The sequence below is a fragment of the Eurytemora carolleeae genome, unplaced genomic scaffold, assembly GCF_000591075.1.
Source record: "Eurytemora carolleeae unplaced genomic scaffold, Eaff_2.0 scaffold634, whole genome shotgun sequence".
Classification (NCBI taxonomy): Eukaryota; Metazoa; Arthropoda; class Copepoda; order Calanoida; family Temoridae; genus Eurytemora; species Eurytemora carolleeae.
Genome location: NW_019396525.1, coordinates 1 through 106261, shown reverse-complemented (window position 1 = coordinate 106261; position 106261 = coordinate 1). Strand labels below are relative to the sequence as shown.

General features: G+C 33.1%; 3 protein-coding genes across 4 annotated transcripts in view; 1 reads left to right on the top strand and 2 right to left on the bottom strand.

The window, feature by feature from the left end:
* The window catches only part of LOC111704862 (uncharacterized), an 8080-nt gene extending 2646 nt beyond the window's left edge, over positions 1-5434 (top strand). Inside the window, exons 3-11 of one of the 2 annotated variants that reach the window (XM_023477226.1) lie at positions 538-705; positions 1653-1838; positions 1950-2132; positions 2237-2393; positions 2490-2574; positions 2993-3072; positions 3907-3992; positions 4914-5011; positions 5085-5434. In XM_023477226.1, coding sequence (XP_023332994.1) covers positions 538-705; positions 1653-1838; positions 1950-2132; positions 2237-2393; positions 2490-2574; positions 2993-3072; positions 3907-3992; positions 4914-5011; positions 5085-5216 — 1175 coding nt within the window. In that variant the 3' untranslated portion in view covers positions 5217-5434. The remainder of the gene's footprint in view (positions 1-537; positions 706-1652; positions 1839-1949; positions 2133-2236; positions 2394-2489; positions 2575-2992; positions 3073-3906; positions 3993-4913; positions 5012-5084) is intronic. The other variant, XM_023477227.1, reaches the window with a different exon arrangement.
* Positions 5435-23554: 18120 nt separating this feature from the next.
* Positions 23555-49866, bottom strand: LOC111704856 (uncharacterized). Its single transcript, XM_023477220.1, has 13 exons — positions 49786-49866; positions 48200-48267; positions 44718-44773; positions 43933-44010; positions 42430-42513; positions 42201-42243; positions 31048-31168; positions 30386-30505; positions 29315-29462; positions 28688-28729; positions 27207-27353; positions 25686-25816; positions 23555-25167 (listed from the first exon to the last, which is right to left on the bottom strand). Exons 2-13 carry the CDS (start codon positions 48213-48215, stop codon positions 24600-24602), a joined length of 1554 nt encoding a protein of 517 aa, XP_023332988.1. The 5' UTR covers positions 48216-48267; positions 49786-49866; the 3' UTR covers positions 23555-24599.
* A 1526-nt stretch (positions 49867-51392) lies between these two features.
* On the bottom strand, positions 51393-105789 carry LOC111704851 (protein artichoke; the record flags this gene model as incomplete). Its single annotated transcript, XM_023477212.1, has 26 exons — positions 51393-51440; positions 51517-51552; positions 52198-52292; positions 58745-58834; positions 60495-60595; positions 61244-61358; positions 61869-61950; positions 64270-64315; positions 65222-65291; positions 67184-67239; positions 68098-68152; positions 70477-70628; positions 71490-71548; positions 73369-73489; positions 74559-75294; positions 75926-76030; positions 77505-77560; positions 79233-79327; positions 79884-79956; positions 81265-81404; positions 82690-82756; positions 84565-84642; positions 85244-85355; positions 89943-90017; positions 100793-100895; positions 105640-105789. Coding segments are annotated over 26 exons (2916 nt in total), but the record flags the coding sequence as incomplete, so codon positions are not given.
* Between the last annotated feature and the right edge of the window lie 472 nt (positions 105790-106261).

Here is a 106261-nt window from a genome sequence, read left to right as displayed (position 1 = left end):
TTTAGTAAAATTTCTAAACGTAATTAAAAGAGTTTATATTGGAAAAGTTAAGATAAAACGTAACGTTAACAAAAAATATTCTTTGCACTGAAATGCATTGTAACGTACAGAACTATGCCCCAATGACGTTTTATTAAAGCAAAACGTTTGTCATCTTTTAGATCTTAAACCAAGTGAAAGTGTAACGTAAGGTCTCTGAAAATATTTACATTGCATGAAAGTGGAACGTTAAAAAATTGTGGTTATATTACATAAGCTTTAACGCAACGTTGGGAAAGTTTTTAAAACATCAAATGCAAAAGCGTAACGGAGCTTACTGTTTTTTCAATAACATTTACTAAAGCTTAACGTTGTATAAGGTATTCAAGTGCAGAAAATTCATTACGTAACGTTACTCTATACCATAAAATTTTAAAATGTGCAACGTAACGTTTCAAACGTTAATACTTTCGTAACGAAAGCTAAAATCTAGAAAAATCAAAACGTTGACATCTCTATTATCTAGTTTGTATATCAAATGCTGTATTTATTTTTCAGATAGAATGGCAGAGATTATTAAAGAAGAATTAAATATAGAAAAGTTTGAGATAAAAGAAGAGATTGTTTCCTTCAAGGAAGAAATCCTTCCCTTCTCTACTTTAGAGGCTAAATTTACTGTTAATCTACATAAAGATGATATAAAGATAGAAAATACAAGAATACAAGGTAAAATTAATAATTTTGTGGAAGACGATGCCTGGCCGCGTTAAACAAGTTCCACAAGATTCAACTGAATGAGATAGAACAGATACGGGGCATGGTACTGTCAAAACATCTACACACGTGTGATATCGATATTAACTCATATTCTGAACCCTCTAGTAATAAGTTATAAGAAATATATATACTGGAAGTTATTTATGCGTTTTTATTAGAGTCTGACTCACGTCCTCTATATTGGTGACCCCCGACTTTGAACATACAGTTAAACGCTATCCAGTTTTATGATTTTCTCAAACTTTGAACATTAAGTGATACATCCGAGCATCATGACTGACCGGAAAAAAATGAAATGTATATATGACAAAAATGTCATTGTTGAATTTGTTCATTTCCATGTCCTAGTGATCATTCTGAATACTTGCAACAAACTTTCTAATTTTCTAATTCTGAAATCTTTGGAACCAAATCCTGATTTTGTAAGCCTTGTCTGTCTGTTTGTTTGTTTGTATCCAATAAAGGTCAAAACGGCTGAACTGATCGGGCCCAATTTTTTTGTGGGACATCACGTGACCACAGGGAAGGTTTATGAATGATAAAAATCAAAAAAAAATGTGTTTTAAAGGTTTTAAATTTTGTAAAAAAAATTAAATTCTTGAAAATCCGCGATTTTTTTTAAATCCGCAAATTTTTTTTCTTCTTTGTTTCAAAATGTAAACAAAAAGAACATGTTCACAATTTAAATAGAAGATGGGCGAAGCGCCCTGAAAGCCTAGTATTAAAAAATTTAAAAATAAGAGTTTGAGACAAGTCTTCAATTCCTTAGCTTAGTTTAAGAATGCCAGGCTAAACTTATCTTAATGTAATTTAAACAGCATCCCCTAGCATTATTTTTAGGTACACTTCCCACCCATTTTCAACATTTAGACCTCTTTTTAAAATGTCATAATTAGGATTGCTTACTGAAGAAAAGAGACCGTTGCGACGGGTTCCTAACTTAAGGTACGATTCTCAAGAGCAGCATGAGAGTTCTGCCTCTGATTCTGATAATGGAGTTGGATCTGATTCTGATAATGGAGTTGGATCTGATTCTGACTCAGAAAACACTGTACTCGACGGACCACCAAAGTTTACCCAAGGTAAGCTTAATAATATATTGAAATATTTTGGGTTGAAAATATATTTGCTCAAAGCTAATTTGGCCTGTATAGTCTACTAAACATTAATAAATACACTAATATGCTGTTTAGAAACTATGCAAGATTCTCCCAAGCGTCCAAGAATGAATATAGAAACCCCGAAATCAACCAACTGCAGCAGTGAAAAAAGACTGGACAGATATGAGGTTACCCCAGAGAAAACCCCGGATAGAATTGTGAAAACGCCTTTCCGTTCCCAGGAAAAAAGGTTTAAACAAGAAACAATTGAGGAAGGTAACCTCCTTAAGTTACCTTTTTTAACCATAATGAAAAATGAGATACGTTTTTTTCTTGATTCAAAAATTGATTGGTCTAAACTCTAAAGTTTATTTTTGCAGATTCCCAGGTTACCAATGCAATAATCCTGAGAGAGATTATTAAAACTCAAGATTACCTCAAGAGAGTTGAAGAACGTATTAAAGGAGTTGAAGAACGTATTAACAGAGTTGAAAATCGTACGTCAATTGGAAATGACTTTTCATCTTTTACTGAAAGGTATAAATCCTTAAAAAATTCTTATTATAAATCTATTCAAGTAAAAATATCAAAATTTATTTGATTTATAAATGTTTTTATTTGAATTTTCTTCAGGTTTGGATTTCAACCTGCATCCACGATAGAGGAGCTAATGACGTTTGAAAAGGAACTTGATGATTCGCAATTCTATGCTAAAGTGGTAATATTTTTTGTTTTTTGTAGTTCCTTTAAAAGTAATGCACTGTTAACAGAGAATCAGAAAGACAACTTAAAGGATTTGAGTTTTTGCCACAAATGCCAATTTTAAAATACCTAAATTTCAAGAACCAAATGATGCATACCTTTCATATTTCAAACTTGCATTGTTTCATCCACCAGAATTCATAGTTTGAAATATCTAGCATCTACGACATTTGGTTTTAAAGAAATTGGGATTTAAAAATCCGAGTTTGTGGCACAGACTCAATTCCTTTGTGATAATTTGTAAACTAGTGTTATTAGCTATTAACTGAAAATTATTTTTCTCTTAGTATTAAGGGCTGTATACAAAAATTTGTCCATGGAGGGNTCTTATTATATATATATATACGAATTCAATCAAAATTTTGTTAATTCAGTTGAATGTTGTAAACAAGCCCAGGAAATTTGCAGTAGGAGAAACTACAAGACATATTTTAAGACTAATTGCAGATGATCGGTAAGGTTCAAATAAAAACTTTGCACTGAATTTTCTTAAATTATTCTGTTTTGACAGAAATCGAACCCGGTGTCCTACATGAAGCAGACTTTCATGGGGCGGACTCGACCCCTAAAGTTTTAACCATTTTAACACAATGTTAGAAATAAAAACAATGTTACAATGTATTTTAAAGAGGGTAAAGGTAAAAAGGGTTATTTCTGCTTGAATGTCGTATTCCTTTCAAATCATCGAACAATTAATATTAACCTAGAGAAATAGATAATTGTTTTTTAAATCAAAATACATTCATAAATACCGGAAACATTGTGTTGAAATGGTTAACACTTTTAGGGGGTCTGCCCCATGCAAGAGTCCGCTCCATGCACGATACTGATTCATCCCAGGGGCGGAAACGTTATGTGTGTGTGTCTGTACCAAAAGAGTGTGTGTAAGGAATACCGAACCGAAGGCGCGAATCCCGGGATTTGTACAGTCTAGGAGAGTACATTTGTTTATTGTTAAATGTTTACTTGAAAATAAGTTTTATATACATGTAATATATTATTTACATATTTGTCAACACTAAAAGCCAAATTTTCATGCAAAGAATATAATTTGATTACAGTTTACAATAAACTACTCGTTATTCAAGCTTAATTATAATTGACGACATTATTATGCAATTTCCTTGACTGTAGTCATGTTGTGTGTCTGTACCAAAAAAGTGTGCATGTGTAATACCGAACTGGTCTGCAAAGCAGTGCGACTGGCTTTCTCATGCCAGACCAGCGCCATTGCCCTTCCCTTTATTCCCTGATTCATCCCCTATTGGTTAGATGATAAATGTTTCAGTATCTGGGCACTGTTCAACCTTAAAGGTACTACAACAGGAAAGTTTGCATATGGAAGTCTGTGCAATGTGGATAAACTGATTCAAGGTAAGCTAGATTAAATATGTATACAACATCACATACGGCGGGACCCATAAAGATGTGGAATAAGGAGATGACATTTGAGCAATCATATTTGTGTCAGATGTTGATATAAAGCAAATAGTTTTGTAACTTGTATAAACTATATGAATTTAAATGGGGCGCAGTATTTCCTTCACAATAGCTGTGTTTCATGTACATTGGACTAAGTAAAAAAAACTAAAGTCTAATAGTCGTCTTTACAATCCACAGTTTTCTAGGGGTTCCAAGTTTGCTTCCTTGAATAAAAACTCTAATAATCTAGTCTAATAGTCTAATAGTCGTCTTTACAATCCACAGTTTTCTGGGGGTCCCAAGTTTGCTTCCTTGAATAAAAACTCTAATAATCTAGTCTAATAGTCTAATAGTCGTCTTTACAATCAACAGTTTTCCAGGGGTTCAAGTTTGCTTCCTTGAATTAGTTTTATAATTTCTCTAATGTCTCTAATGTCCAAAGGAATTCAGTTTTAGCCAAAAGCTTAAGTTTACTAATTCCTACATCTTTGCAACCTGAAGAGGTAAACCTTTCATATTTTAAACTCAAATAACTTCATAGAATTCTGAATTCATAGTCTGAAATATCAAGGGTGTACGACATTTGATTGCAAAGATTCAGGGGTTAGAAAATTAAGAGTTTGTGGCAAAAACTCCGTTTCTTTTTTTAACAGTAAGAAGTACTTGAGCTAAATGAAGTAGTTACAACTGCAATTCTTAATATTCATTAAATCTAGTAATAATAATTTGCTGTGAAAACATAAGAAAAAATCAAAGCTTCATCTTTTATTTATCACACGTTCTTAAAAAAACATACTGTGAAGCATATAATTGTAAATCTATTTTTGTATGATGTTGAAAGGGTCTTTCTCATATTTCTTTTGTGTTATGTAGATACTGTACTGGCTCACCATGGGAATGAACTTGGCAATGCCAAATTACAGCATTCTGCTACTTTGAACTTCTTTAAGAATAAAAGCACAGCCTTGAAGGTACTGATATAGATTTAATTACTTTATACAAGGAAAGCATATTCATGAATTTTAAAACATCTTTACTTTTCAGAAATCTGACTTTCCTCCTTCTCCCGTTAGTCAGAGATTAGTAACTCTAGATGATGTTGGCGTGAATGAACTAAATACTGAGAGAAGAATTGCTTCAGGATCTCAAGACTTTGCTAATTTTAACACAGAATAAATACCTTCAATGTCACATCCTACAGTTGCATTCGAAAATATGTGAGTGGGGGACAAGCCGACAAAGGGGACAGAGATCCCCCCCCCCCCTCCTCGCAAATATTGATGTTCTAAATTGAAATTTTATCAAAGTTTACTGTATACAGCACTCCCTTCCTTGTATTCTAGATGACTATATCCCACATAATTCTCCAATTCATGCTTTATCAACTCGTAGATGTATTTTTTTAAATCTTTTTATTTTTTATTTGATTTTTCATTGTTGAGATAAACATTTAACCCATTTTGAGGAACATTATTAACCTTGCTCATCCCTACTATTTAACTTTTCTCCTTGAGAACAGTGTAAATATATTTGCCAGGGAGAGAAGGTAATGCTTTGAACATTTGATGAGAAAAATTCGCGCATTGACAAGACAAATAAAGCGAATATTTATTATTTTCAATTTGACTACTTTGAATCCGTGCAAAACATTTGATATGCCATTAAACATCTGATCGATAAAGATATTATGTTTTCTAACAATTTGTGCGCAAATTTACTGTCGGTTTATTTCCTGTAAACAATAAATGGGTCTATGTAATTTCAAGTGACCATTCATGGATGGCAATGCCCGGTTTAAAACTGTACCTTTTAATGTAATACTTATGTTGGAAGATTTTTTTATCCTAAAAAGAATTTATTTGTGATGATTTTCAAATGTTTTCCTGCAATAGAAATCCACAAATCACTTTTTGCACAATTGAAAATAATCAGTTTTCAAAATTCTAAACATTGATATAAAGCATACTTGATCAGACAAAGCTTTTCAGGGTACCGTTGTGAATCGTACACAACATTCTTTAACGAGAGAGTCACTTTAATTTAAGAGTACAGACTTATCTTAACTTATCTATAATACAACCCAAGAAATTAAATATTTCATCTATGTATAAAAGTAAAAATAAATGTATGTGTAATCTATTTAATCTATCAAATAATGTTCGTTACCAGCTTTGTGACTCTTTATGAAACCCTGAGTAGAAACGTTGTTTTAATTAGATATTCATTAAGAGGATTTAAAATAAATATTTTTTTCAATTGTGCTGAATTAGCGGCAGAAGAATTATTTAATATAGAAATCAAAAGGGGTCTAATACATTTTTGTACAATAATGAATTAAACTCAGAAGAATACAAGGAAATTGATTACTCTTCTCAACTTCTAATCATATTACTCTATCATTGCAACTTGAATATTTGAGTTTGAGAAGAGTAATCAATTCTTTACTTTTTAACTCTAAATCTTAATTTATAAATAGATAAAAATAGATTAAATTCTATCATTTAAAACTTTTTAAAATGGATTAACATGCAACATTTTAAACGGTTTTAAATGGGTTTTAAACCTTGTTAGTTTAAACTCACGTGCTGAAACGGAAATAACTTGTTTGAAAGATGTCTTTTAACCGGTTTAAATCAGTTTTATTTTAAACTGGTTATTTCTGTATTAAAAAACTGATATTAAACGTCTAAACTTCGTAAATCGTTTTTAAGTGGTGTTATATAAAACGAGTAAAAACACCATTTTAAACCATTTAAAATAACTGGTATTGTGTAATGACACACGGATTAACAATTTTTAAATACTCGGATAAAAACACACCGTTAAAAAACGAATTTATCTCTACTTGTAAACCAAAAGAGAAGATTTTAAGTTTGAAGGGCAACAATCCAACCATCCAACTATCCAACCATCCTACCATCCAACTATCCAACCATCCTACCATCCTACCATCCAACTATCCAACCATCCAACTATCCAACCATCCAACCATCCAACTATCCAACCATCCAACTATCCTACCATCCAACTATCCAACAATCCAACCATCCAACTATCCAACCATCCAACTATCCAACTATCCAACCATCCTACCATCCAGCTATCCAACCATCCAACTATCCAACCATCCAACTATCCAACCATCCAACTATCCTACCATCCAACTATCCAACCATCCAACTATCCAACCATCCAACTATCCAACTATCCAACCATCCTACCATCCAACCATCCTACCATCCAACCATCCTACCATCCAACCATCCAACTATCCAACCATCCAACCATCCAACTATCCAACCATCCTACTATCCAACCATCCAACCATCCTACCATCCTACCATCCTACCATCCAACCATCCAACTATCCAACCATCCAACCATCCAACTATCCAACTATCCAACCATCCAACCATCCAACTATCCAACCATCCAACCATCCAACTATCCAACTATCCAACCATCCAACTATCCAACCATCCAACTATCCAACCATCCAACTATCCAACTATCCAACCATCCAACTATCCAACTATCCAACTATCCAACCATCCAACTATCCTACTATCCAACTATCCAACCATCCTACCATCCAACCATCCAACCATCCAACTATCCAACCATCCAACCATCCAACTATCCAACCATCCAACCATCCAACTATCCAACCATCTAACTATCCAACCATCCAACTATCCAACCATCCAACAATCAGACTAAATTAGTGTATGATACTAAACAGTAAATAAATAACTCAAATAATTGAATTATTGAAAATCATTTCTGTACAAAAGATTAAATCCGACTCTAACAAAGAAATAAAGGTAAAAAGTATGATTTATATCTTCCTCTCTCCTTCTCCTAGATATATTTCAAATATTTCTCCTCTTATTTGCCGGATTTACCCTGAACCCTGTCATATAAATCAAAAAACGAGAGTAAACCCTTGGAAAGAAACCTAATCAAAGCCAATTATTTTGTCTCAACAAAAACATATTTATGCTAATGTTTAAAGGGACTAATAGCGTAATCGTAAGTGATCTTCCATTTTAAGAAGGAAAAACTGATTCACAACGGTTCCCTTTAGAATGCTTTTCGAGGAGAATAAACTTACCACATCTTTCTCTCAGATGCTGTGTAAATTAAGCCGTAAAATTGGAGTGTGCACTAGCGGACTGTGTGAACTCAACGCAGCTGACGTCACATTTATTCCTGAAAAATCTAGAATTGTCCATAGAATTATAATGTAAAGATAGTTATTTCAGAGGTGTACGCCTATTGTGTACTGCAGTGTACTGTCTCTGGGCGGTATTGTGAACACAAGAGTAAGACGGATGTGACAGCTTTTGACTTGGGATCCATCCCTCACATAAAAGATCAATGAAATATTCTGGTCTTAGGAAATATTATGTGAATTATCAAATTTATCGAAATTTAATGCTTTTAACCTCCTTGGATACTAGAAAAATGCATCTTTTCATGATTACAAACACCGCCCAGAGAGAACTGGTTTCAATATGTACGCAGAGAATACCTAATAGCAATTAACTTTCCTTGCCTTATTACCTTGGAATAGTCTAAGTTTATTAAAATGTTGAAGACTGCAAATTGGAGTATTTTTTTATACAAGGAAGTATATACAGAAACGCCCAACTCAGATATACGCATATTATGTACTGTACACTGTGGGAGCAATGTAAACAAACCCAGTGCCCCCAGTCCCCATAAAAGTTTAAGGGAAAGGACTACAGCTCTGATGTAATATTACAGTCCAACAAAAAACAGTTAATATATCAAGTGAGAGCGAATACTTATGCTTTTTGGCTTTCTGGTCAATATGGAAAATACAATTGCAATATATTCTTATTCCACCCTTTGGGCCCTTTTCCCTCAAAATTTATGCTTAGCCCCTGAATTCTTCGTTTTGGTCTCCTCCCACTGCAGTACACAGATTTGACGCATCAGATATGGCGGTTACTGGTCTATATATTTTTTGCTCTGTGACCTCTAGAAAGTAAATCTATATAATAAAGCTCATATATGCATATATGTTTTTATGCATAGCTATAGCTAGCCGATCGACTGGACCAAATTGGCTGGTTTAGGGAACCTATGGGTATCCCAGGGATAACATAGGCAAAATAATTCCACGGGCAACGCCGGGCACTTCAGCTTGTCTATATATATATATATATATATAAAGTTGTAATCTCTGTTTGTCTGCTTGTTTGTTTGTCCGATCATAAGTCAGGAACCCTGCACCGATTTGCCTCAAATTTTTATTGGGGAACTCGGGAGACCCCCGGGAATGTTCTTAGTTTGGTTTGAAGATGATAAGTTTTCTTGTATAGCAAACATTTAGTAACCTGTACAGCGCTGGGTTCCCAAGCTAGAACTTAACAAAATAAGTTCCGACTTTGAGAAGTTTTCAATCAATTATTTTGTTTGATCTGGAGAATTCATGAAGTTAGTATTCCATATTTTAAAGTTTTCCTCTGATTAATTTAACAGAATTGAAAGAGAGAAAAACTCTCATCTGCGATCTTTGTTTCTTGGATAATTTATATCAGTCGGGATCTTTATCTGCATTCATAGACTAAACATATTTTAGATACATCAGGGTATATACCTATCTTGCATTCATAGACTAAATATATTATAGATACATCATGCAGGGTATATACCTATCCTGCATTCATAGACTAAACAAATTTTAGATACATCAGGGTATAGACCTATCTTGCATTCATAGACTAAATATATTACAGATACATCAGGGTTTAGACCTATCCTGCATTCATAGACTAAATATATTATAGATATATCAGGGTATGAACCTAACCTGCATTCATAGACTAAATATATTACAGATACATCAGGGTATATACCTATCTTGCATTCATAGACAAAATATATTATAGATACATCATGCAGGTTATATACCTATCCTCCATTCATAGACTAAACATAATACAGATACATCAGGGTATGAACCTATCCTGCATTCATAGACTAAACATATTATAGATTCATCAGGGTATAAACCTATCCTGCATTCATAGACTAAACATATTATAGATACATCAGGGTATAAACCTATCCTGCATTCATAGACTAAATATATTATAGATATATCTGGGTATAAACCTATCCTGCATTCTTAGACTGAATATATTATTGATACATCAGGGTATAAACCTATCCTGCATTCATAGACAAAATATGTTATAGATACATCAGGGTATGAACCTAACCTGCATTCATAGACTAAACATATTATAGAAACATCAGGATATCCTGGATTAGAACTGGATATCCTGGATTAGAACCGGATATACTGGATTAGACCCGGATATCCTGGATTATAACAGGATATCCTATACCAAAATCGGATATCCTGGATACAATCGGATATCCTGAACACAATCGGATATCCTGGATACAATCGTATATTCTGGATTATAATCAGATATCCTGGATTATAATCAGATATCATGGATTATAATCAGATATCCTGGATTATAATCAGATATCCTGGATTAGCACAGGATATCTTGGATTCGAACAGGATATCCTGTATTATAATCGGATATCCTGGATTATAACTGGATATCATGGAAAGAACCGGAAATACTGGATTAGAATCGGATATCCTGGATTAGAATTAGATATCCTAAATTAGAACTGAATATCCTGGATTAAAACAGGATATCCTGAAGAAGAACCGGATATCCTGGATTAAAATCAGATATCCTGGATGAGAACTCCATATCCTGGATTAGAACAGTATATTCTGAATAAAAATCCCGGATCTTCTGAATAAGAATCCCGGATATCCTAAATAAAAATCCCGGATATCCTGGATTAGAACTGAATATCATGGATTAGAACCGGATATTCTGGATAAGAACCGGATATACTGGATTAGAACTGGATATCCTGTATTTGAACAGGATATCCTGTATTTGAACAGGATATCCTGAAAAAGAACCGGATATCCTGGATTAAAACCGGATATCCTAAATTAGAATTGGATATCCTGGATTACAATTGGATATCCTGAATTTAAACCGGATATCCTGGATTAGAACCGGGTATCTTGGATTATAACCGAATATCCTGGATTAGAACTGGATATTGTGGATAAGAACAGGATATCCTGGATTAGAACCGGGTATCTTGGATTAGAACCGAATATCTTGGATTAGAACCGGATATCCTGGATTAGAACAGGATATCCTATATCATAATCGGATATCCTGGATTAGAACGGGATATCCTGGATTATAATCGGATATCCTGGATTAGAACAGGATATCCTGGATTATAATCGGATATCCTGGATTAGAACCGGATATAGTGGATTAGACCCGGATATCCTGGATTATAACAGGATATCCTGGATTATAATCGGATATCCTGAATTAGAATCGGATATCCTGGATTAGAACGGGATATCCTGGAATAGAATCGGATATCCTGGATTATAACAGAATATCCTGGATTAGAACGGGATATCCTGGCATAGAATCGGATATCCTGGATTATAATCAGATATCCTGGATGAGAACTGTATATCCTGGATTAGAACAGTATATTCTGAATAAGAATCCCGGATATCCTGAATAAGAATCCCGGATATCCTGGATTTTAACCGGATATCCTGGATTAGAGCTGAATATCCTGGATTAGAACTGGATATACTGGATTATAATCGGATATCCTGGATTAGAATCGGATATCCTGGATTAGAATCGGATATCCTGGATTAGAGCCGGATATCCTGGATTAGAAGCGGATATCCTGGATTAGAATCGGATATCCTGGATTAGAACCGGATATACTGGATTGGATTCGGATATCCTGGATAAGAACCGGATATACTGGATTGGATTCGGATATCCTGGATTAGAACCGGATATCCTAGATTAGAACCGGATATCCTGGATTAGAACCGGATATCCTGGATTAGAACCGAATATACTGGATTAGAACTGAATATCCTGGATTAGAACCGGATATCCTGGATTAGAAGCGGATATCCTGGATTAGAACCGGATATCCTGGATTAGAACCGGATATCCTGGATTAGAACCGAATATCCTGGATTAGAACCGGATATACTGGATTGGATTCGGATATCCTGGATTAGAACCGAATATCCTGGATTAGAACCGGATATACTGGATTGGATTCGGATATCCTGGATTAGAATCGGATATCCTGGATTAGAACCAGATATCCTGGATTAGAACCGGATATCCTGGATTGGATTTGGATATCCTGGATTAGAATCGGATATCCTGGATTAGAACCGGATATACTGGATTGGATTCGGATATCCTGGATTAGAACCGGATATCCTGGATTAGAACCGGATATCCTGGATTGGATTCGGATATCCTGGATTAGATTCGGATATCCTGGATTAGAACCAGATATCCTGGATTAGAACCGGATATCCTGGATTAGAACTGGATATCCTGGATTAGAACTGGATATCCTGGATTAGAACCGGATATCCTGGATTAGAACTGGATATCCTGGATTAGAACCGGATATCCTAAAATAGAGCTGGAAATCCTGAAACATGACCAATTAGAAGTGAAGACAAAGCGCTCCTGCCAAAGTCTACAAGAAAATGATTAAATTATCATATATTAAAGGGATTGTACACTAAAAGTTTCGAATGTCCATCTTTCGGGTAGTTTTCATTTTTAATGCCCAGGGTGGGGTCAAGTTGAACCTTTTAAACTTACTTTTAAAGTTTTACCATGGCCCATGGACATGTTAGATTAACTTGTTTTCCAATTTTTTGTTGTTGCAAAATCCCATTTTTCACTTTGTCTGTTTTTTATTTTGTCTGTTTGTTGTTTTGAAAACGATGCGCGTTATCTGGCGCATTTTCTTTGCATTTTTTAAAAACTCCAAAAAATGAAAAATTTCTTATTTAAAAAACAATGAAAATCAACTGCTATACCATTCAACATGAGGAACTAATTTTTTTTATTTGTAGATATAGTTTTAAAATATTAAATTTCGAAATGCCCAGAGGCCAATTTAAAGAACTGGAGACGCGGCTCAAATATGGTTGGTTCCGCTTAAAATTTTAAATGATAGTTCAAGGTTTACGCTCAAATGAAACCGGTTTTTAGCGCATTTCAAACGCGGCTCAAATTCATAAAATTCCTACTCTGGTTCTGCAGAATAAAGCAGAATAAAATATTCTATAAAACCAAATAAAAGATTTTATTGTAAAATATGTAAAATTGAATATATTCAGGGGAGAATTGATCTAAATGGACTTTTGTTGACTCTTGTTCTCAGAAGAAAAATTTTCTTTTTTATTCTTTTTTCTTTTTAAATTGACAGTTTGCGTAATTTCAAGAAATCCCCATTTGAAGAGGCATGTCAGATTCACACCAGTACCCATTAAACCTTCTTCTAGTATTCTACTTTTTTATCACCTTTTGATCAATATTACCGAGCCATGGTTCCCCAACATAAGGACGTTTAGTTACTTTACATCCCTTGGGACAAATAAATAAAATAATAACCCGCTCTGCCAATTTTTCCAAAAATAAATCACGCATTTTCATTTCAAAAGAAGAAAAAAATTTTCCCTCGACCTTATCCCAACAAAGCAGACCTCGCTGCGATCTGGATGTTTTGGAAGCAAAATTGGTCTTGTGAATCCTTGGTAAAAATCCCCCGTCAAGTATTATGTGTTAAATACATGTCACATTCGAAAATAAAATGTATGTATAAACTTAGGAGGGCCATAAAAAACAACCAGAAATTGTTAGGCGGTTATAAAATCAAAAATGTTTGTATAGAAAACCGATTTTAGCCGAAATATATTTCACCCTACAGGGTGTCACAATAAACATGGGAATTCAGTGACGAATTCGATATCGTCTTTTTAAATAATTCTTTTATTTAGTTTTGTGATACCTACTGAGAAAGCTGTAATCTGTAAGAGTTTCGTCTGCTATGTTCACATTTTGTTTGTTTATGTTTTGACTGAATACAGTTGTACTTAGTAAAACAAGAAAATTGCAGTATGCAAACAGAGTAAACTTGTCCGTCTTCACTGTTCATCTTGCAGAGACATTATAGACACATCTTGACAGCTTTTTACTGTTTTCATGAAATAAACTCTAGCAGACATAATAATAGTATGGCTTTTGTAATTAGGTATTACAATGCTAATTAATAACAAAGACGATATCGAATTTGTCACTGAATTCCCATGTTTTTTGGGACACCCTTTATCTATACTTGGTTGGAATTAAATCATTTTGTTAACTGGGACACACAGAATCATCCCCCNCTATAGATTAGAATAACAGGAGAACAATATTTATTTTTAGCTACTGTGTCTTCATATGATTTTTATATAAATACAAAGCCTGAAAAATTTAATTTTTTTGCAATCAAACCCTTAAAAAAAGTACTCTTTTTAAAAAAAATTTTCGCGGAACGGGGGGGCTAGCCCCCCCGTTACCCCCCCTAATAACTTTCAGATTTCGCCCCCCCCTCAGAAAAGGCCTAGTTGCGCCACTGCACGTATATCAGCAATGATACAAATTCACGCCAAAGAAATTGAGTCTTTGTAACCCAATGTCTTGGACCTTAAATACTTCAAACTGTGACTTCCGTTAGATAAAATAATCTACGTTTTAATATCAAAGGTTTACACCATGCATCAGGTTACAAATATATAGTGATTACAAAGTTGTATGGCAAAGACTCAATTCCTTTATGTAGTTTTCACGTTAGAGTGACATCTTGTATGTTTAAAATCTGTTTGAAGAGCATATTACAATATTGGTTGGAAAAAAAAGCTGTTAGGTCACAAAGTTTGAATTTAACCTTTTGCTTTAGTCTAGTTTGACTATAAGTTTGATTTTTAAGGAAAAACCAGTGGCCTTCGCAAACTTTTTTCTGTGATGAAAAAAATAAGTTAAATCGCCGAATAACAATTTTGTTAAAAAGAATTGTAAAACCATGTTTTCTTTCAACAAAATACTGTAAGACCCATACGTATAGATTTAGCCTTTTTTGTAGGTCGGATGGGCAATTTTTGTAGGTCGGATGGGCAATTTTTGTAAGTTTGATGGGTATTTTTTGTAGGTTGGATGGGCACTTTTTGTAGGTCGGATAAGCACTTTTTGTAGGTTGTGGGTTCCGACCTACAAAATTGCCCATCTGACCTAAAAAAAGGCCCATCCGACCTACAAAAAGTGCCTATTCGACTTACTAAAATTGCCCATCTGACCTACAAAAAAAGGGCATCTGACCTACAAAAAATGGAGCATCTGACCTATACTAGCGTGTCCAAGTAACAGCTTATAGTAGGTCGGATGCACCAATATGCTGTTTTTAAAGTGCCCATCCGACCAACAGTGCATCGGAACTATTACAGTTGTAAAACTACGTGCTAATAGGTCGGATGGGCAGTATAACGGATAGGCGTAGGTCCAAAAATACACCACCAAGAATTGAGCCTGCGTACACCTCGCATTTGCTCTATTTCATCATAGCTTAAGTTAAACAGTTTTGATGAATCCCTCGTCTGCAAAATGACAATTTACAATTTGAAATCTTTTTTTTACTGGCAAATATCTTTTTAAATTTCTTTAACTACAATTTCAAATAATATCTTTTCCATTTCAACCGCTAGAATTTTACAGTTGAAATAATTTTTCCCTCAACCAGAAATTCATACATTTATGAATATTACTTTTTTAAAAAGTTTTACAATGATATGATTTAGACGTTTTTTCGGCAACCTTTGGAAGCTCTTTTGAACAGAGTCTACATAGAATAGACATTTAGGGTTAGTGGTATTTAGAAATATTTAAAATTCTAGTTCTAACTTTAAATTCTATTTTCTGTTTTTTTTTTATTGATTGATTGGCCAACACTCAATTGAACGAATTATTTAATGATCAAGCTATATGTAGATATTTTACTGCCCTTGGCGTTGGGACATTTCATAGATAACTATGTATATCATAGATAGGACATTTCAGAGATAAAGACATTTCATGATAGGACATTTTATAGATTGGATATTTCAAAAATAAGACATTTCATATACAGAAATTTTTTTCCATAGACAGAGGAGATTTTTTTTACAACTGATATTTTTTTCTTTTCTTTTCTTTTCATCTTCATATTTTCCCTTGTCTTCGAAACATCTTCTCTGTCTATGAAATGTCCTATCTCTGCAAGTTCATCACGTAAGCCATGTCTTCCTTTTACCGTGTCAAACAAAGCATTATTTGTGAAAACTTTAAAAAGGTTTCACAAATGAAAAAGTTGAATTTTAAGTTCTTAATAAAATAAATAAAGTACTCTTCATATGCAATGCTTTTTTAATTGTTTCGTTGTTGCAATGTATTTGGGGAGCACTGTATTTACAGTTTACACTTTCCCTGGACTATGAAAAATCTAAGAAAAAATGTTTTAGATAAAAAATCTCCTCTGTGTATGAAAAATCTTCTCTGTCTATGAAATGTCTTATCTAATTAAATGTCCTATTTATGAAAAGTCCGTCTATGAAATTTCGTTCTATGAAATATCCGATCTATGAAATGTCCTATCTATGAAATATCCTATCTATGAAATATCTTATCTATGAAATGTCCTATCTAGAAATGTCCTATCTATGAAATGTCTTATCTATGAAATGTCCTATCTATAAAATGTTCTATCTATGAAATGTCCTATCTATGAAATGTCCTATCTATAAAATATCCTATCTATGAAATATCTTATCTATGAAATTTCCTATCTATGAAATGTCCTATCTATGAAATGTCCTATCTATGAAATATCTTATCTATGAAATGTCCTATCTATAAAATATCCTATCTATGAAATATCTTATCTATGAAATTTCCTATCTATGAAATGTCCTATCTATGAAATGTCCTATCTATGAAATATCTTATCTATGAAATTTCCTATCTATGAAATGTCCTATCTATGAAATATCCTATCTATGAAATTTCCTGTCTACGAAATGTCCTATTTAGAAATGTTCTCTCTATGAAATGTCTTATCTATGAAATGTCCTATCTATGAAATGTCCTATCTATAAAATGTCCTGTCTATGAAATGTCCTATCTATGAAATGTCCTATCTATGAAATGTCCTATCTATAAAATATTCTAATCGATTTTTGCATGAGAGCATGTTTGAGATAGATAGGAGTTTCATTCTCTTGAATTTAGGGAATCCAAAACACACAAAATGACATTGATATTTCTCACAACATTAATTTTTTCTATGATTTCAATGATAGAATAAAAAATTTCTTTTATTTGGCACTGAAACAATAACTGCACAATGATGAGGAAATTATTCAAAGATTAGGCGTAATTATTTAAATTTCTTGAAACAATATCTAACATTCCAAATATTATAAAGATAGCCATGATTTTTTTGCTTTTTCTTTATGTACCATATCTTTTTTTTATGAAAATATCAACTTTAAAAATAAACTTTATGTGTCAGGATTATTTTTTTTTCTTCAACTTTTTAAGGTTATTTTTTTGGCCAATCTATGCGTTCTGCACTTTTTAGGCTGCAGCACTTTTGCATTAAGGCAAAATTAAAATTTGTTTGGAGTCACGGAAGTTCGTAGTAAGATTTTGACTCCACTGGAGACCACCGGAGGGAATTCTTTTTCACTGGAGGGGTTTGAAAAAATGCTTTTAACAATTCAAAACTTTACGCAGGGTGATTTACATTCCAATGGGGTTATAACTCCCCAGGAAGGACATCTGAATCCCTCCAGTGGAATTATAAACCCCCATGTTACGTGTATGCTCTCTCTCTGTCTTGTAATTCAACGCTACCTACGCCGAACTCCTTTGGACGTCTGCCTCAGGGTTATTGTGAACGAAATCTTGAAAAAGCTACATCTAGTGTTCTATCTGTATTTTTATTAATCTATGATTGTATGTATGCAAAATTCGATATTTTCAAGACAACTTTCCTTACTTCAATATTATGCAATATATAAGGCTCACATAAAAATAAATGGAAGTTAGAATGCCCAGACCTTATATGTAAGAAATCTCCAATAAATTTATTATTTTTAGCTTCTCTGTATATTAATAAACTGTAATACAGTAAGACAATGATTTTAGAACAAGATTAAAAGAAGAATATATAGTTAGAGGAAAGAAAGGAGAGAAAGAACAAGATTAAAAGAAGAATATATAGTTGGAGGAAAGAAAGAAGAAAATAACCTAGAATAAGATGAATAAGAACAGAGTAAGGGGTGAAAAAGAAAAATGGAAAGATAGCAGTTCCAAAGAAAATGTAAAAATGTGAAGAGTAAAGAAGAAGAATAGTGGTAGGAGAAAGCAGAATGAAGAGTAAAGAAGAATAGTGGTAGAAGAAAGCTGAATGAAGAGTTAAGAAGAATAAAGGTAGAAGAAAGCAGAATGAAGAGTAAAGAAGAATAGTGGTAGAAGAAAGCAGAATGAATGGCAAAGAAGAATAGTGGTAGAAGAAAGCAGAATGAAGAGTAAAGAAGAATAGTGGTAGAAGAAAGCAGAATGAAGAGGATAGAAGAGCCAAATAAGGAGTAAAGAAGAATACCGGTAGGAGAAACCAGAATGAAGCGTAAAGAAGAATAGTGGTAAGAGAAAACAGAATGAAGAGTAAAAAAGAATAGTGGTAGAAGAAAGCAGAAATGAAGATTAAAGAAGAAAAATAGTGATAGAAGAAAGCAGAATGAAGAGTAAAGAAGAATAGTGGTAGGAGATATTGGAATGAAGAGTAAAGATGAATAGTGGTAGAAGAAAGCAGAATTAATAGTAAAGAAGAATAGTGGCATGAAAACAGAATGAAGAGTAAAGAAGATTAGTGGTAGGAGAACAGAATGAAGAGTTAAGAAGAATAGTGGTAAGAGAACAGAATGAAGAGTAAAGAAGAATAGTGGTAAGAGAAAGCAGAATGAAGAGTAAAGAAGAATAGTGGTAGGAGAAAGCAGAATGAAAAGTAAAGAAGAATAGTGGTAGAAGAAAGCAGAATGAAGAGTAAAGAAGAAAAAAGGTAGGAGAAAACAGAATGAAGAGTAAAGAAGATTAGTGGTAAGAGAAAGCAGAATGAAGAGTAAAGAAGAATAGTGGTAGGAGAAAACAGAATGAAGAGTAAAGAAGAATAGTGGTAAGAGAAAACAAAATGAAAAGTGAAGAAGAATAGTGGTAAGAGAAAACAGAATGAAGAGTAAAGAAGAATAGTGGTAAGAGAAAGCAGAATGAAGAGTAAAGAAGAATAGTGATAGGAGAAAGCAAAATGAGTCTATTCTCTGCTTTTCAAAACTTTTAATGGATTTCAAATTATTCCAACTTTGTGATATATGGCTGGATGAATAGGAGGGAGAAGGGTGGAATAAAATAGCAAAATTCAGATTTCTTCTTATTCACCGTTTCATCCTGTTTACAGTTGTATTTTAGAGAACAGTTGTATTAAATAGGAGGTGGGAGGATGAAATGGTAGGTTGGGCGGGAGGATAAGGGGCAGATAACTTGGCAGAATGATAAAGAATAGATAGGTTTGGGCGGGAGGATAAGGGGCAGATAACTTGGCAGAATGATAAAGAATAGATTGGGCGGGAGGTTAAGGGGGAGATAACTTGGCAGAATGATAAAGAATAGATAGGTTTGGGCGGGAGGATAAGGGGCAGATAACTTGGCAGAATGCGAGGCGGGATGAGGAAGGATAAATAAGTTGGGAGGCGGTAAGATGAAGAATAGATAATTTGGGAGGCGGGAGGATGAAGGAAATAAACATTGGGAGGCGGGAGATAAAGAATATTATGTTGGGAGGCGGGAGTATAAAGAATATTATGTTGGGAGGCGGGAGTATAAAGAATATTATGTTGAGAGGCGATAGTATAAAGAATATTATGTTGAGAGGCAAGAGTATAAAGAATATTATGTTGGGAGGCGGTAGCATAAAGAATATTATGTTTGGAGGCGGGAGTATTAAGGGAGAATATACTTGGGATGAAGGAGGCGGTAGGATGAAAAATGTAAAAACAGTGAAAAAGAGGTTTAACATTTTTTTTTGGAAGAATGGGTATTTTGAGGTGTACGATATATTATTTAAAGTAAAAAATGTGTTAATCCTGTATGTTGGCTTCTCTTGTAAAGATATCTATATCATTAATAACCATCTTGTCCTATCCCTGTCTTCAACAAGGTTTTTTACTTTACAGAGTTCAACAGAAAATTCATTCCGTTCAGGGGTTAACCTATATCTTAATTTCATACAAAACATTTAAATTTTGTGATTTTTAATAATTGCAAATAAAACAAAAGTTTTTTCTCTTCTACTAAATTTGTGTGCTTTTTTACAGGTGAAATTTTTTTTACCTTAGATACAAAATATTTCAAAATATTTTCAACAGTGCCAAATTTTTAAAAACATTTTTTGACTAAATGAGAATACAGTGATATTCTAGTTTTTATTAGACTTTCATATTTTGTATCAAGATTGACTACGAGGAAAAATGGAGCCAACATTTTTGTGAATTATGTTAATATTTTTTTGGTATTATTAGTTTTAATGGCCCCGGCCGGCAGTACAAACATAAGCATTTACTACTCAAAATACTATATATATTCTAGATAGTTCTCTTTCAAAACTAAATCCCCTTCTTTCCAGATCCTGGCCTTTTAGCCACATCTATTTAAATATTTCATTAGTTAAATTGTAAGTAATTTTATAATTTAAATTCCGTATCAGACTTAGCCCTCTATATATGGAATGCTAATTCAGGCTAAATTCTACACACAACTTTAAACTCTACATTCTACACATTCTATACTCTACACTCTACACTCTATACTCTACACTCTACACTCTACACTCTACACTCTACACTCTACTCACTCTACACACTCTACACTCTACACTCTACACTCTACACTCTACACTCTACACTCTACACTCTACACTCTACACTCTACACTCTACACATTCTACACTCTACACATTCTACACTCTACACTATACACTCTACACTGTACTCTTTCTACACACTCTACACTCTACACTCTAAACTCTACACTCTACACTCTACACTCTATACACTCTACACTCTACACTCTACACTCTACACTCTACACTCTACACTCTACACTCTACACTCTACACTCTACACTCTACACTCTACACTCTCTACACTCTACACTCTACACTCTACACTCTACACTCTACACTCTACACTCTACACTCTACACACTCTACACTCTACACTCTAAACTCTACACTCTACACTCTCTACACTCTACACTCTACACTCTACACCCTACACCCTAAACTCTACACTCTACACTCTACACTCTACACTCTACACTCTACACTCTACACTCTACACACTCTACACACTCTACACTCTACACTCTACACTGAAGACTACAGGCACTAAAACGTTTTTGCAAGAAAAAAAACGAAGCAGAAAGAAACATGCAAGATCCTGAGTATATATGTACAATGTACATCTCTTCAATTACATTTCTGTATAATACACCAGTCATATATTTTGTTATTATTAAATTATATAAGTTTGATGTAAACATATCTGCGGTCCTATGCGGGAAAAGTACCCCGTGAATTATATATTTCTACAATATATGTAATAGAAACATGACATGTACGAACAATAGAAGGATTATAGTTGTCATAATATAGAATATAATAACCATACAACACCATAATTTATCATTATAGACAGTGGTCTACAGAAACTTATACCGTTTGGAAGCAATATTGGTTGATTTGGGACAACCCTTAAAACCTGACAATTTTCTGCAACAGAATCCAAAACTTTCTTTGTAGGAGAAACGACAATTGAAAATTATCAATTTTAAAAGAAGAAAACAAGGATATTTCATAAATTGTTTAACGAGAAAGCTTTATAGTAGTATATCGCGCAGGCAAATCCCGAATCGCTCTACAAAATACAAATATATAAAACTATGATTTAATATTAGAACCCATTTTCACACATTAAATGTAGACTTTTTTTAAATTTGCTATTCATACTTTTTGTTGAATTATGTATCTCAAATTTTTTGTTCTTTTTTTAACAGATTTTGAATGAGAAATGAAAATATGACTAAACGGTTTTACGTGAAAATAGACATTTTATATTTTAGATGTTATGAGGTATGTGCATATTATATGTTATGAGTTATGTGCATATTATATGTTATGAGTTATGTGCATATTATATGTTATGAGTTATGTGCATGCCCTTAAAACTTCTAACTTTGCCAAAATTATAAAGTAATGTTTTTCTTTTAAAAAAATTGTTAATTTCCAATTCTTTTTAAACCCGACTTTCGGATTAATACAGTATTAGATTGACAGTCCTTTTTAATGTTGTAAATATATGTCCATATCCTTATCCATATCCATATCCATATCTTTTTTTTCATATCTATATCCCACGTGGATTTAACGGTTCTGTCAAAATTCCAGAAAGCTGTGACTTTCAATCATAATTTGACCAATTAGACATGAAACCGAATGCTGCTCACTATGGTTAGTCTGGGGTGATCCATATCCATATCCATATCCATATCCATATCCAAATCCATATCCATATCCATATCCATATCCATATCCACATCCATATCCATATCCATATCCATATCCATATTCATATCCATATACATATCCATATCCATATCCGTATCCACATCCATATCCATATCCATATCCATATCCATATCCATATCCATATCCATATCCATATTCATATCTGTATCCATTATCCACCATATCCATATCCATATCCATATCCATATCCATATCCATATCCATATCCATATCCATATCTATTATCCATATCCATATCCATATCCATATCCATATCCATATCCATATACATATCCGTATCCGTATCCATATCCATATCCATATCCATATCCATATCCATATCTGTATCCATTATCCATACCTGTATCCATATCCATATCTATATATATATCCATATCTGTATCCATATCCATATCCGTATCCATATCCATATCCATATCCATATCCATATCCATATCCATATCCATATCCATATCCATATCTGTATCCATTATCCATATCTGTATCCATTATCCATATCTGTATCCATTATCCATATCTGTATCCATATCCATATCTATATCCATATCCATATCAATATCCATGTTCACATCCATATCAATATCCATGTTCATATCCATATCCATATGTATATCCATATCCATATCCGTATCCGTATCCGTATCCGTATCCATATCCATATCCATATCCATATCTGGATCAATTATCCATACCTGTATTCATATCCATATCTATATCCATATCCATATCTGTATCCATATCCATATCCATATCAATATCCATATCCATATCCATATCCATATATATGTATAGATGTATGATATCGATTAAAACTTAGTCAAAATTTGGATAAAAGTTTTTGAATTAATAAATAAAAGTAGATAATTGAATTTGTATTCTAACAATTAAACATTTTATAAATAATATCAATATCACATTTATAGTTCGGGATACTAGAGTTAGAGTTTTCATGGCAGGACAACTCCATAACAAATTCAAGAAAAAAATGTCGGAAAAAGAGAAAACTAAGAAAATGCATAAATCCTTTCCATAGTTAGTTAGTTAATATTATCTAGACTTCCAACAGCTTATTAAATCTAAATCTTTCAAAATTGCTTGAAAATCAACATGTGCTTAGTAATTCAACATACATTTTCCCTTTTTTTTCAAATATTTTTTAAAACTGATTGATTTTTGTTAAATATAAAAATTCAGTTTTGTTCCCACACAACATAAAGGTTCCAAGAACAGATATAGTTTCACATAAATGCATTATAATGTAAAAATTCATCAATTTGAAAAATCAATATTTATAAATCAACTAAAGAAAACTGACTAACGTGTGATTGTAACTGTACTGTTCTTAATCAAATTATCTTAAACAATAACTGACTTAAAATTTAAAGGGAGTGTTTGCGAAAAATACAAGGGCTTATACGGCGAAAAATAAGAAGTAAGATTAGTAGCGATCAAAAGTGATTATTTTGCCGTAAGCCTATATCCCCTTGAATTTTTCGCGAACACTCCCTTTAATTAAGGTAAGGCCATTACAAATTTTGAATACTTTAAATAAAAGTTAGTATATGATGCAAAAACAAAACAAAGCACAATTCTTCATAGATTTTTAAAGAATCTGGAAAATATTTCTTTTTTTATTGTAAAACTTGTCTTTAATCTTGTCTGAAAGGTGTATACAGGTTTAAAATTTAAAAAAAAAATTTCTTGAAAATAGGATTCTAAAGGAGGATTTCTGGCCTCATCATGTCAACGGTATGACTCCAAAAATTAGTGCCTAACCTTCCAAAGATTACTTTAACTAGTTTCCGTCCATGTATCTTGTTTAAATTATGTCTCTCGATGATCAAAGAAATGCATATTTACAAAGACTAATTGCATATTTATATGATTGAAGAAATGGCAGTTTTAATATTTAGCGGCTGATAATGAGTTGTACTTAATATATCCCGTCCTGCTGGTTCTCTTGTCCTCTAGAAGATAATCCACGTCCTCCTCCGGGTCCTGGTATCGAGGACGGGCCCCTAGGGACTCACTTGGGTACCTAAGTCGACCTCCTCCGTTAGGAACGCCCCCCTGTCCGGCCCTCCAGGGTTGAGTTGGTATCCTGAGGGTGGGAGGAGAATTAATATCATTGTATCCTATCATAGGTATACAATCAGGTTCCAGGTTCTCATGAAACCCTCCTCCTCCTCCCCCCGGCCTCGAACCCGGGAGGACGCTTTGTATTCCTCCAAGTTTATATCCTGGTAGGGTTCCTGAAAACCTATCTCCCATCCCCCGACGGCCTACAGGACGTCTTGGTCCTGTCCTTGGTAAACTAGTTGAACCGTCCTGCATCCTGGATATACGTCCTATATCATCACTAAGTACGTCCTGTTCAAACAATCTTAGTTCCTGTTCTGAACTGCGTTCTCTGAGCTCCAAATCCTGGTTTAGTCCTAGATGAGGGGATCTAGGCTGTCCTGGTTTTCCTCTGAAAAAAAAAGAATTAATTGCAGCATTAAAGGGACTGTAAACGTAATTTCAAGTGACCTTCCATTTAAATAATGACATGTCCGATTTACAAGATCAAGTATGAATGGGATTTTGAAGTTTTTCCAGTCAAAGATTAGTTTTTCTAAATTTTGATCCCTCTGCAGTCTGCACAAGCGACATGCGAAATTCTACTGCAGTAACAATGAAGAACATGGTTAGAATTAAAAACTGTTCAGTGTTTTAATCAGAAAACAAAAGTATCTTTCACATTATTGATAAGATAAAGGTTTAAAGGGTATGCATCAGGGATGCCATGTATCATGTATCATGAATCCTGCCCCTTTATAGATGGAAGGTCACTTGAATATCCGAATACAATATCTTTAGTGTTCTGTAAAATGATCATAATAATCATCATTAGTCCTTCTTATAATTCTAATAATTTCTCAAATAGTTTCATTTTCAAAAAAAAAATATTATTTTTTATTTCATGCATTTCCAAATTTTCAAGTTCACCTCGGGGTGTTAAGATATTCCGAACTTTGTCTGTTTCCGAGCCGCTTCAAGGTTTGGCTTGTTTCTGAACCCTGTCTCGATATTTTATGACTGGGAGGCCCAGATTCTGTTGAACTCTGCTTAGAAAGCCCCTTCCTGGAGCCACATATACGTTAAATATGCTCAATTTTTTTTTACGAAAACCTAAAACGAAAAACTGAAGAAGGGAGGGAAAAAATATTGAAAACTGAAAAAATATATCCCCCTTCCCCATAAACAAGGAATATCCATAATAAACAAAGAATATCCATAATCAAGGAATATCCATAAACAAAGAATATCCATAAACAAAGAATATCCATAAAAAAAGAATATCCATAAACAAAGAATATCCATAAACAAAGATAACCATAAACAAAGAATATCCATAAACAAAGAATATCCATAAACAAAGAATATCCATGAACAAAGAATATCCATAAACAAAGAATATCCATAAACAAAGAATATCCATAAACAAGAATATCCATAAACAAAGAATATCGATAATTAAAGAATTATCTATAAACAAAGAATATCCATAATTAAAGAATTATCCATAAACAAAGAATATCCATAATTAAAGAATTATCCATAAACAAAGAATATCCATAATTAAAGAATTATCCATAAAAAAGAATATCCATAACTTTAAGCTCATCTTCCTATATTCATGAGGCTAAAAGTTGAGACTGTTTAAATGATAAAGTTCCAAACTTCTCTTTTATCAGTTTAAAAGATTTTAATTCTAACAGAGTATTTTCCTTCTCAAATTATAAAGTTATAACAAGCTTTATATTTTAAGATGAAAACAAAAGAAAAATAAAAAAATAAAACTTTTAGAAAAAAACCTTACATTTTATTTTTCGAAATTAAAAATTGTTAGAAAGGAATTGAGTCTTTGCCACAATTTCAAATTTTCTAATCCCTATATCTATGGAACCTGATGTTGTAGACTTTTGATATTTCAAACTAAGATAATTTGATGCAACAGAATTCATAGTTTGAAATATCTAAGGTCTACGACATTCGGTTGCAGAGATATAGGAATTAGAAAATCAGAGTTTGTGACAAAGAGTCAATTCCTTTCGATCAGAATGTTACGAATATAAAACTTGTGAGATATTTCTAACGCCATGTTTATAATTTCGCAAGGCTTTCTGTTGTTAGATGCTACAAACTTAAAAATATGAGTTACTACTACAGTATATTACAGGGTTACCCACAAAGGATGAGACTGTAAATACGACCTAAAACTCTTTAAATTTGATGATTCCAACTTACTATATTCAAGGCAGAGTAGGCTTATTTAAACCTTGGAAATTCCAAGGTTTATAATAAGTCTACATGAATATAAGTAAACATTAAACAGATATTATAAATTCCTCATAGTCGTCTCTGAAATTTTATCCTTTATGGGTAGCCCTGTATGTTAAAGGAAAATACTATCATGATACTATTTCTATTAAAAATCAATTATTTTGATGAGCTTATATGTGCGGCATTCCTTAGACTTCTCCGTCCTGTATCCACGCTCCGCCCTGGCTCTAGACCACGCGCTGCAGGGGAAACCGGTTTATCCAAGTTTCTGCCACTAGGTGACACTTGTCTACTTCCAGTAGGTCGTCTTTGCAGAGTGCCAGTGTCTCCCTGAAAACACTTATTTTTTATGTACTTCGCTTGTCTGTTTGTATCCTATAAACGTCAAAATGGTTGAACCGATCGGGCACAATTTTTTTGAGGGACCTCATGTGACCCGAAGGAAGGTTTATGGATGATCGAATTGTCAAAATTTGCCACTAACATTTGATTAAATTTTTTTGAAAATCAACGAATATTTTTTTATTAAATCCGCGAAAATTTTAGTTTTTGTTTTACAATGTATACAAAGAGAACATGGTCAAAATTGAAACATACACATTGCTGCACTATATAATACATATTACATAAAAACCCTCATGTGCTTTGTGTAAAAAAGCCCAAAAAGGTTGTAACTCTAAACCCTGAGTGTACCCGAAACATTTTAATGCATCATTTAATTTTAAATAAAGAATTACTAAAGAGCATTTTTGAATAAATACGACTGTTTTACTACTACTAAAAATGAGAGATGTTAAATTACAAGCAAAATGTTGAATCTAAATTAATTTTCTAAAATATCATCTATCTTTGATTCCATAAGCATTCATAAAGTTTGTTTTTATCCTATCGTTGTCTTAATTAATTAATTAATTAATTAATCCTTTGTCCAAATTTAATGAATTTAAGCCGCGTCTCAAATCCCCCCAAAAAAGGTTTCAATTGAGCGCCGGCTTTAATCTTGAAAAATTGAATACAATTCTAAGTGGGACCAACCATATTATAGAGCCGCCTCTTAAATTTAAGCCGCGGCTCAAATTCTTTAATTTCGGCCTCTTGTCTTCTTTTCAATTACTTATAGATTTAGCTAAAATATTGTATTTTTTTCATACAATTTCTTAAATTTTTTTCTTCATATTTTGGGTACTTTTTCTTATATTTTGGTATTTTTTCTTATATTTTTGGTACTTTTTCTTATATTTAGGGTACTTTATCTTGTATTTTGGGTAGTTTTTCTTATATTTTGGATACAAAGAAGTGTTACAAACTTATTTTTATGGATCAGTATTTTGTGGCGCTTGTTTAAAGTCCAATTCAACCTTAGAAGTTTTAGAGAAAACGAGCCAAGTGTTTGCCCTTAACCAGTGTCTTCTAAGCAATAACTTTTACGGGGTTCAGATTTTAAAAGGCACAACAAAATCAAATAAATACAAAAATATAAAAATAAAAAAAAATAGATTATTTTGCTTAAATTTTTCACACTCAAAAATTTTGTGAAATTTTAAAACTTTCCAGAATTATATGGTGCCTTTATTTTATTTGTACAAAAATCTCCAAAGTAAACAAAAACGACTCTATTTATTGACTCTGTGCAATGCAGTTTTTATGCAAAATATTCAGCTCACCTTTCTGATTTCAGTTCCGTTGAGTTTGTTTAAGCTTGAGGTCTGAAAATCAAATGTTCAAATCAAGTTATAAAAGATAAAAGTCAAACTTAGTTAAAGAAGTTGGATTGGTGGTTTCCATTGTGTGTACAGCTCCCGTCACAAGGGAATTTTCTTTTCTATTATTGGAACTAAAAACTAGTTTCACATTTAATTATGAAGTAATGGCTCAAGTTGGGGAAGAAAATACGAACTGTAAAAGTTGATAAAAACAAAATAATAAAAGTTTGTTTGATGTCAATAACTTAAAAATAAATGATCTTGAATAAAATAAAATCTATAATATGGTTTTTATAATGTTTAGGTACCACACTTACATAAAAAACTAAATTTTTCAAGTGGTATGTAAAGAATTGAATTTTGTACTTTAGATTGCATGATATCATATGTACAATGAACATTAAATGCGAAATTTCCAATGAGAATTGCACCGGGTCAGCTGTCACGCTGTGTACTGTACGGTAAAAATCATTGCGATCTAATAAAATTCATTCTAAAATATCTAAGGTCTACAACATTGGGTTGCATGCTAGGATAAAAGGGTTAGAAAATTAGAGTTTGTGACAAACAATCAAGTTCTTTGCTAACCTGTGAAGAAGCTTTATCGTAATTAGGTCCCAGGGAACCATTCCGGCTCTTGGTTGATGGAGACTTGTACGAGTCAGAGAGTGAAGACGACTTTGGAACAATTACTTCGTCTTCATCGTCCGCTCGCTTGGGTTTGGCGACGATAATGCTAGAATAAAAGTTATATATTTTTTAAATGTTAAAAATTCAAAGGAAACTTTTGTAATATTTAACTAGGTTAAAAATTGGTTAAAAGCTTAAAGTTTTAATCTGTCTATAAATATAATTAAACACATTAAAACTTTTAATTCGATTGGGCAAAACTAGGCACAAATTAATGAAAATGTTCAAAATAACTTTTATGTATTTTTTTTGCTTAGAAAAACATATTTTAAACTTTAAAGTAAAGAATGTACAGTTTGCAGCCATCTGCAGAGAAAATTCTTTTAAAAATTCCAAACAAGTTTCCAGTTTCTCAGGAAAAAAGAAATCCGCAAACATACTTTCTATTTTGGCGGGAAAATTAATATTTCAGGAAAGGAAAAAGTTTTGTAATTTCAGTGAGATCAATTATCTAAAGTATGCGAACTCTCACATAGAATAACAAGTATTATCATCTCTGGGAAGGCCAGAATTTTTAATCTATTTGTATTCATGAAATGTGCATCTTATGTTGTCTTTTTTTTGCAAACGCTTCTGAAATTCTTTATTGGCAATATGAAGGATTTCCTTTTTATGCTGCATTATGGTTGTATTTGGTACAAATTGACAATGTTTTAAATCATGCAGACTTCAATACTTTGTCTTCCATACTTAACCTCTTTTGAATCCCCGAACTCTTGACGTTTTAATTTCAAGTGATCCTCCATTCAATTCAAGGAGGGGAATGCTGGATTTAAAATGATATTCTTTAAATTCTCTTATCCGATCAATAATGCGAATTTCTTAAATATTTTAAGATTAAAAAAGTGATTTATTCCGTCATTACCTTTATTGTTTCTGCAACAGAAATGCGCAAATCGCTTTTGTGTAAAAATAATAATTGAAAATAATGAGTTTTCTAAGAGTTCGCTTTAGTCCTAGTACATATACCTGATGATAATACAGAAGAAGATCATGAGTCCTGAAGAGCATCCAATAACAGCACTCAACTGCTTATTGTCAATCATCTTAACCTTGTTTGGATCCAGAGGGGTCTTGATCTTGTTACACCTGAGAACAGTAATTATAAACATGAATTAGACCAGTTTCTAGATTTAAAGGATTGGGTATGAAGGTTGAAATACTTTATATCCAGGGAGCTTCGCGCCCTTCTTTTTAGTAGGCATTTACATATTACTTTTGCACAAATAACGATTTAAGATTTTGCTGCTTGCATGCTTAATTTCGATATTCAATGTGGAAACTTTTAAATCGAGGGAAAATGTTTGATCCCTTTATCGAAGAGGAATTAACGTAATCCATCTGTGATCTGTTTAAATGGAGATCAATGCTTGATCCCGGGATTTAAACACAAATTAAGTTCTGCTTCGTTAAACCAGGAGACACAAAGTAATTATTTAATTCTCATTTTTCACAACCAAGAGGCTAACCTAAAGCTGAGAGAAAACAGGATTCTGTTAGCTTTCTTTTACAGGGTTTCAGCTGATACAGAACAAACTACATGTATTCTAACGCCTCTAGTGTGAGAAATGGTATTCAAATCTACACCTACTTTATTCTGCTTGTACTCAAGTACACCTTTACTCTATTACCTGGAGCTTTTCGAGTCTAGATTAAGTATTGTTGGTTTAAGTATGAGATATCTTGTATCATTGGAGCTCGGTATTTCAAGATCAGAACCTGGTCCCCCGCCCAGATCAAATCCTTCCTCCTCTGTACAGTTGGTTTTAAACTATTTTTACTTCAAAATGGCGATCAAAGATAAATGATGCATTTCAAAGAAAGTCCTAAAACTATTGTAAGCACGTGAACCTGCACGGAAAGATATTATTGCTTGATTTACAACGGTACCCTTAACAAGCTTTTTCTGATCAAGTATACATCATATCTTAATGTTTATAGTTTTGAAAACTGATTATTTTTCTAATCAAGTATACATCATATCTTAATGTTTATAGTTTTGAAAACTTATTATTTTTCTGATCAAGTATACGTTATATCTTAATGTTTATAGTTTTGAAAACTTATTATTTTTCTGATCAAGTATACATCATATCTTAATGTTTATAGTTTTGAAAACTTATTATTTTTAATTGTGCTTTTACTACAAAAGTGACTTGCGCATTTCTATTGCAGACAAGCATATCAGAACTAAACAGTTTTAAACTTTAAAAAACGATAATATGTTGTAGAGTATCAGCATATAGGGTCATTATGCGGACTCATGATTCTGAGAGGGGCCTTGGATTCAAATATGATAAGTCACGTAGCAGGCTAAAATCACGTAGCATGCTAAAGTCACGTAGCAAGTCACCTCGGACTTTAAACCCGCCTGCACTCATGCTTACTTTCAGGGGATATTCTTCTTGCTTAAGGTTTTACACTGATTTTTAGTTATACACGATATTTTAGTATGTAAGTAAATAAATATATGTTTTATATTATTGTAATATGCAAACAGGGGTAACCTGTATATAACTGTGCGCATTTATCAAATAAATAGTTAGTTAGCCTCACATATTCCTTGTTGGTAAGAGTAGAGCTGGAAGCATAGCAATTATCCAAGATTTCATATTGATAGAGAGAGAGTCCTTACTACAGAGAGACTGTTGGTCTATATTAGAGTAGAGGCAGATACTCAGATTGATTCTACTTGTTTTCTGAACATTGCAAGATATTGGATTTACAGAGTTTTCCCTGAAGATAGAGAGCTAGAGTGGAGTTTAGATTATCCTTCCTTTCTTATCGATTATCCTAAGGGACTGTTCCTGAGTAGATAGAGGGAAGTGTGTGTGATACCTTATATGGTGGCAGCGGTGGGATGGAAAGTAGGCTGGAAGAACTGTAAAGAGAAAATCCAGTAACTGAACCCGAAGAGACCCAGGAACCAAGAAAGAAGCATGGAAGGACCACAGCTAGCTGAAGTATTGCAGCGCCAGCAGGAGGAAATCCAGCGTTTGCAGCAAGAACTGGAAGCGGTTCGTAGACGTGCCCCTGTGCCTGGACCGGAAGCGGTTCCCCTACCCCCAGATGGAGAGGACTACAAGTTAAGAGAGGCTATATTGAGGAGTGTGCCAAAGTTCTTTGATGATGGGAGTTCTTTGTTTCGAGACCACGAGGTAGCCGTCCAAAAATTTTTGCTGTGTAGAACTGCAGTGGTGCAAGGTGACAGTTTCAAGAAGACGATCTTGTTGGAGAGCCTGGCCGGGAAAGCGGTAAGCAGAATAAGAGATAACTCTACCGTGGATGAGTGTTACCGGAGTGGGACTTATGAGCAATTCTCAGACATCATCCGAGAGTTGTTTTGCCCAGATTCCGAAAGTATGCTGGTACGTTCAGAGTTCCAGAGCTATTTCCAGGGGAAGAATCAAGATGTGCAGTCCTACCTGACAAATAAGTTTGCGTTATACAAGTTGGCCTTTGGGCCTAGCGAGCGCTCTTTCAATACATTGATGCTCCACGTTATCCGGGGCCTGTGTAACCATTCAGTCCGCCGCCAAGTCAGGAGAGCTAACCCCAAGGATGAGGCCGCGCTCCGCGTAGCAGTGGTTGAAGCCACTGCAGCGGAGCGCGACGCCTATAATGGCGGTTACGGAGAGAGTGCGTCGGCAGATGGACTCATTACAGTCAGTTCAGCCAGGAGAGCCATGGGAAACCTACCTGAGGAAGCACCAACGGGACCAGTTCCTATGGAGGTCGACGCAGTACAGGGGAAGGAGCGAGAGTGTTACCGATGTCATAGACGAGGACATCTACGCAAGGACTGTCGAGCCAAGAAGACCCTGGAGGGGAAAGAGATTGTGGACAAACCCCGAGGGAAGCCAGCGGAAGCCAAGGGGAGAGAGAATGGCGCGAGGAAGAAGCGTTGTTTTACGTGCCAGAAACCTGGCCACCTGGCCAAGGAGTGCCGCAGCCTCAAGCAGCAGACCAATGCACTGGATGAAGAACTAGACCTCTGGGAGGAGGAGGAAGCCGTGTCTTTTTTAGTAGAGAAGGCCCTGTGCAGGGGGGCCAGATAATTTCTGCACTGAAACCACTTAAGTGCAACCTCCCCCTGAAGATCATGGCTGGGCGTGAGTGGAGGGAGCTGAGCGGGTTAGTGGACTCTGGTAACAAAGTCCGCACTCCGTTGATCATTTCGGGGAGATTGGCCAAGATGTTGAAGTTGAAGCTGAACCCCCCTCCCCCGGGGCTCAAGATTGGGACAGCAGCATCTAGGGGAAGCTTGAGGATAGCCGGGATAGGTTCCCCGGTGTCCATCCAGATACGTGGACACGAGAAGGTGTTCAGAGTGAAACCCTTGGTGATCCAGAACTTAAGTCATCATGTGAACTTGGGATCGGAGTTTCTTAACAGAGCCAAGTTGATGCTGGACTTCAGTGGGGAGGACCCAAGAGTCCGGGATCCCAGCGGAGCGACTACCTACATGGTGAACCAGATGCAAGAAGCCCTGGCAGCTCAACAACCCAGAATTCAGGATAATTTGTTACCTATTATCTGTAAAAGAAGGGTTGAGTTCAAGGGGGGGGAGGCCAAGGGGTGTGAGTCCGAGTCCAAGGGGTGTGAGTCCAAAGGGGTTGAATCCAAAGGGGCTGAGTTAAAGGGGGGCAAGGGAGAGATGAGGAAATCTGTGACCAATTGCCTGATCCGGAGCCTGGAGGATGCATGGATCCAACCTGGAGAGACTGTGAGGATTGAAGTTGCAGCACCCCAGAGCAAGGTGAAGCTAGGCAAGGACAGAATACCCGGAATCTGCTCCATGGAGTTGGGCTGGAGAGGAGAACCAGCCTGGAATCAAGGTGAGAAACTTTCCAAAATATTAAGAACTGCTAGTGCAGAAATCTCATCCCAAATATTTCAGGTACCCGGAGCACTAGCAGGGAGATGTTTGGCTATTAGTAACAGGTCAACACAGCCCATCAGGCTGAAACCTGGCCAAGTCATAAATGAGGCAATGGTAACTGATGAAGATCCGGAAGTTTGGACACCTCCTCCAGCCCCTGCAGTGAAGAAACTTAACCCTCAGGAGAGGAGGAAACAGTTGTGGGAAGAGTTGAAGCTGGAACAAAAGGAGGTTCTGAAGAGCAACCCACAACTGATGAAGGAAGTCAAGGAGTTGGTAGCAGAGTATGAGGACGTGTTTAAAACAGAGGAATGCCCTTTCGGTCAAACTGGGTTGACCGAGTGCAGGCTGAGGATGAAGCCTGGAACCAAGCCTGTGAAACAGTCACCAAGGCCCCTGAACCCAAAAGATGAAGCTGACCTACGTGCGCAGTTGGACTTATGGCTAGATCAGGGGATCATAGAACCTTCTTCTTCCCCCTGGAGTAGTCCATTGGTAGCGGTGAAGAAGAAAGATGGAAGCACGCGATGGGCTGTGGACTTTCGCCAGGTGAATAATTGCTTGGTGAGTGATGGTTACCCCCTTCCCCGTGTACAGGAGACTCTGGATAAGATGGCTGGTAAGAAGTATTTCAGCACCTTGGATGCTTCAGCAGCGTACTGGACAATCCCGATGGAAAAGGAGTCTAAGGAGTACACAGCTTTCAGTACTCCCTGGGGATTGTACCAATTCCTGGTTATGCCATTTGGCCTGTGTTCAGCTGGGGCTGTATATTCGCGATTTGTACAGCAGGTGCTGGATGAGGGAGTAGACCGGAAAGATGTTGATGCATATTTGGATGATATTGCAGTGGCTACACAAACAGAGGGTCAGCATGTGGAGAGACTCAGAGAAGTTCTACAGCGGCACAGAGAGACAGGGATCAAGCTGAACCCTGGCAAGACTGTCCTCTTTGAGAAAGAGGTGGAGTATTTAGGACACAGGGTATCCCAAGAAGGTATTTCAATGGTACCGGACTACGTGTCCAGGGTATTAGAATGGCCAGTCCCAGAGAATGTAACTGAACTAAGAAGAGCCATAGGATTTCTGAATTATTATCGGGCATTTATCAAGAATTTTGCGGAGTTAGCTGCTCCCCTGAATGAGAAGAGAAGTCACAAGGGAGAGTTTGTTTGGACACAGGAGATGGATGAGAGTTTCCGGAAGTTAAAACAGGCGTTTAAGAGTGGGCCAGTGAGGGCCTATCCGAGGTTCCAGGAAGGAGGACCACCATTCCGATTAACTACTGATTTCTCTGGAACAGCCTTGAGTGCAGTGCTATCTCAGGAACAAGATGGGGTGGAGAGATTTATTGGGGCTACGGGAAGGAAGACGACCTCAGGAGAGAAGAACTACCCGAGCCATAAGGGCGAGTTGGCAGCGGCCATAGCGGGTATTAGGCGCTATGAGCACATCCTAAAGTTTGCGCCCTTCGAATTATATACGGATTCCTCCTACTTGAAGCATTTGAAGACCCTGAAGAATCCTAAGGGACTATTGGCCCGCTGGTTAGAGGAACTCCAGCAGTACTCGTTCCGGGTGATCCATAAGCCGGGAAGGAGTAACCTTAACGCGGATGCATTATCTAGGAGCAATCATCTACCTGATCCCAGTCAAGAGGAGGAGGATGAGCAGAGGATGGCCGCCGTAGAGCCTCAAGAGTTCTCAAGGGAAAAGGTATTACAAGCTCAAAAGGGAGATCCAGATCTGAGGTTAGTGGCTGGATGGGTCAGAGCAGGGAAGATACCACCCAAGGAGGAGATTAAGGGGAAGGGTGAGGAGCTTTTGAGATGGAGGGAAATTGCTGGTGCAGTAAAGCTAGACAGAAGGGGAATCTTAGTACTGCCAGCAACTCAGCCAGGAGTGGAAGTACCAGTCAATAAGATATTAGTTCCTACCAGCCTGAGGGAGAGTGCATTCCACTATATCCATGCACACAGGAGTGCAGGTCATTTTGGGGTAAGAGCCAGCCTGGAGAGGGCCAACAGGTACATTTACTACCCAGGATTAAGGAAGGACTTCCAGAACCAGATAGCACAATGCGGCGAGTGCTTAGCCAAGGAGAGGAAAACGGACATACACCAGACAGTACATAAGCCTAGGATAGCTAGTTTTCCATTTGAGAGGTTGTACGTGGATTTGGTTGGACCCCTGGGAGATGGACAGTCGGGACCGAGGTACATACTTACAGTGGAGGATCATTTTACAAGATGGGTCACAGCAGTGCCCATCCCTAATAAGGAAACTCAGACAGTGGCCCGAGCGCTGCTGGACCGTGTTATATTTATCTACGGATGCCCTGAAGAGATCCATTCTGACCAAGGGAAAGAGTTTACTTCCAAGCTATGGGCTGAATTGATGGACAATTTGCAGATCAACCGGACCATGACCCCAACCTACAACCCACAGTCTAACCTGGTGGAGAGGTTCCACCGCGTATTGGGTCAAATGCTGAGAGTGTTACTAGAGAGGGATGACCCAGCTTGGGTCAAGCTAGTGGGAGTTTGTGTTTTTGCTTATAACACAAAACAACATACCAGTACAGGGTTGACACCCTATGCAGCATTATTCGGGAGAGAGGCCAGGTTACCATTGGATCTGATTTTAGAGAATCCAGCAGAGAAGTACGAAAACACCCAGGAGTTTGTGAAGGATGTTCTTAACAGGACCCGGGAAGTATATGCCTACATACGCCGGAATGGAGATGCAGTGATCAGGCGTAATTCAAACCTGTATGCGGGAAACCAGGGGGACTGGGAACCTGGCAGTTTGGTCTGGTATTGTAGCCCTAGACCAGTACCTGGAAAACCTGATAAGGTGGTGAATGCTTGGCGTGGACCGTTTCGGGTAGTGCAGCGTGTAGCTGAGGTATTAGTAGACATTTGTCCATCAGGAACAGAAGGAAAAACATTGAGGGTGCATGTGACCCGCCTGAAGAAGTACCAAGCCAACGCCAGGACCGTGATGAGAGATACGGTAGATGCAGACATGGATGACTTGGAAGGTGAGGAGATATCAGAGCGCAGTCGGCGAGGACCGGAGTTAGCAGTACCGGTCTATGGCGGTGGAGCAGGACTAGAAATCCAGAACCTTCCAGATGCCCGGAGGGACCCAGTAGAGGAGCAAGTGAGACCCATGCCGTTACCCACGGAGGTGACTGATCAAGTAATATCGCCCAATGAGGGACGAGCAGCGCCGGAGCCCGAACCAATGGAGAGTGGGGAGAGCGCTGCACCCGCAGTGGGGTTGCAGGCAGAGGGGGACCTGCCTGCAGAAGCAGAAATGACTGAGGAGACCCGGCCCACCAAGAGGACGCGTGAGCCTTCCGTACCGGGACCAGAGTCTGAGGGTGACAAGCCAATGTCACGACGCAGGAAGCTGTTGGAAGCTGCCAGACAGCTGGCAGTCTCATCTGATTCGTCGGGGGATGAGATGGCGACGATATCAGCCAATAGTGTATTAGAAGTTTTGATCAAAAAGGGCAGCAGGCAGCCAGTGCAGCAGTCGGACGGGGCCGCAGGGTATGACCTAAGTGCAGCAGCCAATGTGCAACTCGGACCGGGGAGAGTCACGCCAGTCCCGCTGAACCTGAGGATAGCAGTACCCGCCGGATACTATCTACAGTTGGCATCGCGGAGTGGGCTGGCCAGTCAAGGACTGATGGTGATAGGAGGTGTAGTGGATTCTGACTACCGAGGAGAAATACAAGCATTGTTGTTGAATTGGTCGGACAAACCCTTTCAGGTGAAAAAGGGTCAGAGGATTTGCCAAGGATTGTTTTTGCCAGTGTTTCGAGTTAAATTCAAGCAACAAGATGAACTACCTAGCTCAGTTCGTTGTGATTCTGGGTTTGGTAGTACCGGCATGTAAATCATTCATGCTAGATTATATTGATTGTGTAAACCCGTCTAAGATCAGAAGAGTAGATGTGAACGTATGCAGTCCAGCTACGGAACAATCTAGCTCCAGCAAGAAGATGTACCTAGTGCAACCAAGGACGGTCACCCGTCTCAAGGGGTTTAGATGCCGAATCAAGGAGAGCCGGTTCCGATACTATTGTGGATCCTTTTCGCACCTCAAGGTGGCCAAGGTTCCTACCATTCAGCATGACGTACTGGTATCCACAGATTGGTGCAGGTTACTTAGCACCCAGAGGCATTTCCAACCTCCAGGTTCAAACCAGTTATTCAATGTGGTTATCGATCAAACTATGTTTGTTCAAATAGCAGCAGCAGGAGAGTTGAAGGTAGCGGATGATAAGGTGGGCTGTAAGGGTGAGACCATGCGCACTGCGAATGGCCTAGTGGATGATTTGATGGAACTGGTAGAGTACTCCGTACTGGTCGAATCTGAGGATTTTGTGGCGCAAGGTCAGATGGTAGAAAGTAAGAGTGATCATCTGGAGCTGCCATGCAAGCTAAATTCAGGGGGTTGTGAGACTGGAGATGGAACCTATATCTTTGATTACGTTCCCACCTGCACGTTGGAGAAGATACAAGTATTCACAGGGACGCGTACCATGGGGACCTACCTAGTAGACGAAAAAAAGGCTATTTTGCTCAATATAACAGGAGTAACGATAGCACCCCAGGAGTGCGGGAGTGTCAAGTTGTTATCTACCAACTACCCGGAATTGTTTGTGGTGGAGTTAGCAGATGCAGCCAACTGGCCGTCATTACACCCAGCAGATTTACATCTATCAGTACAGGAGCGAGTGAGGGAGGACTATCTAGCGTACCGGTTGGAAAGGAGAATGCAGTCGGTTCAGGATATGCTGAAGTATTCTATCTGTCAGAAGACAGTGTCCAGTTCAGAGGATACACCACAGGTTTTACCAAATGGACAGTACGCTTACCGAAGAGGAGACGTCCTATTTGTACTTTCGTGTGTTCAGAAAAGAGGTGCCATCGCTGAACTAACCACCTGCCATGACAAGATTCCGATGGATACCAATGGAGAGGTATGGGTAGATCCGATTACAAAAATGAGAACGCAGCATGCCACACAGCTACCCTGTTCAAAGAAGTTCCCAATTACCCTTCGAGTTGCTAACAATACATGGGTAGCAATTACGCCAACCCTAGTGCCAGTAGCCGCCCCTGAGCAAGTATTCTTAGAGCAAGATAATGATATCAACCATATTGATATGGCTGTTAGTGGACCCTATACTGAAGCCGAGCAGAGAGAATGGGAGCAAATCCTGGAATATCCTGCTTACCATCAGGCTTTACTGAAATCGGTAACAATAGGGAGTTGCCTAGAAACTGATGCATGTATAGCCGGAGTGAGTGATTCAATCACAAGGTATGACTTGACCGGGTTGACAAAGATCTACGAAGAGACGAACATCTTGTCCAGGATAGATGCAGCGATCCGCAAGTATGGAGATTATATGGCCGCCTTGGTATTGGCGATTATGGCCGTGAGGATGATGGTTCACCTAACGGTCATGGTAATGGCCTATTTGCAGGGGGGACCAGCAATGGCCCTTGCCATTATTCTGACAACCTGTTGCGGAGCCTCAGAAACCCTCCAGAAGATGAAGAGAAGGAGACAAAGAACAGAGGAACTACCGCTGCAAACACCTAGGGCGAAAAACCACCGCCCCTCTTTTAACTACTCCAGCACCCAATGTATCCTTCCAGGCACCGTCAGGACGCAGATTTCTTTAACTAGGGATTTTCTCTTTACTAAGGGGTTGCCTTGGGGGGGAAGTTTTATATTTTGGGGAGGATGTCAAAATAAAAACTTGAGGGGGATGTAGAGTATCAGCATATAGGGTCATTATGCGGACTCATGATTCTGAGAGGGGCCTTGGATTCAAATATGATAAGTCACGTAGCAGGCTAAAATCACGTAGCATGCTAAAGTCACGTAGCAAGTCACCTCGGACTTTAAACCCGCCTGCACTCATGCTTACTTAAAAAGAAAACCTAAAGTAAAACAAATTGTAAAAAGAATGAAGTCATGAAAATGTTAAAGAAATGGTTTCATTCAATTTTCAATCCCTTTAAACCTAGAGACTAGTCTACTTCATTTCCGGAGTTCAGAGTTAAGAATAGGTTTACTCAGGGGACCCAGAGCCGGAAACTTGAGACAAGATATCAGTTTGAAACCGGGTATCTCAAACTAAGTTTTATGAAAGGGGCATGGCATAAGTATATACACAAGGAAAGAGGTTAATTTCATTTTTTACACTTGTTTTACTGAGGAAAAACTTTAAATAAGACCATACGGCCGGAAGCATGAAAAAGTCTTGTTTTTCACTTTAAAAATAAATCACTAAAAATGAACTCCCACATGTTTGAAAATGGGTGGGGGTTTTCTGTCCCTGAGATTAAATCTTATGAACCATATTAGATGGTTCTTACATCTACACTCAACACTGTCTTAAATTTCCGGCTCCGAGAAATATATGAGAATGGATCTAGGGAATTAAACTTTGAAATATTCCAGGGTGCGCAATTATCCAAGATTTCATATTGATAGAGAGAGAGTCCTTACTACAGAGAGACTGTTGGTCTATATTAGAGTAGAGGCAGATACTCAGATTGATTCTACTTGTTTTCTGAACATTGCAAGATATTGGATTTACAGAGTTTTCCCTGAAGATAGAGAGCTAGAGTGGAGTTTAGATTATCCTTCCTTTCTTATCGATTATCCTAAGGGACTGTTCCTGAGTAGATAGAGGGAAGTGTGTGTGATACCTTATACACACATTGATCAGATTAAAGTTTCAAGGGAAACCGTTGTGTTTCGAGCATTGTCATCTTTGCGTGGAGGGTCACTTGAAATTACGCTACAGTCCCTTAAATACAAAAAAAATAAATATAAAAATAATTTTATTTCTTAAATAATTAAGGAAAACCTTGTGAACAGAATTATATTGTTGTTAAGAGATGGAAAAAACTCTCGTTTCTTTTCTACAGTAAAATTAAGTTTTTATTGAATTTCTTCTTTCAAAACCTTTCTCGAGATGTGGTTTAATTAGAGAAAAAGTGATCAAAATAATTTTGAAAAAGTCTAGAGCCTGTCTTAATATAACTTAATTTTTTTTTGATTTGATAGTTGGGAGAGGGTAATTTAAACCATTAAAGCAAGTATTTTTTATTAAAAAATATTTTTTTGCAAAATTTCATAAAAGGGGTTTTAACCATTTTTAACATTTCCTTAGAACACATTTGTATCACTAAATAAGAAACAGTAAACTAGAAAAAGGAGAGGGTCAAATGTACTGGTACAACTTTGTGACCTTTTTAGCTCTTCTATAAGTAAATGTAAAAAAGAAATCTATTTGGTTACATGATGAAAATTCAAAAACTATACTATACAGTAAGATGAGTTAAAATTGAGAACAAATCTTACATGAAAATTACCTTAATTCTAAAGTGCAATGACTGGTAAAACTATACATTAAATGAAGTGGCGTAAAATATAAAACAAATGCTTAATTGAAACTTTTAGTATTTTGTAGTAAGTTTTCAGTGCAGTTTTAACTGTAATATTTGCCAAATTTGAATGTTTTACTAGCCGAGTTCCTTGGCAGGCTCTGAGCTGAGAATGAGGCTCAAAGTTTAACTATTTTGGCTCCGAAATCTCTTTAACAACTTTTCTGGCATAACCGTAAATCAGATTTTACAAAGAAAATGGAAAATGGNAATAACGATAAAAAATGATAAAATAAAGGTGATTTTGAAACGGATATTTATGATAATATATAAAATTGAGATAAGACGATGAAAAATGTCGCTAACCTTATATTTTTTAACCACATCGTTCTGATCAAGCCTGTGATATGCAACAAGAAAACCTAAAGTAAAAGGAGGTTAAACATCTATAAATATTTTAATTTGTCCAACTTTCCTTCGTATGAGAGGACTCGTTGGTCCGAGTATGGTACATCCAGCTAAACAATGGAACAATGTTTTTTTCCGTTTTTTTGGTTTAATTTAACTATTTAAGTTTTTATTACAAGCAAAAGCAAAGTATGTAAATTTTTGTTTCATCATTTTTTCTGCAATTTGTATATTTTTTCCTTTAAAAAGTTGAATGAAAGTTCTAAATATGTTTATTTTTGAAACATTGTCTATTCCTCCAGAGTATCATCAACATCTCTTTCAAGACGAAGTAGTTCCCCATAATCATCCACATAATCATAATCAGTGTACGAGCTCCCCTTTACCAATCAATCAATCAATCAATGAAAAGATCAATTTTATACCTATAAGATACTAGAAACAAACTTTAAAAAGCCCAGGTTACTCATAGTTACTCCCGCCGTTTACCCGCGCTTGGTCTTAAAATACGATTTCAGCTATAAAATTCTAAAAAAATCGACCCACTCAAATCAGAATCTCAAAACAGTCCCATGATTCTCCCGAGTTCCCCAATCAAAATTTTAAACAAATCGGTCCATGGGTTTCTACGTTATGATCGGTCATTCAAACAAACAAACAGAGATTACTACTTTCTATATATAGATTTCTTGAATCAATTAAAAGTGTTAAAACTATTATTGTTTTGTGACACGTCACCCCAATATGAAATTGGCATGATCCGAGCCGGTACAACATGTACCGTATATGCATTCTGTCGTACCGTTAGTCTGGACTACCCGGTGAAGGGTCGACCCAGCCTTTTTTATGCAACAAACGTAGCCTGGCAAGATCACAGTGACAGATCCAGCGAACGAAACGTGTGACACATATGTGTTCGGACTGAACTCGATATCACCAGTGCAGACTTTTAAATTACAATCTGTAATTAAGAAAAAAATCAGATAGGTTTACAGCGTCGACAGATGCGAATTTAAGATTCAACAGTTTGACATTATTTTACATTTATAAGTCTGCCAAAATGATTAAGAACTGTGCAATGATTAATATATCTGTGTCTGAAGCTGGTGACAATATTTATGTATTAAGATAAGGCGAGGTTTATTACATAACTAATTATACTAATTAGCGTAATTAGCATAATTAGGGTGGGACATACAGAATAAAAGGCAAATATATTATNTGTCAATTACATTTTTTAAGGTTGATTTTTACAAAAAATAAGACATCTTTATAATAATGTGTAGAAATTTACCACATCTATTATAATAACTTAAGAGACACTTAATTTAAAATCGCCTTAGCATTATAGATGAGAACAAAAAAATTATAAAAAAAATATCAATAATAATGTGGTAACCCCTGAAAAACGAAATTTTTTTAAGTCTTTTAACTTTTGTCTTTTTTAATAAACCCCTTCTATTATGATACAGTGATAACCAGAAAACTCTGAAATAGGAAGACGACTTTAAGAATCAAGTTATGACTTTAAAATAGGCCAATGAACATGAGATACAACAATTATGCAATGTTGACAGGCCCATTCCACTAAACATGTTATTAAATTAGTGTCTAGTAAACATATTTGCTTTGTAACAACATCAAGTACACTAATGTTTTGATATAATGTCGTCTTCTTATTCCATTGTTTTCTGGTTCTCACTGTATACATATATATTCATATCAATGACGATTTTTAAGTTTGTCATGTTTAGTGGAACTTTCTGTAGATTTCTGTGATTGATTGATTGGTTAGGTTCCTGTGTAATTATACAAACTAGATACACACTGTCATCCATCAAATTGTACAGTCGGAACATTCGGGTAGTTGGGTTCACCTTTAATAATTCAACAAGTGGAAATCAAGGTTGTATAATAAGGTTGCTTACTCTCGATGAGATTGGCCATACATTTATTCTTTTATTTAGAAAATTTATCATCTCTTATAAACAGTTTATAATGATTATTAAGTTTAGTTTTAATACGAATGATAATTATGTTATATGTTATATGTTATTATGTTATAGTGACAATAAATGTTAGTATTGATAGTGCCAATGCTGATGATAGTGATTTTAATGATAATATTATTGATGATGCTAATAATGATTGTGATTTTGATGATAATATTAATGATAATTATGATAATAATACTGATGGTAACAATAATGATAATCATGATACTAAGACTTATGATAACTAATATGATGATGATGAAAATAATGATGATAATAACAATGATTTTAAGGATGGTTGTAATTCTTGATAATTATGAATATTGATAAAATACTGATTGAAATATAAAATAATGATAAAAAATGATAAAATAATGATCAAAAATGATAAAATAATGATAAAAATGATAAAATAATGATAAAAAATGATAAAATAATGATAAAAAATGATAAAATAATGATAAAAAATGATAAAATAATGGTAAAAATGATAAAATAACGATAAAAAATGATAAAATAAAGGTGATTTTGAAACGGATATTTATGATAATATATAAAATTGAGATAAGACGATGAAAAATGTCGCTAACCTTATATTTTTTAACCACATCGTTCTGATCAAGCCTGTGATATGCAACAAGAAAACCTAAAGTAAAACAAAATGTAAAAATAATGAAGTCATGAAAATGTTAAAGAAATGGCTTCATTCAATTTTCAATCCCTTTAAACCTGTGATATGGCAAAAGAAAACCTAAAGTAAAACAAATTGTAAAAAGAATGAAGTCATGAAAATGTTAAAGAAATGGTTTCATTCAATTTTCAATCCCTTTAAACCTGTGATATGCCAAAAGAAAACCTAAAGTAAAACAAATTGTAAAAAGAATGAAGTCATGNGACTGCTGGGGGGGTGGGGTATTAGTGCAAATATGGGGAGGGGGGAATGAATTGACTGTAGGGATTATATTCTAGGGAAGAGTATTAATGGTATTGAATGTCCTTAGTCCAGTATACACAGAACAAGTTGAATAAGGAGGACCATATTTAAGGAATATTCTGTTCTAAAGGATATCTCCGATCATAACTCAGGAACCCCCGGCACCAATTAACCTAAAATGTTTAATGGGAAACTCAGAAGAACCACGGGAATGTGATAAACCAGATTTCGGTTTCGGCAATCTTTTTATCCCTGCTAATTTGGAAACTGAAAAAAAGAGGCATCATTTTTCAAAATTTCATGATTAGGGCAAATTTTGTGATTATCGTTTCAACAAATCATGCTTGTATAAGTTATAAAATGGTTTGACAAATGAATGCTGCAGAATATTTCAAAGATCAATAATATTTTGGAGTCTATCAGCATGTCAAATTTCATTGGATAACCTGAAAATTACAGATAGTCAATTGTGTTTACAAAATGTTTTCCTTTTTCTTACGTTTTTTATAAAATATTCTCTTTATATTTTCCTTAAATATCCTGTTTACAAGTCAGCAGTATTTAATGAAATTGATAAAATACTGATTGAAATATAAAATAATGATAAAAAATGATAAAATAATGATAAAAAATGATAAAATAATGATGAAAAATGATAAAATAATGATAAAAATGATAAAATAATGNCCCATACACCCTCCATCCTCACTACACAGCTCTAAGATATAGATAATAAAACCTTTTTAGACTCAAAGCACTGAACATGGCTTGTGGCTTCAGTCATGCTTAAAAGTTTTTCTGTCAATCATCTATGGCACTTTTTTAATTGAAAAGTCATCTAAAATTTTGTTGGCAAACCTTTGAACCCAATCTTGTAAATAAACCAAATCTATTTATTCAGAAATCAAGGTTTGCCAAATTTCCTTTTTATCCTGTTAATAACAATATTTATATCCCATTATCTATCCATTATTTCCCTCTGTTACAATCCCATCCTTCCCGTTCTCTATCTTTCATACACACTTTCATATCTATTAACTCTTTCTCTATCCTAATTTTATCCACTCTTATTTATATTCTGTATCTTTTCTTTGTCATAACGTTATAACGTTATATACTGATAGCACCGATTGAAGGATTCATATCTCTAATTGGATAATGAGATAGAAATATAGATGTTACCACCATACTATTTCTATTGGTTCAGAATAGACAACAAACACATGACTGAACCCTGAATGGATCAGTCGCTAATGGACTCGACATACTAGAGAGTGGCTTTTATATCTATTATCTCTTTCTCTATCCTAATGTTATCCATTTTTCTTTACATTCTATATTTTTTGTCATGACTTTATATTTTAATTAGTCACTTTTATCTATTCTTTATTATAAATTCAATATTTTATGAAACTGTTGTGTACTTTATCATTATTACTCACTTCATAATGAATGTGCTATAAAGTAATCATCGTTGCTAAAATGTTAAAAAAGCTGTACATTATAGCACGTGTGCTATAAAGTTTTGATTGGTTCTCGGATTTTCACCAAAAAATTTAGGATATTTCCAAAATATTTTTTCAATTGAAATGAAAATAAAATTGAAATCGACTTTATATTTTGACTTCTGCTTTGTTTCAAAGCTTATTTGATCTAGAAACATTCATTGAAATAAGACACAAAAGTTTCATAAAATTGTAGCGACGAAAGGAATAAGACCAAATGAATAAGACCAAATGAATAAGATCAAATAAACTGACTGAATATATATTTATCAAAAACAGTACTTATACTAGATGCAGTATATCATAATCTAAACAATAACATGTGAAGTATGGAATATGCTGTGTACTGCATTCCAGGAATCCAGGGGCGCCACAGGGGTCCCCCCAGCATCGAGGTGATGAAGTTTATGAAGAGCTCGATGTTTATCTCAGACTTCTCTTCGAGGGTTCCGTCGAACTGGGAGAGGAGAAGGCTGTTGAGGTGAGAATCTAACTCTCTTCTTCATTCTCTGGGCTCTCTGGAGAGGTGCTGGAGAGGTTGGAGCCGGAGCCAACGGAGCCGGAGCCAACGGAGCTGGAGCCAACGGAGCCGGAGCCAACGGAGGTCTTCCACGTTGGGGAGGCAACTGTGGAACCAGAGGTATACTAGATGCAGTATATCATAATCTAAACAATAACATGTGAAGTATGGAATATGCTGTGTACTGCATTCCAGGAATCCAGGGGCGCCACAAAATTACCTATGACACTATTATTTGGAACAACGTGCAATAAAGTATTTGGACTTAAATTTTCACTGTATCTCGAAGGTTCTCGCCTTCTCGATAAAGAGAAAATTTCTGTCCAAAAACTTCATATCACTGCGAACCAAAATAACAGTGTTATCAATAGTTATTAGTATTTAGACCTATTAATATTATCAACCAAACAATTAAATATACTTAGTAATTATTATTGAAAAGTTTAATAGGTTAATAATGTTGCTGAAAGAATGGAATGAAACTACATCTATCTCTTTTTTTAGTCTCTTTTTATTCTATCAAAGGAAGGTGCCCCAGACTCAAGAATCAGCTTTTTAAATTTTTTATCTATCTATCTATCTATCTATCTATCTATCTATCTATCTATCTATCTATCTATCTATCTATCTATCTATCTATCTATCTATCTATCTATCTATCTATCTATCTATCTATCTATCTATCTATCTATCTATTTATCTATCTATCTATCTGTCATCTATCCTGAACACCAAATATACTTATTATAGGAAATGGAAAATATTGAGGAAAACCCATATATGTGATAGGATGGAATATTTTTGTTTGAATATCTTTAAAACCTGGAGAAAATCAGTAATAAAGAAAAACTGTTCTAAATTCGTAAAGGGACTGAAGCTGAAACCTCAATTTTGGCTGATAAAGGATATCCTTTTGTTTGACATTCTGAAAATAGATTATTTTCGTTGTTTATGTGCCTTGTGGCAGAAACAATAAAATAAAAGTCAGAATTAAATACTTTTAGTACTCAGATGAAGATTGGGAGGGTACCGTTGTGAATCGGACATGCAGCCACATTCACATTGTGGGTTAACTGAAATTTTTTAAATTGTTTAAAATATATTTTTATTTACCTTTTAATCCTGTCATATTACTATCTTTACTATCCCAGGCAATTAACACTGAACTTGTCGTCACATTTCTAATTAGAAGTTATATTTTATTAAATAATAAATATGTTTAAATTGACATGTTTTAAATTTCTGATTTGAAACCAAATAAATTAGCTTTCTCATACTTATGCCGAAAATAAAAACCATAGGAACTACTAAGGTACTAATGCAAGGAAAGCTATTTCAGAGGTGTACGCATTTATTGTACTCAGTGTACTGTCTTTGGCCGGAAAAGTAAACACAAGATGGATGTCACAGCCTGGCATGGAATCATTTTCACCAAAAATAATCTATGAAATATTCTGGTCATAGTAAACTATTATTTAATTTTCAAAATTATCAAAATTAAATGCTTTAACATTAGAAAAAAAACATTCAAATGTTGCTCGCTTTAAAATTGTTTTAACGTTTAAAAATTTTTTTTGGATATATAATTTACGCTTTTAACTCAAACTCAAATTCTCTAATCTAGTCAAATTTCATAGACCTTAGATACTTCAAACTATGAATTCTTTTAGATCAAATAACACCATCAGGTTAAAAAGGTTTGTGAGGTTTAAATGTATCTGATGTATATAATATTTATCTCAATTTTTTCGAAATACAAGCAATGATTCTCAAATAAGATATTACAAAGAAATGTGTAATTATAAAAGTTTTTAAATATCGAAAATTAAAAAAATAGCGCTCAGATCATTAGAATTAGGCCCGTGGGACCTGACTCCCCACAGAATAAACATATTTCATTATTTCCTCAAACGGAGTAAATTGAATTGAAATGAATTTCTATTAAAAAGAATATTTAAACTTCATAGTAGACCTGAAATTATTTAAATACTTCACAACAATTTCAAATATAAAGTTTACCCGCACTTAAAATAAAAATCGTCTTCAATTCTAAAGTTCGGAACTTTTTAATTGTTAATCCATTGTATATATTGTTAAAAGGGCATTATCAAATTCAACTATAGACATCAGGAGAAGGTCAAATTTATGCATCATTGCTGATTTTAAGCACAAGTATGTAGATTTGAATTTCCGAGCCGGGTCAACCTATGTCCCAGTTTGTACTGTATCGCCCGAACATTGGGTTAATGAAGCAGACACTCAATAGGACTAGCCAGTGCAACAAGGTTGACGCGGTCAGACTTTAGGTTGATTACTTTTACTAAAGGGGCAGAGATGCGTGAAATACATTCTATTACATATTATAAATTTAATACATTTTGTTCTTCAATATCTCAACAATTACAGTAGTGATGCTTGAAAACATATAAGATATCAATTTTAAGCACGATTTACTTTAGTTTGCCGTGATATGACAGATTAGACGCATTTCTTTCTGTTGTTTTGCGACACAATAAAAAAAACAAAAACATTTTTGAATATTTGCCAAATGAAAATATCAAACATGTATTTCTTGGTTTCCCATATTATACTAAAAATATTATTATTTTATCCTAAACTTTATTTTTTCCCGGGCTATCCGAAATAAAACATTTCAGCCGGGATGAAAAATTTACAAGGATAAAATATTTATTATCTACCTGACGTGGAAACTGTTCACAGATGGAAGCGGGCACAGTTCAGAATCCTAAAGTGTTTATCACGAACATTAACAAATAAGAGACAATAAAAAAACTCGTCTTTTCCTGCCCAACATTTAGTGGCATATGAAACTGTACCGCCCGGCCCGGTTTTGCCCTCTTTAGTCTGTGGTTTAACTGTACACAACTTCCTCTAGCTGCCTCTAGGTGCCTTCAAGTCGTGCCAGTACTTGAAATTAAATTTTCAGTGTTTTATGGCAGATGAAATTGTACAGGCCAGGTGGTAACGTGTCCGATAAAATTATACCGGCCCGGCCACTGCATAGAAACAAATTAAATTGTACTGTACCGGAGTTGCCTGTGTTGTGGGTTTAATGTAATGGTGGGTGGTTTACCCTGGCACTTGATGTTCTAAGTTTAGATTATATATTCCAAGTTAAGTATTTCCAATTCTCATTCTATGTTATAGGAAATAAGGTTGGTGGGTTGGTTTGTTGGAGGGGGGGGGGGGGTACAGGTAAAATATGATTTTCATGTAATTAAAGAATTTGATTTAAGGAAATAGATAACAGTTGTCCTTTTAAGGTTAGAGGAAAATGCGTTTAATAATAACTTATTTTAAATTAATTTCAATAACTTTTCCCCTAAATATTTGTTGTCATTTCTTGATCTCATTTCAAGCCACGGTTTCATATAATTAGAACGTAAAAAAGACAATTTCCGATTTGCGTGTTTCATAAAGTTGAAAAAACTGAATGTACAAGAAGTTATCAAAATGGTGCAGTTTTGATATTTATAAATGTGAAATTGTTCCGCTAAATAGAAATTCTGCAAAATCTGACAACGAAAAAATAAAAAACAGAAATGTAGATTTTTCGTCGCCTACGTTTTTTTATTTAGAAAAAGTGTGATTATGTGTTTTAAAATTGTTGATAGTAAAATAGTTTTCTATCTTATCTTGAACCTGGATTATTGTAAATCCAGGGTGCACTATCTACATTACTTTTTATATTAGGCTTTCAGACGCTCATATTCAACATGGGGATGGGGGAGAAGATTTATTTGAAACAAAAAATCCCGATTTAGGACCAAAGAGACGCACCGCACGCGAGCATTTTTTTTTGACTTAAAAGACTCAAAAAGAGTCAAATTAATGACTAAAGACTAAAAAACTAGATTTTTAACTTATCACACATTATAGTTTATTAAGATAGATATTTTTCCGGATTTGCACTACAGTTTCTTTCCCTTAAGTGCTATTGAGAAGCTCTTCTGAAAATCTCAGGGGGAGGTTACGCCCCGCCCCTGCACGAAGACAATTATAAAAATATAAACCATTTAATTTTACAGATTTGGACTGATACAATGCATTTGATTACAGAAATATTTGATTACAGAAATAAATCTAAAAACTCAAAACTGCTGAAAACTTTCTATGACACTATATCAAAGTTTTTGTTATCATAATTGATAAAAAATAAATGAAAAAGTTTATGAATTGTCTGAAGTGTTAGAACTTTGTAATACAACTTTAATTCTCTTCGGGGCAGTAAAACATAGACTAAAGGGGCAGAGATGCGTGAAATACATTCTAATAACCTAAATCATTAGATATATACCCGCTCGTTCTCAGGTTTCATGCACTGTGGTGCAACCTAGATCATTAGATATTTACCAGCTTATTTACAGGTTTCATGCACTGTGGTCCAACCTAGATAATCAAATATATACCCGCTCGTTCTCAGGTTTCATGCACTGTGGTCCAACCTAGATCATTAGATATATACCAGCTTATTTACAGGTTTCATGCACTGTGGTGCAACCTTGATAATTAGATATATACCAGCTCGTTTTCAGGTTTCATGCACTATGGTCCAACCTGGATAAATAAATATATACCAGCTCGTCTTCAGGTTTCGTGCACTATATGGTTCAATCTAAACTTAAGTTTTTAGCTAGAAAAATGAAAACATCTCTATAGTCCTTGATCAATGGTCAGACAAAGGTTTCAAGGAAACCATTGTGAATCAAAGGGTCTCTTGAAAAAACATCTACCGAGTACCTACACACGTGGGTTTAACGGTTCTGTTCTTTTTCCCAAAAACTTGGACTTTCGATCACAATTTGACCTATTAAACATAAATATTTCGCTTATTTTTAGTACTTTTTTTGTGGTCATTTGCGATTGGAATGAAAAATATAAAATAGAAAACTTCTTCAATTTAAAGATTGTTGAATTATAGACCAATACACGTTTGATTTGAAATAGAGAGGCAACAGAATGCATCTTACTCTGGTTAGTCCGGGGTGTACAGTCCCTTTAAATATAGGCTGCAGAACAATGACAGGATCTTACGTATTACCCAAAACGCCGAACACTCCCTTTAAACCCTATTTTATGAAGGGTGTCACCTTGCTGCTCCTCTTGTTCAAGTCCATCCATTTCCGGTTTTGTCTGAACCAGAGTTTATGTCGATATGTACGGCAGGAGCACACTAGGGGATTATCTAAACAAACAAATGATAAAAAGTAAGCAAACACTAATGCAGCTGTCGATGTAATTTCACTGCCATCTCAGAATGTCAGGGATTATGAAAGATTTACTATTTTCGTTCCGGTCAGATCATATCCTTGTACTATACATGATTGGCTTTCTTTCAACACTTTATTAAAAGTACGAATCTCAACGTTATAAATGACCATCCCTTCAAATCCAGGTTTTCACGCAATGGATTAAACACATTCCTATGAATATGGCTGAATATCCGACCATGCAATCAGAAGCCGCAAATAATCAGCGCTCGGCCAAGATCGAGAGATCATGAAAATACTATTTCACTATTTAAAGAAGCTTTATTAAATTAAAAGTTTATCTTGCAAATATCAAAATGTCGTTTAGAGATATATTATTACAATTAAAGGTTAATAAAAGTTGAAGCCTTGAATAGAAATGAATGAGTCCATAAAGTGCAAAGAAAAAATGTATTTACAGTATAAAAAACAGATACTATGCGATACTTCACTCATTTTAATCTTGTGGATATCAAGCTGTAGATTAGAGATATATTATTCAAAAGTTTATCTTGTGGCTATCAAGCTGTAGATTAGAGCTATATTATTCAAAAATTTATCTTGTGGCTATCAAGCTGTAGATTAGAGATATATTTCTCAAAAGTTTATCTTGTGGCTATCAAGCTGTAGAGCTATATTTTTCAAAAGTTTATCTTGTGAATATCAAGTTGTAGATTAGCGCTATATTATTCAAAAGTTTATCTTGTAGATATCAAGTTGTAGATTAGAGATATATTTTTCAAAAGTTTATCTTGTGGCTATCAAGCTGTAGAGCTATATTTTTCAAAAGTTTATCTTGTGAATATCAAGTTGTAGATTAGCGCTATATTATTCAAAAGTTTATCTTGTGGATATCAAGCTGTAGATTAGCGCTATATTTTTCAAAAGTTTATCTTGTAGATATCAAACTGGAGATTAGCGCTATATTTTTCAAAAGTTTATCTTATGGATATCAAGCTGTAGATTAGAGCTATATTTTTCAAAAGTTTATCTTATGGATATCATGCTGTTTATTTGCACAATATTGTTCAAAATTTTCTAATTCAGATTTGAAATCTGTCTATAATACTTCGTAAGAGTGTGGGTAAGGGGTTAAGGTTAACCATCTTATCAAATTGGTATTAGATTTCAGTGTTTAGGATTAGTGTAATCTATACCAGAATGTTGAGAAGAGGTAAGGAGGATAGAGTACTAAAGATGGGCATCGTTTTTTTTGAACGAACTACATTTTTCGTGAGAAAAGGGTGTCACTCATAAAAAAACGAATGATGGACAAACAAAATGGATAGTTCAAAAACGAAAAAACATTTTTTAACGAGTACATAAAAAAACGATAATTTTTTATTGAAAGATCAAATTTTTTGAAATTTGTTTGAAAAAAAAACAATAGTTCTTTATTAAAAGAACGATTTATTGAACAAACGATTTTATTGAACAAACAATTTAACTAAACAAACGATTTTACTGAACAATTGTGCATTGAGAAAACAACCGAAATAGATGGAAAATAAATCATAATTTTTTTCGAACGATTGAAAAAAACCAGTGGCGGCCATAAGGGGGGTTATTAGGGTTATTTACCCCCCCTAGAATCCTGGGGGTAAATACCCCCCCCCAAGAATCCTGGGGGTAAATACCCCCCCCTAGAATACTGGGGTAAATACCCCAGTTAGGGAAAATTTAAGTGAACCTCCATTTCATGAGGCTAATGCCCGATTGTCATTGCTGCACAAATCTAAGCACTTAAAAAAGAGATTTTAAATAATAAAAAAAATTTCGCTTTTTTTCACGGTACCATAGTGTTTGGACTGTGCATATGCAGAGGAGATCTTAATATTTCTGAAGCAACCTGTATTGCATCCTTGGCTTAGACTAGACAGGATTTTCAGAAATATTAACCTGCCTTGTCAGGGATAAAAATTCTTCCCAAGTACAATAAAATGTATCCATGGTACAGGAAAAATTATGTTTTGTTATGTTGTACATATAGTATTTCTTTTCAAGTAAAGGTTTATTTGAGTAGCTATACGTTTTTTAGTCCTGGCAAAACTCGCAACAAAGTTACCCGTATAATCTCAACCACTAGGTCTAAGAGTTGATAAATTATCTTAATTATGATTATTAAACAAATAACTATTGAGTCTATTGACATATTTAAACAACAAATTGCTATTTAGTATTTACTGTCTTAATCTTTTTTATTTTGATTGTTTATAGTTTAATTATCAACTTGTGATGTTATATATAGAACGTTCTAGAGGCTGAATATGTGAATACAAGTTTTTGTGAATAAATGATGATAAAAAAAAAAGTTTCATATACACTGAGCCTTTTGAAGATTTGACAACTTCAACACTAAGTGAATCGGACAGGTAACTCATTTTTTTTATTGACCCGAGAAAAATTAAAAATGGCGTGAACAGTCCCTTTGAGGTTAATTGAGAATCTCTAGTATAATGGGAAACCGGTTCTATGTTGATATTGATCTTGAGTTGAGGTTGGATAACAATAATATCTTCATTAAACTATTCAAAACTATTGAATTCCATCTCAAAACTTTCCTTTAGTATTTCAGATTCAAGATTTAACTATTTTATATATTATATATTATATTATATATATTGATAAATTATTTATATATATTTACACAAATCGTACATTTTAAATATTTGTCTTTGTTGTGATTACATTTCCTATAAAACGTAATTGTAGAAATAATTTGATATATGAAAAGGTAATTACGCTTTATGGAAATATAACTTTAATGTAACTTTATTTGAAGTGTAATTACATAAAGCTTAATTAAATGATATTTAACAATATGAATTGTAATTATATTAAGCTTTAGTTTAATGAAGTGTAATTATATGAAGAGTAATTATATAAAATGTAACAACATGAAATGTAACTTTATAAAATGTATATATATATGAAATGTAACATTATGAAGTTCTACTAAATGAAGTGCAATTGTATGAGATGTAACTTTCTAAAGTGTAAATAGATAAAGTTTAATTTTATGAAATTTAACTATATATGAAGTTTAACTAAATGTATTGAAATTTTAAGAAGTGTAATTACATGAAGTGTACTTATATGAAGTGTAATTATATGAAGCGTAATAATATGAAGTGTAACATAGTGAAATGTAACTATTATGAAGTTCAGATAAATGAATTGTAATATTAAGAAGTGTAATTACATGAAGTGTACTTATATGAAGTGTAATTATATGAAGTGTAACATAGTGAAATGTAACTATATGTGAAGTTCAGCTAAATGAATTGTAATATTAAGAAGTGTAATTACATGAAGTGTACTTATATGAAGTGTAATTATGTGAAGTGTAACATAGTGAAATGTAACTATATATGAAGTTTAACTAAATGAATTGTAATATTAAGTAGTGTAATTACATGAAGTGTACTTGCATGATATGATATGTAACTATATGAAATGTAACTATATGAAATGTAACTATATGAAATGTAACTATATGAAATGTAACTATATGAAATGTAACTATATGAAATGTAACCATATGAAATGTAACTATATGAAATGTAACTATATGAAATGTAACTATATACATTTTAGCTAAAAGTAAATTAGTCCAGTAATCTCCTAATTAAATGCATTTTTGAGATTAACTACTTTTTTAAATACTTTTTCAATTAAAACTTTGAAAAAGTCGTCTTCATTATATTGCTATAATCGCCTACCACCGTAAAATCTATATTTATATATCTTTCTGATCATCATTGATGTATTGTTAAATTTATCGAGTGTGTACTTTGTATATTAAAAAAAGATTCATGAAAGGAAAACAGTATTATGAAAAATTATATAGTTTACACACTTTGGTATACAATTATTTTACAATAATGGTAAAACTTTTGCATTAGGTTCCCACGCAATGAATCATTTTGTTAAAAATCCAATTAAAAAGCAGTTTAGATTGAATGACTAAAGCTAAACTAGGGGTTGGCGTCGTTCATCCTTTAAAAAAATGGTTTGTTAAAAACTTTCTATACGCAAGCACCTCTGACCCTTCAGTAAAAGTAAATTCAACCTAAAGTCTAACCGCGTCAACCGTGATGCACCGGCTAGTTCTATTGAGTGTCTGCTTTATTTACCCATGTCCGGGCGATACAGTACAAACTGGGACAAAGGTCGACACGGCTCGGAAATTCAAATGTTCTACGGCTGCCCGTGCACGTTAAACTAAAGTAAATTGCACGCTGGTATTTAATGCTTTTTATGTTTTCAATCATAGCTCCTCTCTGTAAAGAGAAGAAGAAAACTGCTTTAAATCTGTTATATATATATCTGGATAAATTAGCTTGTATTGTTCGTAAAATCATAACTAGTAGATTGAGGTCACAAAGTCGTACCAGTAGTGTTGCTGAAATTTGACCTTCTTCTGTCTGATTTTAAATCAGAAATTTTTTATTTAAATTTAACGAAAATACTTAATCCATCCATAATTGTTCCATCAACGATTTACAATGCTACCCTTAAAATTTCTTCCCAGCAGTGATAGGGATTTTTGTCGATATCTGAATTAATAATATCTTATCTAAACAGTAAAATTTTTTTCCTCTTAATCTCTNTCAAAACTATATTCTAGAATATATGTATTTTCTTTAACTTTCACTTTTATATTCTTATTTAACAGAGATCAAAACTATATTCTAGAATATATGTATTTTCCTTTACATTCCCTTTTATATTCTTATTTAACACAGATCTGACTTCTATATAGAAATTTGGCTTGTCTGGGTGTCTGTCTGTTTGTTTGTATCCAATAAACGTCAAAACAACTGAACTGATCGGGCCCAAATTTTTTGTCGGACATCTAGGGACCCCAGGGAAGGTTTATGAATGATCAAAATTTCAAATATTTGTCTCCATCAAAATTCGATCTTCATGTACACAAAGAGAACATGTTCACAATTAAATTAGAAGATGGACGCGAAGCGCCCTCTAAGGCTAGTTTCCTAAATACCCATAGGCTTTAGGTCTAAAACCGGGCTTTTGTACTAACTGCCTATGACATAAGGAAATGGATCACACAAGTTTTGCAAAGAAATGTTGCAAATTATTTGCATACAACCAGACAAAAAAAATTTGCACATTTCTAGTTTTTCTTAATTACACATCAGGTTATTAAAAATTTGCAAAGAATTTTGCATATTTGAAATGATATAACCAAGGCCTTTTTAAAAATGTATATTATTTCTTGGACTTTTTTTGCAAACATTTTTACTATAATAACTAGATTTTTCAAAACAACATTTTTTGAGTTGTCTCTCTCTTAACATATTTATATAACTAGGCTTACATGGGGCTTAGCGCCCACTTTTTGTAAACATTTTCTCTTTGTAAACATTGCAAAACAAAAACTAATAAAATCTCGCGGATTTTATATAAAAAAATTTCGTGGAATTTTAAAATTTTTAAAAATTTAATTTGGTTAGAGGCAAAATCTTAAAAGTTCATTAATCCATAAAACTTCCCTGGGGTCACGTGAGGTCACACAAAAAATTGGCCTGATCAGTTTAGCCGTTTTGACGTTTATTGGATACAAACAAACAGACAGACTCTCGTACTCAGACATCTATAGATCACAGTGTTTTGAAGAATTTAAGAGCATGTCAGGAAAAACAAATGAACTAATTAGTTACGCGAACTTAAATTTTGTAGTCCATATATCTTTGCAAGCTGATGTCATAATCCTTTAATGTTTCACACAGTGCAAGTTTGAAATATCAAAGTTTTACAAGATCAAAGGTCGAATTTAAAGAATTTGAGCGGCGGTTTAAATTTAAGCCGCGGCTTAGATATGGTTGGTTCCACTTAAAATTGGATTAAATGTTTCAAGATTTAAGCCGACGCTTAATTTAAACCGGGTTTTGGCAGATTTAAACCCCGGCTCAAATTCTTTAAATTCCATCTCAGGTTGTTTATATAAAGGGATTAGGAGATCAGGTTGTGTAGATAAAGGGATTAGTAAATCAGTTTGTGTAGATAAAGGGATTAGTAAATCAGGTTGTGTAGATATAGGGATTAGGAGATCAGGTTGTGTAGATACAAAGTGAATAAATACTAAAGTGGACCAAACTCATAGTTGGATGACGACATTTTATGTCCCAAGTATTTAGAAATATGTATATATATATATATAAATCAGGTTGTGTAGATATAGGGATTAGGAGATCAGGTTGTGTAGATATAGGGATTAGTAAATCAGGTTGTGTAGATATAGGGATTAGGAGATCAGGTTGTGTAGATATAGGGATTAGGAGATCAGGTTGTGTAGATATAGGGATTAGTAAATCATAGTTTATTTTAGTTTCAGTAAAGAACGGAATTAAGTAAAGCTTACCTTCGAAATGAAGAGATTCCAAGGAATGTTCTAGAACGGAAAAGGCATCAACAGGAACTTTATCCAAAAGATTGGAACGCATATCTAAACCTAAACAAATATGAATAAAAAAAACACGAAAACATAATTTTTAAGAAGATTTCACAAAAGCATTAAATCTCCTTCTCCACGGGGCGCAGATTGAAAGACATTTTCTAATCACAATTTTTTTTTGCAAAAACACAAATTGTGCCAGCCTTCATTTGTTGCATTGGTTGATTTTTTGTCTAGACTGGTCGGTATGAGTGAATGCATTACACTAGACCGGTAAATCCTTGTACCGTAGGATCATACAACGATTGGAGTCATATAAACATCGTTCAAATTGTTACCCCTTACTAAGGTACTAATGCAAGGAAAGTTAATTGCAGTTGCGTAAACTCTGCGTACATCTGGAAACCAGTTCTTTCTGGGCGGACCTTGTAACCGAGAATAGATGCATCAGTGTTCGTTAAGTATCCGAGGAGTTTAAAAGCAATTTACTTTTGATAATTTTGAAAATTCACATAATAGTTTCCTATGACCAGAATATTTCATAGATTATTTATGTGAAAATGAATCCCATATTAGGCTGTGACATCCGTCTTGTGTTTACTTTTCCGCCCAAAGACAGTACACTGCAGTACAAAAATGCGTACACCTCTGAAATAACTTTCCTTGCTCCTTACTGCTTTATATGTTTATAAACAGTCCTCTAAGCCCTGGTAAACCTATTTCTTTATAACAACATCAATTACCAAAAAAGATCTATTAAACATCGTCGTCCTATTCCACAGTTTTATGGGTACCACTGTTTAAATTTGTTAACATTTGACTTGGATTCAAATGCAAGTTGAAGAAAGTAGAGTGTGCAGTCTGTGCAGTGAGATAGGCTGTCTAGTGTCTAAATTGATAAAAGAACAGAGGGTTGGCTTAGAATGATAGGATTGGATAGGGAGAGTGGGGGGGGGGGGATATCTGCAAAGAATTGTGAGTAGTAAGGTATAGTTTTTCCTTAAGAATATTTACACATTAGAGGTACTGCAGTCCTTTAGCAAACCTAGTTATATATATTTTTATATATATATATATATTTAACCAACTACTCATATATTTATATATCTAACCAACTGGATATGTAATTAGATGTATATCCATAAAGGGAGTGAATAATCATAAAAGACCCTCCATAAATAGAGTGGTATGTATGATTCTTAAATATCATATGACATGTTCCATCAACGATTAACAACCTTTATATAACTATCATATGACATGTTCCATCAACGATTAACAACCTTTACAAAACTATCTTAAAATAAAATATATAATGATAAAAAAACAATTCTGAAAACGTTACACCCAAAAGTACAATTTTAAACGTCGACTTTGCGCTTAAACTCAGGAAGTAAAAATCTTTAAAAAGTTTTATAGGTCTCAAATGAATCCTAAAAAAGGAACTGAGTTATTGCCACAAATTATGATTTTACAATCACTATATCTTTTCAACCTGACGGTGTAAACCTTTGATGTTTCAAACTATCATTATTTGATCTAAAATGATACATAGTTAAAAATATCTAAGGTCTCCGCCATTTTTCTGCAAAGATATAGGCATAAGAACATCAGAGTTTGTGACAAAAACTCAATTCCTTTGTCCACAACACTGCATACTCAGTTCAACTACCTTACATAATTGATCTGTCCCTCAGTAAACGACTTAAAAACTTACTTTTTAAGTGGACTGTATTCTGGAAGACTAGTTGATCAATCTGAGCAATTCTATTCCTAGCCAGGTCTAGCTTCAGTAGATTACCCAAGGACTGGAAAACTCTAGAATTATAGATAAATCGTGAAACTGTTTTTATCTTGAAATTAACTCTGGGATTCGAAAAGTGAACTCCAAGAATATTCTCTGAACACGTTTTTGAACATGCAGATAAAATTTTACAGTGGATAAAAATTACAACTTTTTCCAAGATCTTATTTTCAGGATTTAAAAAAGAAACTTTTTTCCGTGCCTTTAAATTACTTGATATGTAACGTAATGGACTCTAAAAACTAATAAATAACATTGTAAAAGTTGTATCTCACTATCAATTTTTTTTTTTAGAGAAATGGGCAGTCTGTTTTTTTAATATTTAAGATTTTTGGACCTAAAGAGGCAACACAAAAATCTCTAAAGTTTTCAACATTTCTAAATCGTATTCTGTGAAAGTTTTTTTTTATCAAACTATGCAAAATTATCCTAAAAATTAAGGCCAAAACGAAAGAAAAAATTGTCGTTTTTTTGTTTTGTGTAAGTTTTATTTTTGCCTATATAAACTTTCGGAGTTTAAATTTGACATTTAATAAGGAAGTTAAATGTTAAAAGTACACAATGTGTAAAGCTAAAACATTTCTCAGAATTTTGTAGAACTTTAGAGAAGTCCAAAAACGTAAAAAGGACGGGGAGTTGGGGGAGATAGTAAGGAGGGATACCTGGATTCTATAGAGGTTATCTGGTTCCCTGATAAATCAAGAATCTTGATATTTCTAAGATCTGAACTAAACTCATCCAACCGACCCAGTTTATTCTCTTTCAGGTTCAGATATTCTATAGAAGAAAAATATTAAAAGTATTGATGAGAAAATATCCAAAAGTTTAAATGAAGTAAGAATAGGATTGTACAAAAGGGGATTCAAATGTAAGAAACGATTTAATTAAGATTATGTACTTTATAGATTTACAAAGTAACTGAGTTTTTGTCACAAACTCAAATTGTCTAACTCTATATCTTTACAATCTGATGATGTAAACCTTTGATATTTCAAACTTTGATTATTTGGTCTAACAGAATTCATAGTTTGACATATCATAAGTATACGACATTGGGTAGCAAAGATATAGAGATTAGAAAAGTAGAGTTTGTGACAAAAACTCAGTTACTTTGGACATATTGATAAATGAAAAATTTTGCTTAAAAAATAAGAGTCTACTGAGTTCTTATTTTTTTCGAGAAAGATTCTTCCATAGATTTAGGAGTTGCAGAGTAAAAAGTAAATGTTCTTTAAATAAAACGACAATTTAAATTTACGTAAACATTCCCTTTAATTAATATATTACCTAGACTGACTAATCCTTGAAGACTGAGCCCAGGTAAACGAATAAGTTGGTTGAGCTGTAGATCCAGCTTTACAAGATCTTTCTATTCAACATCAAACACAAGTTCAATATCATCCTCTATCCTTCATCATTTATTATTCATTTCCAGTTTTCTATCCTATACTTCTCATTCTGCATCTTTATATTTATATTTGTACTTCTTTCAAGGGATGGTTAACCATATTTGGAAACAGAAAATCCAATATATTTCATCATTTATTATTTATTTCCAGTTTTCTATCCTATTTTCTCATTCTGCATCTTTATATTTATATTTGTACTTTTTTCAAGGGATTGTTAACCATATTTATAAACATAAAATCCATTATATTTCATCAATTATTATTCATTTCCAGTTTTCTATCCTATACTTCTCATTTTGAGTCTTCATATATATTTGTTTACTAGTTCTTTTGATCAAACTCTTTTAAAAAGAAATCAGGATCGGTCTTTTTTCTACTAAAAATAAATATTTTTTCTTTCGTTTCTTCAAACTTCATGTTTTAATGTTTTATTCATCTTTTCATTCTACCGTCAAAGGCTTAGAACACCTTTTTATAAATAAAAACATTAATTATTAAAAAGAATCAAAGTTCTTCTTTTTATATTAAAGAAAAATTGAAAATGTGCAGTTGAACAATGTTTATGAAGTTTTACCTAATGTTTTTTTTTGTAAAAAGATAAAGTAAACATTGAAACTGAAATCTAGTTTAGTCTATTCAAATAAATATTTATTTATTTTAAATTTATTCATCTAAGGGTTGCCTTTAAATGCTTTTCATTTTTAACTTTTTCTCATCATTTGCTACTTTAATTTTTGTCTTAATTGTCCTTTCTTATTTTATGATTTCCATATACTTTTACGTAGTTATCATAAGTATACTTTTACTGGTTTAATCCTTCAAATTTAGAGCTTTTAAAGCTTAAAACTTATTTATCTTTCTAATTTCTACAAAATTTTGATTAAACTTATTCATTCTTAACAAAGAAAGCAGTATCTTAGATTGCATGAGAAGTGCAGTGGAATTAATGCACTGGATTTTGTTAAAAGAAATGTAGTTTATGTATGAACAATGGTAGAGTCGGTTCATTTTGTATTCCAAACACACTGAGTCCCACAGGACCTTATTGTACAGGGTGATTCATGAAACATTGTCGTATTTTGTATTTCAAACACACTGAGTTCCACAGTACCTTATTGTACAGGGTGGTTCATGAAACATAGTCGCATTTTGTATTTCAAACACACTGAGTTCCACAATACCTTATTGTACAGGGTGGTTCATGAAACATAGTCGCATTTTGTATTCCAAACACACTGAATCCCACAGGACCTTATTGGACAGGGTGGTTCATGAAACATCGTCGTGTTTTGTATTCTAAACACACGAGTCCCGCAGGACCTTATTGTACAGGGTGATTCACGTAGCATTGTCGTATTTTTCATTTAAACTCTTTCGCAACAATGTTCAAATTATCAAAAATCTAAATCTTTAAAAAAATCAAATGTTGATTTTTTTTTGCTCACTCAAGCATTCCTAGTAGAGAATTCATTATGCATAATCCAATTTAATATGGATAACCCTATATTCCAGCAAGTAGCCTACTAGTTTTACAATCCAATAGACCGGGATGAAACACATAACAATTCCATACATTTTATCTTTAATGTGATTTGACAACCGTAAGAAACATTACACTCGCCACAAACTCTAATTTTCTAAACCTTGTGTCGTTGCAATTTGTTTTGGCAGAACTTTGATGTTTAAACAAATTACTTTGAAACATGAATTATTGAATAAAAAAACGTTAAACATATTTTTGTCAATTTTTATGCCTAGCCCAACCTAAACCATAGGTGTTACGTGAATTGTGTATTTTTTTTGAATTTCAGACAAAAAACAAAAATGGTCAATTACAGCTTGACAAAGCGTCGCTAAATAACTGAATTTATTTCGGTGTTGAACCAAAAACCTGTTCAGTTTTTAGTTATAAAATTAAAGTTACCTAATGAGTCCAACCGATCAGGAACAAAGTTACAGCGTTTTTATACCGTTTGATTTAAAACCAATCGGCCTTCAAAAATGCATAAGAGAAAAAAAAAACAAAAAAGTTTGTTTAATTTGTCAAATTGATATCTAGGGTGACAACTTGTAAACTGGTAAATTAATGTGTGACCCACGGTTTAAAAGTTTAACAAACATATTTCTGCCAAAAATCAATTATCTGTGAAAAACGTTAAACCTTTCTTTCTCTATATTAAAATCTATTTTCTCATTTCTAATTTTTTCTCTATTTATCTAACTTTCTTTTTATGAATCCCTTTTTGCCTAAACTTAAATAAGCGTAGTTGATGTTATCCCTGGGATTTGAAGGCACCAGGGCGTATAATAGAAATCTGGTTGGAACTGAAAAATATTTGATTATTTTAAATTAAAATCTGATTAATAAGATAAATAGAAAATTATTTTTAACTAAATCTGGTTGAAAAAAAAGACATTTTGAGATTGAGTCTTTGTCACAAACTTTGATTTTCCAATTCCTATATCTTTGCAACCCATTGTCGGAGAGCTTAAATATTTCAAACTGTGAATACTGATAGATTAAATATTATTTGAAATATCAAAGGTTTACACCATCAAGTTGTAAAGAAATAGGGATTAGAAATTTGAGTTTGTGGCAAAGAATCAATTCCTTTAAATAATACTTAATTAATTTTAATCCAAATCCAGTTGGAACTAGAAAAAAACCGTTCATTTATTTTTACAAAAATATATTTATAACTAAAAAACAATTTCTGGTTGAACTTGAACTAAACTATATTTAATTCTTTTGAATAATAATCTGATTAGTTCTTGAAAATAATCTGATTAGTTCTTGAAAATAATCTGATGAGTTCTTGAAAATAATCTGATGAGTTCTTGAAAATAATTCATAGTTTTAAAAAGTTCTGGTTAGAACCCATAAATACTTTATTATATCTTATATGATATAAGAACTAGAAAATATTGATTTTATTAAACAAAATAAAGTTAAAAATGGAATTTTTTTGTAAAATCTGGTTTAAACTAGATAATATTAAATTATTTAGATTCAATCTAGTTTTATCTAGAAATAACAATTATAAAATGGATTTAATATTTGCTTACATATTGCCAATGTCAAAATTACGCATTTAAAAAAAAACAATTTCTTGATTGCATGCATATTTAATCCATTTTTTAATGATGATATGATTCACTAGTTTGGAAATCCAGCTTTGCTCGAAAATCTATGTTTGTTTGATTGATTAATTGATTAATATCTATCTCTACCTGAGATTAAGAGAAAGAAGGTTTGGACAAAGAGTGATATCTGTTTCATCTATCTCTGTCATACTTGTTCCTAATGTTGTGAATCGTTTTGCATTGTATGAAAAAAATATTAAAAAATCCAAGAGTTCAAAACTGTAGTATGCTTAAGTTTGCTTTATCAACCATTGCAATACCTTTATCCTATAAAAACAATGGAGAAGGATCAAAAAGCGATCTTTACAACATGTTTGGAGAGGATCGTTCGGAGAGGATCGTTTAAGGGACGTTTTCTGCATTTATCTTCTATCAAGGTAGAATTTGACAAAGTGTAAGAAGAGCAAATGTTTAAAATAAATAATTTAAAAAATTGCCAAATTGTGATTCTTAAGTTTTTAAATCGGGCATTGCAATTTTTGCATTAAAGATCACTCAAAAATCATTCTTACAGTTCATTTAACCCTATCCCTGCTAGGGTACTTGAAAACAATCCAATGTTTGATGTTTGATGATCATATATCCTACTTTTAGAATCTGCAAAAACATTACAAATATGCAAAGATTGAATTATTTTTTGTTCAAAACCCAGTCCACAAATGATAAAGTATACTTTTTTGAAAAGCCCTTGACGAGGGGAAGAAGGCCAGCCACAACAATTTGTCGTCCGAGCCACATTCTCCTCATTTTCTCGTCCGAGCCACCTCGCAATCATCGTCCTTCGCTTACTATTTGTTTTTACGTTTCTAATTATTGAAGATAAAGCTATCTTTTAAAAATCAGGCCACGTTAGGGCATACAATATGGATAGACTAAAGTATTGCAATGATTACATCATGTTGGAATCTTCAAAGCCGTGAGAATGATGTCAAACTTTATCTAGGTGAAAGGAATTGAGTTTTTGCCTCAAACTAAAATCTTCTGATTCCAATATCTTTGAAATCTTTTGGTGCAAACCTTTGATATTTCAAACTTAGATTATTTTATCTATAAGTATTCATAGTTTGAAATATCTAAGGTCTAAGACATTGGGTTTCAAAGATATAGAGATTAGAAAATCAGACTTTGTGACAAAAACTCAACTCCTTTAAATCTCTTCTGCCTCCATACAAAATAAATAGCAAAATATTCGCCATACCTCTGCCTATAATTTTCCCCATGGAACCACCCCAAAAAAGTCTATGGTTTTCGCTAAAATTAACAAAAAAAGATTCTGTAAACTTGGAATGATTTGCGACATTCCACACCAAGATTATCTGAAAATGCGCGTACAAAAGGTAAATATTATTCAGAACATTGTACTCAAAAACTTAAATTCTATTGAAAGTATTTCTTTCGATTTATAAAAATTTAATATTTCGTTTATGCCCTAACGTGACCCGATTCTTAAAAAATTGTTTTATCTTGGGGAATTGAACACTCTATAAAGATAATATCCGAAGGACGAGGATTTCGAGGTAGCTCGGACGAGAAAATGAGGAGAATGTGGCTCGGACTATAAATTGTTGTGGATGGCCTTCCTCCCCTCCCTTTACCATGCCATTTTAAATATGCAAAAATATTTGCAAAATTTTAATGTGTGTATTTAAGAAAAACTAAAAATGTTAAAAATTCTTTTGACGGGTTGTATGCAAATAATTTGCAAAATTTTCTTTGCAAAAGTGCAATCCGTTTCCTTATGTCATAGGCTTTCAAAAAAGCTAAAAATTATCAAAATCTTACTACTGAAAGTGGGTCAAAACAAAGATTTAGTTTCTTGTAGGAAAAAGCAGTGTGCCTGAGGACTAGGCATTTAGTATAAAAGCCCAGTTTTAGACCTAAAGGTAGGGCAATAGGTATTTAGGAAAAGTCAGAAAATTTCAATGGCCTCAGATCAATACATTTTGAGTTATGTAAAAAAAAACCTACAGGGGGGGGGGGCAAATTGACCCCCCTTGACCCCCCCCCCAGCAGGAGTAGGGTTAAAGGCATCTAAGTTTAGTTTATTACCTGTGATATGTAAATGATGAAGAGTGGACATTGAACCAGATGAACTCGACATTTCTCTGTGTTTCCAAATACAAGAATAAGTACAAGAATAAGTACAAGAAGGTTCATAAAGTGGTCTCTAGGTGTCTCTCCTTTAAAGGGAGGGAGCGGGAGGGAGCGGGTGGTTGAGCTGAGAGTGTAGTATTGTGGAGATATTTTTTAGAATTTATAATAGGTCTCAAATAAATCCTAATTTCTCAACAATTCTGCGCTCTCAGTTCAACTACAGGGTGTCCCAAAAAACATGGGAATTCAGTGACGAATTGGATATCGTCTTTGTTATGAATTAGCATTGTAATACCTAATTTCAAAAGCCATAATATTATTATGTCTGCTGGAGTTTATTTTATGAAAAAGGTAAAAGACTGTAAAGATGTGTATATAATGTCTCCGCAAGATGAACAGTGAAGACGGACAAGTTTACTGTGTGTATATACTGCAATTTTCTTGTTTTATCAAGTACAACCGTATACAGGCAAAACATAAACAAACAAAATGTGAACATAGCAGACGAAACTCTTACAGATTACAGCTTTCTCAGTAGGTTTCACAATACTAAATCAAAGCATTATTTAAAAAGACGATATCGAATTCGTCACTGAATTCCCATGTTTATTGGGACACCCTGTACCATGTATAGCTGTTAACTCACTTAAAGTCACATGATCTTACATCCTGCTTATGTTATAAAAGTGAACCCTGAATAGATATTTGTTTTTACAAACTTTTTCTTTTTTATAAATAAAAATTTATTTCTTAATCCGTTACATAATCATTGTTTTAATTGATGCTTTTCTACGATTTTTTATTTCATTATTTTAGTTTTTTTTTTTTTTGCTTTTATTTGTTATTTTTGTAATTTTTGTAATTTGTTCCTGAATCTGACTAGAGGATTGTTTCCTAGTCTCATGTGGGTGACATTTCTCAACCCTATAAATAAAACAAATAAGTTGTACACAATATCAATATTTGTAGTGTGTATGTACTATATACATATACATTTAATGATAGTATCTACCTAAAAAACAAGTGCATGTACAGGGATACCCACAAAACATGAGATTTCAATGACGATCTTAAACTCTTTAGTCTCTTGGTTTTTTAATAATATGGTAAAGATTATGAAACCAAGGAGTATGGAATAGAAAAGAAGATACAACTGACGCGGCCCGCCCTACAATATCATTATGGATGCTTTGCAGACGGTACTCCATTTGTATAATAAATATTCAAAATTTAAGATTCAAGATTAAGGATTCAAGATTCAAGATTAAGGATTCAAGATTCAAGATTCAAGATTCAAGATTCAAGATTCAAAAGATTCAGGATTCAAGATTCAAGATTTAAGATTCAGGATTCAAGAAATCTTTAGAAAATATTATCTTAGTTAAAATTTTCATAAAAAAGGGCTTTGTACATTTTGCAATTTTCTAAAACACTCTAACTAAACCCTCAGACTAAACCTTTGGCTAAATCCTATAAATAAACCCTCTTACTAATTCTTTGACTACATCCTTTAAATAAACCCTCTGACTAATCCTTTGAGTAAATCCTTTGACTAAATCCTTTAAGTAAACCCTCTGACTAAACCTTCGACTAAATCCTTTGACTTAACCGTGGAATTTGAACTTTTTACAAAACACTCGAACTAAACCCTTTGTGTAAACCTTCTTAAAAAAAACCCTTTGACAAATTCTTTTTACAAAATATTTAAACCATTCCCTTTGACTAAACCCTTTAAGTAAATCCTCTGAATAAACCTTTTAATTAAATAGTTTAACTAATTCCTTGGACTAAATTCTTTGGCTTTATCTTTGACTAAACCCTTGAACTAAACCCTTGAACTAAGCCCTTGAACTAAACCCTTAAACTAAACCTATGAACTAAATCATTAAACTAAACCTTTGAACTAAACCCATAAACTAAACCTTTTGACTAAATCATTGAACTAAACCTTTAATTAAACCCTTTGATTAAACTCCTTGACTAAACCTTTGACTAAACCCTTGAACTAAACCGAGTGACTAAACCTTTGACTAAACCTTTAACTAAACCTTTGACTAAACCCTTGAACTAAACCCATTGACTAAACCTTTGACTAAATCTTTACCTAAACCCTTGAATTAAACCCTTGAATTAAACACTTGGACTAAACCCTTAAACTAAAACCTTGAACTGAACCTTTGAACTAAACCTTTGAACTAAAACCTTGAACTAAACCCTTGAACTGAAACTTTGGACTAAACACTTGGACTAAACACTTGGACTAAACACTTGGACTAAACACTTGGACTAAACACTTGGACTAAACACTTGGACTAAACACTTGGACTAACCACTTGGACTAAACACTTGGACTAAACACTTGGACTAACCACTTAGACTAAACACTTGGACTAAACACTTGGACTAAAACCTTCGAATGATCTATTGCCTTGACCTATAAATAAGAATTCCATGTTTATATTTCATATTCCCCTCTCAACATTATTTGGTAGCTTTTCCTGACAATAAATATTACTCAACCATTTCTAGAATATAATTGTTTATTATTAATAAACCCTGGCTTTATAACACCATAGTCAACCATTTTAACAAGACAGCACGTTAAACTAAAATAAATTTTTTACATAAGATTCAAAATTCACAGTTTAAATACCTAAGGTCTACGACATTGGGTTGCAAAAATATAGGTATTAGAAATTTGAATCTGTGGCAAAGACTTATTTCCTTTGCCTGGGGTTTAATATATCAAAATATATATTTGTATATTAAGCCCCAACTATGTAAACTATGTAATCCTTTTTTTATGAACTAAACGTAATGACCAACGTTTTCAGCCAAATTTGAAAAATTCAAATTGCAAGAAATTGTTCGGAAGAAATTTTATTTTCTCTTCATATTTATACATATCTATCTAGACACTTTTTAGATTGATAAGCGACAGTTTAAGTCAAAATCCAGTCAAATATTATCAAGAATTTAATCAAATCTGGGAATTTTAGACTGTGTCTTTTGTCTCACAAAAATAAAAGATCCATTTCTCTTAGAAAAAAACTTAAAATCCTGGATTCGAATGCACAACAGACCTTTCAACCCATTATAGGTATATAATTGAGCTGGTTCCTGTCTACTGCTATGTTTACCTTGTAGTGCTATAGGTATATAGTTGAGCTGGTTCCTGCCCACTGCTATGTTACCTTGTAGTGCTATAGGTATATAGTTGAGCTGGTTCCTGCCCACTGCTATGTTACCTTGTAGTGCTATAGGTATATAGTTGAGCTGGTTCCTGTCTACTGCTATGGTATGAAGGCTGGTGAGGGGGAGGAAGGTTGTACTGGGGAACTCAGACACAAGGTTCCCACCAAGATTTAACACCTTCAACCGGGTAGCATTGTGGAAACATCTTAAACAAGGTAAATAGATATTAGCTTTGGAAAAAAAATGTAGGACTAGACGAACAATGTAATGGAAAAAGGTAGACCTGGACAAATGGATGACAGGACAAACTTAGGACGAGCCAAATGTATAACAGGACAAATGTTGGACTGGAAAAACGTAGGACTGGCCAAACGTTGGACAGGACAAACCTAGGACAGCAAATACATAGGATCGGACAAACGTAGGACAGGACAAACCTAAGACAGGACAAAGGAAGGACACTGCACTCTTGGGACCGGACAAACGTATGAGCTAGGACTGGACCAACGTTTTACAGGACAAACCTAGGACAGTAAATACATAGGACCGGAAAAACGTAGAACAGGACTAACAAAGGACAGGACAAAGGTAGGACAAGGCACTCTTAGGACCAGACAAACATAGGAGTTAGGAATGGACCAACGTTGGACAGGACAACCCTAGGGCATTAAATACATTGGTCTGGACAACGTAGGACAGGACAAACAAAGGACAGGAAAAAGGCAAGACATGGAACTCTTAGGACCGGACAAATGTAGGCGTTAGGACTGGACCAACATTGGACAGGACAAACCAAAGACAGTAAATACACAGGACCAGACAAACGTAGGTCAAAACAAAGGAAGGACAAGACACGCATAGGATAGGACAAACGAATAGAGGACAAAGGAAAGACTGGACGACAAACGTTGGACAGGACTATCAAAGGACAGGACATACGAAGTAAAGGCGCATGTAGGACTGGACAAACATAGAAATTAAGATATCACCGATCGTAATTGCAGTATATTTGTTTAATTTTATCAATACCCCCCATTTTAATTTTATGAACACTCCCTTTCAATACCTGTGAGAAAAGGTCTGGATCCTATTGTCAGATATGTCTAGAGATGTGAGTCCAGTTACCTGTAGTTTAATCATCTTTAAATATTCTAACCAAACCAAATTGAAATCTTAATTGTCCAAACCAAACCTTTTTTTCGGAACTTTGATTTTCCAAACCAAACCATTTTGCAAACCATTTTCTGACAAGGAAGAAATGTCAAAACGGGAACAATAAAAATAAAATTAATATTTTATTTTAAACCTTGATTTTCTTTAAAAACTTTAAATATACAATTTAATGTCTTTATAAAAACTTTAATGTCAAGGTTTGCCTTTTTATACCAGAACGTGCAAAACCTTAAATGTCGGAAGTTTGGTAGAAAATCCGGTTTTCTAATAGTAACTGTTGACTTTAATTATTAAAAATTTATGTATCGAATTGTTTGAATAAATCAAAGTCAAGCACTCCTTATTTTGACCCAATGGCCAGATCAAAATACGGAAATATTAACCCTATTCCTTCTGGGGGGGGGGGGGTCAATTTGACCCCCCCTGTAGTTTTTTTTACATAACTCAAAAAGTATTGGTCTGAGGCTGTTGAAATTTTCTGACTTTTCTTACATACCCAAAGCCCTCCCTTTAGGGCTAAAACCGGGCTTTAATACTAACTGCCTGAGTCCTCAGGCACACTGCCTGAATGACTGCTTTTGCCTGTATCAAACTAAATCTTTGTTTTGACCCACTTTCACTTATCAGATTTTGATAAAATTTAGCTTTTTGGAAAGCCTATGACATAAGGAAACGGATTGCACAAGTTTTGCGAGAAAAAAAAATTGCAAATTTTTTGCAAACAACCTGTCAAAGGAAATTTGCACATATTTGAAATGGCATGGTCAAGGGCTTTTCAAAAATGTATAATTTGCCATTTTTTGGACAAATTTTTTTTGCAAACATTTTTACTATAAAACTGGATTTTGCGATAAAAAATTCAATTTTCGTAGAGCACAAGAGCTTTCTAATGATGTATCATTTGTCATATTTGGACATAAAACATGGGATTTAGAGGGGGGGGGGGGTCAAATTGACCCCCCCCCCAGCGTATCCTGGTTTTCAAGTACCCCAGCAGGGATAGGGTTAATAAATCCACTAAAGAAATCGAGTCTTTTTCTCAAACTTAAATTATAAAATCCTTTTATCTTTGAAACCAGATAGTGTAAACCTTAGATATATAAAAGTTAGATTTTTTGTGAAATGGAATTCCTAGTTTGTAATAAGGTCTACGACATTGATTTGCAAAGATATAGACTCAATTCCTTAACAGTAATTATATTTATGATAAACAGTAATCGCTATTTGTAGCACCATGGAAATGTTCTGAGCTGGGAACTTTAGAATGGTGGATATCGAGAGTAATGCATAATTCTCTCTTTTTCTTGACTGGAAGGACCTTCACTTAATTTCTCACCCGTTTATTTATAGATACATTAGTTAAAATTGGTTAAAAAAGAATTTCAAACGTATTATTAAATATTTTTCTTCACCGATTAATTTACAAAATGGCCGACAACATATTCTTTACTTGTTAGAAATTGCAGATTTCTCTCATGGAATAGAATTTATTTTCAAGGCTTTCATTGGTCAATACAATTTAAAAACTATATTCCTGTAATCTAATTGGAGAAAACAATGTACGGTTATCCAAAGAGAGAGAAAAAGAGTGGATTAAGGACTAAAATTAAAAGTTTCCACAGTTGATCTTCGGATTAAGTAGTTGGGATTAAAGGTTATCCATTCTTAAGTTCCCAGCTCTGGTCAGGTTTTAAAATTCTAATTGAGTGGGTTGAAAACTCGAGGCAAATATTCTGGTTTCCAATTTAGTTGGTTTAAAAAGATGACTATTCCTCGTCAAAACTTGAGTCTGTGAGTTCTGTGAGCAGGTTTGAGGATAGGTTTAGTTCCTTTAGGTTGAAGAGATATCTTAAACTATCTCCAGGTACAGTGTTGAACTGGTTCATGTCCAAACTATATCCAAACCATTTATATTCACCTTTATAAAGAAATAAATACATTTACAAAGCAATTACCTTTTTTTTACTAATTTCCCAATTGCATTTCCCAAACGTCTATTTTCAAAAAGTCTATTTCTAAAATGTCTATTTCCCAAGTGTTTATTTCTCAATTATGTCTATTTTCCGAATGTCCATTTCCCTTATGTTTATTTTAAAAATGTTTATTTTGAAAATGTCTATTTTTAAAATGTCTTTAGAAACAGGATAAGCCAGGAAATCTGGAAATGTGGGTACTTGCCATTTTGAAAAACTGTCGTGTCTTTAAATTGAGATTAGCATCTCAACATCGACATGTTCTTGGCATTTACTGCACAACATGTAATTAAAGTATTTTCTTTTGACTTATCTCTTTAATCAAATTAGCGCAATTTGCTTTTATATCCTTGTTTTATGTATAAAATAAACTAGGTTAACTACCCGGTAATTCAACCAATCTGAAGGTAAAGTTTTAAAATACTTTTGCGGTAAACTTTACTTAAATTTATCTATTCTAAATTCCCAAAAGAAGACTGAATATATATATATATAGTATCCTAACCCTAACCCTGTTCAGCCTTAAACTATACAGGGTGTCCCAATTCACATATGGGAATTAACTTATTACCGCTATATCGCCTTGTTCCATGCGGGATTATTTTGTAAACATTATTTTGTAGTTTTAAAGTTAAAAGGTTTAACACGAACAATAACGAGCCTTGGGATTTCCAAAATGTGTTTTGCCATTTTTTCACCTCCAAAATTGACGAAAATAAAAGGAAATTTGTCCAGATTCCAGTTTATTAAAAATAGACAAAACTAAGTAAATATTAAATATCTCGGTCAATTTTCAAGACATAAAGAGGGTAGACCGAATTTTGGAAAGCTCATTAGATTTTCAATCTTTTGTTGATGCACTTAATGCTATTTATCAATTATCGGAAATCAAAGACGATACTTAAGCCGTCTTCTATTCCCATGTTTATTGGGACACCCTGTAGCTTTGTTTATAAATTGTATTTTCAAGCCGGAATATAAATGATTTCCTGAGACTCTGAAGAAAAACTTGTTTACTAAAGAATTCTGGGGGCAGATGGGAGATCAAGTTCTTCCCTAGTTTGATAATCTTGAGGTTCTTGTTGGTTGAGATGAGACTGGAACTGAGGTGGGATATATTACAGTTCTCTAGTTCAACCTGCTCCAAGCTAGGCAGTTTACCTAGGCTTATCAGGGCGGAGATATTGTGCAGATTATTGCCGGAAAATTGAAATGTCTGAACTCGGGGAAGGTTCTCCATCTCCATCCAACTTAATATATCAGATATAGAGTTGTGTCTCAGATCTATGTGGGTGAGACTAGTGAATGGTTTAAAGGCTCCTGCCTGTATCTGGGTCACCATGGAGCTGTGAAGGATGAGGGTTTGAACACCATGGCAACCTAAGAACGCAGCTTCACCAATGGTTGCTAGTTTGTTCCCAGCTAGGTTTAGAAGCTTTAAATGGTGCAGGGACTGAAATGCTCCTCGTTCTATACTTTCAAGTTTATTATTACTTAAATCCATCTCCTCCAGCTGGTTTAAACCTGCCAGGGTTCCAGATCCTATCTCCAGGATACGGTTAAAGCTGAGATCTAGGAACCTGAGTTGAACACAGTGACCCAGAGCTCCGTCATCTATCCTATCTATCCGATTGTTCTGAAGGTTTAGACGGAATAGGTTTATTAGCTCCGCAAATAGTTTCTCCGTGATACTTTCTATTTTATTGTTTCCGAGCATAATTAATTCTAGAGAACATAAGCTTTCACAACTTTATAAACTTGAAATTAGAAGATTAGGTCACCACAATACCATATTTATAAAATACCACACAATACTACATTTATAAAAAACCACATAATACCACATTTATAAAATACCACACAATACTACATTTATAAAGTACCAAACAATACTTCATTTATAAAATACCACACAATACCACATTTATAAATACTCCACAATAACACATTAATAAAATACCACACAATACCACATTTATAAAGTACCACACAATACCACATTTATATAAAGACTACATAATACCACTTTCATTAAATACCACAGAATAAAAAATTTACAAAATACCACACAACTCAACACACCAACACAGTAATATAATAACACGTACTTTAACAAAAACATATTTAGTGGAAACCAGAAATTTTGAAACTTGCAATAGTTCTAATTGAAATATTTCTGAAAATGTGCATGGGGACATTGTTGGACTAATATCATATAGTCGCAACAATGTCTTTAGAAACATTTCAAAAATCCAAGAAATTAAGACGAAACTTTTCCACTGCATTCTGGTTACCTCTATACCACACACCACCATACCACTACTATACCACAATGAGGTTGTGTAGCTTGTGTTCCCTAATGTGGTTTGTCCACTGAAGGTTGCCTCGTTGAAGGAGATAATCTTGTTGTCCGTGATGTAGAGAGAGGAGAGGGAGGATGGGTACCTCATCATAACATCATCTAAATATTCAAATATTTATTTTTATTTATTCTATTTATTCGTACACAATTATAATGGTACAATTTAAAATCAACGAGGAATGAGATATATTACATATAAAATATAGAATTAATATATATATATATAAATTTATATTGTATTATTGTTAGTAATAATTTAAATGTATTAGAAGGTTTTTCTTCTTCGTACATTTTGACAAAAACAGCAATAACAACATAGCGAATAATGCTGCATTCATTCGCAGATTTTGATAAAGTTTTGAAAATCAAGATTATTTTATTTTCCGTTGCCACAAAAAAAATAGGGTCCAATCGGAGCTGCCGGTTTGACGTATAAAACTTAATTGCCAGGCAAAATTTGTTTATATCTGTATTAAACATATTATTATATTCCAAGTTAATATTGATTTAAATTATTGGTCAATTTACTTGTTTACTGCTTCAATCTTTAATGTCCTTGTTTGTTTACAATTTTAGGTTTGTTTGTTTTGAATTTTAGTTTTACACTTTGAGCAAACTGTAAACTCCCCGAGCTCCGGTGTGGTGTGTATTGATTGAGTGGTTTTACAGAAGGTGGGCATCGATATAAAATTTTCAAATAAAATTCTTCTTTCTTTATAATAAAGTTGATAAAGACCATAATTAATCACTCTTCGTTATCGACACTAGCTTGTGGGTTATCTTCTGGTTATTAAACAAACATAGGAAAAACTATCATCTTAGTTTTTGCCATTTTCCCATAATGGCATCGTGCTGGGTCGACTCTAGACTTGTTTGACAGACTGGACGGTTCGAGTTAATGCATATGCATAATATGGTTCATGCAAGTTTTAGATTGGCGTGATTGCATTTAGATAAATAGAGAAAACGATCAGGAACTGATTTTAGAAATATTTCAAACATTTATAAACAATTGAGCTGGAAACTTTTGAAAATATGTAATGATTAAAACTCATGCTTTCCTAAGAATTAACCAGACTCTCATTGGTGAAATCTTGCATCCGATTCGTTAAACATTTTCCAGTTGTGATTTATCTGCGATTTCCCAGGCTAGCTAGGCGAGGAAGCCACAGCTAAATTATAACTAGAAAATGTCTAACGAATCGGACATGTATGATTAGTGGTAACCAGACAAAAGTCGTCTTTTTTCTTTCTTTTCATGGTAAAATTTCTCTAAAGATTCTTTCATAATTGTAATTGTGTAAAAAATTATACTTCTCTGAACAATGTTTAGGACAAACTGCAACTGGTGTAAACCTTTTATATTTTAAACTTAAACTTTTTGATCTAACAGAATTCAAAGTTTGAAATATTAACAAATTATAGTTTGTAGCAAGTGTTAATTTCCTTTGAAAATAATTTTGTAATTAAAAGAAAGAAAAAATATATTTCCACTGTTTACCAGGTATGATGTATTTTACCTTTCTCAATCCATTTGTAAGTTCTCAGCTCAAGGATTAAAGAATATGTTTACCTAAGTTGGCCAGCTTATTAGAGGACAGGTTCAGGTATTGAAGAGAAGATAAGGAACTAAATAAACCGTTCTATATAAATCTCAGGAACCAATATTTTATTTTATTTAGAAAAACTGTTACTCGTGAAAAGGGACTGTAAGCGTGATTTCAATTAACCTTTCATTTATAGAGTTGCCTGTCTAATATAAAACAATACCTTCAAAACCTTTTTGTTTGATATCAAGGATTTTGTAGATATTCTATTTTATGTAACGGAAAATTAAGTGCCAAGAAACCGCACGAGTGTACACTAGCACGGAGAGTACAGTGTACACTGTAACCTCGAGCACTCAATCTTCAGCTATGAGTGCTACAGTGTACACTGTAACCTCAAGCACTCAATCTTCAAGCTATGAGGGTATCTATCTCATCGTTTTAAGAGGTACCGTTGTGAAGCGAACATGGCTCTGCATAATTAGAGGGTGACTTGAAATGACACTTACAGTCCCTTTAATGACACACCACTTATAAAGAGGGATGTGCAGTTCACAATCGTATCCTATAAACTTACATTTGAGATATAGTTTGGGCGATAATGTCGTTAATTTCTGACAATTTCATTACTACTTAATATTGCCAGTGCCTTCTTCATAACGCTACTGCTAGCTTTAAAAATAAAATAATACAAATCAACTATTTCAAATTATTAATAACTGTTAAAATTAGAACAACGCGAATTTATAAAGATTTATACACAAATTAGAATCAAAAACATATTGATAGATATATATCTTCAAAGATAGAAATATAGACTAAGTTCTCCCACTGTGTATATTCTGGATTCTTCTAATATTAGACAGATATTACTTTCTCCTTTCAGTTTTTCAATTTAGCCCCACTTTGCCCTGAATCCTGATAGAGTTTATACTCCTCTACCCCGTCTATACCTCTTCTACTCCTCTACCCCGTCTATACCTCTTCTACGTCTACCTTCTCTACCTCCTCTACCCCGTCTACCCCGTCTATACCTCTTCTACCCCTCTACCCCGTCTACCCCTCTACCCTCTACCCAGTCTACCTTCTCTACCCGTCTACCTTCTCTACCCCTCTACCTCCTCTACCCTACCCCTCTACCCTCTGGGCAACTTTTCTAATTAAGATTTGATTGAATATCCTTTCTCTGAAAAGGAAGAAAATCACCAATCTCTTCTTATCAATTTAGAAAAGAAAGATTTAAAATTTTGAAATTTATTTTCTTTCTTGCAGTTGATTGATTAGATTTTAAAGACTCTGTAAATTGACATATTCTGTTCACAATTTCACATTAACAACAGTACTTTTTAAACCTTAGACTGCTTAGGGATTTTTCATGATTCATCTAAAGAAACTCTTTTAATTGTTAAACATTATTGATACAAGCTTTTGTATATTTAAAGGATATTAATACTCAATTTAGATCTAGAAGTAGCAGAATACAAATATTCACATTCAAATCTTTGAAAACGGCGTTATAAGACATATTATGTGACGTCATCTATATTGAATTCACTCAGTACACTAACATACACGTAAATTTTAAGAGTTTTTACTCAGTATTTAAGAGATATATACACAGAGATCTCTATCTTCGATGATAAGTCAAAGGTTTAAAAGGTGCGGTTGTGAATTGGGAATTTAAATGGAAGGTCACATGAAACTGTACTTACAGTCCCTGTCATTATAAGCTTGTGTTTTGGTATGAACGGTTCCTGAAAGCATGAGCGTGTATAGTTGTAATCTTATTCTGCTCTAGGGATAGTTCTTGAAGAGATGTTAATCCAGATAATAGATCCTTCTCAACCACCTGGAGATATACAACCAAACCTTCTCTAGGTGTTAGATGATATACAACCAAACCTTCTCTAGGAGCTAGATAATATACTACCAAACCTTCTCCATGTGTTAGATGATATAAAACTAAACCTTCTCTAGGTGCTAGATGATATACAACCAAACCTTCTCTAGGAGCTAGATAATGTACTACTAAACCTTCTATAGGTGCCAGATGATATACAGCCAAACCTTCTCTAGGAACTAGATGATATACAACCAAACCTTCTCTAGGTGCTAGATGATATACAGCCAAACCTTCTCTAGGAGCTAGATGATATACTAACAAACCTTCTTTAGGAGCTAGATGATATACAACCAAACCTTCTCTAGGTATTAGTTGATATACAACCAAACCTTCTCTAGGTGTCAGTTGATATACAACAAAACCTTCTTTAGGTATTAAATGATATACAACCAAACCTTCTCTAGGGGCTAGAAGATATACAACCAATCCTTCTCTAAGAGCTAGATGTTATACAACCGAACCTAAGAGGCTAAATATTGAAAATATGAATTATGATTGTTTCCTTGAGAGAGTTTTGATGCAAAGTTAATTTTTCCAGTTTAGGAACTCCTGTGAAAGCTTTGGTATCTATACTCCTGAAAAATTGAAGATTAAAGGTCAAATCACGCAAAATTGAAGCTGAAAGGTTAAATCAAGCAAAATTTATGATAATAAAGTACAAATCTAGCAAAATATTAAAGATTAAAGGACACATCTAGCAAAATATTAAAGATTAAAGGACACATCTAGCAAAAAATTAAAGATTAAAGGGCAAGACTAGCAAAATGTAAGAATTTAAGAAGAAGAATAAGAAAATGTAAAGATTTCAGAAGAAGAATAAGAAAATGTAAAGATTTCAGAAGAAGAATACGAAAATGTAAAGATTTCAGAAGAAGAATAAGAAAATGTAAAGATTTAAGAAGAAGAATAAGAAAATGTAAAGATTTCAGAAGAAGAATACGAAAATGTAAAGATTTAAGAAGAAGAATAAGAAAATGTAAAGATTTAAGAACTAGAATAAGAAAATGTAAAGATTTAAGAACTAGAATAAGAAAATGTAAAGATTTAAGAACTAGAATAAGAAAATGTAAAGATTTAAGAACTAGAATAAGAAAATGTAAAGATTTTAGAACTAGAACAAGAAAATGTAAAGATTTAAGAACTAGAATAAGAAAATGTATAAAAGTTTGAGAAAATGTAGAGGATGAAAGAATGAGTTTAGGAAAATGTAGAAGATTAAAAAGAGAGTTCAGGAAAATGTAGAAGATTAAAGGGCAATTCTAAAAATGTGTAAAAAATTAAATTGTCAATTTAAAAAAAGACTAAAGGTTAGGTCTAGGATAATATTTGATTCCGAAATGCATTTTAAGAATCCAGGAAAATAGATAAGAAAAAAAGATATTTCTTCAAATATTAAAATGATCATATCAAGGTCGAATTAGCAAGTAAAAAAGAAATTGTACAGCATTTTTTAGCAATCATAAATTAATCTTATGCAAGGAAAACGTTGGGCCATTTTTCTGACGTAATACATTTTTTTTTATTTTTAGACCTAGCAGTCTATTAAATATTGGAAAAGCAAAAGTTTTTGATCTTTTCCTTTAAATATTGGAAAACTAGAAGAAGTCTGCGAAAGAAACAAAACAAAAGAAACTTCTAATTCAGACAAACTCAGGGCAAAAACCCAATACATACAGGGGGGCATCTCAATAGATAAACAGATAGATGGTTAATGGATAAACAGATAGATAGATAGATAGATAGATAGATGGTTAATAGATAAACAGATAGATAGATAGATGGTTAATAGATACATAGATGGTTAATAGATAAACAGATAAATAGATAGATAAATAGTTAGATAGATGATAGATAGATAGAGAGATAGATAGATAGAAATATACCTGATCTGGTTATTATCCAAGTACAGTATTTTAAGAGCCAGATTACGACGAAGCAAGGATTCTGAAATCTTTGAAAGAAAATTGAATTCTAGCCGCAGTTCTCTTAGTTTCTTCAGGGACTGGAAAGCATTATCACCGACCTGGAAAATAAAAGTTAAAGGGACTGTTATCGTAATTTCAAGTGACTCTCTATTCAAATATTGGTATGTCCAAATCATAATTTATCCCTTAAAAGCTTTATCTGATCAAGAAAGAAGGAAATATCAATGTTTATCTTTTTAAATAATTTTTTTATAAGGGATGCAGAAAAATGGCAGGAAGTTATGCAGATTAAACCCTTTTTCAACTTTTCAATTATAATATCTTCCACATTATTGATCAAATAAAGATTTAGAAGGTATAATTTAAATTGAGGGTAAATGGATGCCCTGTCTTTTCAGGATTCAGTAAAAAGCCCGTAGCGTACAGAATATAAATATTTAATATATTTATGATAATATTATATACATGTATAAGATAGAATATATATATGTATAAAACTAAAATATTTAATATATTTGATATATAAGAATATGAGAATATGAAAACTTTCATAATATTTTTATAATAAGCTTAGCACTCTAATACACTTTATATGAATGTGAGGGGAAAATACACTCAAAATGACTTAATAAGAGAATAGTACGTCATACACTTAGGTTAACTTACTTTATTAGAAATAATGTAACTACTTAAACCTATTAACAGTTTTTGGTGATAACGTGACGCATTCTTTTCTAGTAACATTATAACGATCTTTAGGTTGTTGGTTTGGAGTGGCAATTTTATTCATTTTTTTTTCGGGGATTCTTCTTTTGAAAATGGTGCATTTTTAAGGTTGACAATTTTTTTTCCTTTTTAACAATTTATAAATTATAAACCTTCCCTGGGGTCAGGTGAGTTGCCACCAAAAACTTGGGCAAGATCGGTTCAGCCGTTTTAACGTTCATTTGACACAAGCAGACAGACATTGAAGATTTAAAGACATAAATCGTAATTTTTAATTTGTAATGGAAATTTTAGCTTTCTCTACACGGACTTATTACGCTTGATATACCATTTTCACGCAGTATAATATCAAGTGGACACTGCACACTTGAGTTTCCAATTACTCAATTATCAGTTATAAAGGATACCATTGCTAATCTGATATACCACTCTTTAAATGAATGGAAACTTTAAGTTACGTCTGCCTTTCCTTTAAGGAAGTGAATTTAAAAAAAAATATATTTTTTTTGTTGATAAATAAATTTACCACGTTGCATTAAAAATTGAGATGAGAATGCAATGGGATAAACAGGGATAGGAGCTGTTGTCGTGTGCAATCTGATTTCTTTCTTTTCCTTTCTTTAGTTTTATTGAAGAAAAAGTGAATAAAGAACTCACCTCATAAATCACATTATGCTCTAAATGCAAATGTCGAATTTCTCCAGTTTTCTCGAACGTGTCATCACTAAACAAATAGGATTAATATATTATGGAAATAAGTAAATTTACAGGGTGTCTCTGAAAAAAGTGTTTGAGGCTTTTTCGCCTACTAAATATCGATTATATGTGCTGAAAAGTTCTTCTAGTTGATACAATACACCCATAAATTAACCATTTTCTCTAAAATATAACCTTCAAAAGTGGACTTTTTATTCGAAAATGTGCTCAGCCTCCTTTTCAAAGATTTAAAAAAATTCAAATTATAATTTGTTTTCGACAGAATAGAATAATCTGCAAAGGAATTGAGTTTTTGTCACAAACTCTGATTTTCTTATCCCTATATCTTTGCATTTGAATCATATTTCAATCATAGATATTTCAAACTTTGAATCATTTTAGATCAAATAATGATAATTTGAAATATCAAAGGTTTACACCTTCAAGTTGAAAAGATATGGCTATTGTAAAATCATAATTTGTGGCAAAAACTCAGTTCCTTTTCAATGATAGAAAAGGATTTTTATACTTAAAAGACGAAAAAAGATTTTAATTTTTTTTGAAAATCTTTTTAAAATGGGACCAATCTACATTTCAAGTACATTTTGACGGCTACAACGGAATTTTAGAGAATAATCTTACCACGACTTTCCCCCAAATTTATGGACATTGTACCTACTGGTCACACATTGTAGTAGAATAAAACGACGCTTAGTGGGTGAAAACTTTATCAATGGCTTCGGAAATGGGACCTACCACATTTTCGAATATTATGTCTAATCTTGAAGGTTCAATGGCATTTTAGAGAAAAATGTGTCATCCACGACGCCCCACCATTGGTAGATATTGTATCTGCCAGAAACACTTTTCAGCACATTCGAAAACAATATTTAGTAAGCTAAAAAGTCTAAAAAAAAACACTTTTTTTCAGAGACACCCTGTATATATATTTACTTAGAAGTACGTTTATTAACAGGAGAATGAGTTATCACATATTAAAAACATTACTTTGGCTGTATTAAATTAAATTAAACGTAAGATTGAAGTTTCATTAGTAAATCAGTTATCGAGAGCTAGTGAGAGGAATACGGAATTGTTTTTAATTTTTAAAATATAAATGAATGAATATGCGTTTTTAATGTTTTTGAGTAAAATGAAAACTGTAGGAGCTACTAGGTCAAACAGTCGTAGCAGTAATTTTGCATTAATTTGACCTTCTTCAATTCGGTTTTATAGTTTTCAGTGACAATATATAGATGTATATATCCAATAAATCGGTATCACATCTACATTATACATTCTATTCCTTTATCCCTGGTATAAGAAACACCATTTTTAATTTTTTATGTTTATGTACACAATGTATATCAAAATATATGCATCCTATTATACCTGATAATTCATATTTCGTGGCACCTTATAATATACCTGATAATTCATATTTCGTGGCACCCTATTATACCTGATAATTCATATTTCGTGGCACCCTATTATACCTGATAATTCATATTTCGTGGCACCCTAATGCACCTGATAATTAATAGTTCGTGGCACCCTAATCTGCCTGTTTATTCATACTTCGTGGCACCCTATTATGCCTGATAATTCATATTTCGTGGTACCCTATTATACCTGATAATTCATATTTCTTGGCACCCTATTATACCTTATAATTCATATTTCGTGGCACCCTAATGCACCTGATAATTAATAGTTCGTGGCACCCTAATCTGCCTGTTTATTCATACTTCGTGGCACCCTAATATACATGTTAATTCATATTTCGTGGCACCCTAATATACCTGATAATTGATATTTTGTGGCACCCTAATATACCTGATGGCAAGTATATAATTGTATTGTAAACGAAGATCTACCAGGGAAGGAAGCCCTGTCACCAAACCGCTCACATGCCTAATATTCAAAATTATGATAACAAATATTTTTAAAAATAATTTTATGTAATATTACATTTCCGTTATTTTTTCGGGTTTCAATTATTCATATTTATAGAATTTTAATTTCATATAGTATGAAGTTTTTAATGATTTCGAATAAAAATAGATAGTTTTCCAAAATATTTGTAATTTTTTTAAACATGATTTAAAGTGACTCTCCATGCCCAGATTGCAAAGTCCGATTTACAACTGCCATTGCTTTGTCTGATCAAGTATGATAAAGTATAAGATATGCAGGATTTACAACTGCCATTGCTTTGTCTGATCAAGTATGATAAAGTATAAGATATGCAGGATTTTGTTCATTTAAAATGTTTATTCTTATTTGTGGCTTCTTTGCAAAATAAGAGAGAAGAAATGTTGAGAACTTCACAGAGATAAACCCTTTTCGAGAAAGAAAAAAAAAAGTCATCACCCTACCTTTATCAAATAAAGGCTTTAAAAGTAGTGTTACAATCAGGCACTTAAAATTACGCTTACAGTCCCTATAATTCAACTATTCCCAAAAAAATTCATTATTTAATAAAAGATAAACTATCATTTATGAAAACACTGACCTAAGATGATTGAAAGACAGGTCAATGTACTCTAGGTTAGTATTGTGCAGGAAGAGACCAGGTGGAAGGCTGGTCAACTTATTCTCAGCTAAACTTAGGGTCACCAGTTTACCTGGACCAAACCAACAAGCAATGTATATATGCATTCAACACAGGAATTGATAAATACGCATTTCAGGGGTGTTATTTTTTAAAAAATTACCGGGAAAAAATAAAAATGGCATATGAAAAGACAGGTTTTTAAAAAAAATTCATACTTTTCCCCAAAAATTTAAACCTCTAAAATCATTTATTTTTTTATTCAGCTAAAAAAACTAGAATTTTTCAAAGGATTTTCTAAAATGGAATGATTCATTTGGCGCAAAGTTATGTTTTGCCTTCTATTGTAAAACTTGCGATAAATAACTAGACTTTCAATTTTTCAAATTAACAGGTGTTTACAGTGAGTTTAACTCTAGTTTTTAATGTGCAATGTTATGAATATAAACCTTTGTAATATTAAACAAATGGACATTTTAATCTAGCAAATTTACTAGTTGGAAATATTAAAAATCTATGATATCAGAGAGAGAAACTTTTGTATATTGAGTTTGCGACATCAACGCTCCTAAGTCAGATATATCTCCGTCTTATGTAGACCTACAAAATTATATCCACTTGCATTATCCTGTTGTGGTGTATACCATGCAGAGATGTATAACTGTGATCAAGCCTTAATTCAAAAATTTAAAAGTGTCCACATTTGATTTCAAAATAAAGTGATCAAGATTAACGATACTCCACACAAAAGCACCAACCTTGGATGATATTATTACCCAGATTGAAAGAAGTCAAATTTCAATTGAATTATAAGTATTTACAGTCGGTATTGATATTTAAAACAAAGTTTTTGAACTAAGCGGTTCCAAACGTACATCAATTTGAGATGAGTAATTGAGTATTCTCAACATAGTTCAAGAAAAAAACAGTTTTATATCTAATTTGTCCCCCTTTTTAGTGTCGAAAATTTTGATCTAATTATTTGTATAAAACTGGTTAAAGGACTAAAAAAGAACATATAGCACTGTATTCAAAAACAACAAAAATTTACCCATTTCAATAAGAATGTTGTAAAAAAGTCAAATGATAGGAGAAACATTGCTGTAGTTTTATCAGAAAACATTTTACTCATATTCATAATTTCATATTTGAATTAGTTAATAATTTTTAAACTTTAAATTTGTTGTGACACAACTTTATGTAATGCCATTTGTATCTTAACATATATTTTTTCAAATGTAACATTTGTGTTTGCAAAATTAACTTTAAAAAATCATATCTTGAAGACTTTTTCGGGTTTAGACTGAGAAAAAGCCTTTGCTTCATGAGATTTTTAGAAATTTAACGGAATTGAATTTTTGTCACAAACTCTAACTCTCTTATCCCTATATCTTTGCATTTCAATGTCGGAGACCTTAGATATTTCAAACTATGAATTATTTTAGATTAAATAATGATAGTTTGAAATATCAAAGGTTAACACCATCAGGTTGCAAAGATAAATCGATTTGAGAATCAGAATTTGTGGCTAAAACTCAGATCCTTTTCAGTATAGAAACTTAACAAAATATAACTTTTGATCAAATTTAATTAAAAGCACTTTTATTTTGAATTTTTATTTGTAGATTGTTATGTTTTCATTGACGTGTATGCCAATTAAAGTACAATAGAAAGTTCATAGTTGATTAATATTCAATAAATCATACCAATGCTTAATATTCAGGTTCATTATACTTTCTCAGCTACAATAGAAGCAATAATATTCCCCTCGGCCCCCCACAGACAAATCAAATAGCTCTAAATCAATCCTTAAAAGAATGGAAAAGTTTATTTATTTTTTATTTTCTACAAGTCTTGATTTAATTCGAAGGGATAGGGGGGGGGGTAATTTTGAATAAAAAAGTATGTAAAAAGTGTTGAAAAGATATGTAAAACATTGAAAAAGTAGGCAAAATAATGAAAAAAGTAGATAAAGAATGGAAAAAGTAGGTAAAATAATGAAAAAGTAGATAAAGAATGGAAAAAGTAGGTAAAATAATGAAAAAGTAGATAAAGAATGGAAAAAGCAGGTAAAATAATGAAAAAGTAGGTAAAGAATGGAAAAAAGTACATAAAATTATGAAAAAGTAGATAAAGAATGGAAAAAGTACATAAAATAATGAAAAAGTAGATAAAGAATGGAAAAAGTACATAAAATAATGAAAAAGTAGATAAAGAATGGAAAAAGTACATAAAATAATGAAAAAGTAGATNTGCAATGCAGGAATCCTAATAACAACAAAGTATAGGGATTGTATGTTTATACATTAAGAATATTTATTTGTTTTGAGAATATACTTTAAGTATGATAATGTTAGGGGTATTATGTAGTAGTGGCTGTAAACAGTGATTATATTGTTAAAGTGGGTTCTATCTATATTTCTATCTATAATACTATCTATATTTCTATCTATATTACTTGCTATATTTCTATCTTTAATTCTATTCTATTTCAATAGATATTTCTATCTATATATCTATCGATATTTCTATATATGTTTCTATCTATATTTCTATATATATTTCTATATATAAATCTATCAATATTTTTATCTACAATTCTAGCTTTATTTAGCTAAAGCTATATTTCTGTCTATATTTTTATCAATATTTCTATCTTTATTTCTTTTTATATTTCTTTCTGTATTTTGCTATCTATATTTCTGACTATATTTCTAGCTATGTTTCCAGCTATATTTCTATCTACATTTCTATCTATATTTTTATCTATATTTCTAGCCATATTTCTAGAAATCAATATTCTTATGTATTTTTTTACAAGTGTTTTGTAGTTTTTTTTGTATAATTTTCATAAAATAAAATGGTACTAGGCAAAAGTTAATAATTTCAAATGCTCATTTTTTTCTCCTTTCCCCGTCTGAACGTCTGAACTGCAGGCTCTCTTTTTCTTGCTTCCCTTTGCCTGTCCATTTATGGAGCTGCTTTTAAAAGAATGTTAACGAGTATCTTGTCCTTGCGCCATTATAAGAGAGTGCACTATCACCCTTTCATTGAATAGATCTCCCCCACCTTTTTTTTTTTTTGTCTTGCTTAATTATAATTGTAGCCTCAGCACTGCACATTCTGTCTATTTGCATTTTCTAGGTCACCACTCCTAGAACTTTAATTTAGTTTTTAGTTGCTGCGAGGGAGCAATAGCTTCCCTGCTTTGAACCGCACATTTTTACTTTCCTATAAAAGGAGCATTGCCATTCCAATGATGGATAATCAAGTGACCCGCTCATGGGTAATTCTGTTGTAGGATCCAACAGAGAAATGTGCTCAAGTCTCATTTCACTGTTTGTGAGAAGGTTAGATGGTAGGTAGAGGAGAGTAGAGATCAGGATAAGGGTTTGTAGGAGTGGCGTATCAGGAATATTTTGTTAAAATCACTCCATTTGTCCATGTGTTATACTGTTTCCCAGTCGCATTTAGTGTACACCGCTGCATGCAGAATGTGGAGTTGTCCTTTTTTGTCAGCTATGGAGCAGGACCCTTCCAAAACGGGCTCCTATCGCTAAGTGAAGTGGGTATAAAACCGGATTAGTTTTAGACATATTTGCTCTTTGTTATTCCTATTTCTTGACTTAGTACCCCGGCCGTGGGTACTGTTGTTAAGAAAGAAGGCTAGCTTATTGAGCACAGGGTTCAGGGCCGCTTGGCCTTCTCTCCCTCCTATGTGTACATATCTTTCTCACAGTCCACTGCAAATAGTGCAGCTAGAGCTCTGCTCTCTTGGCCTGTAGGAATGCAACTGATAATTCTATCTATTTTTCTAGCTATACTTCTGCCTATATTTCTATATTTTATTCTATTTGGATTTATATTTATATTTCTATCTAGAATTCTATTTAGATTTCTATCTAGATTTCCAGCTTTATTTCAAGCTTTATTGCTATTAGTATTTATATCTATATTTCTATCTTTATTTCTATCTATATTTGTATCTAAGACGTCCATTCATATGACTAGAAATCTATCAATATTTCTATCTATATTTTGAACTTGATTACTATCTAAATTTTTATCTTTGGTTTTATTTAAATGTCTACATATTTTCTTATTTACATAGATATTTAATTTTTAGTCAAGATATTTGCTAAATAGCATTTTCATTTCTATCCAGATATAAATATTGATATATGTCATGATCTATATTTCTATCTAGAATCTAATTTTGAATATATATAGCTATCTTGCCATTTGACATCTTTCTTTCTTGCTATGTATCTAAATAGCATTTCTGTTTCTATCTATCTATCTATCTAGTAATCTATTTACAGGAATTCTTTATTCAATTATTCTGATTAAAAAATTCAATTTGTTTAGATTTGTTTGTATCTCAAGATGATTCCTTGGATCGAATACATATAATATTACTTTTTGCACACACGCCTAAATTATCTAAATTCGAATCCGTTTTTCGTATTTTTTTTTGACATTTGATCTATTTATGAGAAAATACCGATCTAAAGGGACCAATAAAATCCATGTATCAGAGGATTTCACAATTTTTAAAGTGCGTAAAATGTGCATGGCACATGACTCGAGAGCACAAAGTGTGCATGGCACATGACTCGGGAACACAAGATAATTAAAAAATGTTAAATTAGCTTGTTGCCTAATTTATGAAAAGCTCCGATCTCAACTTCGCTGATTTTATTTGAGGATAAATCTAGTGTTTTTAAACCTGAAATAAAGAAATAAGAAATATATATTTTGTTCAGTTCTGTTCAGTTTTGTTCAGTTCTGTTCAGTTCTGTTCAGTTCTGTTCAGTTCTGTTCAGATGTTTATAAACCATCTAATATATATGTTTAAACATCATCATGGTTTATAGCTTGGTGTATGGTGCAATTAAAATGTTTATAAAACTATCTTATATATAAGTCATGGTGGACTAAGCCAGTGGGGTCGGTCAAATAGGCCTAGGATTAGGCCTGATACTGTAAAAAGTCTGAACGCGCCATGGGAGTTGTCCTAGTTAGCTTTCTGACGGGACTATGTCAAAAAAGTTGACCCCTGTCATATGTTAGTCTGGTTAGGGCGACGTACTGTAACAGAGGATCGGGTCAGTACACGCTGTTATCTGGCAGGCCGGTTCAAACTGGGCAGGTCCTGTTCGAACTTAAATTTACTACGGCCCGGAATGATGTTTAAATATGTCCAAAGCACAATATTTCGAGTTATATTTTTATAATTTAATTTTATAATTTTCAACAATGAGTAATATATTGCAAAACCATAGTTCTTGCAAAGGACCTGATTTTAAGTCACAAACTCTCATTTTCCAATCCCTTATCGTTGCAACCTTTGATATTTTAAACCATGACTGTTTGATCTGAGCGGAAAACTTTAGAATGGGATATCCTTAATCCTGATCGGTAAATTAATCTGGAGATTAATATAAAGAGGAGAACAAGCATTATTTAATCTGGAGATTAAGAAAAAGAGTGGATCAAGCATTAATCCTGTTATCCACCATTCAAAAGTTCCCAGCTCTGGCAATTTTTTTTAGTTGATTAAGAAACAGGATTTCTTTTTTTTTGTTTTCAAATGTTTTATATTTTTAATAGATTAATTATGATAATGTTTCCTTCGTCTGGCATAGCTTCAATACTATTCCCCACTGAAATAAAATTGATTAGTTAGATACAAAATATAATTTCTTAATTATTGAGATTAGTCAGGAGAGGAGAACATAAGTAAAATCTTATTTATGTTTCTCCTCAAACTAAAACACAAAGTAACAATATTAGCAGTTTTAATGGTTAAATATTACACTTTAAAAGGTATAACGCACTCTAAGAAATTTCAAATTTTCATCTAACTAAATTTGCTGGAGCAACAGCATCAAATTCACCTTAGCAGAATCATTTAACAAAATTTGACGAATGATTCTGGTAAGATAAGTGTGCAATGCCGGTGCTGTAACACATTTTGTTAGGTGAACATTTGAAACTTCTTAGAGTGCGCATAAATTAATAAAAATATAGATAGGACACTAGATGTCGTCTTTTCTAGATTTAGGAGTTTTTCGTCCACAATAACCCTAAGGCAGAAGCCTATAAAAGAGTTCCGCGCAGACAGCGTCGAATTACAAGACTTTTGGGCTTCTGTCTCAGCGTTATTGTGAACGAAAAACCCCTAAATCTTGAAAGGACGACATCTTGTGTCCTATCTGTTATTTTAATTAATCTATGGTATAGCACATAAAGATTTCCTGAAAATTGAATTTCTTCCTGAAAAGTACAGTGAGACACATAAAACTGGAATTCATGACTTTTCACTCAAGTTATGAATCTGAATTTCTAATCAACATAAAACCCAGCTATTGTGCAGTTACACAATGACCCATTTTACTTAATAAGTTGATTTTCGAGATACTTTTTGCTTTAATTTAACATGAAAGATATATAAGATTCCATAGAATGTCGTCTACCTATCCCACAGTTGTATAGATTTAAATGTTTTCAAACTAAAAGAAAATAAAAAAAAAATATGAAAAATGTATAACTGTCAATCAATCAATCAATTAACTGGCCAATATTTATAAAAGTTTTTAAAAATAATTATATTTGAACTAACTTCAAATTTCAACATGGTAAACAATGGGAGTAAACAGCTATCACGAAATTGGAATATGAAAAATCTATTTTCATAAATATTAAAATACTTTGCTTCCAGGGCGCTAGGAACACCTTTTTCAAAAATCTTTATTTCGTTTTGTTCTTAAAATGGACTAAAAAGGAAAAATAAAAGGGGACATATACTGAAACCTGAGCATTTATTGAGTTGACCTATAAGAGTTCTATCTGATGTTCCTGTCTCGAGAAATTGATATAAAACTGTGTCAAAATTAAACCAAACTCATTTATGTGAGAATTGGTAAAAGAATCTATAAAGTTTTAAACAGCTCAATTCAAGCAAATACGCAACCAATCTGAAAACTACGATTTCGATCCGAGAGAGGGGCCTGAAAACTCAGGTTTGCTGCTTTTATAATTTGAATTTAATAATTTTTCACTTTTAATAGATATATTTTATAATATAGTTGAAACGTCTGTATTCCATGATCAGAACTTCAACCAATGGCAGTGCAGTATCATTGTCATGTGTCTCCCTCTGTATCTTGAGACAGGAACATTAGATTAAACTCTTATAGGTTTTGATCAACTCCTAAAATGTTCAGGTTTCAGTCCATACACCCTTTCATTTTTCCTATACACTCCCTTTAACCATTCCATAGCCAACGACAATAAACGCATGATTGTTTTAAAATCTATTTCAAAGTTTGAAATTTTGTCGATTTAAAATGTTCAAAATTAAGAAATTTACATCATCTTTTTTATTCTGACGAGTGAACATTCGTAAAACATGTTAGGTTGTCACACAAAATTAACAAAAATAAAAGTTTAGTTCTTTATATTAAATTTAATTTCTTCAAAGGGACTGTTAAGGTAAAATAAACGGGGGGCTCAAGTCTACACATTTTATGAGTTGATCGCGATCAATAATAGTTCTATTTTATTATCGATTATATATATATATTACAAAAGAAGTATTACATGAAAATTATCATGGGAGCGTATCTAAAATCTTTAGGCAACTCTGGGTTATCCTAATTTTTAGATTTGATCCGTTTTAGCAGAATATGATCTGTTTAAAACGTTGATTCTTGTACAATATTATATGTATATATATTAGTTTTGGTTTAACATTGACACAGTTTTAAAACAATTTCTTAAGACAAGGACATCAGATAGAACTAATATTGGTCGCGATCATACTTATCTTTCAAAGATATTTTAAACCTCAACATTAATATTAAGATTTATAAATATAAATTAATAAAAAAAGGTGAAATCAAAGAATTAAAGACACTAATTTTTAAAGAGCAATTTTAAAATTGTTGTATTTAAAAATAAATTTTTTATTAATCCCCCCCCCCCTCCTATTTAGAGGTTGGGCAAATTGGGTAAATAAAAGTATAGATAAAATATTTAATTTATATTTTATTCATAATTCGTATAATGTATCATTGTATGTAGTTTTCAATGCTCCACAACTGAAAATTATTTCCAGCTTTACCATAATCAGTTATCATGCAATTGTTGATAGACAGGAGGGGGGCTGGGGGGTAGATGGGGGGGGGAGAAAAGTTTTGCTAGCAATTCATGTTTGTGTAGTATAGTTTCTTTTAGTTTGTATGTTTGCTCTATATACATATTCAATAGGACAGGACAGGGAACTTTTGATAGGGTTAAGCTTAAGTCCTAATGGAAACTTTTGAATACAAGAACTTTTCTACTAAATGGGAATTGAGTCTTTACCACAAACTCTGATTTTTGAATCTCTATATCTTTGCAGGCAGTCCAATAATTATTCCTTCAAAAACATCTAATAATTTTAATTTAATTTTAGTATTTATAGTCTCGACTGAGCTCCATAAAACCTCTTAAAATCAAAAGCCAAAACTATTTACTTTTTTGCACTAAAAAGTAGTTTAAATTCACCATTTTAAAGCACCGGTGTAGAATGTTTGAAAATATAATTTGAGGTTCTAGTATAGAATAAACCAGAAAGGGAAGATAAACTTTGATAAATGGTTTGTTGGTTGGTTTCCACAATATTATAAATTGGTATTTTCCGGTATTTTCTCCTTTCATAAATCCTGCCACTCCCTTCAGATTTAACTTGTTGGAAGGTTTACATAACATTTCATCTTGCAAAAAATAGGAAACAGAAAATATGGCCGTATCAGGGGCCCCATGTAATGTTTATAACTGGTCAAGGTTTAAAGATTGACCCTCCAAAAAACTGTAATTTTTCTTCATTATTGTAGATATACATGAATTGTTTTTTAAAAGTATGTATACTAAAGAATTTTTTTAGATTTTTAATATTGTAAAAAAAAGAGTTTTGGGGTTTTTTTGAAAGAATGGTATTTAAGCAAAAGATAAATCTTACCTAAACTGACTGTACGAAGGCCCTGAAGGTTCTTGAGAGCTATCATTGGGAACTTTGTAAACCGGTTTCTGTTGAGGTTTAGTGTGTGCAGGTTACCCTCTGTACACTTCAGCTCTTGTACTCTTGTTGGACATAAAATGGAGCTCAGACCGGCCGCCCCCCCCCCCTTAAATAGTGAACATAAAACGTGTTCTAAACTAGTTTTTAAATAACACATGGAGATCAATCAGTTTATGGAAATAAAAACCTTTGCCCCGAAAACAAAGATTTAAGATTTCCCAAACTGAAGAAGAAATTCAGTGTTAGAAAGGAGACAAGTGTTAGTTTTGTAACTAATTTCCCCAGTATTATATAACTAGCCGAATTAACGTACTTTCCTATAATTCACATAATTCACTAATTCTGTTACACTACACAATGCAATCCTTGGACTGGTTAGGTTCATGCAACTCTTGAAATTGTGTTTTTTTTGTAAAACGTGAGCCTAACCCAATCATCTCTCTACATTTCTTACTCTCCTGGGTAGAATTATGGTTTTGATTATTAAATAACAGGTCTTAGCTACATTTCGCTTCATAGTTTTGTTTTTGATTATTCACAAAGAACATTCTCAACCCTCTCTTTTAACTTTGTTTCTCTTAGTACTTGTGAAGTGTAAGTTATTTAAGAGTTAGTCTTAAACAAAGCATAGAAATTAGAAAATATTCTTATTCATGATTGAAAATAGCAAATTATGGGTTCATTTTGGGGTTTAAGTTATTTACCCATTTTGTCATCTTTATAAGATCCTCTTTTAACAAACTTCTTGTTTCACATAAGTTTCAAAAATCTTAGTTCAGGAATTAAATAACTTTTAATCCAATAGTCGACTCTCTAACTTTTGATTCATTATTTTAAACAAGTTGATTATTTAATATTAAACTGTTATTATTATAAATTATAAATATTTATATTAAAAGTAATAATTCAAATATTTATATAAATTAGGAGTCAAATAAAGAATATATAGTTTAAAAAGATTGAAGGAACTGTAAGAATACTTCAAAGTGACCCATAATACAAAGATGATAAGCCCGGATTCACAATGGTACCCTTGTAATCTTTATATGCTAAATAATGTGAAAGATATTTCTACGTTTTTAATTGTTTATAACTGATAATTTCTATAAGTTTCCTGCAGTAGAAATTCGGAATTGTCACTTTTATAGAGAAACCTCATTTGAAATTTATCAGTTTTCAAAACATGAAATTTATACTTAATCAGGCGAAGCTTTAAAGAGTACTGTTGTGAATCGGTCATTGCCATCCTTGTATGTGAGGTTTGTGAGGTTGAGTTTGAGAGGCAGGATTGCAAATATGTTATCGAACTTCTTAAATAGTTGGCAAATATCAAACTTTAGTTGAATACTTCCTTTAATCCTTTTCAAATATAGAACCCAACCATTCTCACCTTATAAAAGTTTAGATTCATTTTCATTGTTTACAGTTTTACTTTTTCACAAATTTGCATTTTTTTCCAGGAGAAGATGTGAGTTTGCTAAATTCCATGCTGTTTCACACTTTTTCAATTTGAATTTTTGCAAGACAGGATTTCATTTCATGGAGAAATGTTTTTTTTTAAACATGTGCTGTTTGATTTTGCAGGGGTCTGTAGAAATTGGCAAATATCATGACAGACAATGACAAAAGGCCCAATTGCGACCAAATTAGCACTCTTTAGCAGTCAAATGGATCCAAGGTAAGGTAAGAGGCCATAAGAGAATTTTGTATTCAGAATACACAATTCTTTAATTCACAATGAACACAGTTTCGGTGGCTGTACGAATATATAGTGGTTGTTTGTCAACAAACACATCCGAAACTATCTAGACTTGAACCGAAACATGAAATTAAACCAAGTGTTTTAAGATAGAGATTTAACGGATATAAACTGTCGAAACTCGAACTGTAGATATTTTTTCGGCAGTAGCCTAATTAGATTGTTTGTAAACAGACTGCCAAACCAGTTTTTAGCCACCAAAACGGAGCTTATTGCGTATTCCAGAATTCTTTTTTGCACAATAAATAAATTCTCTTATGGCCCATCCTTGATTGGATCAATAATGATTAGGATTTTATTTGTTTGCTCAGATACCGCTTCAAAGGATATTGTTTTGAATCAGACTTAAAGATATTAGGTCACTTGAATTTACCTCCAATATATTTTGTATTTCTATAAAACACTATCGACCTAATGTTAAGTAAAAAATATAAAAAAATAAACTGTTTTAAAGAATATGATAGATTAATTTGAATTTGAATCTAGAACTCTAAAAATTTTAAAATGCTTGAGTGGTGTGGAATTCAACTATACAATAATCATGCATGTTCTAAAAACTATTCGTCAGTTAAATTATTAGAATTTTTGTAAAAAAATTCAACTACTTCTGATGAATAATTAACTAACTCTTAGAAACGTCAGAAATGAAATATTTTAACAATTATATTTCTTTCCAATGGGATCATTTCATAGCATATATCTACATAGAGATTTAAATAGTAATTATGTGTAATAATACAGGTTGTCCCAAAAAACAGGAGAATTCAGTGACGAATTCGATATCGTCTTTTTAAATAATTCTTTGATTTAGTATAGTGATACCAACTGAGAAAGCTATAATCTGTAAGAGTTTCGTCTGCTATGTTCACATTTTGTTTGTTTATGTTTTGGCTGCATACGGTTGTTCTTAGTAAAACAAGAAAATTGCATAATGCAAACAGAGTAAACTTGTCCGTCTTCACTGTTCATCTTGCGGAGACATTATTGATACATCTTTGCAGTCTTTTTACCCTTTTCATGAAATAAACTCTAGCAGACATAATAATATGATGGCTTTTGAAATCAGGTATTACAATGCTAATTCTTAACAAAGACGATATCGAATTCGTTACTGAATTCCCATGTTTTTTGGGACACCCTGTATAAAAAAGTTCACCTTTATCTTAACTATAATTATCCGTAAAGCATTTACCAAATAAAATAACTTCTATTAAAATCATGAAGTTTGTATTACAAAGGAACTGAGTTCTAAGAAGCATAAAGAACTAAATATTGACCAATCAAATTTCGTTCCAAAGTTTAGTAGTAATTATGTGCAATTATATACATAAGTGCATAAAACACATCTATATATAAATTTAACCTGTCTGGGTGTCTGTTTATTTTTTGCGTCACGTGGCACCAGGGAAGGTTTATGAATTATTAAAATCTTAAAAATTTGTGTTTAAAAGTTTTTTATCTTGGTAAAATTTTGAAAATGCGCAAAAAATATTATGAAATGTGCAAACTTTTTTTTATACTTTACAAAGAGAAGATGCTCACAGATAAAGCCGCAGTAAAAAGTTGAAATAGAAAATGTTCGCGAAGCGCCCTAAAAGCCTAGTCTATAATATTCCATAAACCTAACTTTGTTAAACTTTAGCTTAACTCTATAATCCATAAAGCATTTATTAAATAATAACTTCTTTCAAAATCCTAAAGTTTGTAAAAATTTGGCAAACAAGTGTTTAAATGCTGCAATATCTGGCAAAATTGCATCTTTTATAGAATTTTAAGCTGGAATAAACTTGAACAGTTTCTTGCAGAGAAAGCAAATTATTCCCAAGTAAAATTCGACTCTGTGTAAAATGTGCTGAAGTTGTTTAGCTTTAATATATTTGCATGTTTAAGAACAAATAAAAAAAAAAAAATGCAGTGTGGTACTGCATTACACATTAATACCATAATTTGTTATTCCTGTAAAAGGAATTTTTATATTCTTAAAGATTCTCATAATTTTCAATTTTTTGAGTTAGTGACAAACTAGTTTCGCTAGAAAGGGTATTAGAGAGTAATTAGAGAAAGTATTAGAGAAAGTAATTAAAGCCATGTAACACAAAGTAATTGATCTCTTGCCACAAACTCGAACTTTTTAAGCCCTGTATCTTAGCAATCTGGTGGTGTAAAATTAGGTTAGGTTATTAATATTTCAAACTTAAATTATTTGATCGAACAGAATTCATAGTTTAAGATATCTATGGTCTAGGACATTGGGTTCCAAAAATATTGGGATTAGAAAATTAGAGTTTGTTGCAAAGACTGAATTCCTTTTACAAAGACCAAACATCAGACCTACAACAAAAACCGCTTTTGTCCCCGATATTTTTCCAAATATACATGAACAGACATGAACAGACATGAACAGACATGAACAGACATGAACAGACATGAACAGACATGAACAGACATGAACAGACATGAACAGACATGAACATACATGAAACCCACTTTTTGAATATAGAGATGAAGTTTTCCTAAGCCAAGGAATGAATTGTCGCTGAGGGAGGTTAAATAGTTTCCTCCGAGGTTCAGAGAAGATAAACTAAAAGTAAAATTATTCTTATCTATATTTATATTGAACATATTTAATATTGCAATAAATAATTTAACAAGTCTAGGCTTGCGAACACAATCCAAATTTTCGGACATTTTTAATCTGTTTCTTAAAATTTCTGGGATTTTTGAAAATTTTTGTTGTAAAATAACTTTTTTTCATTTTTTTGATTACTATGGTTACCCGGACTTGGTCTTTAATCATTATTTTAGCAGTGCACGGGGTTGCCCGTGGAATAAAACATAATATTTTAGCCTATATCAACCCAGGGTTCCCTCAAAAAAACAATTCAGCCAATTTGGTCCAACCGCTTGGCTAGCTATAGTGAACATATAAATGATCGAAAAGCTTTATTTTATAGATTTTTTAAGCTCCAAGAGTGCACTTTGCCTCATGATATATATAATAATAATAATAATAATAAAAATAATAATATGTATATGTATATATTTTATTTTATAGATTTTATAAGCTCCAAGAGTGCACTTTGCCTCATGATATATATAATAATAATAATAATAATAAAAATAATAATATGTATATGTATATATTTTATTTTATAGATTTTATAAGCTCCAAGAGTGCACTTTGCCCTATAAGTATTTTTGAGAGCACAGTATTGTATTTGCAGTAATACCCATTAAAGGAAATAAACTACGTGTTTTAAGACTATTAGTGTTTGCAATACAAAATGTATAATATATACACGTGTTTATATATTATGAGACAACTGACGATTTTGGGGGATAAATTCTGAAACGAACCAAAATCCTGATGGAATTTTAAGGCTGAATTTAAAGAATTTAAGCCGCCGCTTAAATTTGAGACGCGGTTCAAATATGGTTGGCTCAACGTAAAATCGTATTCAATGTTTCAAGATTTAAGCCGCCGATCAATTGCAACCGGTTTTTGGCGGATTTGAGACACGGCTCAATTTCATTAAATTCGAATTCTGATTTATTTCCCTTAGCTAAATAACCAGATGGTGTAAACCTTTAATATTTTAAACGTTAATTTGATGAAGAAAAACTCAGAGTTTAAAATATCAAAGGCCTACGACATAAGGTTAAAAACCAGAGCTTGTCAGAGACAAGGGTGTAATGCAAGGAAAGTTAATTGCGGTCGTGTATACTCTGCGTACTTATTGAAACCAGTTCTCTTTGGGCGGAATTTGTAAACAAGAAGGGGTGCATCAGTGTTTGTTTAGTATCCGAGGAGGTTAAAAGCATTAAATTTGATAGTTTTGATAATTCACATAATAGTTTTCTATGACCAGAATATTTCATTGATTTTTTTATTTGAAAGATGGATCCCATGTCAGGCTGTAACATCCGACTTGTGTTTACATTACCGCCCAGAGAAAGTACACTGCAGTACAAAAGATGCGTACACTTTTGAAATAACTTTCTTTGCATTACATCTTTGGTCAGAGAGAAAGAATGTGAAAGATAATGTGATATTAAAAAAAACGTTCAAACTTTTCTTCTAGTTTATAATTTGTTACCTGGCCCCGTAGAAAGAGTAAGGGTAGAGTTCTGTTATGTTGTTGCCAGATAAGCTTAAATCCCGTAAACTTCCTAATAAAATTCAGTCTTTGTCACAAACTCTGATTTACTATTCCCTATATCTTTGCAACTCAATGGCGTAGACCTTAGACATTTCAAATTATGAATTCTGGAAGATCAAAAAACCTAAGTTTTAAATAAGCCTACACCATCAGGTTGCAAAGGGGTGAGCAAATTTTAAGTTTGTGGCAAATATTTAAAAAAATTTTTTTTTTTAAACTGTTAAACTCGAAGTTACAATTTACAATATCAAATATTTGAATTGGAGTACTCGGGTGCATATCAAATGATAATTTTCAGAACAAAACAGGGAAATGATTGCATTTTAAAAATTTGTATAGTTTCAGATAAAAAGATGGGATGGGAAAGTTCGTAAATTAGGAAGATTTGGTGCAAAATTACATAGAATAATTATTGAAAAATGTTTATTCATTGTTTATATTTTTCAGAAGCGTCAAAAAGTAAACAAACTTTTTTTCATGTTTGATTACAATGTACACGCCTGTACAGTGTACATCTCTTTTACCTATTTTATTAATTCCTCTTGGTACATAAGTAAGCCAACTATCAGATATCTCTAATGTTTGAAGGCTACTCTCCATTCCTTGGAAGAAATTCTCATCCACCTCCTAAACAAACAATCTGTGATAAACATTGTACATGTGCTTTAACTTTAATGTACTGTACTGCATAACACTGTACTGTACTTCACTGTACTATGCTGTACTGCACTGTAATATAATGTACTGCACTAAGATATACTGTACTGCACTTTACTATACTGTACAGCACTGTAATATACTGCACTGCCCTGAACTATACTGTACTGCACTATACTTTAATGTACTTTACTGTACTATAATGTTGTTTACTTGTACTGTACTTTAATAAACTGATCTATACTGATTAGTGGTGCGCCGCACTTCATGCAATGTACTATACTGTATTGTATTGTAATTTAATGTACTGTAATGCAATACACTTTAATAGAATATACTGTACTGTGCTGTACGTTTTTTAAGATTGTTTTATGACAATTGTAAAGTGTTTTTATGTTCTGTTGTTTTGTCATGAAGTAACTCAACGGCTAAGCGATTATTTCTTAACTTTTTAATGATAACATGTAATAACATCATACTTGTCTGGATTGTTGAACAAACTTTCTTATTCTATTCTTGGTCTAATTTTAAAACTTTTCCAAACAAATGTTTTAGCATTTGTTTTATGGGAGGAAAAGAAATAAGAAAACGAAGAAACTGATTTGAGCAAATAATCTAAAGGTTTAAAAATTTACCACAGTTTAATAAAATAAATCTAACTTACTTCTTTCTTTTAATACTAGGTAATCAAATTGATGAGGGAAGTGTATCAATCCAAAAAACAGATTAAGTTTTATTGGAAAATTGCACAATTTTTTTTAAGCTTTCCGTTAAGGAAATAAATTGATTTACTATTTGAGAAAATAAAATAAAAAGGCTTAAAAAAAGGAAATTAGTGATATACTGTAATTTTATAAACTTATCATAATGATATAATATAGAATAAAATTATAATATGCCTCAACATTTTTTTGAAAAGGAACAGAGTGTACAGCATACATATGGTTGCAAAAATACAGGGATGAAAATCTCCAAGCTTTGTTAAAGGAATGTAGAAAATATTCTTGGAAATGTAAAACTAAGCTAATATTTTCTTCTGGTTGGTTGAATCAAGAGAAACATTACATGATGTTTCCCGTCTACAAGTTTAGATGTGTTGTTTTAAAAGTTTTAATGTTCTTGATGTTTTGTTTCAGATGGACTTATACAGCTCAATTCATTCTTACTTGGGCTGGGCAGAGTAACTTAAAGGGACTTCAGAGCAACTTAAAGGGACTGCAGAGTAACTTAAAGGAACTGCAGAGTAACTTAAAGGAACTGCAGAGTAACTTAAAGGAACTGCAGAGTAACTTAAAGGGACTGCAGAATAACTTAAAGGAACTGCAGAGTAACTTAAAGGAACTGCAGAGTAACTTAAAGGAACTGCAGAGTAACTTAAAGGAACTGCAGAGTAACTTAAAGGGACTGCAGAGTAACTTAAAGGAACTGCAGAGTAACTTAAAGGGACTGCAGAGTAACTTAAAGGGAATGCAGAGTAACTTAAAGGGACTGAAGCGTAATGTTTATCGTTTTAAAAACGTTCGAAAAAACTAGCGTTTTAGAAACGTTCGAAAAAAACTATCGTTGTTGTTTCATTTTTGATTTTTCAAAACCAACAAACTATCGTTCAATTTACCAAAAAAGGCTATAATTTTTTGAAAATCTTTTCCTTTTTAATTATGTAGTTTTATTATTATCGTTTAATTTCTATGATCAAACTATTTCTAAACAATTGAATATAATTTTTTTTCGTATGTTCAGATTTTTCTACTAGTCATCCCTGTTTTTGTCAATGCGTCTTTCTGATGCTGCGGAATTTGGTTAATATATTAATCCATTTACTAGATTATTGAATATTTTAGCTCAATGCATGGTTTAAAGTACAGGGGTTTTAGGTTATTGGTTATTCAACCATTATATATACATCTCATAACTGGATTTTAGACATCGTTGAAAATTATGATTTATTTAACGCAGCAAAAGTGTAACATTTTTTAAGGTTTTACAAAGAGCTTAGATATCTAAATTCATTATCATTTTTAAGCAATTTGCTATTTAATTAAAAAACCTTCCATAGGGGTTAGCGATGTTAAAAAGTACTTATGTGAATATATTAAAGGGTGAGCTAGGGAGGGGGAGGGGGGGGGGATAAAAATGAAAACAGCAATTCTTCTTTATAATACTAAAATTGCAAAAGATATAAAATAATATGCTCCAAATTATGTAATTTTTCGAATGTCAAATGCGAAGTTTAGGAAAACTTTGTTTTGTTCAAAAACATAAAACTGAAAATGCATCAGAGGCAAGATTTGGCACTCTCCACCTTGGCTTGAGAGGCAAAAAGTTGGCAAAAATCAATTATTAAAATTTTATGGATTGTGCATCTTAAAAAATTTCATGTTCTGTTTCTAAGGTTCAAATGCAAAATAAAAAACTGCAAAATCGACCATATCTATTCAAAAAACATCTCAAATAAATGTCTTTCACAAAATGTCTGCGGGAAGAAGAGATAACTTAAAAAGACTATTACAATTCATACAAGAGGATTTAGAAATAGAAAATAAAAATAGAAAATACCAGCATTAAGGTCTTTAAGGTCTGTAAGTTCAAAAACAAGGTTTTGTTTGGCCTGACAACTAGAGTTTTATGTAGGATGAGATTTAGGTTTTATGTGGGATGAGAACTAGGTTTTATGTAGGATGAGATTTAGGTTTTATGTGGGATGAGAACTAGGTTTTATGTAGGATGAGATTTAGGTTTTATGTAGGATGAGAGTTAGGTTTTATGTGGGATGAGAACTAGGTTTTATGTAGGATGAGATTTAGGTTTTATGTGGGATGAGATTTAGGTTTAATGTGGGATGAGAACTAGGTTTTTGTAGAATGAGAACTGGATTTTGTGGAGAATGATAACTAGGTTTTGTGTAGGATGAGAACTAGGTTTTATGAAGGATGAGAACAGGGTTTTGTGTAGGATGAGAACTAGGTTTAATGTAGGATGATAACTATAACTAGGTTATATGTAGGATGATAACTAGGTTTTTTGTAGGATGAGAAGTGGGTTTTCTGAAGGATTAAAACTAGGTTTTGTATAGAATGAGAATTAGGTTTTATGTAGAATGGTTACTAGGTTTTATGTAGAGTGGTTACTAGGTTTTATGTAGGATGAGAATTAGGTTTTATGTTGGATGGTTACTAGGTTTTGTATAGAAAGAGAACTAGGTTTAGTATGAGAACTGATCTAGGGTATATAGTTCAATTTAGTAATTAATCTTAAAACTAGAATGAAACCCTCCAGGCTCCTGTAGAACTAGGAGAGAGACGAGATGAATAATGTATTCTCCGTCAAATCAAATTAGTAATGGAGGCTTGAAACCCTTAATTAAAGTTGAGATATATGTTTAATGAATGATTCTAACATATTTGTCCTTTCTCGACATGTTGCAATTGTTTGATATCATTTATTGTAAAGCTTAGTAAAAGCATAAAATCAAAAAAGACAGTGTACAGGGTTACCCACAAAGTATCAGACAATAATGACGACCTACGCAAAGCAGCCGTTCGTTTTATCTAAAAACTAAACTTCCAGAGTTGACGGTTTTCCGTTCAGTTATAAAGATGCCGGTAAATGGCGATCTCTATTGTTAACTGCGTTAACGGGGATGATTAGGATCGTTTTGTGAACGAACGAAATTTTTCTCGAACAATTGTGTCGTTTTGAAAAAAAACGAGCGATGAACGAACAATTTGGATTTTTCAGAGAAATGAAAAAACGAAATCGTTCGAACAATCTTGAAAAACTATTCTTTTTTACGGAACGAACAAATTTTCTAAAACATTTTGAATAAACAATTAGATTTTCACTAAATGAACGAAATCAATTTTTTTTGAACGATTGAAATAATAAAAACAAAACGGGTAGTTCACGAACGATGAACGAATGAAATTAAAAAAGTCGAACACGGGCATCTCTAGTTAACGGTAGAAATATTTGTTATCTTCTCTGTTAACGTTTGTTTAGTTTGGTAGCAAGAACTATATTTATAATTAATGAACTGTATCTTAAGGAAGATGAAAATAATCATGATTTTTTACTTTGATTTGATTATTTAAAACAAATTATGCCACGGGAAATGTCACATTTGTATTAAAGAAGTGTATTAGAGTGTATTCAACTTAATAATATTTGAAACTAATTTTTTTGATAAGTTTTATTAATGTTTAAGTTTTTGCACGAAATGTCAAAAAATTAATTTATACGTTATTCGTTTGGACTGAATAAGAAAATGTAAGAGTAACATGTTCAACAATCGTTGGGCGATATATTTTAATGGGGTCCACGTTAAAAATCTTTAAACAAGTGCTCAAAACAATTTGTTTTTGAAATATTAAAAAAAACATTTTGGTTAATTAATGCATTTGTTCACTAATGTTACCACATGGACTATTTTAAATGGATACATATCAATAATTTTCCTTATGAACCGGTTAAAAGTTGGCTTTAAACGGATGTTTCCCTGATAAGTAAGTTGCTTACTACCGATGCGCTCCAATGTACGGAAAGTGGGGTTTCCTAAGATAGATAGATAAAAAACTAATATGACGTCACTCTCGCCTCTATAATCGGTGTCCTCATATTAGGTATATATCTATCTATATCAGGAGACGACATTTTCCGTACATTGGAACGCATCGAGAGTAACCTAACTCATTTAAGAACATTGAATAATACCAACCTTGATATATGTAGATTGTATATGAAGAGAATGTAGAGATGTATTTGCTAGGATCCAGTATGGCAGGCTGGTCAGATCAGTTCCTAGCCTAGTTAACCGTAATCCTAGCACAACAGGTCGCAGGTCACCAACCAGCTTTACCACTTCACCCTAGAACATAATATATATTCCTAGCTTATTTAACCGACACGTCGCAGGTCGCCAACCAGCTTTACCACTTCACCCTAGAACATAATATATATTCCTAGCTTAGTTAACCGACACGTCGCAGGTCGCCAACCAGCTTTACCACTTCACCCTAGAACATAATATATATTCCTAGCTTAGTTATCCGACACGTCGCAGGTCGCCAACCAGCTTTACCACTTCACCCTAGAACATTATATATATTCCTAGCTTACTTATCCGACAGGTCGTAGGTCACCAACCAGCTTTACCACTTCACCCTAGAACGTAATATATATTCCTAGCTTAGTTAACCGACAGGTCGCAGGTCACCAACCAGCTTTACCACTTCACCCTATGTTGTATTCCGGATTGTTTGATATATGAGTGAACAGTCCCTTGAATCCAACAGGAAGCCAGATGAGTCAGTACATCCCGGACCGCTGCAGCGTAGACA

What these genes read in the sequence shown, in the direction of transcription:
- LOC111704856 (XM_023477220.1), bottom strand. An exon ending in TTCTTCTGTATTATCATCAG is followed by an intron (nt 29,463 to 30,385) that starts GTATATGTACTA and finishes CTTTTATTCTAG; the next exon opens with CATTATCGTCGCCAAACCCA. An exon ending in GACGGAGAAGTCTAAGGAAT is followed by an intron (nt 25,817 to 27,206) that starts GCCGCACATATA and finishes GGCTCCAGGAAG; the next exon opens with GGGCTTTCTAAGCAGAGTTC.